At 50.4% G+C, this 141,260-nt stretch overlaps 4 protein-coding genes across 17 annotated transcripts in view; 1 reads left to right on the top strand and 3 right to left on the bottom strand.

Annotated features, from left to right (window-relative positions):
• RBM22 (RNA binding motif protein 22) overlaps positions 1 to 2,261 on the top strand; it is a 10,534-nt gene extending 8,273 nt beyond the window's left edge. For 2 of the 3 annotated variants that reach the window (XM_027081537.1, XM_027081539.1), the window contains 2 exons: positions 235 to 366; positions 1,141 to 2,261. In XM_027081537.1, coding sequence (XP_026937338.1) covers positions 235 to 366; positions 1,141 to 1,474 — 466 coding nt within the window. In that variant the 3' untranslated portion in view covers positions 1,475 to 2,261. Of the gene's footprint in view, positions 31 to 234; positions 367 to 1,140 lie in introns of all 3 variants that reach the window. The other variant, XM_027081538.1, reaches the window with a different exon arrangement.
• Positions 2,262 to 7,750: 5,489 nt separating this feature from the next.
• On the bottom strand, positions 7,751 to 21,105 carry MYOZ3 (myozenin 3). 2 transcript variants are annotated; one of them, XM_027081387.1, is made up of 7 exons: positions 21,038 to 21,105; positions 19,183 to 19,244; positions 13,049 to 13,203; positions 12,026 to 12,079; positions 11,783 to 11,921; positions 11,181 to 11,343; positions 7,751 to 7,953 (listed from the first exon to the last, which is right to left on the bottom strand). In XM_027081387.1, the coding sequence occupies exons 2-7, from the start codon at positions 19,241 to 19,243 to the stop codon at positions 7,785 to 7,787; spliced, it is 741 nt and encodes a 246-aa protein (XP_026937188.1). In that variant the 5' UTR covers position 19,244; positions 21,038 to 21,105; the 3' UTR covers positions 7,751 to 7,784. The 2 variants fall into 2 exon arrangements, with proteins under 2 accessions (XP_026937188.1, XP_026937187.1); XM_027081386.1 differs by lacking the exon at positions 21,038 to 21,105 and having other exon boundaries at positions 7,785 to 7,953; positions 12,020 to 12,079; positions 19,183 to 19,243.
• Positions 21,106 to 23,719: 2,614 nt separating this feature from the next.
• SYNPO (synaptopodin) lies at positions 23,720 to 59,628 on the bottom strand. Of its 3 annotated transcripts, none has more exons than XM_027081540.1 (3): positions 58,991 to 59,628; positions 30,724 to 33,062; positions 23,720 to 25,657 (listed from the first exon to the last, which is right to left on the bottom strand). In XM_027081540.1, the coding sequence occupies exons 1-3, from the start codon at positions 59,385 to 59,387 to the stop codon at positions 24,983 to 24,985; spliced, it is 3,411 nt and encodes a 1,136-aa protein (XP_026937341.1). In that variant the 5' UTR covers positions 59,388 to 59,628; the 3' UTR covers positions 23,720 to 24,982. The 3 variants fall into 3 exon arrangements, with proteins under 3 accessions (XP_026937341.1, XP_026937343.1, XP_026937342.1); XM_027081542.1 differs by lacking the exon at positions 58,991 to 59,628 and adding an exon at positions 53,278 to 53,379; XM_027081541.1 differs by lacking the exon at positions 58,991 to 59,628 and adding an exon at positions 38,648 to 46,150.
• Positions 59,629 to 122,439: 62,811 nt separating this feature from the next.
• The window catches only part of NDST1 (N-deacetylase and N-sulfotransferase 1), a 72,946-nt gene continuing 54,125 nt past the window's right edge, over positions 122,440 to 141,260 (bottom strand). For 6 of the 9 annotated variants that reach the window (XM_027081561.1, XM_027081560.1, XM_027081562.1 and 3 more), the window contains 6 exons: positions 141,212 to 141,260; positions 139,118 to 139,292; positions 136,261 to 136,431; positions 135,485 to 135,594; positions 133,666 to 133,768; positions 128,877 to 130,092 (listed from right to left, as the gene is read on the bottom strand). The exon at positions 141,212 to 141,260 is cut by the window's right edge and continues 75 nt beyond it. In XM_027081561.1, coding sequence (XP_026937362.1) covers positions 129,973 to 130,092; positions 133,666 to 133,768; positions 135,485 to 135,594; positions 136,261 to 136,431; positions 139,118 to 139,292; positions 141,212 to 141,260 — 728 coding nt within the window. In that variant the 3' untranslated portion in view covers positions 128,877 to 129,972. The other 3 variants (XM_027081568.1, XM_027081566.1, XM_027081567.1) reach the window with 2 other exon arrangements.

Consider the following 141,260-nt stretch of genomic DNA (forward strand, 5'->3'; position numbering starts at 1 on the left):
AGCTAGAGCCCGTTCCAGGGCTACCAGGAGGTGAGTGCAGACTTTCTGCCTACCTGGTAGCTTGCTAACTTCAGTTGCTCACACTGCCCTCGTGTCCCACGGACGTTAGAAGAGACCCAGGTCTCTGGCTCCCAGCAGCTGTGTTCTCCCAGCAGGACCTCCCAGGATTTCAAGGCAGTGGAAGCGCTGTTGCACAGTTGTCCTCTGCTCTAACCAGCTGTTTCTCTTCTTTAGCTCTTCCTCCTCCTCCTGCCGCAGAAGAAGAGGCCTCAGCCAACTACTTCAACCTACCCCCCAGCGGTCCTCCAGCCGTGGTGAACATCGCCCTGCCACCCCCGCCTGGTATTGCCCCACCCCCACCCCCAGGTAACCAGCTTCCTTCTGAGGAAATCGGGAAACCCTGGCGAAGTCCTGTAGGCTGTGGGTGTGTTTTAGCTTGCAAAGCCTTTACTACCTGCCTGCAACAAGGTAAGGAGTTTGCACCAAAATGTAAATTCGTCAAGAAAGTCGTGTTACCAAAAAATTGTCAGATGAACTAAACAGTGTGCTTGGTCATGTAATGAAGTTACATTTTGGCTCAAGCTCTTTATCTTGTTCATGACAAGTAATAAACAGTTCAGGGACTTGCACTTTGTATAGCACTGCTCTTTATAGCACTGTCAATGCCAGTATGAGCAGTGTAAGTAAATCACAAGCAGCAGGTTCTCCTGGGCAGAGTTCCCATACTCTGGAGAAAGTTCTGGTTTCTGAACACCCTTCACTCGAGTATAAAGCATTGAGGTTAATGATGACAGGGTGTTGCCATCAGCCTGATTTCTCCCTCACCTCCCCAATTCTGATCAAATCCTGTGTGATAGGCTTGGCATGTTTGATAGATAGCAGAGGCTCAGATGACATACTAGCAATACCTGAGACATGTGGAGTTTTTTTTTTTTTTTAAGCCATCTTGAGGGGGAAGGTTTCTAAAACCAAGGAAGTCATGCAGGTAGACATTCCTAAGCAAGTCTTGTGAACTGACATTTTCTGAAGCCCCATGTCAATTTGATTTATGTGTAGGTGGTATTGACCTTAGAAAATTCAGGGTTTGAAAGGTTGTCAAGAGAACTGCAAGCCTAACAGATTTTTCTCTCCTATCTGTAGGTTTTGGGCCACACATGTTCCACCCAATGGGACCACCCCCTCCTTTCATGAGGGCTCCAGGACCAATCCACTATCCTTCTCAGGACCCTCAGAGGATGGGAGCTCATGCCGGGAAACACAGCAGCCCCTAGCACATTATCACCACTCTGGGGCTCTACAGAAGAGAGGGCGCTTAAAAATCCCAGTAAATGAATCTTGGAATAAATATATTTTTCCTTCCTTTGTAGTTTCCATGATAGCGGAATGTATTCAGATGTGGGCAGTTGGAGAACAACAGCCATGCTTTCCTACATGTGCTCAAAGGATTGATGGACCTGAAATAAGCTGCCATTAACATATCTGGTCACTACTATAACATTACTAATAAAGTTTAATGCCTCTTCCCCTTATCTGTGTGGGGAACAAGCCACTGGGTAAATTGGAATGTCCAGCGGAGTTACCATCCCAATTAAATGTTCATTTTGTATCTTTTCTGGGGGGAAAAAGTTGACCTGCAGTAAAAAAACAAACAACTTTGACCATTTTTATGTCCATTGGATATTTTCCTTTTTATCATCTAAAAAAAGATTACTAGTACTAATCATTGTAGTGGCAAGAGTGTGATTTAACGCTTCTAAAGTCACACTCAGAAAGACAAGTAGAAACCAGCACCCAGCACAGCCCAGGTCTTTTCTCATCTCTCCTTTCCTCATTTATTACTAGAGGAATCTGGCTGATAGTTTTACTTCTTTATGCTACCAAAAAGAGACAAAGATAAAAATTACTTTTTATTCCTGTCAATCAGATGGAAACACAAATGTCATGGGGTTTTGTATCATTGAAGAAACCTGGTGTCTAGGATGAAATTATTTTAAAGAACTTCCAGTAAAACACTTGAACAAACTGTGAAAGGAAAAGAATTAGAGTGTGTTTGAATGGAAGACTTGTGACCTATAGCTGGGACTTTGATCTTCAGCATTCACCTTTGTGTGACTTCAGCGTCTCGTTTTAATTCCCTGCTTCTGGGCAGGGGACTCCGGTCTTAGAATATTTGGATATACCTGAATTGTAGATGGCAAAAAAAAAAAATTGATGTGTTGTGGTTTTGTTTTTAAAAAATTAAAACGGGTCAATTTTCTAAATGTTGTCATAGGTTTATTTCTGTTTTCTTTATCCTTGGTAACTGAACTTGAGGTCAGTGGGAGTTAGAAACAAGTTATATATAAATATGTTTTTGCTTTAAACTGTTTTGATTCTGATCTCTATCCATTCTGAAAGAACCAGGCCTTTTTAGTACTTATGTCAAAGGTTAGTTGTGGGCTTGAAATAGGAATACACAGAAGGCACAGCACAGAGCCTGTCATGTGGTTGTTGATACATGGTAGCTTTAAAAAGTTGTCCTAGTATTATACAAGTCATTTTAAAAGGAAACAGGAAAAATTTATCTACAAGTGCATTTTTCCAGGAGCCAATTCCCATGTCATTTTTATCTAAAATACGTACTTACAGAATGGATATACCCCTTATTACCCTATTTTAGCTTCTCTGGAGAATTTTTGTTGTTTTCTTCGAGAGGACTTTATCTTGCCTTTCTTTTTTTAAGATCTAAAATTAATCTAGAAGCACTTAGAAATTTTTATTTTAATTCTAGTAATATCAGATGTGAAGCAATGTAGGGGTACTTCCAAGTATTTTGACACCCTTTTGGGTAGGGTTTTTTACTTTTGAGCAGGTGAGAGGTTTTTAGCCAATTTGTGAATAATGTGAAACATAGTGTTTTAATAATTGCTAAATTCAGTTATATCTATACATGTTATATACACATGTAAATATGACTATCCAATTTGCATATTCTTGCCTTTTTGCGAAAGATTCTAAATTTTGTGCCCTTACCTGGCTGTGGATGTGTATTTGTTTTTAAAGCATAAACCAACATAAATTGAAGTATAGAATAGATGCTTGATTAGTCTTTCTTATGGAAATCAGAATTATGAGCAATTAGATTTTGGCAAAAACTCGTAGGTGCTTACCAAACTCCATTTCCTTCTCTAGGGCATACAGCCAGGGGTACACTTGGCAAAAAGTAAACTTTGCCATTCCCAGACCTCGGTAAAAAACATCTCACCCACCCAGTCCTATGAGCTCTTTCCCCATCTGCTGGCTGAATGCACAGGAGGATGATCCCTGGAAGATGGCAGAGTCACACAATGGAAGGAGCCTGGGTTACTTTATCACTGCTTCAAGGAGAGCATTGTGATAAGAGGAATTTTTGTTACAGTAAGCCATTGAGACTTGGGGATCTGTCTGTAACAGCAGCTAGTGTTACTCTCATAAAAGATGTAGTCAGATCTGATCACAAAAAAAAAGCAGAAACCCATTTTTGTACTGAGTAATGGTGATTTCTTAAATTTATTTTTATTCAAGTATAGTTGATTTATAATGTGTTAATTTCTGATGTACAGCAAAGTGACTCAGTTATATACACATATACATTCTTTTTTATATTCTTTTCCATTATGGTTTATCCCAGGATATTGAATATAGTTCCCTGTGCTATACAGTAGGACCTTGTTATTTATCCATTCTATATGTAATAGTTTACATCCACTAACCCCAAACTCCCAGTCCATCCCTCCCCGCCCCCACCTTGGTAACTACAAGTGTGTTTTCTATGTCTGTGAGTCTGTTTCTGTTTTGTAGATAAGTTCATTTGTGTCATATTTTAGATTCCACATACAAGTGATACCATACAGTATTTGTCTTTCTGACTTACTTCACTTAGTATGATAATCTCTAGTTGCATCCATATTGCTGCACATGGCATTTCACTTTTTTATGGCTGAGTAGTATTCCATTGTATATATGCACCACATCTTCTTTATCCATTCATCTGTCAATGGGCATTTATGTTGTTCCCACATCTTGGCTATTGTGAATGGAGCTGCTATGAACATTGGGGTGCATGTATCTTTTTTAATTACAGTTCTGGCCAGATATATGCTCAGGAGTGGGATTGCTGGATCATACAGTAACTCTAGTTTTAGTTTTCTGAGGAACCTCCTTACTGTTCTCCACAGTGACTGCACCAACTTATATTCCCACCAACAGTGTAGGAGGGTTCCCTTTTCTCCACACTCTCTCCAGCATTTGTTATTTGTATACTTTTTAAAAAATAAATTTATTTATTATTTATTTTTGGCTGCATTGGATCTGTTTCTGTGGGGGGGGCTAGTTGCGGCAAGCGGGGGCTACTCTTCATTACAGTGCACAGGCTCCTCATTGCGGTGGCTACTCTTGTTGCGGAGCACAGGCTCCAAGCACGTGGGCCTCAGCAGTTGTGACATGTGGGCTCAGCAGTTGTGGCTCACAAGCTCTAGAGTGCAGTCTCAGTAGTTGTGGCACACGGGCTTAGTTGCTCCGTGGCACGTTGGGTCTTCCCGGACCAGGGATTGAACCTGTGTCCCCTGCATTGGCAGGCGGATTCTTAACCACTGTGCCACCAGGGAAGTCCCCCATTAACTTTTTTAAAAGGAGGGATTGTCTTGGTAAAATGTAACTCATGTACAGAAAAAGTGCATAAACACAGAAGCACAGCTAAGTTAAATATTTTAAAGTGAATATCTGTGTAACAATCACACAGATCTAGAAATAGTCCAGCTTTCCCCAGAAGCATTTTATTATGTCCCTTCACAATCACAAACCTTTCTTCCTCCAAAGTACCACCATCCTGACTTTTATATTCAACACCTCCTTGCATCAGTAAACATATGTTTGTATATGTGCCTTCCTTTGCTCACCATTTTGTTTCTGAGATGCATCCATATTGTTGTATGTAACTGTAGTTCATTCATATTCACTGATGTGAACTGCCATGTCTATTGTCAGGTTTCCCAACGTTTGGGCTATTCTCAGCCCTTTTCATTTCCATGTCACGGTCTGACTTCATTCATGTATAGAACAAAAACAGGCCAAAGCATAGAGTTTATATGAAGGGGCTACTAGGCCCCCAAATTACATGAAAGGTTAATGACCTGCTTTTTCAGGATCGAAATTTTACTTGTTGAATGAAGAAGCAAAATACAGAACAACAAATACTGTATGATCCCATTAAAAGGAAGATATATCTTTGTATTTATGCATCTATATACATGTAAATATTTATTCAAATAAGTCTAGAATTCTAGAGTGACCAAACTATTACCACTGGTTACCTCTGGTATATGGGAACGGGGCAGAATGCAGGAGAGTGGGAAAGTCTATGTATGTGCATGGGAGGAGCTATGTGGGCAGATACCTTCACATTTTACTTCTTCATTTATTTATTTTTACAGTAGGCTTCTTTTTTTTAAAAAACAACATCAGCAAAAGTCACATCAGCATAAGGAAGGAATGAGAATTTACTTTGGGGTGCAGCAGGCTCCCTACCAGTCTCTCCTCTTCCGTCCCTGGTGGCTGCCGTTACCCTCAGGGCACAGCAGAGCCAACCCAAGGCAGACCAAATCCTCTCTTCTGTGTTTCAGACACTTTAATGGTTGGCTTTCAGCTCTTGGAAACATGACTTTAAATGGAAGCCCCCGAATTCAAGCCAACACATCAACTGCAAGCAAATCTGAGTCAGCTGTTGGCCCCTTGAAACTGTGTGGGGCAGAGTGAAACTCCAGAGCAAAAGGAAAATGCAACCACTATCCCGTGCACTTGGGAACCAGCTCGATTCCCAGCCTTCTCATCTCCCCAGGAGAGGGCGTCAGGGTGGAGACCGAGGGAAGCAGCGGGGAAGGAGGTGAGCCATGTCCAACAGAGCCCTACGGTGATCAGAGGCTTTCCTTCAGGTTTCAGCTTTACGGACCCCCAGTGACATTTCCACGAGCCTGCTTCTCAGGGTGCACTCACTGCAGGAACATCTTATCAGCCAAGAGTAGCAGCTGCATGGAATCTGATCATGACTGAGTGCTTATCAGGTAGGTGTCCATCACTATGCCCTCAAAACTCTATGCAGGGGCTTCTACTCTCGTCCTCATCTTACAGGTAGAGAATTAGAGGCCCACGGGCGAGAAATGACTCGAGTTCACACAGCCAGTGGTGGCATTAGAACCCACCCCATCCAGTCTGAGCCCCAGCCTGTACTCTTAACCTCTGAACTCTAAAGCAGGGCACCATGACTAGGTGATTCCAGAGTGAATGGGCTTGGCCGCCCAGTGGGGCGAGAAGAAACATCCACTGGAATCGGACAGATCCCCACTTGTCCCTGGACAAGTCACTTCCCCATTGTGAGCCTGAATATCCACATCCGTAAGACGGGACCGTACCTTTGTCTCAAGGTTGTACTGAATATTAGAAATGGGGTATGGAGAGAACCTACTACCAGCCCAAGCCCTGAAGCACCCAATAAGAAGCAGCCACAATCATCATCATCACCACCACCTGCAGGGAGGCGTTCCTTGCCCTTCTCTTCCTAACGAGCCAGCATACAGGCCGAAAAACTCCTGGCGGAGACTAGCACAAATCTACCCTGGCGCCTGCTCTAAACGGTGAGTGGAAGGGGCTGGAAAGGGGTCGTCCTTGTAAGCACCCTACTCTGCACCTGTCCTGTGAGGTGCCGAGCGCTGCCCCTTCTTTCTGACCCCATGGCCGCCTCCCTAGTCCAGGCCTTGTTCCTTCAAGGATCCTGGCGTCCAGCTGTACTCCTCTCCAGTCTGTGCTGCACCAGCGAGACCCCTTGCTCTCCAGCCTAAGAACCTCCCCATCTCCTTAGTGCAGCCCACCCCACTCTGGCCCCCTGAGGAGTCACTGACTCCTCTGACATTGCCATCTCCCTTCTCCACAACACCTGCCCCCATGACAATTCTGTACCTTTGCCCTTGCTGTGCACTTGCCAGGAATGCCCTCCCCATCACACTCTCCCCATCACACCCCCTTCCCTTGAGGGACTGTCACTCCTCTGCGGCCCCACTTGAATCCTCTGGGAAGCTTCCCAGAATCCCACCCCACACGCAGGGTTAGAGAACCCCTCCTCTGCTTCACTGGTACTTTGTTCCTCAGTAGTCAACTAGCGTGCTTTAGGGAAAATTAAGATGGCTTCCTGCTTTACAAATCTGTCTCCTCTACTGTCTTTTCCTCCCTAGGCTAGGGCCTGGGCTTACCACACCCTCTCCCTGGAGCTGGCCCAGCGGCTAGCACACAGTTGGTGCTTAGTAAATGTTAACAGTGTAAATAAGGACCATCTGTGTCTCAGTAAAAGGAAAATCTAATTATCGGAGTGATTCACAGGTAAATAGGCGGCTAGCGAGCTCCCTGTCATTGGGGCAGCGTAGCTAGACTACAGGAGCAGGAAAGAGTGGAGGCTTGGACGTGAAGTCATTGGTGGTTTGGATTCCTAAAGATACAAACCGGGGATGAGTTTTCCTGGAATCAGCTGGGAGTACTGGTTACTATAGAGACCCTCCACTCAGGAGATTCTGATGCTGCAGGTTTGGGACGGGCCAGAAGTCTGTATTAAAACACCTCCAGGTAATTTTGAAGCACACCACATTTGGGAACTGCTGAACTTCGTGACCTTTGAGGCCATTTGTGTGTGATGGCCCTTCGTAAACTGTGAAGTGCTGTCCACGAGTCTTGGCTCCAGGTGTTACCCGAACTCTGAGATGGGGGAATTGAAGCGGCTGGGGCTACAGCTCCTCAGACTCTGGGAGGTTGCGGACCCAGCCCTGGGCCACCCTGTTGAAGCTGGGTCTGAGGCGGAGGAGTTCCAAGCCACTGGTGAGCTCCGGGATGAAGGGGGTGCCTGCCCTCGGAATGGTTTCCCCCACCAGGGCTCCTCCAAAGGGCACTGGTGTCCTGGGGAGAGAAGAGCAGCAGGGGAGGAAGGCTGTGTGGGAAAGGGTGGCGGAACAGACCTGTGGGTCGCCACGGGAAGCCCCTCCCCTCCTCTTTCTGGGCCTCAGTTTCCCTGCTGCTCAGCAAGGTTTTGTACTGTCTTTAACAGGTTTCTCCAGCTCTGCCCATTCTCAAATCTGCCCCTAGTGGGGATGGCTTCTTGCTTTGAAATAGGAGTGAGGTTTTCAGTGAGAACTGGCTTGTCCTGGCAAAACTCTAGGTTCCTGTTAAGGAAGGTCCAGAAGGGTGTAGAATTGGAACAGAGTTTTTCCCTCCTCTTGTCATCTCCCCTTAAAACAATATATCACAGGCTGGAGAGAGAAAGGAGGGTTAGAAAGAACACTGAGAATCAGAGACTACAGATTACCCCAGAGACATGCCACTTCTCACCCATAAGAATGGCAAGAATAAGTGATTTGGTAATGGGGCAAAGTTAGTGAGGCGGTGGGGCAGTCTCACTCATATACTGCTGGTTGGAGAGTAAATTGGTGTTGCACCCTTGGAGGGCAATTTGGCAGGATCTGTTTTTCTTTTTTTTACATCTTTATTGGAGTATAATTGCTTTACAATGGTGTGTTAGTTTCTGCTTTATAACAAAGTGAATCAGTTATATATATACATATGTTCCCATATCTCTTCCCTCTTGCGTCTCCCTCCCTCCCACCCTCCCTATCCCATCCCTCTAGGTGGTCACAAAGTATTGAGCTGATCTCCCTGTGCTATGCGGCTGGCAGGATCTTTTCAACCTGAAAATGTGCAAATTCTGTCAACCAGCGCTCTACCTGTAAGCATATGGCTTAGGGAAGCATATGCACAAGGAAGCAGATATGAGCAGCGATTAGTGACAGACCAGAAACAAGCCATATGCCCACTGGCAGAGGAATGGATAAGATAAATATAGTATATTCACATGGCAGAGTACTATATAGCAACTTAAAAGGAATGGAAAGAGATATAGGTATTAGAAAGAGGAGACTGAAAAGGCATAATGTTGAGTGAAAAAAGCAAACAAGTTACAGGATGAAATACAAAGTAGCAAAACACACACACATGCACACAAAACAATGCTGCAGCCCCATAGGTATGTAGCTGCTGGTAGAGAATATTCTCTTGTAGAGAATGTTCTGAAAACATACATACCAACCTGACAACAGTGTTACCTTTGGGAAGGGAGCTGGGATTGGAGCATGGGGAACAAAGGGGCCCTACCTTTATTTGAAGTCGCCTAGGGTTTTTTTTAAAGATAATATAAATACATGATTTTCAAACTATTTTTTAATTTTAAGAGAATAAAAAGCATTGCTCATTTAGTGTTTTCCCTGCAGCCTGGGACCAATGGAGAGAGGGGAATGCCTGCTCTGGGGTAAAAAGGCAATCCTTGGGCCAGAGCCTGGGTTCCAGCCAGGACAGTGTTTCTGCCTGGACCACCACAGCTGTGATGGCAACAGCCAGGGCCCCGCAGGAACAGGTTGGGCTGTTTCCAAGTCAAGCAGGCCTCACGGTTGGGACCTTGATCAGGAGCCCAGGGCCTGGATCCTGAGCACAGCTTGGCCACCAACGCTACAGTTCCTTCTCTCTCTGCCTCAGTTGCCTCTTCCGTCCCAGGAGGGGTCTGGGCTCAGGGGTCCCTAAGACCCTCCTTATTTTTGTGGGAACATGCCTCAGCCTGTCAGAGCTGAGGCATGAGATGGGTGGGGCTGCGACCTGCAATGGCCAGCCTGGAAGCTGGCTGCTAGCACTGAATGTCAGCTGAGGGTTTTAAAGAGCTGGACAGGCAGGGTGTGAGGGCCCCAGGAGGACAGCAAAGTCCTGCCTGGCAGGAAACCCCCAAATGTCTGCCAATGGCTCGTGGTTCACACGAGGCCTGTCGGGCCCATTCTTCCCATCATGGTCCTCCCTGGCTCTCAGCTGTTTGAGGGCAGTCACATCCCTCCTGAGCAGTCTCCTCTCAAGGCCCATCACCCCCAGTTCCTTCAGCCCTTCCTCAGAGGGCTTGGTCTCCAGGCCTAGCAAGACAGACACAGTCTCCATGTGTGGTCTGAGCAGGTGCCAGAAGCGCTGGACTGTGGCCTCCTCTCTGTGGACCCTCCACTTTCTCGCTTAATCCAGCCCAAGCCAGAGGAGCATTTTTCACGAATAGCAGCACACTAAGGAAGCCAATTGAAATGCGGTTGAAATGCGTCCCCCAGCCCAAAGCCTTCCTTCCTGCCAAGCTCCTGTCCTGACTGCTGTGATTTGTTTTCAGGCCCCCAGGGCGGGATGTTAATCTATCCCTTTTAAGTTCTCCCCTGTTCGCTTTTGCAGCCATCATTTCAACCTGTAAATAATAATAATAATAATGGCAGCCACCACTTATTGAGAGCTTATCGCTTGCCAGAAATTTTGCCTAAGGCCTCTCATGCCATCCTCACGACCATCTTTTGAAGCAGGTACTGTAACAGTCTCATTTTACAGGTGGGGAAAGGGAGGCCCAGCGAGGTTAAGCCACTTGCCCAAGGTCACACAGCCAGGGGTGGAGATTGCATTAAGCCCTCGTCCGTGGAGGGCCCACTGTGCTAAACACTGTGAGTCACTGCTTTGTGGCTCTCACCTCTGGCGTCCAACATTTCACTGCCACTCCCCACAGTGGTACAGCCTCAAGATCACTTTCTAGGCCTCTTCCAGACCACTGATGAAAGTGAGGAAAACGCTGAGCTGGCGTAGGACTAGTGAGATCTGGGGCCCCCACCCAGGGAAGGACCCGCACCTTGATGTCCATCAAGGAGATGGCACACAGCAGTGATGGAGAATAAGCAACTGGACTCTGGAGTCAGACAAAACCAGACTTGGATCCCAGCCCTGCCACTGCTTCCTTGCTTTGTGATTTTGGGCAGATTGTTGATGATCCTCTTCTCCAGCAGAATAGGAAAAACTGTGGCACCTGCCCCACCCTGTTGTGGAGGAGAATCCAGCAAGGTGTGTGCCACATTCACCCATTTATTCCCGGTACATTTATTGGGCACTAGTTAGTTGTGCTAAGGCAAGAGCTCTACTGAGTTTTAGCAGGGGCTCAATAAATGTATATAAGGCGTTGGGGTAGAGCCCGGCCTGTAGAAAGCGCTCAGGAGATGCAGCTACTGCTGTGGTTGTGACTGGCTCCAGCGCATCCTCCCTCCAGGTCTCTCCCTAAGCAGCCCGCCTCGTCTTACTTGTTGAAATTTCGATACTCCGCCAGGCTGGGGGTATGACTTCTGCCTTCGCCCAGGTGGTCCTGGTAGCTGAGGAACTCCTGCCATGGGCAGCTGTAGCCCTTGGGGATGGCCGTGTGGTTGAACTTCTCGGGAGGGACGCCCTTCAGTGGCTCGGCATAGCCTAGGGGGTGGAGCATGGCACGTGGGAGGCGGGCGAGCGGGACGCCTGGGTTCCTTTTAACCTTGCCGCCACGCCCCGCTGCAGACACTGTTGGGGGGGGTGGCTAGGAAAGGGGAGTTGGGGAGGGGGTGGAATGTGATGCTAAAGTTGCTCCAGCAAAGAGGACCCTTCCCCATCCCTGGAAACAAGGAGGACGGAGCAGAGGAATTGCAAGTTGGGGCGCAGACTCTGGTCTTGCCTCGGACCCTGGCTGGCTCTGTGACCCTGGCGCATTGCTGCGCTACTCTGGGCTTGTGTTGGGTCTTTGGAGTGGGGTGAGTGTGTGTGTGTGTGTTGGGAAGGAGGTGGACTAGACGCTCTCTGGATGCTCTTCCTGCCCCACCGTGGAGCTCGCCCACGCTACGGTCCCCTGGTCCTGGGACGCGGGCAGGCCACTTACCTGGCGCCAGGGCACTGGGGCTGTGGGCACTCACTGGCCGGGCGGCTGTGGGCTGGGCATCCTCAGGGCCCCCGTGCCCTGAGGTCGGGAAGATGTGGAGCTCAGAGCGGTAGTTCTGCCCCTCGGAGCTATTGGCAACCTAGGCACAGGGGCGGGAGCTCAGAGGTGGCGGACCGGGGAGTCTGAGCTGCCTGGCCCCTTCCCCCAGGCTTCCGCCACTTCGGGGTCTCTGTGCACGCTCACCATCCCAGGTTCCGCTGTTGCAGTCACCTTCTCCTTGGCGCTTCCTGCCACGAGCTGGGGGGAGGGGAGGGGCAAATAAACCGCAGGAAGGCTCAGCGGAGCAGGAGGCCAGGGTTCTCCCTCCACTAAAAAAATGGCAGGGGGTGGTGGGAGGTCATAATGCTAGAGCCCACCTCCCAGGGATGTTTTGGGGGGAGGATGAATTAATAGTGTAGAGCGCTAAACCCTGGAACAGAGAAGTGCTCTTATATACGTTAGTTGCTATTATAGTATTGACCCTGGGCATATAATACTTAACCTCTCTGAGCCACAGTTTCCTTCTCTGTAAAGTGGAGATGATGATAATATCACTCTCTGATCATTAAATGAGATGATGCATGCAAACTGCTTAGCCAATACCGTCATAAGCACGTAGCAAAGGTAGGTGTTTTGTCATTTTTATTATTCTGCCACATCGATCCCTCTCATCATCTCCTGTTTCATCCAGAAATTGAGTGGAGTAGGATGAAAGTCCCCTGAGTTCATTAGAAGTACCTGAAACTGCCTGCCACCTTTTTGAAGCCGGGGGACAAGCCATTCTTGCCTCCTTTCTCTACCAGCTGACTATCTCGTGGCCTTTGCCTTCTTCCAGTGGGAAAAAGGATGGCATTCTGCATTTTCCATCTTAGATCAAGCTCAAATGTAATCTAAATCCTGCTTCCTGCAAATTCAGCCCAGAGCACCTGACTATTCTTCTGCATTTTTTGTAGGAGTCAGAGTCCCTTCACTCCATGGGGCATCCTGTCCGATACACTTTATGTATTGTATCTGGGGAAAGGTGCCTAAAGGGCTAACCCTTTTCTAGGATCACCTAGCAAGGCAGAGGTCAATCTGATGGCAATATCACAGCCGTCCCCGGCTGGAACTTGAGGGACCCCCCCATAGAGGGCAGAAGTCCTATCTGGCGCATTGTTTGGCTCTAGGCTAACGATTGGCCCTCTCTGGGCCTCAGTTTCCCTGTGAACACAATGGAGGCTTACTCACCGCACGCGGGCTGGCTGCAAACTCAAAGGTGAATTTCTGCACGCGGCGCTGTCTCTTCTGGAAGAGGAGGGATCCTCGGTTGTTACGCAGTGATAGCTCTTCCATCATCAAGTCCTGGGGCACGCTCAGCTTCTTGCCCAGGTCCAGCAAAGGGACTGCCCAGAGAGGCCAGAGGGAGCTCTTACTACCAAACCCTCAGGGCACTCCGGGTTGCTGCCTGTAAGGGGACCTCCGCACAGCACCATCCGCTGTGTATGAGAGTGCCGACTTTGCCCCACACTTGCTGACCCTGGGTGTCATTATTCTTAGGAATCTTTGCCCACCCAATGGGCGGAAATGACTCCTCTGTGTTTAATTAGCATGTGTTTGACACTCAGTAAAATTGAGCATCATTTCAGGTGTTCTTTGGCCAGGTATATTTATTCCATGCATTTCCCATGAAGCTCTTTGCTCATAGTGGTGGAGGTAGTGAGTAATGATCAGATTCTAGGTATCTTTTAAAGGTAGGCCATGGGTGTGGGATGTGAGAGACAGAGAGAGAGGTGTGGGAGGTAAAGGCAAGGTTTCTGGCCTGAGCCGCTGGGAGGATGGAGTAGCCGCTCTCTGAGATGGGAAGGCTGGAGGAGGAGGAGATGTGAGGAAAGACCAGGCATTCCGTTCTAGACATGTCTTCTTTTAATGTTAAAATAGCCTTTTATTATTATAGAAACAGCATATAAGTGCATTGAAGAAAGTTAGAAAATATAGACATAAAAGAAAAGAAGGGCTTCCCTGGTGGCGCAGTGGTTGAGAGTGCGCCTGCCAATGCAGGGGACACGGTTTTGTGCCCCGGTCTGGGAAGATCCCACATGCCGCGGAGCGGCTGGGCCCGTGAGCCATGGCCGCTGAGCCTGCGCGTCCAGAGCCTGTGCTCCACAACGGGAGAGGCCACAACAGTGAGAGGCCCGTGTACCGCAAAAAAAAAAAAAAAAAGAAGAAAAACACCATTTTCTACCATCCAGAGGTTGCCACTACTAACACTTTAGTGTATATCCTTTCCCGTCTTTTTCACTGACTATGTATTCATATGTGACTTTTTAACCAAAATGAAATCATAGTACAGCTGCTTAGTAACTTGCTTTTATCAGTTAAAGATCTCCACCTTTCCAAGTGAATGAATTTTTTTATATATATAATGCCTAGTCTATATTCAAACTCCCCTAATTGTCTCCAAAACTGAGTACAATGTTTGCAGAGCCTTGTAGGCATCCCAGCGGAGATGCCGAGTAGGGAGCTGGATATATGAGTCTAGTGTTCATGGGAGAAAATTGACCTGGACGTAAAATTTGGGGCATCAGGAAATACAAATGGTATTTGCTGTTGTTGTTTTTTAATGAAGACTGTCCCGTTTATTTCTTTTCTCATAGTTAGGACCAGTCATTATAGCCATGTAGACGGATTCCAGGGCGGATGACCATCCTTAGTAGTTTGGTAGCCCATCCATATCCTTGGTGCTTTCCCCACCAGCAAAACACATACTCTTATGTTGGTGCCACAAGGGAAGACTTTTGGAAGAAAGGTGAGGCATGGTGAGGACGTTGGTAGGAGAGGGATACGTATGGGCAGCACGGGAAGACTTGTCATCTCTACAATCAAACACACATAGGTTCATATTCCAGCTCTTTGAATGGTATTTGGAGCCTGGAGGCTAGGTGAGATCTCCAAGGATATGAGAATGGATAAAGAGATCCAAAGACTGAGCCCCGGGGCCTCCAACATTTAGACTGAGGAGATGAGCCCCAGCCCTGGAGCCTGGGAGAAAACACCCAGCAAGTTAGGAGGAAATCTAAAGACTGTGGTGTCCTAGAACCAAATGATGAAAGCGTGTTAGGCAAGATGGACTGATCAATGGAGTCAAATGTTGCTGATATGTCAAGTAAGAGGAGGGCTGAAAACTGACCATTGTATTTAGTAACATGGGGTTATTATTGGCAGTCTCCGCAAAAGCAGTTCCTGTGGAGTATTTGGGTGTGAAAGCCTTATTAGACAGGGTTCGAGAGAAGAGGACAGAGGAACAGTTTGACACAACACAAGGAAGCAATGAGCCAAATCTAGGATGTGGGACGTTCTACAGGGCAGGTGGCCCGGTGTCTTCAAAGGAGTGAATGACATGGGAAAAAAGGAGGCGGGGGCAGTGTTTTAGATTAAAGGAGATTTAAGAAACATAGCTACCAAATAAAAACAAGGGCCCTTGAGGGTACAGTTATTATGCTAAGTGAAATGAGTCAGATAGAGAAAGACAAATGCCATATGATTTCACTTATATGCGGAATATAAAAACAAACAAACATAAACCAAAATAAATGATCAAACCAAACCAAACATCAACAAACATGTAGATACAGAGAACAGAGTAGTGGTTCCCAGAAGGGAATGGGGGTGGTGGGGGAGGGTGAAAGGGGTAAAGGGGATCAACTGTATGATGAGGGATAGAAACTAAATTTTTGGTGGTGAGCGTGCTGTAGTGTATACAGAAGTAGAAACATAATTCTGTACACGTGAAACTATCAATATGTAACGTTAAATATGAACCAATGCTACCTCAGTTAAAAAGTGTCTCTTATTTGGATCCCCGTTAACTAGAAAATTGGAGAAAGTTGACTATAGGACTGGCTATTAGATAGTATTAAATCAACATTTACTTTTGTTCAATGTGTTAATATCTTTGTGGCATGTAAGGAAATGTCCTTTTTATTACTTTCTGTGAAGTATTTGGGGGATGAAATGACATGCTCTTTGGGATTTGCTCTGGAACCCAGGAATAAAAGGAGGGCCACAGGGATTTGCACTCTCAACTTGTGTGTGTGTGTGTGTGTGGGTGTGTTTAAGTTGGTTAATAAAATGTGAAAAAGAGAGAAAGAGAGGAGGGAAGTATAGACAGCTGCTTTGAGGAGGTGTGCTCTGAAGGACCATGGCTGGGGCAGCTGTGGAAGCAAGAGTGGTTTGCTCGCTTGTTGGTTTGCTTACTTGCTTGCTTGTTTTTAAAGAGGGAGGAATAATAGCATGTTTGTTAGCTGTTGAGAAAATCTGACGATGCAATAAAGAGAGGGGAGAATTACTGAAGGAATGTCTTGAGCAGGAGAGAGGGCAGGGAGGGTGTTCAGTGCCCAGCAAGAAGGGTTGGCTTCACACAGTGCAAGGAGAGTTCATCTATCATATCAGGAAGGAAAACAGAGAACAGGGACACAAATACAAACAAGTGGACAGATGTGGAGGCGGGAGCTTGCAGAAGTTCTCTTTTGGCCACTTTACTTTTCTCGGTGAAATAAGAAGCAAGGTCATTAGCTGAGAATGAAGGTGGGGGAGGAGGTATTGGAGGTTTGAGAAGAGAGGTTGCTAAAGTTATCTCAGAGAACAGTAGGGGAGAGTGAATGGGTCAGGGATGGGTGATGTGGCCACCAGGCAACACTGAGGGCCATTCAGGTGCTGTGATTCATCCCATTCAATGGAATCCTAAACAGCCTTTTAAAAAAGGAGGCTGATGTTTCTTTCATTCTTACAGCAAATATAGAGACAGCACCTTCTACATGTTAGGATCAGAAAGAAATCCACTGTAGATTAAAAGGGGGAAAAAAGGAAATTTCAGAAGAATCTGTATTCTAAGATCCCACTCGTATATTTTTAAAAATAAACACATGTTTATGTATGCATTGAAAAATCTGCAAGGAGATATGCCAAATATTGGCAGTGACAATTTGGGGACCTAGGAAGGAGGAGGGCTGGAAATTGTTTGCATTGTTTTTGTATTTGAACAAGAAAATGTACTGCATATTTAAACAGATGAAAGACCACATATACCTAAATACATAATAAAAGTCCCCTGGCATCATATTCTCAAATGCTGTTCAGATGAACTGAGCTCAATATTAAAAAAAAAAAAAAAAAAAAAGCTATAGATAAAACCTATTTGACTAAGCAATTCCACTTCTAGGCGTTCGTCCTCGGGCAGAAAAGTTGAATAAACATGCCTGAAGATATACATACAAGGATGTTTACTGCAGTGACTTTTCGAATTGTGGAAACTGGGAATCAGTCTTGCGGTGCATGCTGCCCAGATGCCCTTTATCAGTGACTAACAGCTCACAACTGCCACCTCTACAGAGAACTGCCCCGGTGAGTAGAGGCTGCAACAGCCCCCTTGCTGAAGATGAGATGAATTCTGTAGGGCAATTAATTTATGCTTTGGAGCCCACATCCTTACTTAGCAATTTCCTCTGCCGGATTGTGCTTTTGTCACTTCCCTTCTCCTAGGAATGCGAGCTCAACAAGTCACTTGTTTGGGAATCCTCAGGCTCTACTCCTAAGGGTCCCAACCTGGGCTGAGCCTTCATGGCCTCCCTTAGGGGATGTGTGTGTATAAATATATTTAATATCTTATATGCTGGGGGAGCAAGGGGAGGGGAGGGGTGAGATAAGTCATACTAGGATGGAAAGAAGTCTGTGGTGTGCTGCTAAGTGAAAAAAATTTAAGATGATGAACACAGTGTATAGTATTTAGCCCATGTGTGTGTTTATATAAATACGTTTATATATGAACAGAAGAATGATTTACACAAAACTGTTAATAGTGGTTCTCTCCAGATGGTTTTGTTATGAGGAACTTTCACGTTCAAAGTCATTCATGTCTGCTTTGTCTGAATATTCTATAAAATGAATGTTTTATTTATATAACCGTGTGGTAAAGGAGCAGTTTTGGAGACAGATCTGGGGTCAAATCTCAGTTCTACCACCTACTATATATGTGACTTCCTAGCTTCTCTGACCCCTGTTTTCTCATCTGCAAGGGTGTGATCGTATCTAACTTACAGAGTTGTTGTGAGGGTTATATATATAACGAAAGGTACAAATGCTCTTAGCACAGTGTCTGAGACATAGTGAGCACACAATAACGGTAAGTGTTTTATTATTATTATTTTACGATGGCTATCTTTCGGCGGTGACACCATGAGATTTTTTCCTTTCTACTTTTCTTTAGCTTCAAAATTGTCCTTAATTAATACCTTAGCAATCGTCAACAATTCACGTATTTCCAGTCTGGCGTAAATGTTGTGTGTCAATATTTGGGGGTCTGTAACTAATTAATTACTTAGACAAGAGAAAAGAAAATGCATTGCCTGATTCTTCTAGTTAGAGCATCGGTACCTCACAAAGCTTGTGTATTTCAGCACAGAAAATCATGGAATAAAAAAAAAAATGATACCAACAAAAGGAGGCAAGAACACACAAAACAGGTTAAAAGTACGACTCACACATAAAGTCATACACATGATTAAATACTTCCTAGAACACTGAAGGAGTTAAAAGTGCAGCAATGCCCTTAGACAGGGGTTTATCAGAGCTTGGTTCACTTCCCACCTGCATCAGAATCACCTGGGTACTTGGCTAAAAGGCTAATGTATGGCCTCCTCCCCAGGTCCCCTGAATCAGAATTCCTGGGGGTTGATGCTGGGAATCTGTATTTTTAACCAACAACGCCATGTCGCTGCGATTCACAGTGAAGTTTGAGAGTCCTGACTTAGCTTAGTTTGTTTTTAAAATATTTGAAATGCTCTAAAGTAGGCCAAATCAACAGACTCCAAAATTATGCCAAGAGGTCTTGTAAAGTTGATAATCATGTATTTTAGATGATTTATGCATTGGATGAATGTGCTTTTAAGTGAAATGGTTTGAGATCAGGCAGCCTATTCCTGCCCCCCTGCCCCGCTCTCCCCTGACCCCTTGTCTCTTGCCATGGGGGCTCGGGGAGACGGCCCAGTTAAAACAAGCAGGGGCAATCTGTGGGACGCTTGGGCCATTGTTAGGATTGAATCTGGGGCCAGAGCCCTCAGAGCTCCATCTGGGGCTGAGGTAAGGACTTAGGTGGGGGCAGGACCCAGTCTAGGGCACTCAACCTCAGCTCTTGGGGGTGCGGGCATCAGAGCAAGGCCCTTCCCAGTGTTTCGGGAAGCTTCCCAGCCCAGGCGACAGATTCCACAGGCCGGCCTCGAACTCACACCTGTTTGCCCAGGCCTGGGGCCAGCAGGCCTGAGTGGCTGCAGCCTGGGAGCAAGAAAGCATGGGATCTGAGGAAGGCTCACGGGCTGGGTCAACCTTACCTGCTTCAGTGAGGTCCCCCGTGGTAGTCATTACCGGCCCCTTCTGCTCCTTGGGAATCATCCTGAGGAGGAGAGACCGCCACAAATGGTCCAGGCTGCCTCTGTTCCTCCCCAGACCTCCCAATCCTTGGTCTACCCAACCCCGGCCCTGCGCAGCCTTGGCCCGCACCAAAGTCTCAAGCAAGGGTGTCTGAGCTGGAAAGAGGAGGCTGAGGTCCATGGAAGAAAAGGGAGATGCTCAGGGTCACACAAATCTGCTTCCTTGATGCTAGGGAAGCACACACGCATTGGGGGTAGTTTCTGGGACATTAGGAGAAGGGGAGGCGAGGGTCTCTGACTGTTGTTGTCCACTGACTCAAGTGAGCGCTAATCAGAGGCTGAAAGAGGTTGGAGGTTGAAGTCAGGGGGTGGTTAGTCAGGGAGCACGGGTGGTTAGGCTGACGCTGCACTGGGGTCTGTGAGGTGCGCCCCTCCTCTCCTCAGGACTCGGCTCTGAGGCTTGAGGGCTCAGGCTGGTCCAAGGACACTGAAAACAGCCATCAGCCCCCTTCCTACCCCTGTCCTTCAGCTCACTTACATGGTGTCCTTTTCTCCCTCGCTCCTCTCCCTCTTCCTCCATCCCCCCATTTGCATCTTATGGCGTGTCCCAGGAATCTTGGAGGTGATTTACAAATAAAATGAGGTCCAAAGCCCCAGAGAAGCCCTGCAGGCCCCAAGTCCAGATCCCCTAACTCGCCCCCAGGAGAGAAGGCAAAGTCCTTGCGCCTCCTGACGGCCTTAACAACCCTTGTGCCCCTCTGCTTGGCTTCCAGGTTTTTCTATATTTCTTCTTTTAGAGAAACAATCTGCCTCCATCTGTGCCCCCCACTCCCATACCCAGCCCCGGGTCCGTGGGCGCTGAGCTGGGCGGCCTGGCTTCTGATCGGTGTCCCTGACTCCCTCGGTAACTGTGAGCAAGTAGCCCTCCTGTAACCTGAGGAGACTGGGCTACATCGTGGGTATCCATGGACGTGCTTCAGGGCGTACACGGACCCCCTCAAACTGTGTGCAAACATGAGTACACATGCATGCCTTGGGGGCGATGCCCACGAGCTGGTGGCCAGTGCTCCAGCTGGGACCACTTAGGGTTCCACAGTCCCCGGATCTGTTTCTTCACAAACACTCTCCTTACAGAAATTCACAGACATTGGGAAGGACCCCGCCCCTCATTTTACAGACAAGGACCCTACCCCTCATTTTACAGACAGGGACCCTGCTTCCCTCTATTGCGGAAAGATCTTGGAGTCCTGAGCAGAGCCATTACCTACCCCAACCTTGAACCCTAGCCACCCCCTCTCCATTTAACCCAGAGTAACCCAGAGTTTAGAATCCCTCCCTTCCCAACTCAGGATCCAGGCTTCCACGAGGCCCCACCCTCCCCGGACCCCCTTGCGCCCTTCCTCTGCTTGGGGGAAGGGGCTCTGGGAATTGGCTCCCCCCCACTGCCCACCCCCGACAGCGCCTCGAGCTCCCCTTGAGTCCTGGTACCTGAGAGATGGAACCACAGTGGGCAGGAGGGAGTGTCAGACCCTCAGATTAACACCTCTGTCGGGAAGCTGAGAGTTGAGTGGTTGGTGTCTGCGCAGGCGGTCGTCAGTGAGCTGGGTATGCCGTGCCTCCGGCTCTGGCCTCAGCTGACGAGAGTTGTCCTTGCCTTGTTGTGGCTCATAGCCTTATTTCGGGCTGCAACAGGATCCAGGGACAGATACTAAAAGCACCAGGACCCAGGGAAGACAGGTGCCCCGGCAGCAGGCCCTTGCAAACAGAAGGCCTTGCACACGTACAGTACACATACATATACACACACCAAAGTCACCTGGAAACGCTGAGTGAGTCACCGGTCCCCTGAGCTTGCGAATTGTATCCTTAGGGCCTAGATCGGGGCCTGGTAGGAACTCAGTAGATATTTGTTGAATGAATGATTGAATGGGTAGATTGATGAATGAATGAATTGTCCCCCAGTAACTTTGCTTGACTTGTTCATTCCTCCTTTCCTTTCTTCCTCTGCTTCCTTCCTTCCTCCCTTCTTCCCTCCCTCCCTCCCTCCCTCCCTCCACCTTCTCACATTCTCTGAGCCTCTCTCTATGGACTGAAAATAAATAAGGCAGGGCTCTGTCCTCAAGGAGCTCAGCCAGGCCTGTGTCAGACCTGTAAACAGCCTTTGCGACGCATCACGGAAAATGATCTGGGAGGGCCAGGGAAGGGTGCCACCAGCTCGGCCTGGGGGTGGGGAAGGCCTCCCAGAGGAGGAGACATTTGCGCTGGGCTTTGAAGTCTGAGTGGGAGCTCACAGGCAGAGAGGGACACGGGCACTGCAGGCTGAGGCCATGTCACACATAGGATGTGAGGGGCCAGCGAGGAGAGCTAGAACTGGGGGCTGGGGTGGTGCTGAGAGATGAGGCCAGACAGGTGGGCAAGGGCCAGATCACAGCAGGCTTTTCAAAAGTACCGTGTATCTTATAAAAGGGCTGTTGGAGTTTAAGGCCGTGGAACGGAGCAGTCACGTGGTCATTTTCCAAAGATATCTCTGGCTGCCCTGTGGAAAGTGGGTTGGCGGGAGTTAGTCTTCAGGCAGGAGGATTTCACTGTGGTCAGGTGAGACCTGGGAGTGGCTGGACCAGGGAGGTGACAGAGGGCATGGAGAGGAGGAAAGGGGCTTGAGGGGTATTTGAGGGATCACCAGGTCCCAGTTAGAGACTGGATGTGGGAGGTGAAGAAAGGGCCGCTCCCGTTTCTGGATTGCGTCATTCAAGGAAAATAATGGTGAGGAGTAGGGGGGATGGGGGCAGCTTGGGGTTGGGGGCAGAGACTGAGTTCAGTTTGGGGTGAAATTGGTTTGGCGTGTCTGGGCACCAGGATCACCAGTAGGCAGGGGGATACTGTGCTCAGGAGAGGTTCCTGCTGAAGATAAAGATTGAGTCAGAGGTGCACTAACCACTACCAGGGAAGGGTGGGATCAGCAGGGATGCGCCGGGTCCAGGGCAGGGAGCTCCTGTACCTGTGTGCTGGATAGACTGTCCAAGGGCATCTCTCTTAAGAAGAAGCCTGGACTCTGCTGTGGACCACCTGAACTCAGCTTTCTGCCCGTCAGAGTCCTTTGCCCAGCCTCTGCAGGGCCTGAGCTTTTAGAGAGGAAGGTGAGGGATCTTGGCCTCACCTGGGAGTGGGGCCCCAATCCCCTTCTCTGGGCAAAGGACGCCCCCATCAGGAGAGGAGCACTCCTGATGGTCTGAATCCTGAGTTCTCTAGGGTTGGCTGGACTCTGATGTTACCTCTTGTAGGGGCTCCTCCTCCTGTCTGAAGCCCCGACCTGCCATCAGGAAGCAGCCCCAGAGCACTGGGCCCTGATGCAGCTTGGCCCTGGCCACTCCAGTGACAGTGTCCTGGGGTCAGGGCCTGGGCAATACCACCTTGAGACATCACCTCACCAACTCACTCATTACACAGATAGGGAAGCTGAGGCCTGGAGAAGGAGTGGGTTTACCCAGGGTCACCCAGCTAGTAGATGATGGGACCAGAACTTCAACCCAGGGACTTCTATGGCCCAGAGTGTTTTCATTGTTCCCCATCTCTGTTCATGATTGTTACTTCCCAAGCTCCCATCCCATGTGTATCATTCTCATCCACCCAGCATCCCATGGACTGTTCCATGGGTGGGGGAAAGGGAAGGGCTTTAGACATAGCTGAAAATGACACAGGAGACAGAAAGATGCAGGAAGCATTTATTGAGGGGCAGAGCTGAATTCTACAGGAGGCAAAAGGCATGACACAGGCAATTTCTAGTGGGTTAGAGGAGAGGACTGGGAGAGAAAGCAGTTACAGGGAGAGAACAGCCAGACAGAACTGCAGCTTCCCAAGGCTGCCTCCTGCTGGCTCTTTGTGGGAAATGCAGGTAGAAGTGGATTTTCTCTGCCACTGCATCAACTAGTGGCCTGATAGTGTCTTTTCTCTGAAAGAGGCCCTTAGCCCCAGCCTCCCATGCTACAGGGGTCCCTGAAGCAGGTGGGGACTTCAGTAATGTGATCACTCATCACTGACAAGTTGGAGCACCCTCTCATCTTCCTACCAACAGGGCCTATGTTCCCAATCTTTAGGCCCTGGGAATCCTTTGGGATCAGTCCTTTATTCCAAAGCACCCCACCCTCACCCTGACTCCCATCCTAACCCCAGCTTGCCCTAGCCTCAATTAGGGGTTCCTGGTCTAAATCACCCTGAGGGATGGGTAAGTCTCCTCCTAACCCCAAAATCACCCTCTGTCCCTCATCTTTAGCAACATCCTGGTATCCTTTCACTTACATACATACCTTTGATCCTCAGCCAATTCCAGCCCCCCCCGCCCCCCCACCCCCACACACTTAGTTTCCTGAAACTGATATTCTGAACCTCTAGAGGGCACCACCAGACAACTCTGGAAACTATAGGACCGAGGTACATTCCTCCCTGTGTCCCTCCTGGGGATTGGAATCAGAGTCACTATAGCCTAAGGGACAGGCTAGGGCCTGCAGCCAGGCTCCCCAAGGTCACTGGGCACCAGACACTGGCTAGGCCAGAGTGTGATGGGAAAGAGATGAGGCAGAACAGGGCCCCATCATCTGGGCACAGTATGGATGCTGGGGCCTGAAACTGAAGAGTGGAGTACTTCCTAAGGAACCAGAAACACAGGCAGACTCTGGTCTAACCCCTCACTCACCCACCCAAGCTCATCTCCCTAGCCAATCCTCCAGCACTACTCTCCCTCCCTTCCTAATACTGTGGAATGCATTTCAGGACTGGAAGAGCCCCCAGAGGTCATCTGAGCCAGTCCATTCCCTACTAGAATCTCCTCTATGCATCCTGGCCACTGCTGGCATACCACCCATAACAAAGAACTCTTTGCCTCCCTCTTTCCAAATGGGCAACCTCAAATTCAGGGCTACCAGGTAAAGCCAGAGGATACCAGATAGCTCCGTATCAACTCTTCTCTGCCCGGCTCAGCTTTGAGCCCAGAGCCTGCCATGAAAGGGCCCGGAAGGGATAGATGGGTTGGAGACACCTATAGCATCATTCCTGGAGACCCTGGGAAGCCTGAATTGGGATGGAGAAAAGACTGAGAGGGATCTGAGAGGAGGAATCTTCCCTCCTCTTCTCTCCAGAGAAGCCAGCAGGGCACCTTGAGCTGGCCTGGGAGACCCTCTCTAAAGGTCACCATGGTAAAAATAGAGCTTGTCTGGGAAGGGATGGAAAACAGCTGCTCCTGCCTGGGACTTGGTGCCAGGGAGGCAGATGGTCAAGCCAGGGCCTGGACAAGGAACCCAGGCGTACGATCCTCTGAACACACCCCTCATTTACCAGACTCCAGAGATCAGAGCCAGGAGGGGGGGGGGGGTGGAGAGTATGGAACCCTGCAATGCAGCAAGTCTAGGGGTCCATACATACAACACCCTGCCTCTTCCAAGGCACTAGTGTGTGTGTACTGATAGAAGGGGTAATTTAGAAGTTTGGAGATTGCCTTGGCCAAAGCTCTATTAAACAGATGGGAAAGCTGAGGAGCAGAAGAAGGGTCTTTCCCACAATGACTGAATGACAGAGCAAGGGCTAGAACCCAAGCTTGGATCACCACCCCACCTCCAAGCCCAGAGCTCTCCTCCCCTGACCCCTTATCTCTGGGGCTATCAAAGAGGCCAGACCCTTGGGGACATGGTGCTGGGAGCTCCCAAGCCCCACGACACTTCTTCTCGCTCGGCTCTCCCGGGGCAGGGATGGGGTGTGGGCGGGGAAGCCTTTAGGTGGTGCAGGAGGCCTCCGTGGGTAGGTTGCCACGCTTGAGCCTCAGGCTGCCGTTCCATCCGCGGGGACAGATGTTGTAGCCGAGGATGCCGGGCGACTTAGCCCCAGAGTCCTCGGAGTCGAGGGACACATCGGAGTCCGTGGGCGAGCGGCGGTAGGGGAAGGGCCTGGGTCGCGCGGGCAGCGGGCTCCGGGGACTAGCGCAGGGCGAGGGCCCGGCGGGCAGTGGGTTCCGGGGGATGGGAGCGAACGTTGTCCCGGGGTCCGCGGCCTGGCCGGGTCGGGACGGCAGGGGCGAGCGCATGCGCGGCGGCGGTGGCGGCGGTGGCAGCGCTCTCGGCGGGGAGAAGGGCCGAAGGCTCTCAGCGCCCGCCGGCCGCGGGGAGGCGCTCTTGCGCCGGGCCGCGTTGATGATGTTTCGCGCCAGGAGCGCCTGCAGCTGGCGGCTGGGGGGCCGCGCCTCGGTCTCATGTCGCAGAGGGGATACGGAGCGCTCGCTCCACGAGGGGGACATGGGCGGCGGCGGCGGCGGCAGCGGCGGGGGGCTGCTCAAGCTGCTCCCGCGGCCCGGCTCCCACGGCCCCGGGCTCACCCAGCCGTCCAGGCTGCTGGGGGGCCGGGACGCGCCCGGCGTCCAGGGCGGGGAGGTGGGCAGGCTCTCTCGGCGGTCCTGGAGAGAGAACAGAGAGGGTGGGGGCAGGCGTTAGTGCTGGGCTCCTCTATACCGGGGTTTCAGAAGGGACCAAGTTGGCTGTGTCCATTGTACAGAGTCGGGAAGCCAGTGACCAAAGTCGGGTAGTGCCTGCAGAAAAACGCAGGTGCCCCAACTTTCATCTTTCAGGTGCTTGAACGAGCCCACGCTGCCTGCCCCTGCGCTTAGCAGGGAGGCAGATGACTGGCTGTTTAAGAACTCTCGCTTTGGAGACAGACCCCTTTGTTTACTGAATGAACTTGGGCAAGTTGCTTCAGCAAAAGAAGCAACTCGAAGCCCCTGGGCTGCAGTTTCCTCCTATGTGAAATGGGAGTATAATATCAGCATGTATCCTATAGGATTGTTGTGAGGAGTAAATGAGATAACTTATAGTTATAGTGATAGTCACTATGTGATAGTCACTTATGTGATAGTCAAAGACTATCACAGTATGAGAAGGTTCCCTAGAAGAGAGTAGGTGCGCAATAGATGTTAGTTACCTTAAAGACATACTAGAATGATACACATGAAACTACCCAGAGTGCCTCTCTGTTAGGAAATGGGGTGAACAGGGCAGGGGACACAGCCACAGGAGTGGGAATAAGGCTTCTAATGTATTATATACTTTTTATATAAGTTTAAGGTTTTGAACCATATGGATATAATATCTATTCAAAAAATTACAAGCAAAATTATTGATCATTATTACTAAAGTTGGACTTAGGGAAAGGCCCTCTCTGTCTCAATCCCCCTGCCATGTTGCCATGGTCACCTCCTAATTGTTCCTTGGACACCTTGAACAGGGAGGAGGTTCCCACTGACAGATGGAAACATAAAAGGAAGTTGGGTCGTTCCTCCCTAGGCAGCACACTCCCCTCACTGGACTTCTTGCCAACATGGGGTGGGGAGTGTGGGTTCCGTGAGGCCAAGTTGGTGAACCTCTGTGAAGTTATACACTGCTCTGCTATACACTATCATACCTGCTTCCTACCTCCTTAGGAACTTTCCAGTCTACAAAGTTCGGTCTCATCCTTACTCTCTCATCATATCCTCACAACAGCCTGGTGAAGTAGCTGGTATTATCACACCCATTTTATAGTGATGAAAATGAAGTTCAGACGTGTAAATAACTACCCGGTGTGTTCTGCCCCACCAGGAAATGTGTGTGACTATCTGTTGCTTAAAGGTGGGAGGCAGGCTTAAGCAGTTTGAACTGGTTTGAAAGTACAGGGCTTGGGGATCCAGGCCCAGCATGTATCTGCTAAACCATCCACCTGTTCAGCCAATCAGATTCCAGCAACAAGCCAGTCCACTCAGTAGTCTTCAATCCAAATTCACCAGCAGTCATCCCTCAGAGTCCAGAACTAGCCAGTCCATTCAGTGCCTCCTACCCAATCAAAATCTAGAACCTCTCATAAGATCCATTCTCTCATCCAATCAGTAACCAGCCACAGCCAAGCCAGTCAGCTTCTCATCCAATCAGAATCTAATTTCTCCCAATCAAAAGGAAGCAATAAAGTACATGTATTCTCCAAACAATGCAGCAGCTACCAGATGATCCCAGACTCAGAAATGGAGCCCTTTAACCTATAGAGGAACGTATAGCAGTCTGAACAGATTTTTCATGGGATTGGGAATGTTAGGAACCTCCCGGGGACATCCAAGGCCCCAATCATCAAGCAGGAAAGTTAAAGCTCAGCATGGGCTCCACCCCTTTTACTCCCAGGGTCAGTTGTGTATATGTGAGCCAGAGACACTGGGAGCTGCTGTCTGTGCGCCATCTCAGGAATCTTTCAGTGAGCCTGGCTGGGGGGAGCAGGGCCAAGGGGTCATGCTCCAAGTCCATCAACAAGCACTGAGGCAGAGCAACAAGGGCTTTCAGCCAGGCGCAAAGCAGGCTGGGGCAAGAGAAGCTATGATAACTGTCTGAAATCTCCAAGGATGGTCGGCCTTTAGTGGCCACAAGGGGAAGGCTAGGGCCAGCAAGTGGAAGGAGTAACAGAATTTACTTCTCAGAATGCCTGGGTTGGAATGTTGGGGGCAGTGGTAAGCAGCTCCTCACCCTTTGGAGGTGGGCCAGGGCCTGACCTCATCGAAACTGCCATGTCTGGGTACTGACTGTGTGTGTGGGGGGGGGGGGGGGGGGAGCAGTGAATAATACAAAAAGGCTGCAGGGAATCAGAATTATTCGCTTTCTGAAAAAGTTCTCAATGTACCATATACACCAGAACTCCTTGGAAATGCACATGGGTGAAAATTCAGAGAGGAGCACCCACTTAACCCAGCACCAGACCCAAAGCAGGACACATGTGTGGGCTGAAGGTGCGAGTAGAGCAGAGTCAGATAGGAACTATCAGAGATCAAAGAGAGCTAGCTCCCAGACAGCTTCTGTAATCCTCTTGTTGCATGGAAGGGGAGACTGAGGCCCACGGGTTGTCTAAGGTCACACAAGGAGTCAGATGCAGATCTGGGCCCAGCACCCATTTTTCTGGCTCTTGATGGCCGTACGCTCCTCTCCACGAGGGCAGAAACTCATTTTATGCAAGAGCCCGGCAGTGATGACTGTGGAAAGTGGCCGGATTTAGATAATGGGGGCGACGGGGAGGTGGGGGGGGGCGGCTGCTGAGGGAACCAGAAAGTATATATGCTCTGGCTAAAGGCACTTAAATACCACTTTTAAAGAATTCGAACAAACCTGGACCATAAGGGGCATGGGTTTTCCCCCGTGCCCTACAGGCTTTTTGGCCAAACTCTTAAGGAAGGAGAAAACAGAACATGATTTCCACAGGATTCTGGTTCCCTCAGTGCTGACCCAGGGAAGAGAGAGGGCAGCCCTCACTTTCAAGCCAGCACACATCTGTACCCATGGCAGATCGAGACACTCAGCAGATGCAGGCAGCACGTGGACACACACCACAGGCTCACACGCCGTAACTAAGCAGTCCCACCCCACTTCTCAGGCCAGAATTGGGGAGGAGGGAGAGGGCCCTGACCACCAGCCAGTGAGTGTAGAAGAAAGAAAGAAGCAAGACAGATTTGAGGCAGAGTGTATTGAGAACAGGAGAGAAAACAAAGTTGAGGGAAGAGCTCAGCCAGCCTGATCACAGGAGCTGCAGGATGGAGGGTGGGCTCTTCCATTGCTGGCCCTCAGGGGTAGAAGGGAGCAGGGGTCCGGAACATGGGCTTCACTCTGCCCTGGGAGGGGTTTGGCGTGAAGGAGCCGAGCTCCCTCGCGACTCTCCCATGCATGCCCCCACGTTCTGGGCAGAATGAACTCACTGGGAAGGCACCCCCTGTTGCCATGGAGACGAGCCGAGAGCTCACGAAAACTGCAGGCTCAGCCCGGCATGGGCACCGCCTCCACCACCCCTCGCCCCTCTGGGGAGCCCAGAAATAGGGCTGGGAAAGAGAAAGTGGGTGGTGCTCGCCCCCGGTCTTGGGAAGCTTCCATCTGAATTCTGCCTCTTGCGTCTATGTTCTCTAACCCCCACAAAGTGTGGTTTTGGGGGGCTGCAGCACATCAAAGGTGTCAGAGGTGGTGAGGATCTCAGACTACCTGACTCAAAACCCTCACAGTATGATGGGGAAACTGAGACCCAAAGCTGCACGTGGAGTCCATCTTTGAGAATCCAGACCTCCTAAGTCCCAGCCTTTTCTTCTAAACCTTAAGGTCTCCTTTGTCCCTTCCTTGAGCTGCTGTGCTCCTGCCCCAGCCCTTGCCGTGTTCCCACTGTCTCCAGGCGATCCTGAGCCTGAGCAGTCCCAGCCTAAATTTCTGATCTCCTGGCCTCCTGCTGCAGCTCATTCCAGCCACACCCTCCCAAGGACACCCTTACATCTACTCACCATCTGTCCTATGGCAACTGTCTCATTTCCTTCCCCTCTCTTCCCAGGGGACTGTCTTATCACTTACAGGGCCTTTCTCCCAAAGCACCAGCCTGTCCTCTCATTCCTCACAGATTGTCCAGCTAGGAGGGCCCTCATCGTATAAATGAGAAAACTGAGGCACAAAAAGGGAAAGTGACTTGGCCAAAGTCGCACAGCAAACGGCAGGCTGAGATGCCTCTCTCCTTGCGGCCCCTTCCACTGCACGTAGACGGCTGCTTTCAGTCGTGCAGATCTTGGCTGAGGTTGAAGGCAAAACAGCTGACGGATACACTGCTAGGGGCCTCTCTCCTAGCTGCACACCAACCTCTGCGCAGCCTCCTACAGGGCTCTCTGTCTCTCAGGGGTCCCCTGGGACCTCCCACATCCCAGAACGGTGAGGGCAAGCTAGGTCGAACCAGGACTGAGGTCTGGGATGAACTGCGTTAGCTGTCTCGAAAGCGGAGCTAGATGTTTGGAGCGGGCATGAAGGCAGCTGAGCAGAGGGCCAGGAAGAAGAGTGTCAGACAGCAGTGGTGGGCTGAGTCCTCATCCAGCAGAACCCGAGAGAAGAGAAAATGTGGAGGCCGAGGCAGAGGTCTCTGAAGCAGCGGAGAGGAAACAGTGTCCGGAAGGCAGAGGTGGGTGGAAGAGACAGACCTGTGGAGGCGAGAATCCAGCAAGAGGCAGAGAGTTGCCAGAGCTGGGGCCACAGTGAGGACGGCCCCACCGGGGTGGCTGAGGAGGCAGACCCTTGGCTGGCTGGTCCCACAGGCCAGGGCAGGCTCTGTATGCTGCAGAAGCCCCTCAGCAAGACGCTGGCATCCCTACAGCTCACCAAGGCCAGGTGAAGCCCCCCAGCCTCGTTAGGGCCTGCCAAGGGAGTTCTCTCTCCGTGACCCTCCTCCCCCTGCAGTGGCAGACTTCAGATCCCTCAGACATGGAGTCGAACCACTCTGTGGTAGGGAAGGGGCGGCTGCAGCTCAGAGAGGGGAGGTGACTTGCCCGATGTCACAAAGCTAGCTGGTGGCAGCATCAGCCCTTGAGACCTGAGTCCCCATACTCCTGACTCAGCCCTGTGCCACTTCCTGCTCTCCATCCAGCCCTCGGAGAGCGGGCTCTGACAGGCAGCGGGAGCCCTGTGGGGTCCATTACTTGAAGCAGAAGGAGGGCTTCCACACCTGAGCCTCGATCCCGGCATTCCGGGTGGAGAAGGAGGGCCTGGGGGCTTGCTTGGCTCGGGGAGACCACGCCCTGGAGGGAGACACGGGCGAGACATCACTGCTGTAAGTAGGGCTCAGGGCAGTGGGCTGGAGGCCATCCTGGCCGGGGGAGGAGCGGGAGGGCCGAGGCAGGGCAGGCGACGATGGGAGGGCCGCCTTGGGCAGGCTGGGCGCCAGGTCCAGGGAGCTCGGCTTGGCAGGCGAGGCGGCTGTGGGCGAGGACTTGGCAGGTTCCTTGATGGGTGAGAGGACAAAGAGTGAGGGCCGCAGCTGGCAGGGTGTCTGCCTGGAGGGCTCTGGGCGCAGGACCCCATTCTCAGGCAGGTAGCCGTGATAGAGGGAGGCAGGTGGGGTTCGAGCGGGGCTTCGGGACGCCACTCGGAAGCCGCCGGGCGCGTGGGTGGGGTACTTCCAGCACGAAGGCAGGGACATGGTGGGTGAAGGGCAGCGGGCCCGTTCCGCGTGGCCCGAAGACTCGATGACGTACTTCTCCATGCGGGACTGGCGGCGGGCGTAGAGCTCGGCCCCCTTCCCAGAGGCCTCGGAGAGGTTCTGGTTGGGTTTGGGCTTGGGCTTGGCCTGGATACGCGGTGACTTGAGGCATGAGGCCCACTCGGGGACAATCTCCTCGGCACCTGCGGGGCTGGCCCTGTCCCGGGGTGCGGGCTCCTGCTGGAAGTTGGAGGCCTCGGCCCCCAGCGCGAAGGGCTCCTCCTCCACGCCCATCTCCCCCTGGTCCCTCTGCCTCCGCTTCTCGTCCGCTGTCTGTACCAGATCCAGCAGGTCCGGATTCGGGGTCACCTTGGGCTTCTCCACGAAGGTGAACATGGATTTCCGGCTGCCCCTGCGGGCCATCGACTCCTCCAAAATGCCCGTCTTGCTGGCAGGAACCGCCTGGCCCTTTAGATGAGAAGGCTTGGGGTCGGAGCTGGGGTACAGGGCAGAGTAAGAGGGGGGAGACCTAACCCGGGAAGTCAGGGGGGCTGTGGACAAGGTCTCGGCATAGGTTGGGGGCGGGGTGAAGTTCCCCAAGGGGCGTCTCTCCAAGGCGGGGCTTCGCTGTGCCACGGGCCTCCTCTCCAGCATGGGGCTATGGGACATGATGTGTCTCTGTGGCCGAGGGCTCCTGTCTGCCACGCTGGGGGGCCGGGGAGCGGGACCCTTCTCTCCAAGATGTCGTCTCTCTACCATGGGGCTTCGTTCCATCTGGCTCGTGCCGCCCGGTGCCTGAATCCCAAAGGGCCTGGCCGTCCTGTTGACCACAGATGGGGGCTTGGCCAGCGTGAGGTGGACCTCGCTGTACAGTTTGGTGGGCGTGGTGGCAGCTGCCCGCCCAGACATCTCTTGTTCTGTGGATGCCACTGGGGCACCAAGCTGGATGTCGATGAGCAGGGAGCTGGACACGAAATCTGGGGCTGGGGACCTGGAGCTGGAGATGGGAGTCACTTCTCTGGAGAAGGTGCTGGTGGTGGTAGGTGGAGCCGATACCTTGTCAATTAGCAGGGTGCTGGATCTCACCTCCGCGGCTGGCTCCTGGGGTTGCCCACCAGCACACGGGGTGCTGGGTTTGAAATCTGGCACCGCACCCTTCGGCGGGAGCTGTGCCTGTGAGGAATTCTGCTGGACGCTGGACAGTGGCAGGCTCTGCGGGGTGACAGTTGCCGGTGGGTTCTGATCGACATCTGTGGCTGGCAGGTTGTGGTTGCTGTTGGAAGCTGGAGTGATGAGCGTGGCGCCGGGTGAGGGAGGGTTTTGGCTGGCATCTGTGGCTGGGCTGTGGACCTCCGCCGGAGGTGGAGTTGGGGGTGTCTGCTGGGCTTCTCGGTTCTGGGACAGGTGGAGCCCATTGGCCGTCAGCAGGGCCGCGTTCTCCTTTAAATAAACCACCAGTGGTACCTCCTCTTCCTCACTGGCCACCTTCTCCAGGTGCCGCAGCAAGTTGGCTTCCTCTGAGGAGCCCTCCATGCTGTGACCAGGGACCCCTGTGTCAGCGCTCTGGCAGGCGGGGTTTCTCGGAGGGCCTGGTTCAGGGAGGGAGGTGGGACTCAGGCTGAGCCCTGGGGCATGGCCTGTGGGGCTGGCGGGGGGCACCCTGAGGGACTCCTGGCCGGGCTTCTGTCCCCTCTGGCCGTGGCTCTCCAAGGTGAACTCGTTCACCCTCTGCCGGCGCCTGTTGAAGAGCTGGACGCCGCGGGAGTTGGAGCTGGGAGGGGTGGTCAGCTGGGCTGCGATCTGCTGGCTCCTCGCCTTGGCCTCTTTTAGATCCTTCTCAGTGAGGCTAGTGCTCCGGCCCAGCGCTGCAGGAGGGACAGAGGCCGAGTCAGCAAATGGGATTGCAGAGCCACAGGGGTACACACACAGACAGACAGATGGTCACCCATGCCCCACTACAGATGGCCTTTTCCTCCGGAATTTGATCTTTACTCACCGTGTCCTAGAATCTCCTCATAAAGATCCCTGACCCAACCATCATGGCCCAACTCAAATAGCCATGTAAAACCTCCCCTGATTACCCTTTTAGTATTAACTGCCCCTCGTTTGGATTCCCGCTGAAGGTTGTTGACATGGCATTTACCAAACTCAGCAAGAACACCTCACCCTAGCAGTCAAGGCCCCACTCCATCTCGGACTCATCTTGTGCCACCTTTCTCTCTCACTGGGCTCTTCCTGGCTGGCTTTCTGTTCCTTGAAAATGCCAAGTGTGTTCCTGCCCCAGGGCCTTTGCACTTGCTGTTCTCTCTGCTTGGAATGATCTTTTCCCAAGTGGCATTCCATGTTGGTTCCTCATCGCTCAGGACTCACGTGAATGTCACCTCTCTGGAGGGGCCTTCCTCTATAATCAGCACCCCCCCAACCCATCTCTTTGTTTTGTTTTCTTCATAGCATTCAACACAATTCAGTATTCTCTTCTTTACACGTTTCCTTGTCTATTATCTGTCTCCCTCACCTAGCACGCAAGCTCTAAGGGGGAACTGAACTTGCTTGACTTGTTCATCCCTCTAACCCTAGCCCCTAGAATAGTGCCTGGCAAAAAGTGGGCACTCAGGAAGCATTACTGAGGGCATGAATGAACCTGCAGGATATTCATATGCCTAAGTGCATATCTTAGGGCCCTTTACACTTTCAAACTCATAGTACAGTCATTTCTTAACACTAACACTTCCTCTTTTTAGAATAGGTAATACATTTACATGGACTGAAATTTTTTTTTTAACTTAAAAACATAAAAAAGTATACAGTAAAAAATGTCTCTCTACCTCTACCACAAATCAGGTAACAACTGTTAATAGTTTCTTCCAAGTCCTTGCAGAATTTCTTACCATTTTCATTTAAACAATCATTGAAAAATTCTCATACTTTAATGTTATAAAAGTAATAAATTGGGCTAATTTCAGCAGTGACTCTACTAGAACATTGCATTACCTCATTTTATCCTCACAAGAACACTAGGACACAAGCATTACTTGCTCCCTATTTTACAGAAGTGGAAAATGAGGTCTAGAGTCTTGTAAGTAACTCACCCAAGATCACACAGCAAAGGGTGGCAAGGCTGGAGTCAGATCAGAACCACTTCTCTCTGGGTCCACAGTGCATGCTCAAGCTGCCTGCTTGTCCCAAAGGTCCCTTTGGGACATATAGGGGACAGAGTCGGTGGGAGTCGGGGTTCAGTCTGGGGCTGCAGGCTAGGACCGGAGTCTGGGGCCTGAGGTCAGGGATCAGGCTGGGGGTCAGGCCCTATTAATCTGTAAGTTGACTACAGGCAACCATTTCTTTCTATATCACCAGTGCCCGGCTGGCACAGAGTCAGTGTTTAATTTGTGCTTATTGAATAAGGAATGAAGGAATGGACGCATGAACAAATGAACTTACGGACAGATGGATGGGACAGCCTGTGGCCGGGCTAGCAGCTCAGTCGGTGGCTGGGAAAATTCCTCCCTTTGTCACCCCACCCCCATCGAGGGAAGCTAATTAGTTCTAGAGGAATCTGACCCTGCCCTTCCTCCTATCTTGCCCTCATTAGCACTGGCCATGACATGCTGAGTGGGTCTCCAGGGACAGTTTTTCTAGGAATCTTGCCAGCGAGGCTCAGAATTCATGGACTCTTAGAGCTGGGAGGGCCCCTATAGAGGAGCTGTTTCACTACCACCCCCATTTTATAGATGAAGAAACCAAGGTTCGGAGAGCGGTGCAGGGTAGAGCTCACACTAGGGTCAGCGGGGAGGCCCACACAGGACAGAGTGGCTGCCGACAGCTGCTTCACTGGGACCAGGCCCAGCAGCCACAGGCTGTCTGGCCCCAAGCTCCTTCTTCCCTCCTCCCATCACGACCTGGCTCCCCACCACACACACCTGTGGCCACAGGTCCAGAACAGTGACAGCACACAGCCTGCCCCATGCGCCCCTGACACCTGCTTCCTCCTGGTAGGGCTCCTCTCCTGCCTGGATCACCCCATGATGAAGGCTTTGGGGGTTGGGCCAGGCTGCTCCCCTGTGGGGAACTTAAGTAGGGGACAAGCCAGCAACACAGGAGGAGTTGCTCAGCTCATGTGATGTCCATCTCCTCTGGTCTGCTTAGAAACCAAGCCTCCCGGCCCAAATCCAGGCTCTGCTATTTGCTAGCTGTGTGACCTTGGCAAGTTACTACGTCTCTCGGAGCCAGTTTCCTTAGCTGAGAAGAAGGTAATAAAAGCACTGACAGGGGCTTCCCTGGTGGCGCAGTGGTTGACAGTCCGCCTGCCGATGCAGGGGACACGGGTTCGTGTCCCAGTCCGGGAAGATCCCACGTGCCGCAGAGCGACTGGGCCCGTGAGCCATGGCCGCTGGGCCTGCGTGTCCGGAGGCTGTGCTCCGCAACGGGAGAGGCCACAACAGTGAGAGGCCCGCGTACCGCAAAATAATAATAATAATAAAAATAAAAGCACTGACATTAGGGTTAGGAGGCTACACTGAGATCGCGGATGCCAGGGGGATTACTGTCATTCAGCCCAAGTAGAGAGGACCGAGGGCTCATGCTACTCTGGGATGGAGTTGACGGTGACCCCACGTGACACCCTGGAAGGGGTCAGCGCTTCTTCTAGCAAAGGAGATTCACCCTACAGATCATGGTCCTGAGAGGGGTGACTGTCTTAAGGTCACAGAGCAGGGGATTCTAGAGTTATTGGGAGGCAGGGATCATTGCCCCAAATCACAGAACCTCAGAATCTCAGAGATGGCTGTCACCAGGTCCAATCCCCCACACAATTCCTGCGTCCCTAAAGCCATGTCCCTGCATGTACAAGCCTCTGTTTATACCCTCAATTGACAGGGAGCTCACTACCCTGAAGATGTACCTTCTGCTAATTAACATTCTTTCTTTAGCTATAAAGTCACTCCTCATATTAACTCCCACCTCTTGACATGACTGCCCCTCACCGCCACACAGATAAAGAGCTTTCTCTTTGCAACCTGACAGCCCTGCAGAGACTCAGGCACAAATCACATCCCCACGGGGCACGGTCAGGATAAACATCCCTGGTCCCACCAGTGGCTCTTATGACACAACTGCAGCCATCGTAGCTCACATAGATCGGGCTCTTACTGTGTACCCGGCTAGCGGGTTCCCACGGTGCCAGGCTCCTAGAAAGGGCTTCAGTGTTTGTGTAATTCAGACCTCCCAAATCCCTGAACTTTTCTCTTTTTTCTCTTCACCTCTCTGCCTCAGTTCTATCCCAAGGTTGGTTCTAAGGGCCATGGGGCTAGAAAATGCTCCAGTGTCAGAGAGTGAAGGGCCCTCAGGGATAAGCTGGCCTGGGAGGCTTTAGAGAGGGAAGGGGTTGCAGAGGAGGCCATGGGCCAAGACCTGGTCTGCTGACCCCCAGCCAGGCTGGGAACGTTCCCCACGCTGTTGTTCTGGGACAAGAGGAACCCAGCAGAAAACGCCAGGGGGTGAGAGAGCCCTGCCTCCGAGGGAGTTCCCGTGCCCCCCATCCCAGCCTGCAATGACTCCACGGAAAAGGAATTTGGCAGGAGGCTTGGACCAGACCCAGCCAGCAATCCAGATGACTTTTGCCACCCTGCACAAACAAAGCTGGGAGAAGGGGGGCTGGGCCAACTACGGGCATCCCAGAGTCCCCCACTGCAGGGTACTGGGGGTGGCAGCTCCATTCAAAGTTCCCCAGACTAGGGAACTGCCACCTCTAGTGATGCCCCAGCCAGGTGGGTCCAAGATTGTGGTCCCTGGTGTCAGAGAGGCAAGAGGTGGCCAAGGGCCACAGGGGAGAGGCCCCTTGCTGAGCCCTCAATCTGCTTGTCTGCAGCCTACACCTGTACAAGTCCTAACACCCACTCTCCCCTCAGCCTCTTCAGGGCTGGTCCTTGAAAGCCCCACCCTGGACAATGGGTGAGGAGCTCTGAAGACCGGCCTTCCAGAGACGGAGGGGTGAGGGCAGACTCAAGGAGGAGCTGCCCAGCGTCAGGAGACCTGGGTCCAACAGGGTTAAATCCCTAAGTGGGGAAGGCGGACAGGAAGCCCTGAGTACAGCCCTTCGAATGAAGATCGCAGTGGGTGCTATAATTAGCGAGCCCTCACTACTGCCCCGTATAAAGTGCTGTGCCACGCACTGTAGCCCCATCGTCTTGTTCGATCCTCCCGATGACCCTAAGAGATAGGTACTAGCGCTCTTCCCAGTTTGCAGATGAAACCAGAGCTCAGAAAAACCTGCCCAGGGTCATATGACTTTTAAGTAGCAGAGCTGGGATTCAAAACTCAAAATCTGGCTTTGCTGAATCTCATTTCTTAACCGCCCTGCCTTCCGGATCCTGACTCCAGTGGGAGGGGCACCCACAGAGACTCTGGTGCTCCTGGATGCTGGTCTGAAGAGCCCTCTGTTTCCACATCTCGTGATCAGTGCCCGCGGCAGTGCCCTCGCCTCTTCATATTCAGCTGTCCAGAGCAACTCTTGCTTTGTCGTCCTTCTTCCTCTCGGGAGAAGAGCTGATAAACGCATTGTGCCTAAGGTAGAGATGACTGCTAGGACATAAAAAACTAGTGGAGTAGAAAGAGCACGGTGTGGGGAGTCAGGAGACCTGAGTTCAAGTGGTGCTCAGGCAGGGTATATAAGCCCTTTCTCCCACCCCATTACTTCTGTAGACAGCTGCCTGTTCTGCCGGCCATCAGGCCTTTTGGACAGAGGATCCAGAGGAGGGAGGCAGGGCAGGGGAACGGAGGCCAGAGCAGAAGGTCAGGACAGGGAGAGAATTCAAGGAAATTCTTCTTCACACGGCTGCCGTCAATGGGAGTGCCCAGGGCCCGGGCAGGGTGGAGTGGGACAGGGAGCCAGAGGTAGGAAGAGAGACTGGCTGGAGACGGCCCATTGTGGCTGCCTGGGAGTCTTGGCAACGGGACAGGTAAACAGGCTGGGATAACTGCCCCCCTGGTGGGGTCAGGAAGGAACCAATGGCTGGCTGCTGCACAACCTCGGCCTCAGCCGGGGGCAGGAAGATGAACTGGACCTGAGTAATGGCCTGACTACCTTGCCAGCCCCTGCCCCGCATCCTCCCTGCTGAAAGGAGGAAATGACACAGCCTCCTTTCCCTGGGGAGTTCTCCATCCACGCCAAAGTCCTGGTGAGTGCAACCTGCCTGAGTCCCAGCAGACTGCCAGGCCTCCTTGCAGAGAATAATTCATACCAAGGTGGGAAGGACTGCCAGTCACGGGAGATGCACAGGAATGGAAGTGAAGAGCCCCAGACCTAGCTCCAGCCTGGCCACCCACCGGCCGGCAGAAGTCACGGCACGCCTCTCCCTTAATGCCCAGCGGGAACTGAGACCACAGGAGGATGCTGTACGCCCTAAGTCACACACCCCAAACCACCAAGGCACCTCTGGGTGCTCGCTTTACTCACTCCGGCTGGGTCCTCCCTGCAGCCCAGCTTCCCTCCGAATGCTGAGCCGGCCTTGCTTCTCAAAGCCTCCGCGAAAGGCAGCCAATCGACTAGCTGACACAGAGGAAAATCCCACGTTGACGGCAACGCGGAGGAGCTGGATGTGACTTCTCTCCTCCACAGATGACTCAGCCTAGCTCTTTATCAGGAAAACCGATTTCGCAACAGCCTTTTAAATGGTCCCTCCGCCCCCAGTCTCTCCCCCGACAATCTACCCACCCCACGCTGCCAGATCCGTCTTCCTCCTGCCTGGCTCCACTCTGTGTCGGGGCCTCTCTCCTCCTCTCCAGGACATGGGGGCTCAAGCAGCCAGTCCTCATCCTGGCATTCATGGTCCCTGATGTCAGGGTCTGCCCGAGAGCTCGCTCACCTGCTCCCTGCGCCCTCAGCAACCGTCAGAGGGAGTCCAGCGGCTCGTGGTGCCACGCCTGCCCTGCGAGTTCCAACCTCCGCTGTGGGTTTGCGCCCATCTCTCCACCCGGAACCCGTCTCTGTCTCCTATCCTTTCTACACGCTCAATCCCCAGATCATCAGTGTTTTATCTGCACCGCTTAATAACCTCATCACTTGGCATATTATTTGTTTTAGTCAGAGTTTTCACCGGGGCGTGCTCACCACATGCCCCATGCCAGGCCCTGGCTTCATTAACAGCAGCCAGGAGGTCAGCAGTCCCCTCATCTCCATGTTAGAGGAGAAACGGGCTCAGAGAGGTGAAGTGACTTAAGTGGTACAGCTAGCCAGAGGCAGAGTTGGGATTCGAACCCAGGGTGGCCCCGCACCCAGCCCAGGACCCATCACATGGGCCCTGCTGCCTCCTCCCAACATCTTGCTTTGCAGCAGTCAGGGTCTGGGTCTTATCTTCCCCCAGAGAGTGCAAGAGCCGGGGGACAGGGCCCTCAACTGCTTCGCCTTGTCCCCTACACCTTCCCCGGGGGCTTGCAGAAAGGATGGAGTCAATGAAGATGACAACAGCCAACACATGAGGAGCTCCAGATGCTGCCAAGCTAAGGGTTTAGCATATATTTTCTCACTGAATCCTCACAGCAACTCATAAAAGAGGCCCCCTTACCTCTGTTTTATTGATGAGGAAAACGAGACCCAGAGAATTAGCCAACTCACCCCAGGTCTTACAGCCAGCAAGGGACAGGCAGAGCAGAGCTGGAGCCGGGAGTCTGACTGATCCCAAGCCTGGGCCCCTCCTTCTGAAGAGCTCAGCCCACAAAGCACACTCACTTTCCCACCTACTGTCCCAGGCCCAGCCCAACTGCCACTTCCTCCAGGAAGCTTTCATCAATCCATCCAGACTCCTCGATCAGTGCCCCTCCCCTACTCGACCGGGCCCAGGGGTCTCGCAGCAGGAGCAGGGCTTGAAGGAAACAACGGGTTGAGGAAGCTCAGGAGCCAAGGCCCAAGGGGAAGGAGGCTGGGACTGGCCCAACTCCTGGTATCTCCCTGACAGGGGTTCGGGATCATGCAGGGCAGGGTGGGTGGGCTAAGTCAGGTCGGCATGGGTGTTGGCTAGCAGGTATCCCTGTAGGCCACAGGCACTGCTCACTGCTGGCTGATGAGGGCCCTGCTATGCGGTCCTCCTCTCCCAAAGGCCGGGAGCCACCACCTTCCTCCTGCCTGCTCTACTGGCCTAAACACTAATCTACAGTTAGATTTTCAGGGACTTGGAAATGGTGACCCAGAGAGAGGCAGGTTCAGTTCCAGGTGCACAACAAACTGGAAAGGGCTGGTTCACCGGGAGCCGAGTTCAGACCCAGGCTCCCACCTCCCCCAGTCCAGCCCTGGTAAGCCAGGCTTCCCCCGCGACCCCCAAGCCCTCTCCTGCTGCATCAGCCTCCATCATCCTAGCCCTGGGAGCCTTGAGAGTACAGAAAGGACTACCACACCCTACCCTTCCAGAGAAAACAGTGAATCCAGGAGACGTAAAGGTGGTGAGCCAGAGCGGGAGAGAGAGCATTTCCCCTAAACTATGCCTCTGCCAGGAGCAGGGCTGAGCCTAGTCTATCTCAGGGTCCCCAGCACCCAGCCCAAGGCCCTCGACAAAGATACAGCCCTTCCTCTTGGCCCTGGGGCAGCCTGGGGCTGGAGTTGGTCCCATTCTCTCTAAATTCCCCAGACTCAGCAGAGGCCGTCACCCAGGAGGGGTTCACTAAGTGTTGACTAAACAAATGACTGAAGGATGAGCACTCCCACAGTCCAAATCTACCTTCACATTTCACTCCACCATTCACCCCAGGAGACAAATTCTCGATGTGTCTAGATCCCAGAGTTATGGAGATTCTAGATCAGAGATCTAGAGGGTGGTTCCTCGAGGAAGGGGAGAGAGGAAGGAGGGAGGTAGCAACAAGACTTTGGGTGAAGAGGGAGATGAAACCTCAAATGGCAGTGTTAGATCCAAGAGGCAGAATATTCCATCGAGTGCCAGGAGAATACAGAGCTTAAGAGATAGATGAACGAGGATGAAGAAATCTGGGAAGTCTTCCTGGAGGAGGCGGCATATGCCCTAGGTCTTGAAAGATGGAGATGTGGAAGTATTTCAAGCAATGGGACAGGCCAGTGGAGGCTGGAAGGCTCAAGGTGGTCCCCACCCCATCCTCTACACCCCTCCACTCACACCTCCAGTCAAGACAGCTGGAGAGGAAGGCACCTCTGACAGAGGAACACTTCCACCACTGGGCTTGCCCAGAGGCTAAGGGTGACTGGGGTGGTCCAGGTAGAGTTCCAAGGGAGCTATGTACATGGGAATGCACATGCCTAGAGCTCAGAAGCACCGTGGTATCTGCCCTGGGCCTCCGGGTGGGTTACATAACCGCCCCACCGGGGCCACAGATTCAGCCAGGACCCTCCTCCGCCTCCACCTCCCCAGCCATCTGTCTCTGCTGCTTCCCTCTCATAGAAGAGGCCGCTGCACTGCCCAAAGCAAGGCCAGCGCCCTGTGGTAAATTCCCCACATTCCTTCCTCACAGAAAAATAAATAACGGGGAGAAAAAAATGCTGGAGGAATGATAATGACGGCCCCAGCACGCTGCAGTCCCAGCTCGCCTCCCCACCCTGTAGAGCAGAGCCCCATCCTGGGCTGGGGCAGGGATGGGGACGCTGCTGCTTCTCCCTGAGGCATCCTCACTGCCAGGCCCCGGGATAGACGAGCTGCCTGCAGCCCCTCACCGCTCCCCCAGGCCTCTCAACCCTCTTTTGTTCTCAGGATCACTCATATCTGCTGAAGAAGGTGCTGGGAAAGGTGCTGAGAATCTTTCGGTTGTGGCAGGTGACCTCCGAGGGCAAACTCGCCAGAGGCTGGGCGCCCTTCACTTTTACTACTCAGGTTGTTGTTTACTGAGCGCCTCTTATGTTCCAGGCATTACTACATTATGTTTTGATTTATCTTTGCAAGCTGTGAACTGGAAGTACTGTCATACCCATTTTACAGATGAGGAAACTGAGGCTCAGAAAGGTTTTATGATTCGCGAAAGTAGTTTGGCCAGTGAGTGGTCTACCCTCTCCACTCCTGCCTCTTACTCCCATATCTATTCAGCCTGTCTGTCCTCCCCCAGACAGCCCTCCTTTACCAAATCCAACCAGAGGTGCAGCCTGTTCCCTTCCCACGTCCTGCTCAACAAAGCATCCTGTGCGGGCTACCTTTAGTAAGTCACCTCACCTCTGAGTCTCAACTTCCTCATCAGTAAACCAGGGATGATTATAGCTGCTTTGCAGAGTCACTGCTGAGCAAATGAGATGCACAAATTATTTCTATAGCATAAAGCATTGTGCACACCTGAGGGGGATTTAACTTCAGCCTTTTGCACAAACCTACCTTTGTATAACTGTACCAGGCTAGGGCGCTGTCTGTCTCCCTACCTTCTCCAGCCCTCCCTGGAGCTGGTCTCCCTCTTCTGCTCATAGTCAGGCACAGCCCAACCTTCCCCTCCCCCTCCAGCATCCTCTCAGCAAGGGAACCCCAGTGTCAACCTCTAGCTAACTGTGCTGTAGCAGGAGAGAACCAGGTTTGATACCAGGTCTGCCTCTTACTGGATGTGAGCACCCAGGCCCCCTTGGATGGCCCCAGACCCAGACTCCTGGGAGGGAAGGTATGGCCAAGGCTCCCACCACTCAGTACGCAGTCCTGCAGCCAGGAGGGTGCTGTGGTCCTGAGCGGGCAGGAAGCTACCGACCCTGCCATCCCCTCATGCCATTCGCCGGTTACCAGGCATGTGTGGCTCCCCTCCAGCTGGAGGAGTCTCCAGCCAGAGGGAGGCTGAACCGTCCCCTTGTCCCTCCAACTGCAAAAGGAAAGCAGGCTGGAGGTCAGGGGATTTGGTTCCAGTCTGTTCTGTCACAATATGGGTGAGGTGCTGGACTAGTTCCTGACCCTCTTCGGGTTTCAGTTTGTCCATGTGTTTGTTTCAGAGAAGGGATTGGCCTGGACCAGTGATTCCTAGAGTGTGGTACCCCCACACCTCTAGTGGGAGCAAAAGGATTTAAGTGGTACCCTGATACTTAATAACATCTTACTAGTTATGTAAATTTCACGTGTATTAGAAAAGGAGGATAATAAATCCATCAAAGGTACAGTACTGCTTAGGGAGAGGTAAAAGTGGATATTTCAGCAACAAAAGTTAGACAGTTTAAAGAAAACAAGTATAGGTGGTGTATGAACTCATTCACTCAACTGATATTTATTGCACACCAACCAAGGGCCAGGCACTGTTCACAGCCATGAAGAGAAACAGATAAAGCCCTGCTTGCATTCTAGCACGGGAGCCAAAAAATAAGACTATTTCTATAATCTTATTATCTTATTATATTATATATCTATAATCTTATTCTATTCTATAATAAATTCTGTAGAGAAAAATAAAGCAGGGGTGGGAGATATACAGACTGCACAGGGTGGGGAGTGGTGTGCAAAGGTGAATAAGGTAATCAAAGGAGGCATCACTGAGAAGTCCCATCGGAGTGAAGAAGGTGAGGGAGTGAGGCTTGTGCATTTCTAGGGGAGGAAAGACCAGGCAGAGGGAACAGCTAGTGCTAAGGTCCCTAGGCAGGCTCGCACCTGGCAGGTTGAGGATGGTGCACGTGATGTGGAGGTGGGACATGAATAAGGAAACCAGCTTCTCTAGTGGTCTTTCTAGTGGCCTGCAGGGTCTCAGGGATCCCCCTGCATTGCAACCATTTGTGCCTGTGCGCACACGCACACACACACCCCCTGCAACACGCACATTCTGGACAGCTCCCTCATGCTGGTGAGAGCCTAGCCAGCAATAGTATATCTTCCTCTGCACACACACCCACACACAAAGGTGCTCTTTGCGTGTGCACCCGTAGAGGGGGAAGAACCTACACACCCGTGTGTGCACGCATAGCGCCCGTCGGTATGCATGTGGAGACACACAGGTACTCAGGTGGCACACTGACGCAGATGCACGTGCAGCGGGTACACACCTTATGAGCGGACATATGTGTCTCCCTCCTGCCAGCCTGCCCTGTCTCTGAGTTACCAGACCACCCTTGCCTAGAGGGCAAGTGCCCCGATGGCGTGGTTTCAAATTCACTTCTCCGTATCTCTGCACCTCAGTCATGGTTTCCCATTTCCAGGGCTACATTAAAATCAGCCACCTGCTGCTCAAATGTCCCAAGGGAGCACGTTGCTGTGGAGCATGTCCCCTTTTCTACCCCTACTGCAGTTAAATAGAAAAGCCATGAAAATGCCTAGCACAGCACTGTAAACAGGATCAGCCGCTTCTGGCATCATCGCTCATCACAGTCATCCGCATCCCTGGCTTCATGCCTTTAGGGACCTCAGGGGGCAGCTGATGAGAAGAAGGAAAAGGCCAGACTGCGAGCTTCAGGCCTGGGTTTTAGCTGCAACCTGGTCTCCAACGCATTGCGAGGCCTCAGGCGAGTCCTGTCCCCTCTCTGGCCCAGATCGGAAACCTGTGGGTGCGGCAGAATTTCTCAGGGAGTGTGTCCAACATGCCGATTCCTGGGCTCCGCCCCAGACCCAGGACCACAGAATATGCACGTTAACAGTCTCCCTGAGGGGTTCTGAAGCACAGCTAGGTTGGGGACCCAGGGGGCTTTAGAGCTCATGATTTTATAAATGTGTTTATAATTAAATGAACATAGAGGGCAATGCTTGGAACATAGGCTGGCAGATAGACCCACGTCAACAAAAAATAAGTTTGAGAAAATATGTTTACATAAGTAATTCTATGTAGTGATACACCATCCTTGAACATGCACACACGTTTATAGTTTTCCTAGCAGCTTCACATCCGTCAGAGAAAGAAGTAGAGCAGGGATTGTGATGCTATTTTAAAGACTAGAAAACTGAGGCAGAGAAAGGTCAGGGGGCCTGGCCAGAATCTCACAGAACACAGGTCTTTGGCTCCCAGCCAGAGTCCTTGGGCCAGCTTCGTTAGATGCGCCACCTCGGGGCCTTGTCACAGCCCAGCCCACAGTGTGCACTGTGTACACAGCAAACACAGTCCTTCCACTCCAGGTGCACTGACTTTTCCAGTCACTTGGGGTTCGCTGACAATGGGACAACCTCAGCCGGTTAACTTCCTTCCAGCTGAAATACCCTTCTCACTGGGTAGGGCAGGGGGTTCCCAAAGCCCTTATGCTCCATGCTACCGTTTGATGTGGAATGGTGTTTCTGTTCCAGCCAACCTGAGTCCAGATCCCACCTGAGCAGATCACTACCTTGTCTATGCTAAGCCTCAGTTTCCTCCTCTGCGAAGGGGTCTCCTAATTCCTATCCTTCGGGGTGATTGTGAGGATAAGGTCTTTTGTGCAAAGTACCCAGCATCTCGCCTGGTACACACGCTTCTGCAATGCTGGAGCGCCACTAACTTGCAGGCTAAAGTGTGAGCTCCTGGAAGGCAGGAACCCACAAAGCGGTCATCAGGGCACCCACACCTACCACGTGTCGTAGGCTCGATTAATATGCACCCGAATGGGTGAGAAATGAGATATCGTCTCGAACTTCTTCCTGATCCCAGCTCATCATTGTCTTTCATGACCCATTTCCCAGCGTGGGGGCTGGACGCACAGAGCAGAGATGCTCGGGGCCAGAGGGATGGGTCACGGGTCCTGGGAAGACACTGATGAAGGCCGCTGGGGAGGGCCGTGTTCTGGGAGACCTGAGTGCAATCCTGTTGACTCAGAGGCATAAATAATGCACTAGCACATTCTCTGCTCGCCATCCTGTCATGCTAAGAATAGCACCAGCTACCCTTTCAGGGATTTCTCAGGGAAGAGAGAGGAGGACACCAAGATGGGGACAAGCAGGAAAAGGCATCGCTAGACTGTGGCCCATCAGGCGCCCTTTCTTCAGGCCCACCTTTCCAAACCCATCAAACTGATGACCCTGGAGGTCTGAGCTGAAAGGGCTCCTGGGGGCACCTGGTCAGGAGAGGCCTGAGGAGACGGGGCACCACCCACCCTCGCCCACTGGGGCTGTTTCTTTTCCTCCTCCCTTCTGATGCCCATCCCAATAAAGCCCGTGCCCCTAGCCCATACCCCGCGATCCCCACCCCCAGTCATGTGATGAACAGAGTGGGCGGTTCCCCTCTTAATGTGTTTTCATCTGTAAGACTTTGGAGAGAGAAGAAGATTCTATAGCTTTTGATTTAAAAAAATTTTTTAAGTTGAAACATGACTGACTTAGCGCTTCTCATACTTTAATGTACATAGTAGTTACTCAGGGTTGTTGTTAAATTGCAGATTCTGATTCAGGAGGTCTGGGGTGCAGCCTCAGAGTCTGCATTTCTAAGGAGCTTCTGGGTGACGCTGACATTGCATACATGATTGCCATACCATGAGTACAGAAAAACTAGAGTATTTCCCTATAAACTAGATGGAGAAACCAAGGCCCAGAAAGGAAAAGGGATGTGCCCGAAAACATACAGCAGAGCTAGGCTCAGAACACAGGCCTCCTGAATCCTCCTGGGGCTTGGTCCTAGAGGGGCTCTGGGGTTGAATGGAGGTGGCTGGAGTGGGACAGGGGACAGACAGCAGTTTCAGGCAGCAGGAGTCGGTCCGGGGGGCGGGCCTTCATTCAGCCAAAAGCTGAACCTCCTGGGGTCCACAGGCTCCCACAAGCCATAAGAGGAAATAAGAATCCACCGGAACAGAGGCGCTCAGCTGAAGTGACTGCAGCCCCTTGCTCAAAATCATGCCCTCATCAGTTTGCATTTGAGGCCCGAGGGGCTGGTACCCTCCTGGAAGGCAGGATGAAACAGGGGGCTATTAAAATGCAAACAAGATCCAGACAGAGGAAGATGAGGTCTGAGCACTCTGCATTTAGTCATACTGAGAAGTGGCTGGGGGAGTGCGCGGGGGGGCCCACTGCACTATCAGGATGGGCATCGGAAGGAAAGCAGAAAAGAAAGGAGGCAAGATCAGCCTCTAAGACCAACACTAGGAACAGCTCCTCCTTCCTAGGCTTGGCCTCAAACCCCTTTGCAGGCTCCAGGCCCTGCATGACTAGCCCCACTGCCCCTCCATGCCAGGCTGCAGCTCCCCTCGTGGTGTTTGCCCTCCCTACACGCCAGCCACGCTGGCCTTCCTTCAAGTGCTCAGACAGGAACCAAGCACTTAGCACCTCAGGGCCTTTGCACTGGCTGCTGCTTTTGCCTAGAACCCTTTCCTCCCATACCCCTCAGTTGCCCCTTTCTGGCCATACTTCTCCTTCAGATACGTTTACAGGTCTCAGGGAGGGTGCGCCTATCCTGGGAGGTCACATTCCTCTGCCACAGCACCCTCTATCTCTCCTCCAAACTCTCATGAGATTTGTAATTCCATCGTCATTTGTTTTAGTGTCAGTCTGCCCTGCCCCATGGTAAGGAGGTCCCGCCGGGCAGGGACCTTGGCTATCATTTCTCTGCTATGTTCCTGCCCCCGTGCCTAGGCCACAGCTGGGCTCAATAAACATTTCCTGACCGAATGAGGGAATAAATGAATAAAACCAGTGCTGACATCTACCTGCATGTTTCCCAGTGACCTCGCTCACCCTGGAGAAGTTGTAAAGGACCAGGACTTGCAAGATTATGTGGGTCTAACCCTCTGCTCTGCGACGCTCCAGCTGAGTGGCCTTCACAGGTCATATCACCTCTCTGAATGGGGAGCGCTGTTTGTCGGGTCTAAATGAGAGGTAGAATCTGGGAAAGGCTCTGAAAGCTAGAAAGAGCTTTAACTGGTAGCTCTACTCATCCATGTTTGAGGCCCAGAGAGGGAAAGGGCCTCATTCAAGGCCACACAGCCAGTGTGTGGTGACGCCAGACCCCCTGTGGCACAGCTTAAAGCCAACAGGCCCACCCAGACTCAGTGAGGGCACCATCTGGCTGGAGGCGGGGCAGGGGTGGAGGAGGAGAGGAGAGGAGGTGGCTGGGAGCATCCAGCCTCAGGCCCAGAGCCAGGGTTGGGGTGGGCAGGGCCCCCAGCAGGAGCCCTGAGTGGGGCCTGGCAGCTGGGCATAGGGGAGCCAACTGGCTCAAGCTGGGTGGTGGCAGGCCTGTTCCGCATGCGCGTGACGGTCTATTTTTTAATCAGCGCCCTCCCCATCCCCCAACTTCATGTGCCCTCCTAAAGGGTACATATTAGGAACCACGTCCTGGCTGAGACCAGGGGCCAGCTTGGAGATTGGTGAGAGGGTCCCCAAGTCCCATATCGTCACGAAACCCACAGCCCAGAAGGCAGCCCAGAAGGCAGTAAAGGAGACTCAGGGAGCCTGTGTGGGCTTGGGCCTGTCCCTGGACTCTCTGACCTCAGTTTACCCCGTCCGTACAGTGAAGAGAGTCACGCCAGACTCCATGACAGTTTATTACAGCTCAGGCTCTTGGGATCCACTCAAGCTTCACGACACTAATGACGCTCACTTGTCAGGCCCTGGCAGAGCCTCCTTTGCCCACAGCATTCCCAGGGCACACATGATCCTCCCTGACCTACTCCCAGGGGATGAGGGGAGAAGATAAGAGGCTGAGCTGGCTCAAGGGTCAACCTCAGAACCCCAGGCCCCAGACCCAGTGAGGCTCCCCCTTCCAGCACCTGAGGGGCAGAGATGATGGGGATCAAAGGGCAAAGAGGTGTGTTATTAAGCACGTGGCTTGGCCCCTCTGAGCCTCTGGCACTCCACCTAAGGCAGGAAAGAGCATGTTGTGCAGGAGTTAAGCACATGGGCTTTGAGGCCAGACTGCCTAGGTTTGAACCTGGCCAGTTACCACTGTGTGACCTTGGGAAGCTCACTTAACCTCTCTGTGCCTCAGTTTCCCATCTGTAAAATGTTGATGATAACAGGACTTACTTCATAGAGTTGGTGACATGTAAAGTACTTAAAACACCCTGGCACATAGTAAGTTACCATAAATGTTAACTATTTTTCAAGAACTTTGGCTTTTACCTATCGAACACTCTTTGTCTCCAAAAGATTTTATTCCAGAGGACGACATGCAAGAGTCTCATGTCAGCCCACTCTCCTGCCCCTTCCTGACCCACCCTGCTGACCACCCTTCCCGCCAGCCCAGTGGCTTTCGCGTCTGTCGAGCTCTTTCACACTCACGATCCCCTTATATCCTTCTTAGTCCATTTCATAGTAGCTCAGACCCAAAGCCTGAGCCCCAGAGGAAGCAAATGATTTGTCCAAGACCACCAGCTTGTTGGCTAAGGCTGGAGGTTCAAGTATCCATTCCTGAAGCTCGATCCAGGCCCTTTTCCACCATACTGTGCCCATCCTCCCACTATCAAACCTGTTCCTGGCTAAACGTCAAAAAGTAACATATACTGAGATATGAGTCTTCAGCGAGTGTCCCTCTTCTCCAGGGCTTGCTATTTTAACAGAGATCAAAACATTATAATACTATTTAATAGGTAATAGTTATTTTTATCATCTCATTTAATTTTCAGAACAACAGTACAAGGTAGGGTCTGTGATTGTTTCTATTTTATAGATGAGGAAACAAAAGCCTAGAGAGGTTATGTAACACACTCAAGATCTCCCAGCAAGCTGGGGAGAGAATCCAGGGGTCCAACCACAGGATCTGTGTATTAGACACGCAGGAAACAGCTAGCACAGGAGTAGACCGAATTTTGCGTCACCTGCAGCAGCCCTGGGAGGCTGGACAGAGAAGGGTAGGGTAGGGTAGGGTCAACACAGCACTATACTATACTGCCTCACTGAGTGGAAAAGATGAAGCTAGGATGATGGAATTTCAGGCAGCGGCCAGTTGGTAAAGATTTCATTTCGGAGAGAGAGGGCTTTTGTGAGCCTCTGGAATTACAGGGCCTGGAGGCTGTCCCCACATTGACTTCTCCTCTGGCCACACTGGGTAGCAATTGAGCCACAGTGTCCAGGGACAGTTCACAAAGGACTCTGAGCACACACACACACACACACACACACACACACACACACACACACAGGCCTGGTAGAGCCCAGCTGCCCCTGTGACCCGATCACAGGCCTGGGTTCCTTTGGGTGGACAGCCTGAAGCCCTGAGGAATGAAGGCATTTTCATAACCTACAGCCAATGCCCACTCCACTCCCTTCCCCCAGCTCTTAGTTTAGACCTTTCACCAGCCTCTGAAACACCCTTTCTCCCAACCAAATCCCTCCCATTCTTCTAGACCCAAGTTCTGGACATGCCAACTCCACAAAGGCAGCCATGACCACACCTTCAAATAACATTCAGGGTGTTGATCCAACGCCACCTCCAGAGAGGCCTTCCCTAACCACCAAGACAAAGAACCCCTCGAAGTGCTCTTCATCTTAGCAATGTGGCTTTTGTTTGTTTTTCAGGCTACTTTTATCTATCTGAAACTATCTTGCTGATTTCTTTGCCTCCCTTTCTCTTGTCTATTTCCCCAATTAAAGAGCAATCTTGAGGGCAGGGACCAGCCTATCTTGTTCACTATTGTAACCCCACTGCCTAAGGATCCACGCACCCCATTGCTAGACAGGGACACTGAGGTCCATAGAGGGCAAGGGATTCACCCAAGGTCATACAGCAAGCAAGTGGCAGAGGTCGGTCTAGCACATGCAACTCTGCACTACGGCCCAGAGCACTTGGCCTGTCCCCATCCCCACCCCACTTGACCCTCTGTTGGCCTATCTTGTCCCTGCCTTCACACTACAGTGGGGCCAGAGCCTGCCAGTCCTTGACAACAGCGTCCCTCCACTGCCCCAGGGGCCTTTGGTGCCCCATTCTGGGCAGCCTAGCCTGCTTCCCCCTCTGTCCCTCCCTTCCTGGCATCAGCATCTCCGATGAGCTCATGTCTGGAGGCCTGGGAGCTGCCCTGAAGGAAAAGGTGCCTCCCAGGCCGGGCCCCTAGGTCTGGAGGTGTGTTCAGCCTTGTGGGATAGCAGCCCTGGCGGGTGGAGAAAGTGTGATGACCCCTGCCCATCCCAGCGCCCAGGGCTGTGCAGTGGGCTCAGGGAGACACGTGTCATCCAGGGAGATAGAGCACGACTAGGGGTAGAGAGGAGATGGAGAAAAGGTTCCTCCTGTGCTTCTCCCATCTCTCCACGTGCTCCTCTGCCACACTGGCCCCTCCTGCTTGTCAAGGAGCTGCTCTGTCCCAAGGAAAGGGGGCTCTGCTGCCTTCTCCTCACAGAACCACCCTGAGCAAATCTCTTCCCCTCCCCGGCCTCAGTCTCCCCAACTCTAAAATGGGGAGATTAGATAAAGTGCTGACTGCAGAGGCTAGGGATCAGTTGGGAACCAGGCCCCGAATGCCACAGGATTTTTTTCTTTTTGCTTTATTATTATTTTTTTTTACCTTAGAGGAAAGGCAACAGATAACAAGGGAGGAAAGGAGTTAAAAGGCCTTATTTTAATAATGTAAATGCTGATTCCAACCACAGTTTAATTTAGGTACTAGTCTGGGGGCGGAGAGTGGGGGGAGCCGTTTCAAGGCCTGCAAAGTGGCGATGGGGAGCCAAGGTAGCATAGCAGCAAACATTTTGCTTTTGGGAAGTTCTCTGAATATCAAACCAGAATGATCCTAGTCCGTTCCCCTCGTTGTACAGATAGGAGAGAGAGGAAGAGGCACCAACCCAAGATCCCACAGGGAGACGGAGGCAGGTGTTCCCCCACCTCCCAAGCAAACAAAGTATTTTCACCTCCCTTGAGGTCCCATTCCACTGCCTGAGATAACACAGCAAAGCACTGGGAGGAGGACATCAGTTTGTTTGTGGTGCTGTCCCCCAACACAGGGTGGGGGCCAGGCCCGGGGGTGGTGACAGTCAGGCTGGCACCAGCAAGGCTCCCAGCCCCCTACCCCAGCATACCCTGGTCCCTCTGAGCAGCATCCTATCTCATCCTAATCGTGCAACATGACAGGGCTAAGACAACCTCCAACTGCTACTACAGCCACTACCAGTGCTGCTGTCTCCAACGCAGTTAGCCCCTCAGGGCCACCCGCCCACCCTCTCACTGGGAGCCAGAGAGGGCAGGAGGCTTGCCCCAAGATCACAGAGCAAGGTGGTTTACTCCAGTGCCACCTGCCACTCAGCGTAGGACGGGGACTGGGGCGCGTGCTGCTTCCCCACTGGCTCTTGTCCCTGTGAACAACCCAGGCATGGAACACGGGAGGTCCTGTCCCCATCCAGAGTTAGCCTATAACTTGGGGTGGAGGTGGGGAGGAGGGAGACCTTTTCTCCCGAGTTCTCAGAAAGGTCCTGTCCGGGCTCTGGATGGAACCCCCTGATTCCACGGTGTAGTGGTTAGATAGGAGCCCCGCCCTTCACCTCTAGGGCCTCCGCGCTCACCTTGGCAGACTGGGCAAACTGAGAATGCGGTGTAGAGTCCTTAGGACAGGTCCCCGTCTCCCCCACAGGCACTCAGGAAAGGCCTCGATTTCCCCAGGTGGGGCTCGCGCCGGTGATCCCCGCGGTCTGCGGGTTCCGCGTCCTGCGTGCCTCGCCCGCACAGCCGGACCCGGGCGCCCCGCCCGCGGTAAGGGGTGAGGGCCCGGGCCCAGCACACGCCGTTCCCGCTGCCCCACAGGCGCCCATGTTGGTCAACCCCCGGCAGAACCCAACCCGCCACTTCCCGGAGTCAAGCCGTTTCCCCCTTCCCCAGAGCGGGCCGGGGGGCGCAGACCTCCGGCTGTCGCCCGCCCGCCAGCCCGCGGCTGACCCGGCCGCGATCTGCTTGCGGGCTGGGGCTCGAGGGCTGGAGCTCCCACGCAGCCCGGCTTCGGGGCGCGCTGCTGAGCTGCCGCGGAGCTTCGAGATTTCCCCAGGTCCCCGCCTCCACCCCACCGTACAGGTGGGGAAACTGAGGCCCAGAGTGTAGCAGCGACTCAGCCAAGGTCACCCTGCGTGTGGGGACTGGAGCCCAGACGTGCCACCTCCACATGGGCGGCGCCTAGACCGGCACAGGTGGGAAGGGGCGAGGCTCGCTCGGCACCGGCACCCCTGCCCGGCCGGCGCCCCTCACTCACCTCCAGCCTCCGCGCGCGGTCCCCGAGCTCACCGGCGCCACCACCTCCGCGCACCTGGCCACGTCCGTCAGCGCGCCCCGCCCCGATCGAGACCCCCGCCGACCCCACCCCCCACCCCGCGCCTGGCGCCCCCTCCTAACCTCCGCCACAGCCCACTCCACCGCCTAGCAGGCTGCTCCGGGACCGAGAGCCGGGAGGGCTGGGCGGGCTGGCGAGCCACGCTCCTGCCGCTCGCTCCCCGGGGCCCTAGCGCCGCCCTTCCCGCCCGCCCCGCCCCGCCCAGCCCTCGGAGGTGCGACTCCCTCCTCCACGGGCTAGGCATCCCATCTCCCCTCGGGTCCCCTCTCTCTGCCTCTTTCCTCTCTCTCCCTGGCCTCACTCTCTGCTGCCTGATTGTCTGTCTCTCTGTTTCCTCCTCAATTTTTGTGTCTCTCGATGGGTCCCTGAATCCTTCTGCTTTCTATTTCACTCAGTTTCTTCATGTCTCTCCCATCTATTTCATGCCCCCCTCTTTTCTCTATCCTTCCCACTAACCCCATTTTAAGTCTGTCTTTGTGAGTCCCCATAACTAACACCACCTCCCATCTCCCCAGCCCATTTCCTTTCAGACCCAGATGCAGTACCCTCTTAGGCCCGTCCTCTCCCTTCTCAGCCCCAGTAACTAGAATAACTGTCTAGGACTTAGGCAGGTAGGACTGCCTAAGTAGGCCTTGGCAAATAGAGGTTGAGGAAGGTTGTCACCTCCCAGGCAGTCTGGGGCCATCCACTGTCTTAACTAGTGGGCCAGCAACAACAAGGGCAGTGACGTTCAGAGCCCCATGGCAAGGGTCATTGTGCATCAGAATCTAGTGGGGATGCTGTGAAAAGTCAAGATTTCCTCAATCACGTGCCCCCTCCCAGTGGTGGACGGGCTAGCAATGGGCTTGGAAACTGGGCTGGTAAGAAGCACCTTTCACGCCCCCAACAAAGCACGTGGAAAAACGCTGTCCTGGGTTTTCACCGAAGTTTCCCTGGGTTCCAAGTACCCCACCCCTTTAACCAGGGTGGTTCCACTTTTGTGTCCTTTATATCAAGGTTCTGTGTTTAGATTTCTGCTAGAGGAAGTTAGAAATGTGCTGATGTAAGCCCACTCACCCAAGGTTCTGTGAAATGCAGAGGTGTAAGTGGCCTGGTTTTGAGACGTCCCCTGTCCCCAGTGGGTGGGCTTAGAGTGCATGGGGTCAGGTGACAGAAGGGACAAACCCTCCCTGGCTGCTGACCTTCTGCTTGGCTTCATGGCTCCAGAGAATCCCTCTGACCCGGTGGCTGCCCCAGGTGACAGTGGGGGGGTGGAGGTGGGCACTGAAGGGGTCCTGGGGATTGGCATCAGGCAGGGTATTGCCTGCTCTGTGAGTGCACGTGCTATAGCCCAGCCTGTGAGAAACCAGGAAACAAACTGTGTGGGAGAGAGAAAGAGAGAGAGAGAGGGAGGGAGGCTAGGATTACTGTGTGGGTGGGTATGAAAGTGAAAGAGATGGGGGAAAGGAAGGACAGAAAGTGGTTCGGTCTGTATGTGGGTATGTGACAGTGGGTGTGCAGAGTGGATATGCCTGTAGGAGAGAGTGTGTGCCTGCAAGAGAGATTGCACAGTGTAGGTGTGTGAGCAAAAGAAAATGGAGAAAGGAACATGCTTTTAACCTGTACCTAAGGGAGGGAATATGTGTGCTTGTATGTTTTCAGGTGGGACTGCTATGTATGCAAATCTGACACATGTGTCCACATGTGAAAGTTAAGCATGCATGGATGAGGGGGGCATCTGTGGGAGGGTGTGTGCCAATGTCTACCCCATGCACGGGTGTGTTGGTATCTGAGAGCATGCATGTGTGTGCAGTTGTGAATATATACACATGAGCATTTGCATAAGAACATGGTGTGTAGATGTCATTGTGCATACACGTGTGTTTGTAGGGAGTGTGAGCGAGTATGCGTGGGTACACGTGTGAGGGCTATGAGAACCTGTGAGCCCTGCTCCTACACCATCACCCCTATTAGAGTCACCGTGGTCGGGGGGTGGGGGGAGGGAGAGTGGGCCGCACCTTGCCTTTCTGTCTGCCCTCTTTTCCACGGGCCTGAGAAGCAGGGGCCTTGTCCTTGGCCCAGGGATCAGCTCTCATCATGGGTGCTGACTCCTCTGCCTCAGCAAGATAGACATGGCCAGGGGCCGGGCTCCTCTGACAACCCAGATCCACACCCCCATCTCCACCCCAAAGGCTTGGAGCAGTGTCCAGTAGAGTTGGAAAGGTCTCCACATTCTCCAGATAACCTGGACCTCCAGAACAATGGCCTGGAGAGGAGGGAAGGTGGGAATCCCAAAGCCAGGGGCAGAGGAGGGGCTGGATTGGCAGTGGGTCCCAGGTCTCCCTGAGTGTCTCCAAGGAGGAAGGGGTATGGCTTGTCCACCATCCCTCAGAGTCTGAACAACCTTTCCCCAGCCCCAGGTGGGTGGAAGAACACAGCCTGCTGCCTTGTCTCCATGGAGACAAGGCAGCACAGAGGGTGGTTGAAAGCATGGGCCAGACCTCCCAGGGTTCACATCTCAGCTCCTCCACCCGCTGGCCTGATACTTTGACAAGTCACCTAAACTTGTTATGCCTTAGTTTCCTCATATGTCAAACAGATAAGAAAATGATGAACTTCAGAGGGTTGTTTAGAGGATGAAAAGAAAGAACCCATGCAAAGCATTTAACACAGGGCCTGGCAGCTGAATTGAGGGGCAGAAACTCTGGGTTCCAGCTATAGCTTTGCCACCAGCTTACTGTGTGACCTTGGACAATTCACTTGCCATCTATGGACTTAGGAATCTCCACAAGATTATCTATAGAATAATCTCAATAAGCCCTGCCAGTTACGACCAGCTGAGACTTTGTGGGAAGTACAGCGTGGGTCTCTCTTGGTGAGCTATGGACTAACCAGCGCTGATGAGGAGCCCTATGGGACACTTTCCTTCCCACGTATCTTCTCTCAAGTTGGCAGCAGCTGATGGCAGGAAACTTGAGCTGCAGGCTGCTGCCCACCTCATCTCTTTGCATCCCCTGACCCTCCAGCCTGCCAAGGACCCCCTTCTGTTCTGCTCAGCTTGTACTCAGGCCTGAGCAAAATGTCACTGAAACCCACCCACCCCAAGTGGTGGATACCCAAGGCAGAAGATGCCGTGACCCATAGTTAAAACTGTCAGGGAGCATTCAAGAGAGGCAGGTATAATTGCGGAAGGATGGGTGTAACTGTCTGAAGATGCTTATAATCCTTTGGCAGTAACGGGAGGAAGTTTTAAAAGGACGCCCTAATCCGCTAATAACCTGGCAGCCACAGGCCCCTTCCCTCCAGATCTCCGCATAGAGAGAAGGGACTCTGGCCACTCCCTTTCTCAAGGGAGCAGAAAGGCCAGTGTAGGCTCTGACCCAAGACCACCCGGGTTTCTACTCTCTCCCAAGACCCAGCTTCCTTCCTGCCTCCACTTCTGAGAAGTCTCCCCTGCCCACTCCATCCTCCTGAGGTTACTCCTACCTCTTCTGTCCCTAGAAATGTTCAGGACAGAACTAGATAACCATCTGGCTAGTTGTTAAAGAGAGGCATGAACCGGACTGTGAGCAAGAAGAACAAGACCATAGTCTCAGCTCCAGCGCTGACTGTGACCTTGGGCAAGGGACGTAAGTCTCTGAGCCTCAGTTGCCTCACCTGTACAATGGGGAGAATAGTAGCTGCCTTGAAAGATCAGCAAGAATGAGATACCATGAAATGGGCCAGCTCTGTGTGAGAGGCCAACAGGAGTCGGTACTGGTAGTTTCTCCATGTATGGTCTCTTCCCCTCAAGGGTGTCAGCAGACAACTCTCGCCCGTGTAGATCCAGAGCACAGTGGTAGCCAAGAGCAAAGCCCCACATTCAAAACACTGTGATTGAATCATGGCTTTGCAGCTTGCTAGCCATGAGTCTTGGGCAAGTCACTTATATTCTCTGACCCTCAGTCTTCTCTTCTGTATAATGGAGATAGTAACAGTATGTCCCTTATGGGGATTGTTATGTGATTAAATGAAGTGATCTGTGCAAAGCTGTTAGCACAGTGGACTTGGCACATGAGGGCTCAACAAATAATAGCTCTTGTATTGCTGCGCTGACGATGATCATTGTAGTTGTTATCAACATCCCTTACATGCTTATCTAGATTACCCTGCAACCTCCCGATAGCTCTATGAGGTAGATAGGGCTCCTATTTCTATTTTATTTTCACAGATGAAGAAACTGGGAAGGGATTTTGGGGCCTTGGCTAGTTGCATCAGGTCCAGAACCAGCACCCATGTCTCCTGACCCCCAGCCATGGTCTGTGAGAGGGAAGGGAGCAGGTCCTGAGGCTTCCAGCTCTAGGGGACCTGGATTTGTGTCGACTCTGGTGTGGAGGCCTGTCTCCAAGTTCAAGGCTGCTGGATCCCCCTGGGATCCTCCTCCTACCTACCCCAAATGCATTGAAGGCCCCTCCTTGTTCCTGCCTGGTTCCCTGTGTGACCCAAGCCTGGGGGCCACGGGCATGGGGAATGGTGCCTGTGGGGTGTGGTCAGAGCCTGGAGAGAATTATTTCGGAAAAGGGAGTGGGTGGGAGGCTGGTGAGACGCCAGGCTGGGTGTCGGCGACGCCTGCACAGATATGAAGTGCTCCTTCAGTTTCCTGACGCACAAGCCCTCCCAGGCCTGTGTCCCCCGCACGCCCTGCGCCCCCGGGATCTGCTGGCAGCGGCTCCCGCCTGAGCGAGCATGGCCCGGCTCATGTCCTCCCCATCTGGACCCACTTCAGCGTTGCCATGGACCCAGCGGTGGAGGTGATTCAGTGTGGGTTTCCCTGTCCCGCCCTGCCGACTCTTGCCGCCTGTGGGAAATTGATCTTCCTCCCTTCCTTCCTTCCTCCTGTGCCATGCACACCGAGCTCTCCGCTACACAATGTCACTGAGTCATCACTGCAGCCCAGGTGACGAGCCTCTGTCGCCTCTAACAGATGGGAAACCAAGGCCTGGATGAGGAATGTGGGCTCGGCTCAGCCACCGACAGGCCGAGTGACCTGGAGCAGTCTCTTCCTCACTCTGGGCCTCAGTTTTCCCACCTGTAAAATTAGGAGGTCGGTTTAGATCAAAGGCTCAGACTCTACCTCCAAAGCACCACGAGGGCAGGGACCACATCTGTTGTGCCCCGTGCTGCATCCCCAGCGCCCGCAAGTAGTTGGCGCTTAGTGTGTTCAGCAAGGTGGTCCTGCCCCATCAGTTGCTCAGACTCTAAGGTCATTTGTTACCACGAATGATCAAAGGGCAGACAAGGGGCTTCCCTGGTGGCGCAGTGGTTGAGAGTCCACCTGCCGATGCAGGGGACACGGGTTCGTGCCCAGGTCCGGGAAGATCCCACATGCCGCGGAGCGGCTGGGCCCGTGAGCCATGGCCGCTGAGCCTGCGCATCCGGAGCCTGTGCTCCGCAACGGGAGAAGCCACAACAGTGAGAGGCCCGCGAACCGCAAAAAAAAAAAAAAAAAAAAAAAAGGGCAGACAAGAGTGTGTGATGGGCTTTTTTTAACCAAGCATGATAACATGGCTTTCTCTCGCTGCCTTCTCACGTGCCCTCTTTGGCAGAGAAGAGAGTGGACTTAGATGTGGTACAGCTGGAACGACACGTATGGTACAGCCTCCCCTGTCTCCCCACAGCTGTTAATCTGGGCAGGCCCATGGGACTCTGATGGTCTCTTGTGTACCATGGGAAAATATGGTCGGGAGTGCCTGTGTTAAGCACCTGTGGGGTCCCCCATGACTCTGGCAGTCCAGGGAAAAAGGGCCATGAGCTTACCTGGTTTCTGGGCAACCCTGGGCCCAGGGCTGGGGCTGAGGCTGGCTGTCATCACCTGCTGGGCCTTCACCGTGTCCCAGTCCTGGCTGGCTCTGTTGTCATGCTGGGAACCCCCTCGTGCCTCCCTGGAGCAGCTGGGTGACTGGATGCCCCGGGGTCTGGGAAGCTGTGGTGCCCCTTGGGTGGCTCTGCAGGCATTGTCCTCACGCCTTCTGGCCACTTCGTTTTCCTCCAAGTCCGTGAGCCCCGCCTCTCCCTGTAGGCCCTCTTCGCCGCCGCTCTCCTCGGCCTGCAAGGCCAGACACCTGTAGCTCCCGTCAGGAAGCCCAAATGTGCAGGGTGAGGACTTGCCTTCGCTGGGCCCCAGGGGCGGGGTCGCGAGGTGAGGGCCCAGCATGGTGCTGCCTCTCCTCAGGGACACAGAGAAGCTGGTGCCTGGGCTGAGGCCAGGACTGGAGGCTCCCTAGTAAGCCCTGGTCTCTGCTCTTCTCGGGGCCTTCTCACAGAGCTGGAGTGGGGTTCAACTGCTAGACTTCCTGGACTGGGTGGGTGGTGGCCCCCCAGGCCCTCCTCCTTAACCCGTCTCTCGCCTGTGAGGCCTCCCCTTCAAGATGATCTATCTGCAGAGGGAGAAAAGAAACAGTGCATGAGATGGTTCTCTACGTGTTCCAGGCTGAGTCTCTGACTCCACTTTAGGGGAACCCTGAGAACTGAACTGACTGGTGTTTGGGGGTACAGGTCTCACGTGTCCATAGGAAAGTCCCAAGCTTCAGTCATTCGACATCCCAAATTTTTGCCCCAATTTTTGCCATATCCTTATGCCACTTACACTTTATTTGCTTAATATCTTTCCGTAAATCAACTTTAAATAACTTACTTCTATTACTTTAGACTTATCTTAAGCAATAATTGCAGAGAAACCACAAATATGTTGTGCTAAGTCATTTTCCCCCTTAATACACATTAAATAAATACCTAGTTATTTAAAAATATTTATCTGGGCACCTCCTAGAAAAAATTCTCTCATGTGTCACCAAAGGTACATATGCCACAAGGAATCACAGCAATGGTGGCGCAGAGGGTGCAAGACTGGGGCCAGGACCCCCTGAGGAGGCTGTGCACCAAGGGATGGGGCGCAGTGATGTGCTTACATGCCCAGGCTTTGAGCTAGAATCCCACCTCTGCCACCTGTGTGGTGGGCAACAAGTCCCATGACCTTTGTGCACTTCAGCTTCCCCATCTGTAAAATGGGAACCGTAATATTTCCATCATGGTTTTGCAATGAAGACTAAGTGAGAAAATGCATGCAGAGGACTTAGGACAGTTTCTGAGACATAACTTAATACATGTTGACTATTCTTTCATTCCACCAAAAACTTTTGAGCTCCTGTTTACATTTTAGACACTATAAAATGTACTGGGGCTACAGTGGGACTAAAGAAGACATGGTACTCTGGCTTGAGAAGCCTTCAAATCTGGTGGGGAGAGCTGTGAATGACAACAGGGACAATAATAATAACAGTATGATTATTTAGAAATGTTAAAAATGATGGCAATCCAGGAGAGAGAGGATGGAGTCTTTCTACAGGGATGTGCGGAGGGGATAGATGGGAGAGAAACTTGGGCGGAAGAATTGGCTGGGCGGGGAGGCAGATGGAGAGTGGGTGTGAAGGAAGAGGGAGGAGGCTAGGATGCAGCCCAGTTCGTCACTCTGGTGACAGTGTGATTTCGTTAATAGAGATCAGGAATAAATGGTTAGGAGCAGGTGTTCAGGGGAGCAGGAAGATGAGTTTGATTTGGGATTTCCGGGGGAGCTGAGCATGGTCAGCTCCACAGGGAGGCCTGAAGAGCAGGGGAGAGGTCCAGGTTGGAGACAAAGATTTAAAAATCATTTGTGGAGGCCCCAGGCAGAGGTGGGCAAGATTCCCCAGGATGGGCAGGTAGAGCTTAAGTCAGGGTCAGTGACCAATTGCACTTGGGAGGAAACCTTGAAGTTTATAGATATTGGTTAACAGATCTTGGATTCCACCACTGCTTAGCTGTGTGAACTCTGGAGGATCTGAACTCTCTGAATGTCACTTATCCTGTTATAAAACAGAAAGAGAAGAATCCCCCCCACCTCCTACTGGCTGCCCCATGGGCAGTGAGAATTCTGAGAATTGTGAAAGACTGTGGATGTTGGCGACCTCAGGGCCTGGGCTGACTTCTGCTGCTGTGGTACCTGGAGGCCATGCCTCCGCCCCCAGGCAGGGTCAGGCATCCCCCACCCCAGTAGGCTCCTATGAGGGAGGTACTGTTATTATCCCATTTCGGAGGTGGGGAAATTGAGGATCAGAGAGGCGAAGTGACTTCTGGCCTGAGTCACACAGGTAGTAAGTGATAAGGCTGATCTCTGAACCCATCTCTGGCACCTTGACCGTGATGGTGGACACAGGGAAGAGAGGTTCCAGGGCCTCATTCGTCTCCAGATTCCTTCTCACTCGCCAGCTGCTGCCAGATTTCTGCCATTAGAGTTTCAAAGAATCTTAGAACCTCACGAAGGGCTGGTAGAATTCTGAAGAGTCCTAGCTGGCTGTTTGACCCTGGGCAGGGGCCTTCTGTACTCGAGTCGGTTTGCCCAAAGGCACCATGGTGGGCTTGAGCCAGATGATGCTGGAGGGTCCAGCCAGCCCTGGCATTGCAGGATGCCATGATCCTAAGCCTTTGGAGCCCTCCATCACCACCGTCACCCGCCCCACCATGGAGCCAGATGGCAGGAGGCAGGAGTGGGTGTGGGGGGCAGGGCTCCCTGGGACGCCCCACAGGGCCTCGCCTCACTCTATGCCTGCTTCTGTTTTGCTGTATTTGACGGTGGCCACGGTTTCCAGGAAAGAAGACAGAGGCGGAAAAGTTAACTTTCCGCCACCCACACAAATATTTTTGGCCGGCGTTGTCTTCGCACTGCCAAGCCGGGAGGGAGGAGTTGGCAGGGGCGCTCCAATTCAAGTCTCCCTCCGAAGGAGGGAAGGCTCCCAGCCCAGCTGGGGGGTCTGGGCAGGCCCCATTGTGGGCCCAAGCCCTGGAACACCCACCCTGCTCCGGAGCCTGGGGAAGGGGCGGGGGTGTCAGGACCCGGAACAGTAATGGCGGCTGCCCCTTACTGATCATCTGCTGGCGCTTGGACAAGGCTTTGACCTAACGCTCCTGTGGGACAGCCACGTGAGTGCTGTCTACAGATGAGGAAACTGAGGCACGGAGAGAGAAATTCTGCATCCAGGGTCACAGGGGGCTGAGTGGTAGAACTGCTGGGCCCCGTGCTCTTACCCGCACTCTCAGTGGCTGCAGACTTGACTCCAGGGACCCCGCCCAGCCCCCGAGCTTGCGCGCTCAGACACAGCACACCTGTCTGTGTGGGCACGGCTCCACCGTGGGCAGGAGAGAGCCTGCTCCGGCCTCCACAGAAACGGGAGGGGGAGTCCTCTGATACCAGCTTCCCCAAATCCACAGCCCTCCTCTGGCCACAGGCCCAAGGTTCCAGGCCATCCACCCTCAGCTGATAGGGCTGACAGAGTCCAGCAAACCCACTGCATTCATCTCAGAGAGGGGAGCTCTGAGCCCAGAACAGGGAAGGTATCGCTTAGGTTGTACAGAAGGTTCAGACACAGGCCTGGCATTAGAGCCCAGGTGTCAAGACACCTGCCTCCAGCCTCTTGCACAAGCCCTGCTCCCTCCTGAGCGGTCAGCCTCCTGTCCTCCCTCCCCTCGCCTCCCAGGAGTCCAAGCAGGGCCCCCAGGACCAGAGGCCTAGCTGAGCATCAGATCTCTACAGCCCCTGTCCGTGCAGCTCTGAGGGTCTGCCGAGATCTCCAGAGGCTCCTTCAGTGGTTGGCTTCTGCCCTGAGTGGGCCCAGGGGACGTGGCCTTGGGAGCCTCACGTCCCTATGTGGGGGAGGAAGGGCACTGGCTTTGGAATCAGATCTGGGTTTGAATTCTGACTCCTCTGTTCAGTGGCTGCCCGACTCTGGGCAAGTCTCTCTGTCTTTGCGAGCTTCAGTTTCCCCTCTGTAAAACAGATTAACACAGAGCCTACTTCACAGGGTTGTTGAGGGATTAACTGAAAGATACAGGCTCGTTCCTTTAGTTGGCAGGGGATGAGGGAGCAGGGCCGGGTGCTGCTCACCTATGGGGCTCTGGGGATGCTTGGCTCACAGACCAGGTGAACATAAAGCACAGTCTGGCCTGCCCTGATTCTTCATCGTCTTCAGTGCCCTCAGCCTGCTTTGCAGCTGCAGAGGAAATAAAGGGAGTGAGGAATGCTGAGGATCAGGGCTTAAGTAGACACATGGCAGCATCAGACATGGGGTCCTAGTTTTGACTTTCCCCCTGACTTCCTAAATCAGTGCTGGGGAAATCACAGGATCTGATTTCGTAAGGGGGAGAGTAGAGTAGGCAGAGAGGGGATAAGCAGCCCAGGAAGCTGAAACCCTTATTCCTCTGAAGGACTCCATGCCTGGCCTGCCTACCTGCAATCTCTCCCTGTCTCCATCCTCTACAGGATCTGGCCCATTCTTTTAAAGTGTACCTCTGAGTGTGTTGCTCAGCTGCTCAGGAACCCTCCGTGGCTCCCCATTGCTCATGGAATAAAGAAAAGTTGCAAACAAAGGGAAATGCAGATTCAGAGGCAGATCTCATGATTCTCGACTGAGGGGAAGGAAGGAGGGCTTCCTGGGGTTGATGGACGATGTTTCAGTTGAATTTGAAGGATTTTGGCAGGAAGCGTTTGGCAGTCTGATGAATGGAGGGTACTCCGTCCATCAAGGCCCCATGGAGGCAAGAAGGAAGGACCATCTGAGGACGAATCTGGAGAACCACAAGGGCCTGGATAGGCTGAGGCTAGGGCACGTGTGGCAGGGCAGAGGGAGGTGAGGCTGGGAGAGAAGGTGGCCAAATTGTGATAGGCTTCAGCTGCCTGGCCTCTCTCCTGCTGGCTTGAGAGGTCATGTAGAGGGTAGCCCTATAGGGCTGCGGGAGCCACGGCAAGGCCCAGCTTTGGGGGTGGAAGTGGAGGCTGAAACAAGGGCTGGCGTGCAGACGCCTCTGTGAGAGGAGCATTTTGAAGCAATTTCCTCAGCACCTGGCACAGTGCCAGGCACATAATCACAATGACAAGGATGATGGCTGAAGTTTATGAAGTGTTTACTACATCAGGTGTTATTCCAGACACTTAGTGTACATTGACTCATGTTATCCTCATCACAACCCTATAAGGAAGATGCTATTATTATCCCCATTTTACAGATAAGGAAATTGAACTTATGTGACTTGCCAAGCTCACACAGCTAGTGAGTGGCTGAGTCAGGGGTCATATCCGGATAGTCCAGCTCCAGATATCCCTCTTCTCCATAGGCTGCACTGCCTTAATAGTTTAAGTAGTTACTAAATGAACGAATGAATGAATGAGGAGGAAGAATGGAAAGATGGGAGGATGGGAGGGTGGAAGGGAGAGAGGGGAAGATTATCTGCAGTGCTTGGTACACTGCCTGGAACATAGGAGTCCCTAAATAAATATTTATCAAGTGGAATAATGGACTTGGAGTAACTGAGGTACTAACTGTATGTATAGCCTAGGGACAAAATTGGAGTCACTCTGGGGAAAGGGGTCACCCAGAAGTGGTCCAGATGGCTCAGGGTGCCCCTACCCACCCCACCCCTGTCTGGCAGCACCCTGGCATTAGGAGTGGGGTGGAGGGTAGTGTCTGGACTGTCCAGAGCTGAGTTCTCTTGGCCACTAGGAAGAGAGCTTTTGTTGTCCTCAAGGGTCTGAGCTGAGAGTATGTTCCTGCCTTAGTGCTTTTCTCTCAAGGGGGGGATGGGAGCCAACGTGGGTGGGGGTCTCTTCCCCATGGCTCCAAAGGGGGAGTCTCAACCCCCTCCAACCTCCAGAACTGGTGAGAATGAGGAAGCCTGGCATTTGGAATTATCTTGCTATGTGTTCTGGAAGAGTCACTTCCTTTCAATGGGCCTCAGTTTCCCCAGCTAAAAAAGGCCTTGGGTAGAGTGGTTGGTGGGGATGGCAGTATCCACGATTGAAGGTGTCCCTGAATCCTCCCTGGACTTGCCCTCCCCTGGCATTTTCCAGTGGGCAGAGTCAGTCCCAGAGGGATGTGCAAATGTGACCCCACATTACTGACCCCCTCCCTCCAGACCTGCAGGACAGACTGACCGATCGTGGCCTCCTTTCTTCTTGCCTTGGCCTCTGGCCATCACCACCCTGGCTGCCCAGCCTGCTCTGACTGCTCTTCCTTCTTCCCCACTTCCCTTCTCCCCACTGTTCCTGTCCTACTCCTGGGACCTAAGGGACCAGTGTTGGATGAGCGTCATGTGAAGCTGGGAGAGCTCTGGAAGCGTCAGGAAACCATCGCTTGACAAGAGGTAGCTGTGAGGGCCTGGGAAGAACTCCTGAGCTGGACACACTGGGTGGTCTCAGGAGAGATGAGTGTCAGCCAGGCCTCATGATAGCTTGGTAACTTTGGACCAGTCACTCATCTCACTGAATTCCAGTTGCCTTCTTGGTAGGATGGAGACGCACACATTCACTTATTCATTCATTCTTTCTTTTGACACATATTCACTGAACACCTGCTCTGTGCCATCCACTATTTTAAGCCCTGGCAGTACACAGTGAACAAAAGAGAAAGAAACCCTGCCCACGTGAAGCTCACACGTTAGTTGGGGTGGACGGACAATAAATAAATAAGAAAGTATGTCAGAGGGTGATAAGTGCAATGGAAAAATAATTAAGCAGGAAAGGGGACTGGGGAGTGCATGTATCATTAGGACAGGAAAAACAGTGGTATTACTATGATGCTATCTTCTGTTTTGTATGGCATATGTATTTCAGGTTCAGTATTACATTAAATTCTCATATACAATTAAAAATATGTAAAATCAACATTAGGTGGCAAACTCAGGAACACAAACCCTGCAAGCCCCTGGGAGATGTCTTACGCTAACACTCTGATTATTCAAGCATTCACCACTTTAGAACCTTCATGTTCCACTACGAACCTGTCTACCATCTAGGATTGAGCATTTTTATGGTCCAGTATATAAAAATGTGATTTCACATATTAGCTTTATTTCTTTGAGGGAGTTCTTTTCCAAGTTCTTTAAATGGATAGAGTGTCTCCTCGATGTAAAACACATGCTATACAATGAGTTTGGGGATAATAATAATGATATCCTATAGGTTACTTTTGTTAAGGGGTGACTGAGGATATAAGGCACCACTGACCGAACACTGACTGTGACTGTGTGCTGGCACTGTCCAGGTATATGATATCAAGCATAACCTTGTTTATTCCCCACAGTAACCTTAGAAGGCAGGTACCTACTACTATTCACATTTAACAGATGGAGAAACAGAGGCCGAGGGAGGATAATCTCTGCCCACGGTCCCAGAGCAGAAAAACAACCAAACCAGGACCTGACAGGTACCTGGCACCTGATATGATCACTCGTGGAGGGGGCGGTCTCCCCAGGGTCCGGGGAGAGGCCATTTTGCACAGTGCAGAAAAATTCTTTATTCTGGGCCTGTCTCTGCCATGCCCTCTGCACACCTGGACATGTCCCTTCACTCCTGGGCCTGAGTGACCCCCAACCACACAAATACAGGGCTGGGCTTGGAGTCTCCAAGCGCCCTTCCGGCTCTGGATTGCCTGAGTCCTGGTACCCAGGATGCTGGGAGCTTGAGCCCATTCCAAATGGACACACCAAATCCAGTCTGCTCACCAAATCAGCCAAGTTCCCTGCACGTCACATCTATTTCTGCCCTGCTGGGTTTATAAATATGTGGTCCAGGGAACTAGCTTCAGTGGCACTGGAGAGACTGAAGTCATGGCTATAAATACAGGGCCAAGGCTGGCTGGGGTCAGGCAGGGGTGCTGCAGGGCCAACACCAGCTTAGAAAACCACACCCTGCGGGTCCCACGTGCCGTCCAGGCTCCTCCTGGACACACAAAAAAATGGAGGCCCAGAGGGGCAGGGACTGGCCCAAGGCCACCCGGGCAGTGAGGTCAGAGGTAGGCCTGGACCACAAGGCTTCTGGTTCTGAGTGGAGGCTGCTGTTCACGTCACCTACTGCCCATTATCATAAGTCTCCACCCCGCCCTGGGGCTCACCCAGTTTAGCAAGAGCAAGATCTTATCATTTAAGTTTATAAAATAAACCTCTACTGATAACATACTGCTTTTTATCTGTTGGAAATATTGGGGGCTTTCAAATTTTTCATTTGAGAAAGTGTTCTATGACTAAAAATTCAGCAAATTACTACAATATCTACCTCCTACTCAAAAGGATCCCCCCCCTTCACCGTGCCGCGTGGCCCAGCCACATGCTGGAGCCCAATGTACTGACCCGACAGCCAATTGTGTGAACCACTTCCCAGCTCTGTGCTCAGTGACATCACTTTGGTAGCTTGAAATCAGCCATGGTGGGAGTCATTCCACCATGGATATGGGCAGATGCTACAAATCAGGGCCTTTGTTTTGGCTCCAGAGAGCCAGTCGTTAAACATTTAACAGCACACCACTGGCTAAGACCATGGCTAGTAAATCCCTACCATGCCTGTTTCCTGGCTGTCTGAACTTGGGCCCGTTATTTTACCTCTGTGAGCCTCCATCTTTCCATCTGTAAAGTGGGAACTATAACCACACCAGCATCCTAGCTGCTGTGAGGACTAGATGAGCTTGTGCCCCAAAGGGTTAGCACAGCAGTTCCCAAAATTGTGTGCCTGATAGATCTCCCGAGATCTTTTACACATTCCAAAGCCCCGCCGCCGCACCCTATGCCAATTCAATCAACCTCTGAGGCATTGGTATATTTCAAAATTTCCCAGGTGATTCCAATGTGCAGACAGGTTTGGGAACCACTTTGCAAGCGCTCAGCAACCGTCCAGGAACCACAGAGGGATAGGGGGCAATGCCAACCCCTTATCTCTGTTCCATTTAACTCATGGGGTTTCATGAAAAAAAGAAGTATTAAAACAATGTGTGGGGATTTGTGTGTTTGTTTGTTCTGTGTAAAGACCTAATCTGCCTAAGGCGTGCAGGAGGTGCTGCTTCCAGAGACCACAGAAGGAGGGGCCTTTGTCCTTTTCCTTCCAGATGTGTACCTGGCCACCCCACACTCCACAGCAGATGGGCCACAGGCTTATAGACCCCAAGGAGGCCTCACTTCATGTGGTACTCAGCTGGCCAGCTGGGGAGATGGAGAGACCTCGGCCTGGTCTCTCCCTCACCTCCTCGAGAGAATTAGGCTGGCTCTTCCCAACCCAGAGGCCAAGGGTGCACAGAGCTTGGCTTAGCCTGGGAGACATCAGGCTGCTGGCTTGGAGGACTCAGATTAAGAACAGAAACATCAGTGCTTATGCCAAGGGCTTGGGGCCTCAGCCCAGCTTCTCCCTGGACCACCACCAACAACAGCCAGTGATAAAAATAATCATAACGGTGCCTGACATTTATTGGATTCTTCCTATGCACTAGGATATAGCATAGCAAGCACCTTGAAAGGCAGTCTAGTACACAACTGTGTGGTCCAGTATGGTGGCCACTAGCCACATGTGCCACTAAGCTTTTGAAAGGTGCTGAGTTCAAACTGAGATGTGCTACAATGCATACCAGATTTCCAAGGCTTAGAACCCAAAGAAGAACGTAAAGTGTCACATTAATGAGTTTTTTTAGATTTATTACATGTTAAAATGATACTATTTTGGATTTAAGTGAACATATTATTAAGATAAATTTCTCAGGTTCCTTTTTTTTTTCACCTGTTTCTTTTTACTGTTTTAGTGTGGCTTTTAGAAAATGTAACATTACATGTGTGTTTGCATTTATTTCAATGGACAGCGCTGGCATAGAGGTTAGGAGGGCAGGCTCTCTAGGGCCCCACTCCTGGGCTTCAAATTGTATTCTGTATTCTCCCACTTACCAGCTGTGAGACCTTGGGCAAGTTATACAACTCTCCATGCCCCGGTTTTCTCATCTGTCCAACTAGGATAATAATAGTACCTACCTCTTGTGGCTCTAATGTGCCTGGCACAGAGAAAGTACTCAGGAAAGACGAGCTGTCAGGGAACCACCTGGCCCTGGGCTAAGTGATATCCTTGGATCATCTCATGCCTCAATAGGTGCTGAGCTCCCCATCACTGGTGGTGAACAAGCAGAGCCTGGGAAACTCCTTGGCGGGCTGCTCTGGAGGGAGTCCCAAAGTTGAATGTGGGTGGGGGAGGCACTGGGTGAAACGGTCTTTGAAGTTGGCTCCCAGCACTGACGCTGCGTTATGCTGCTTTCTGCCCCTTGCTTAGTGTTCTCTACTCATCCTCTCTTCCTCACCGTGTCCTCTTTTCCTTTCCCACATCTTTATTCAACCCAACTGAATGTAATAAACGTTTATAGGTGCCAAGGAAGGTCAGCGCTGTGCAGGACACAGGGGAGAATAGAGGGAAAGCAGAAGTGGTTCCTGCCTTCCAGGAGTCTAGTGTGGTCAGAGGGGCATGAGACAGGGGCTTGGATAGTTATAATATAAGGTGGGAGGTGGCAAGAGCCGTGAGAGGCTATTCAACCTCTCTGAGCCTCAGTTTCCTCATCTGTAAAATGGGGCCAATGATAGCACTACCTTCTAGGCACTGTTGTGAAAATTAAATGAGATGATGTGGGAGAAACACTTGGCACAGTGCCAGGCCTATGGACGGACTCAGGAAGTGTTGGTTGTTACCCTGGCTCCACAAGGGCTGGCATCGTGTCAGTTTTGCTCCCCATTCACTCATTCAGCAAGCAGTTTATAAGCATATCCTATGAACCCGGACTGCTCTGGGAGCTGGGAGTACAGTGGGGTCTTGGATGGGTTGAGAGCAGGGCAGGGTGGCACAGGGAAGGCAGGGAGTAAGCCATTAGATGAATAAATAAACCAAGTAATTTCAAAACTGAGAAGTGCTCTGAAGGTGACAGAGGGAAGAAGCTCACCCCCTACTCTAGTGCAGCCACTATCACATCACTAAGTGCTAGCATAATGCCTGGCACCTAGTAGGTTCTCAATAAATGCATGTCAAGCAGATCTCAAATGAGAGACACTGTGGGGTGTGGAAAAGAGTGGGACTGATTCTGACTGGGAACCTTCCCTGACTGGGGGAACCACATTGTCGGTCCACTAATGACCTGGCAGGCTCGGAGGCAGGAGCCCAGGGGTGGAGATCTGGGTTCAAGGTAGAGTTACGATCACCTCGTACAAGCCACTGACTTCGGGCAAACCCTTTCTCCTCACTTGCCTCCATTCACCCCACCATACAGGGAGGGGGTGGACAAGGTGCTTCCCAAGGGTTCCTCCAACCGTGTGGATTAGCCTGTCCAAGACTTTGTGTCCTGGTCCTGTTGGGCCGTGGGGCGGGCGTGGGAGTTGAGGCTGTGCAGCATGGAGAGACCAGGGGTGGGATGTGCTCAGGCCTCCCTGGGGACCCCTCACCTTCAGCACAACCTGTGGGAAGAGCTGGAGTGAGGAGACACCGACTCAGAGCGGCTCGGTGTTGGGACTGGAAGGGAACAAAAGCCCCCATCTCAATCTCAAATCCCCTTTCACTGAGGCCTCCAGCCTTGTGCATCTCTGGTGTCAGTGGCCTCACTTTCCCCAGAGGCAGCTCATTCATTCCATCTTTCGCATCCCTTTCCTAGAGAGGTGAAATCTCCCCCAACTCTACCCCACTGATTTTAATCCCATCCTCTGAGTATTTTCTATTCCCTTCCTCAAGCTAAACCTCAGTCGCTTCAACTATTCCATATAGGGAAGAATTTTCTGACCCCTTCTTTCCTGTTCACACTCCTCTACTCTCAACCCAGTCTGTCAGATTCTCAGAACTAAACTGACCACAGTAATCCAGGAAAATCAAACCAGCGTAGACCAGGGCAAGGCCATGACTTCCCTCATTCTGGGCACTCTATCTTCATTAATGCAGCCTAACGTCAGAGTAGCGTTTCCCCCCTTTCAACTGCGATATCTCTGCTGAATTATATTGTCTTTATGCTTCACCAAGACATCACTATACCACTGCTGCTTTTGAGCCACATCTCCTACACCCTGTACATGTACAGTTGGCATTTTGAGCCCGGTGGAGGACTCTGATATGCATTTTAGTGAGTTTGGCCCTCGACTGGAAAGGATTCTCAGTGAATGGTGGAGACAGGGTAAAAGAAAATAATAACCACCACCACACACATGCAGAATGAAATAAAATAATGGAAGGGAAATATGTTTTGTCAACAGGCATCCAATGCTATTATTAGGAAGCTCAGGACACGCTCGTTGAGGTAATGGCTGGCTGGATAAACTAGCGTGAGGGTGAGAGATGCTGGATGGTGAGGTCTAGGGGATAGAGGTGAGTCTCAGGTTGGGGCAGGTGACGGAAGGGAGCTACGGCAGAGACGCTGGAAGAGGAGGCTGGAGGGCACTGAGCCTACTTGTGACGCGAGAGTTTGTCTGACCCCGACCCCCTGTCTCTCCTCTCCGCACACGCAAAGACATCCAGCCCTGTGCCCTCCACTCTCTGTGACTCCCCTTCCTGGGGCCTGAGAAGAGGGCAGCATCATGTTGCTGGTCACATGGTGTGGAGAGTGGGGGCAGGGTGAAAGGGCTGATCCCAGGGCCTGGCACAGAGACAGGGAGGGGCACCACGCTCCAGGCCCTGCCACTCCAAGCCCGCTTTCCCATCTGCAGGCTGGGGCTGATTACAGTGCCCACCTCGTGGGGTTGCTGTGAGGCTTAAACAAGTTCATCCAAGTAAAGGGCTTAGAGCTGGACAGTAAGTGCCTGGTAGGTGTTACTATAATTGCAGCAAGGGGCTGGGCTGCTGTGTGCCGTGGCTGTGTGGGAAGAGAGGCGCCCAAGCTGGAAGGGGCTGCGGAAGCCCTCCGTCCCAGCACCTGCCCTCCTGTTCGGAGCTCCTGCGCCCTGCCTCTGTGCATACGTGTGTGTGTGTGTGTGTGTGTGTGTGTGTGAGCGCGTGTGGCGAGGGTTGCTGGAATCTGTCTGCAGAGCAGCTGCGAGTGGCCCAGGAGGTGGTCAGCCAGACCAAACAACCCCAGCGCTTGGAGCTCTAGGCTTTTCTCTGATTCTGTTTGCTTTCTTTCTCTTTTTCCGGTTCGCCTTCAACCGGTTCCTGCTTCCAGGGAACAGCGTTAGAAGGAAGCCCTGGCTGGGTCGGTACAGGGCCCTCCCCGCCTCCCTCTCCCCACAAGGTTTCCCACCCTCTCGCCTGCACCCCTCCAGTCCCCGCCTCACCTCCGCATGGACCCCACACAGGCCCCTTTCCTCTTAGAGCCTCAGTTTTCCCATTTTCCTCCTTTCTCTCAAGATCCTTCAGGTAGGAAGCCAACTCACACGCCTGCTGGCCGTGATAGTGAGGTGTACTGTTACTGCCCACCCTCTGCCTGGGGACAGGGACTGGGACAGAGCACCCCTCTAGGAGATGTTTTTGGTAGTGTTTGTGGCAGGACCTGAAACCAGTCCAGAGGGGAGATGCCCTCCCAGGGCTGCAGAGCCTCTGATTGCCGGACCTTCCTGCTCCAAACGCTGTGGCCCCAACTGGGGACGAGTGGGATGATTTGAAGCAAGCATTTTGAGGGGCCTGGCCCCTGAGGTCAGCCCAGGACCTGGCTTTGGGCCTCCAGGTTCCCGCTCACCTAGAGTAGTGTTCCCTGAGAACCCACTACATGCCAGGAGTTTTAGGTTGGCTCGTTTGATCCCCACAACCGCCCGATGAGGTCCCTAGGTGCTATCCCTGGCCCAGTGTTATAGCTGAGGAAACTGAGACTCAGAGAGTGAGGGAACCTGCCAGCAGGCACAGAGCCAGCGGAACCCAGGCCTGGGAAAGAGTTGGTGCTCTACCCTCATCTCACTGCACGTGGCTCCGAGGCCCCTCCCCTCTGTGAAGTGGCGATGACACACCCTCCCGAAGTCAGCAGAGTTATCCTCAGGCCTGATACCTTTGAGCTGCTATTTATGGAGTGCCGGCTACAGTGTCTGCCAGGTCTTCTGTACCATCATCTCCTGACTCTTCGTGACAACCCATTTTACAGATCAGGAAAGTCAAGCTAAGAGAGATGCAGGGACCTGGCAAGGTCCCACAGCGGCGGCCGGAGCAGAGCGCAGGTCCAACTGATCTCTTTCCTTTTTCTTTGTTCCTAACCCAGGAGCAAACTTCAGCTTTCCTTTGCCTGAAAATATTGTCAGTAGATCTGGGTGTGACCCTATAGGTGGACTGCTTTGCCACCACTCCACACTCTGCGTGTAGCAAACCCAGGAAAAAGAAATCAAGGTGAAATCTAAGGAAGTGGAGCCCCCGGGGCATCACTTTGGATAGATGAGCCAAGTTTAACTGGAATCCTCTGCCTCTGTTGGAACCCATGGCAGAGCCCGCCATGGGGGACATGTTTAAGCAGACAGTGGTCGTATGAAGAGTTTCATTTTCCAAATGAGAATGTTTCCTTAGGAAGAGGTTGCTCTTTAAGTCCATGTCCTCCCCAGTAATCAGTGCCACCTCCCACTCCCTGGCCAGGTTGATCTCTCTGTAACGATGCCCATAGGCTGCCCACGTCTCCACTTGCCCTTGGCCTTGGGTGTAGTTGCTGGTAGCTCCCAGGCCACTGAAAGCCAGTTAGAATGTGGTAAGTTCTGCAAGCAGGGACTTTGCCCCTGACCCCGGCCAGCTGCTTCCCCAGAGTTTGAGACAGCTAGTCCAGCCCACAAGGGAACCTGGGCTCAAGGAGTATGGATGACTCCATGTGGCCCATCCCTGCTCAGGGAGTCCCTCCCCAGACTCACAAGGTTTGTCCCCCGCTCCTTCCCTAGAAGGGCCCTCTTCTAGAGGAACAAGAACCCTCTAGAGGTAGATGGGTGTTGCTTCATCTTAGGACAGAACTAGAAAATTACTTTAGCCTCACTGAGGACGATGTCTCCTGGGGGCGGTAGGGACACTGAGACCCCAAAAGGTCAGGGAGCTTGCCCTGGGCTCCTTCGTGGGCACTTGCTGCCTCCCCAAGAAGGGGCCATGCATTCATCCCCACCGAGGATGCCATCCCCATCCTCGAGCCCTCTGGATGCCCTCTTCCCAGTGCAGGATGAGACAAGTCAGACAGTCTGGGAAGGTGCACTTCCTGCCGCAGGGAAATGCCGTGCTGGCCTAGAGGGCTGGTGACGAGACAAGTTACCAATGAAGATCCATGAAAAAACAAACATTGTCCTGAGTAACGGTAACAGCGAGCCACACGGTGGGCTGGGGGTGAGGGGCATGAGGAGCACATGCTCAATGGCGCCAGACCCAAGCAGCCCAGCCTGCAGGAGTGATGAGGCCTCCGCCAAGGGGCCTCCCACACGCCCTGCATCCTCCCGGGGCACCTTTCCTGGGCCAGTCCTGGGTTGGCACATAAAACGCAGCCAAGTGGCCAGGGAGCCAGGGCTGAATGACAGGAAAGGCTGAAGTTAGGGCGGCCCGTCGCCTACCCACCCATCCCGGCGATTCAGTGCAAGGCTGAGGGCGGACAAAGCGCTTGAAAATGTCAGTCAGGCAGGGAACAATCTCTTTCCCCAGCTCCCTGCCTCTGACCTTGGGCACCTAGTCTCAACCTCGGATGGGCTAATCTTTTCCCCAGCTCTGCCCATTCCATTTCCAGTCCCTTCCCACACAACACACACACACACACACACACACACACACACACACACACCCCACCCCACCCCACCCCACCCCACCCCACCCCACCCCACACCACACCACACTCCAAGGTGACACAGAATAACAGGGCTGCTAATCTGTGGAGGCCAAAAAATGATCTACACAGCAGATCACATCTTTAGGTCCCAGATAGCCGGAACCAGCACTCTCATGAGCATTTAAAATGGTAGAAACGTAAAGCGGGCCTGTTGCTAAAATGGAGAGGACCCCAGGGATCTCCTAGCGGAACTCAGTCTTCATTCATTTGGGTTGTTTATATTTTTATTTAAATCCGCTCCCTGGTTTGAGGCGCTTTTATGTATTTTCCCCTAATGGAGGGGGTGAAAATAACACACAACCCTTGTTAAAATGAAAACTGGCAGTCCCCGTGGCATCCTCTCCTCAGCCGCTGGCGCCGCGCACACCACGCTTTGGGAAATACTATCTTGCTCCACACTTGTCTTTGTGGGGATGGGGAAACTGAGACCCGGAGTCAGGAGGAGACCCATCCAACTTCCAGAGCAAGGCAGTGCCAGGGCCACCCCCAGGACCCAGAGCCCAGCTCCCGGCAAGGCTGGCTCTTTAGGGAGAGAAGACCCAGGACTCAGGTTACAGAGCTCCCCCAGAGCGGGATGCCCCTATTTGCCCTAGAATCTGAGTGCAGCCTTTTTCCAAGGAGCCCTTGTCCCAGTCATCCCCTGACCCCTGCGGGTTCGGACAGCCCCCATACTCTCTCCCTCGTGCCACGGGCAAGCTGTTCCCTGTCTTGGGCTTGGTTTCCTCACCTCCAAGGGCTACAGTGAAGATGCCAAGCTCCTGGAGGCGAGCACTCTGAAAAAAGATGACGGCGGACGTGGGAGAAGAGATTGTTGTCAGCCCCTTGCTCTACGCCTCAGCCTTTCTCTCTGGGAAATGGGTAGAGGTTGTGCAGGCGTGAGGAGACTGAACTGGGCTGGAGGCAAAAGGAAGGAGGGCGGTGGCTACAGGGTAGTCTCAGCATAGAAGGACGGCCACCAGCTCGGCTGGGTGTCTCCTCACCCCAGAGGACCCTCCCAGGAGGCAGCCAGCGGGCTCCCAGGCTCCGGGTGTTAGGTAGGAGTCCGCCCAGGACTCAGGCCACAGGAGGCCAAGGGGGAGACTCATTCGGTCCTGCGAGCAGGGACACCCCACCAATCTGCAGACACGCTTACACACACACACACCCCCACCGACACACAGACCACCCACCCATGCAACATGCACACACACAGAACTCAGAGTCACGCACGCTCTGGTACACATGCAAATGACCCCCACCCTCCCTACCCCCCCAGCCGCCCCGGGGCACACAGTGGGGGCCAGCCTGCATCTCTCCTCCCCCCAGTCCCAAGCGCCAGGCCTGGCGGCGTCTCTGTCCCGCTGCCTGGGAGACACATGTGGTTTCCGTTAGCAGCAGAGCGGGCATTTCCGTCCCAGACAGCCGGGCCCTGCCAGGGGCCCTGCCCCACAGGCGCCCGCAAGAAGGGCCACCTTGGTCCCCACTCCTCCACTGGCCATCCAAGCGACCCTGGAGGCCCCTCTCCCCTGGAAGACCCTGCTCCCGTCCTCCATGGACTCCCCCTCACCTGGAGCCGGAATCCGCGCCCACTCTCGCAGGGACCGGCTATGCCCGGGCTCCAGCCCTGCCCGCCTGCCTCCTGGCTCCTGCTCTGTCTTGATCAGGCTGAGCGGGATGGGAGGAGGGCAGGGTGTCAGGGGCGGGCGGGAGGGAGGGGAGGGGGCGTGTGGAAATGAAACTTTAATAACAGAGCCCCTTTTGTTTCCGAGCATATGGGATATTTCATACATACTGAAGACATTAGCCGTCTATATTTTTAAGGGCTCGGGCTAAAGGATGAATAAATACAGCCCATATTCTGCTCCGCAAACACGCACATGCAGAGTGCCGACTTCTGGAGCGTTTCAAAACCCAAAGAAAAAGCCCCCGGTGACACCGGACACTTAAAAATAAATGTTTCCAAAACCTCAGGCTTGCCTTGCCCCCTCTTACAGCCACCTGGAGGCCTTGGGGCTCCTTTTCTCCCACTGCCCTCCTTCCACCCCCTCCACCTTCCACTCAAGAGCAAGGTCCTGGAATCCAGCTCCTATCCCAATTCTCTTTCTCAGGCCCCTCAACCCCCAGCAGGATCCCAGAGTGTCAGAGTTCCCAGAGAGCTTGGAAATCTTTGCCCTCCTCATTTCAGAGACAGGGGTCCAAGGCCCAGAAAGGGGCAGGGACTTGCCTGAAGTCACACAGCAAATCAGGAGCTGGAACGAAGGGGCAGTGCCTCTTCTTCCAGCAGGAGGGATCCCACACTTCCCCATCTCGTGTAGGGGGTGGGGGAGACCCCAGGGCCCCAGAGGGAGGGCCGAGGTGTGGGCTGGGAGAGTGCCCGCCTGCCTTTTCCACTAGAGTGCTGCTCTGGGCACCCATCCAGGGGAGACGTCAGCAGGGCTGGAAGCTGGGCTGGCCCCAGGAAATCCCCTTCAGGTTCGCAGATCCCAACAGGCCTGGAGGCCTCAGGTGAGGGAGCCTCCCTCCCTGACAGCTCGGCTCCCAGTTCCCTTGTGCCTTCCCTCTGTCCTCTGTGAGGAAAAATAGAGGCCCAGGGAGGGCCAGACCTTGGCCAAAGTCACAGAGCAAGATGATGGGAGAGTGGGAAAGTGAACTGGCATCTTCAGACTCTGGGCTTGCCGGCATGCTTTGCTGGTGAGCTATTCCCCGAGCTCCCTCCAGGAGGAGGGCCCCTTCCTCCTGGTCTGCACTTTCCCCCACTGATGTTTATTCAACCCTCACTCTTGTTCGAGTCCAGGCTGTCCTCGCCAACTATCTAACCATCCATTTAGTTGAGCAATTAGCATGGTGCTTGCCACAGAGTAAGTGCCCATCATAAATGTGAACAGTTTATTAGGATGGTATTGACTGAGTTTCTACCCTGCACCAAGCCCCATGCTAGGCACAGGAGACGAGCCCACACCCTCCCAGCCTCCCTCTTTGGGAGCAAGTGAGGCTCAGAGAGGTTCTGATGCTTCCCCAGGCCACGCTGGTGGTAGGTACTGGGGGTGGGCCTCCAACCAGGATTTCCTGAGTCCAGAGTCAGTGCTTGTAACCCTCTGGGAGCTGAATCGTCCCTTGCCCCACCCTCTCCCCTGGTCCCAAGACTGCCCAGCACTGTGTTATTATTGAAAGTCTCTATATGCAATAAGAGCAGGCAGGCAGAGCACCCCCAAACCCTTCTTAAAAAGGAGCACTGATGCGGGAGCCGGAGCCCTGGGTTCTTGGCCTTGTTCTGCCATTAACAGCTGTATGAGGTCCCATTGCTAAGGACACGGTTCTTCTCCTCTGTAAAGCAGAGAGAGATGTTGTGCTGAATTAGGAAAATCATGTGATATAAAGGATGCGAGAGGGGGGCGCTTTGCCAGGTACATGGTGATTTCCCTGTCTGGAATTTTATGTTGTGGATGGATCCTGGCACTGAATCCTGTCTAGGTTCCAACACGACTGGCCTCCTTGGCAGTCAGTGGCCCTCGCTGGGACTCGCATCAGCCTCTAGACTCAGCTTCCTGAAGAAGCCCCTTCCTCTCGTCCCTCCCCCATAGTGACCCCACAGCAGCCCCGTTTGCCCTACAGCAGCCAACGAGTTGGAGGGACAATCAAGACCCTCAGGAACCTGGTCCCCACCTGAACCTCCCCCTCCTTCCCAGCCCAGACCCTCTGCCCACGTCGGCCTGGCGTCCTTGGGCCTCCAGGGAGCCTTCCTGCCTCCTAGTAACCTGAACTAGCATCACCACCACCCACCCATCTCTCCCGCTTCCGTCATCAGTTCACTGATGAAGAAGGTCCACGAGCTTCAGGGCACAAACTTGCCACACTTTATTGGTGACAGCTCAGAGGGCTTTTTAGAAAGGGGTCTTCCGATGAGTTCTTGGCTGGGTTCTGTTAGGTAGGAAGGTTTCCAGGCAAGCGAGAGGTTGTTGCCTTGATGCTAATTATTTCATAAGATAATAATCAAACAGCCATTCGCGGAGCACTTACTCTGTGCCAGGCACTTGGCTAGCGTTTCAAACGCATTGTCTGCTTGCTCCTGACAACCTGACAATGGCAAGAGGCAGGCAGGGTGGCTAACCTGTTGGCCTGAAGCCCTCCACCTGCACGGGGCAGAGCCGCACTCACCCACGGCCCGCCCAGCGCCAGCCTGGGCTCCTCACCGGCTTTTAGGTCAGTGTTTTCCATCTCACTGACAGTGGGAGCCTCTGGGGGAGTGAGATTCGGCCTCAGAGCTTTCGTCCTCCCCACAGCAGTGCTTTGCTCTTAACCAGCGTGAGTGAACTGGCTGGATTGAACACTGGACCGATCCTCTGATGGAAGGAGGTGGTGTGTCTGTACACGTATGCGTGCTGCTTCTCCAGCCTGGCGAGGCCAGCCCAGCCCACGCGGAGCTGTGACGCTGCTGTGTCACCTGGAAGGCAGTGGGCACTCACGTGTGATCCTGCTACTGCTGAGCGTGAGGGTTTTCATCCACTGTGCTTTCAGTCCTGGCCGGTTCATCCCTCCCGTGGCAACCTGGTGGTCCCTGCTCCCAGGAGGTCACTATATGGAGGGGCACGGCGCACTAGCGCCTGGAGCGCGGGTAGGGCTCGGTGACCCTCCTCTGTATGTGGATGGTGAGGGGTAGGGAGGCTCCATGTCCAGGAAACCCGTTCTTGAGCAATGGGCTCAGAATAAGGGGTGTTAAATGCAGACTTGAAGAAACAGGAAACCTCAAAGCCCACTGCCCCCCACTCACCAATTTAGCAGAAGCCACAGGAAGATGGCAGGGATTATCTGGACCCCCCAAGGAGGGTACACCAAGACACCACACTCGGTTCCCAAATCCTCACTCTTGCAGCCCTGCCAGTGAGCGGCAGCCCTTACCTTCCAGGCTGCCCTGCTAAGCGGTCAGATTGTAAAGAGGGTTCACGAGGGTTGCCACCCTCACAGGCACCCCTGAGTGGACACTTGGCTGTAACAACTGGTGTACAATTGCTACACCGCCTTCCTTCACCCTTCAGCCTTTGTGCGTCGATCTGGGTCTTGAAGGAATCGGGCCTGGGGCGGAGCAGGAGGTGGCAGCCGATTCTGAGTCTCCTGCTCACCAGGCCCCGTGTCTTCAGGGGCCAAAGGAAGGCCCCCCGGGGCTGTGAGAGGGCTGGATCACAGGGATGGGGAGCCCTCATCTCTGGCAGAGCAACATCACCAGGGCCCCCTCTGACACATGAGCCATCCTGATCAAATCACCAGTAATTGAGTTGCTTTGGGGGGTAAATTCCATCCAGATGTGGAGGGCGGGGTGGACTTCCTGAGCAGAGCAGGGGCGGGGTCCTGATACACGGGGGCCGTGCAACCGAGTTGCCAAGCGCCCAGGCGGCCTGGGATAGAATATCGTCTTCTGAAAAAGCCAGAAGCAGAATTTCAGGGCCGGGCATCTGAGTCCAACCCCCTGCAGGGGCAGATGGGGAAACTGAGGTCTGGACTGCTTAGAAAGCAGAAGGGACTGGTCCAGCCATGACTGGGGGTCCCAGATTTCCTGCCTGGCCAGATCTCTTAAATCTGGGGGGTTTAGATGGAAGTAGGCAGGGTAGCCCCTTTCCCAGTAATTCCCATCAGCCCTTGAATTAGGAGGTCAGAAGTGGGGGTCAGGGAGTAGGGAATCTTTGGGTGGAGGAAGCTCTAATCACCTCCAGCTCAAACCCCCAAACCAGAGAGAGTTCTGCGTTCCATCTGCAAGGATTGGGACGGTGGGGGAAGGCTGCAGGGGAAGCCCTCCCCTCACCACCCACCCCTGCACGTTGCTGGAGAGCCTGTGGCCTGGGCCTCTTTTCCCAGGGGAGGCCCCTCCGTGCTTCTCTCCTTTGACCTCCTCAGGCCACATACCTTCCTGACTCCTTTGGGCTGACTTACTGGAAGGCAGGAAGAGGCCAGCCAGCCGTGGGGCGTGGAGGGTAGGGAGTCGGGGCGGGGGGGGGGGGGGGCATGAGAACTTGGAGAGAATGAGAGGAAATGAGGGGGGAGTGGGCTAGGGTTGGGGGGAGATTAAGAAGGGAATTTTTTTCCTCCTGCCTCATGTTTTGGCTGCCTCAGTGCGAACATGTCTGGGCGCCTTATCGCGAAGGCCAGCCTGGTCTGCACGAGAAAGAAAATAGTGTCTGCGGTGAGAAAAATTACATCTTGATAAAGTATCCTTTTGGAATGGCATTGTGGGTCTCTTATCAGCAGGCGGCTGGGCCCTACATACCTCTTGTCTGACTGTCCCCGGGGCCTGCAGCCCCTTCTGTTTCTTCCCCCTCCCCTGCCCCTCTACTCTGTTGCCGCCCCAGAAAGTGGCCTGTGCTGAAAATATCTGGGAAGTCAGGATACCCAAGTTCTGGTCCTGTCTCTGTCTCTGATGCTGTGTGACCTGGGCCAAACCCCTTTCCTTCTCTGGGCCTCAGTAAAGGTCAGGGAGGGATGCATGAGCCAGATGTTTTGTAAAAATCCTTCCAGCATTAACACTTTGTGATGCTGACATTTTCATACCTTGCGGTTCTCTGTGTTGTGAAAATTTCCAACTTCCACCCAAATGCCATCACATGCTAAAAACTGTGCAAATCGCCTTCATTTCCATTAGACACGTGAAGTTCTTACCTAAACCCAACCCAGAGCTTATGCAGCTGAGAAGCGGGTCCTTTCCAGCTCCCATCTGAGAACGCCCGGAAGAGCATGGGCTTTCAATTCTTTTTTAGACACAAATATTTTTTCCTCAAAATATTTCCTACATAGAAATCCACATGGAAAACAGACAAGTGAAGCAATTGTGCCCATTCTGACCCAGGCCCCGTGTCTCCCACACTGTGGGAGCGTGCAAACCAGTGTTTCACATGGACGGAGGTCTGGACACGGCCATGGGAGCCCTGGCTCAGCCACCACCTTGCTGTGTGAACTTGAACGACCCTTTTGCCCTCTCTGAGCGTCAGTCTGTCATCTGAAAAAAAATTAGGGGAATAGCACTCACCATGCCCACCTTACTAACCACCCGGTTGTTGCGAGATAAAGTAAGTGGGAAATAGGGAAGGGCTCTGTAAAGCGTAAGAGCTCATCATCGTCACTGTTGAGAACTTGTAGTCTGTAAACGTGAGACCTGGCAGGGCTTTTAGAGGCTGTCTATCCAAGTCCTTCCTCATACAGTTGGGGAAACTCAAGCCCAGAAAAATGGGAAGGAACTTGACAAAGGTCACACGGTGAGATGGCCGCAGAACAGAGGTCAAAAGGAGAGAGACAGGGAGATGGCAGGACCCCCTTCTTTGCCCATCTGCAAAGTCAGAGATGCCATCTGTCAGGAAAGCCTCTCTGCAGGCTGGAGGGAGGACTTGTCGATTTGCAGAGACTTTACCCAGCTTGGAAATTCAATCTGAGACCTCTGAGATACTCAGAGTCTGGGCTCTCCCCTTTTCCAGCCTCCTGGCCCTGCAGGGCAGAGAAGGGGAGAAAGCGCCTTTGTGTGGAAACCAAGCCCCAGCTCTGACCTGTGTTTTTGTTTCCTAAAGACCTGCCCCCTGGCAGAGGAGCCCCATCTGCACTCCCTGCGCCCCACCCCGCCAGCCTCCCATGCCGCCTTCCACACCACCCTCAAGCCGTGAGACTTGGCCAGCTCACAGGATTCCACAGAGCACCTCTGTCCTCCGGCCCTCTGGGTGGCGGGGCGTGGGCTGACACATGTGTGATAGTCTGCAGGCTGGAGAAAGACAGGGCCAAGGCGAGCGTAATCACGCAAGGTACCTCCCTCCTTCCAGCAGGGACGGCCACTGCCCCATATCTGAGTTCACCGAGCACCTCGTTTTGTCCTGCTTTGTCATTCCAGAGCCAGGCACTGCCAGAGCTGGCAGCCCCCTCCAGGCCGCAATTGGTCCTATGCAGCTCCTGGACTACTATGCCACTGCCTACACGTGGCCCGATTTCCCTCTGGATCCAGACGTTGCCTCAGAATCCTTCTTATCACAGAAACCCAAGCCAGCACAGCACCAGTCGATCAGAACAGGCACAGATGTTTCTACTTGTAAGCATAGGCCGAGCCGTTCACAGTGCATAAAGCAGAGAGCTGAGGCCCAGAAAGGAGAGGGCACTTGTCTGAAGCCACACAGCAAGTTAGGGACTGAACAGGGAACGGAGCCCAGGGCTCCAGCACTCTGCTGCAGCTCCCGGAGGCTGAACATCTGCAAGAAAGGAACTTCCCTCCCTGTCCTGGTCTGTCCTCGCCTCAGCTCCCAGCATTCCCCGCAGACAGCCTCTTCCCTGCTCCCTGCTTGTACACAAGTCAGGGCTACCCAGACATTTCCCTACAAATGGGGAAGCCAGAAACCAAGCCATAAAGGGTGCAGTTCAAAGAAATGGGTCTATTCAGACTCCAGTGGGCCATCATTATGGATGACAAAGCTCTGAAGGACCGTCATGGGGCAGAGGGGAACATTTTGTTCAGAGGGTCAGAGTGAGTCTACAGGAAGGCAGATTTCTGTTCATACTAAGGAAGAACTTTCTCACAATCAACCCGCCTAACGATGAAAGAGGTTCCTTAGGAGGTAGTGAATGCCCCACCGCTGGAGAAATGCAAGCAAGTTTCAGATTTCCACATAGGGCGGGAGGGACTGGGGGTGGTGTTAGAGGAAAGGCCCTCAAAAGCCCTTTGGTGTCCTGAGAGGGTGTGATTTGCGCAAACACACAGTCATTCATACTCACAAGCCCCAGTCACGCCAACACAAGCCACAGTCATTCATACCCACAAGCCCCAGTCACGCCAACACAAGCCCCTCTGTCCTCTGAGAGCAGAGTCAAGACTTTATCCCTGCGGAGTGTCCTCTGTCGCTCAAGCCCTGGCCGATGGGGGGAGGGGTGCTCAGAACTCCAGCAAGACTGCTGCCCTGCACTCGCTGGCCCCCGTAGAGTCCAGCCCCAGTGCCTCCCTCTCCTCTGGGGAGCCTTGCAAAATTTCCCCCAACTGCAATGCTCTTCCCCACCTCCAAATTCCCACACTAGTGTGTTTTGTTGCTCTAACTCCACCTTGAATCAGAACAGTTTTTCTCAAGATTATTTTTGGTAGCATAGGGACACCACATGCAAACATCTAATCTCTCAGCAGAGAGAAATTTATTCTTTTAAAAGGATAAAAGAATAACTCATCAAGGATAGGGTTGCCAGATTTAGCAAATAAAAATACATAATGCCCAGTTCAATATGAATTTCAGTTAAACAACAAATAATGTTTTTTTAGTCTAAGTATGACCTATGCCATATTTAGGACATACTTATACTAAAATATTAGTCATTGTTTATCTGAAATTTAAATTTAACTGGGCATCTTGTATTTTATCTGGCAGCACTAATCAAGGAGAAAGTCTTAGCTGGGTGTTAGCCTGTCCTTAACACAGCTCTCATACTTGCTTATCTCCCTCTACTTTTATTTTTAATCAAAGGAAGCAAGTCTCAGGCTCTAGCTAGAATTTAACATTGTTTATTGTACTTTATTTATATGGTTACTCTGTATAACAAGTGATACAAGTCTTCCATTTACAGTAGCAAATACGAAGTCCCTTTTTAAAGAAATGTATTCAAGTTTTTAAAAGTGAGTCAATTTAAAGAAAAAAAGTTATATAATAAAATCACAGGCTAAACTCAGACATGACCAAAAACCAGTAAGGTGGCAACAAGGGATAAGTCTTGGGGCTACCTGAGAAGGTGCTTCTCTCCTTCCCCATCAGTGGGCTCCCAGGGGCAGGGTCCCTCCCTCCCTGGCTCAGTCCTTGGTCCCCTGCTGGCATCGGCTGGAGGATGGAATTCTCCCACCCCCAGGGCAGGCCCTTGGGAAGTGCAGCGGTTCCGTCCGCCCGTCCGCGTGTGTTGCAATTCTGGGGGAGAGGTTTCAGCCCATCCTCCATCTCTGAGGTCCCCGGAGCCCCTTTATACAAAACAGCCTCCCCAGTCCGGTCTCAACTTCAGAGAGGCTGTTTCTGTGGAGGCAGCCGCCAGGGACTTCTCAATGTGTTTCCAAGTCAAATCCAGACCTTTTCAGCTGTGCCAGGAAACCGCCCCTCCTTTCCCACTCTGGCTGCCTCCTGGAGTCAGGGCTGCATGGGGGGGTGGGGGAGCGGGGCTGCAGGGCCACATCCTCCCACAAACCCCTCCCCCAGGCCTCCCGGCCCAGACCCCATCGGTGCCCCCACTCCAGGCCTGGCACCCTCTCCCCATCCACACCCCCCAGCTGAAGCTCAGAAGAGAGCCGTGGAATTGGAGGTGGGGAGTTGGGAGAGGAACAGAGAAGAACCTAATTCCCTGGAGGGCAGTGATGGCCCCCAGCGCCTCCTTAGAGCACCACTGGGCAGGAGTGGAGACCTGTATTAGCAAGTCTACTTCACACTAGCCCCCTCTCCTTAGAAAGCCCTTCCCCAGTCTTTTTATCATCAACAAGTAATAAGAGCTCATTTCTTTTGAGACTCTGTATCAGCCACTGTGCTAAGTACTTTCTTTTTTTAATTAATTAATTTGGCTGCGTTGGGTCTTCGTTGCTACGCGTGGGCTTTCTCTAGTTGCGGTGAGTGCGGACTACCCTTCGTTGCGGTGTGTGGGCTTCTCATGGCGGTGGCTTCTCTTGTTGCGGAGCACGGGCTCTAGAGTGCAGGCTCGGTGGTGGGATCTTCCCAGACCAGGGCTCGAACCTGTGTCCCCTGCAATGGCAGGCGGATTCTTAACCACTGCGCCACCAGCGAAGCCGGCTAAGTACTTTCTTGAGTCTTCTCATTTCACCCTTACAAGGACCCTCTGAGGTAGGAATTGTCTTTATCCTATTCTACAGAGGAGAAAGTTGAGGCTCAAAGGAGTTAAGTAACTTGGCCAAGGTCACACAGCTAAAAGGGATGAACCCAGGATTTGAACCCTGGCAGGGTGACTGCAGACACCTTCACTGAACCACCCGCCTCAGCTGCAGGGTGTTAGTACCAGAAAGTATCTAGGAAGCAAAGTGGGAAACTGAGAGACCAACAACCAAGGGGCCGCTGGTCTCCACCGACCCAGTCGGAATCCCTTCCACCGGTGTCTGCTCCACCTGCAAGGGAGCGCTTCACCAAATCGCTGTGTGGCCTGGGGTAGCCCCTTGCCTTCTCTGGGCCTCTGTGTCCCCTCTGGGCTCGATCACAGGGGTCTTGGTCAGGCCGTGATGGTCCCTGCACTCTCCTCCAGGAGCCTTCGGTCTCAGTGAGAGTGGAGCCAGGGGAACACGTTGGGCAGGGAAGGCCTGGGGACCATCTCAGTTTGACTCCCCTCTTGATCCTCAGCAAAGATGCTTCTCCCAGAGGCAGAGGCAGGCTCGGCTCAGACATCAAAGGGCCTGCACGGCTGGAGCTTTGATGCCGAGCCTTGTAAAGTAATAGGAAACATGAGGATGACACTGTGCCCAGCCCAAAGTGCAGGACTTGGAAAAATGAAAAGAAGAAACTCTTGGCAGCCCTCTGCACGGGCTTTGGCTGAACTCGTGTCCCTCACAGCTGCCGGCAGCCTGTCCTCTCCCCGCTAGGCTGTTTGCAGCCCCCCTCGGGGGCGGGGAGGGGAGCGGGTCCTATGCACGGCCTCCAGTCTGGAGGCCTCTCCCCAGAGCAAAGGAACGTGTCGTCCCTTTCTCCCAGGCTCCAGAAGGCACTGCGGAGAGTACAGAGCTGGGAGCTCACAAGTGGACCTTCATCTGAAGATCCTTTAGCCCATTTCAGACCTCAAAAGTGTGTGGCTCATAATCCAGTACCTTGCTATTTCCATCCCTGCCTCAGGAGCTACTGACCAGACTGTGGGGGCCTGTCATTCCCCTGCTTGAAACCTTCTGAGGGGACAAATGGGGGGTGTGTACTGAACGCTGAATGCGTGTATCCTTTGACCCAGCAATACCACGGCTAGGAATTCATCCAACATATACTCGCCCATGTATTCAAAGGTGGAGGTCCAAGGATGTATTCATTGCAGGACTGTTTGTGAAAGCAAAAGTCTAGAAACAAATGTCACCGTCCATCAGTAGGGACTAGGTAATGAAGTGCAGAGTGTCTGCACAGCCGGACGGCGGCACATGGTGGTAAGATCTGTGCTAAGAAACCTGCAAAACATACCACCCTACAGAATGGTGTGTGGGGTAGGCTTCCATGGTGTAAAAAGGAGGGTCGGATACATTGAACAAACATAGCCTAGAATACCTCTTCAAGGATATATAAGACCCGACGATAAGGCTGCCTTCTAGGGAGGGAACTGGTGGCGGAGAAGAGAAATTTATTTTTTACTAAACATTCGGTTGTACTATTTTCTTTTTTTTTTTTCACAATAAGTGTGCAACATAAATTTTTTTAGTGTCAAAAGAAAAATGTGAAAGCCTTTTTAAGAGAATGATTCCTTACTCTAGAGGATAAAGTCTAAAGGCCTCAACATGACTTTATGGACCCAGGAACCCCTATGACTGCCACCCCAGCCTCCTCTCCTCGGCCCCTTCCTACACCCCACTCCACCCCACACCTCTGCCACGGGGCGTGGGGCTGTATCTCTCTCTCTCTCTCTCTCTCTCTCTCTCTCTCTCTCTCTCTCTCACACACACACACACACACACACACACACACGCACAGAACGAGATCTCCTCCTCTTCTGACTCCTGCAGTCCTGTGTCTGGGGCCTCTGAGTCCACTTAAGACCTACCTTCTTCTGGTACAGCCACAAAGTCCCTTCCTTGCTGACACGTGGATCCCCTTTCCCTGGGGCTGGGCCAGGCACCCCAAGGCCAGCTCTAGGGGAGTTCTCCTCCATGAAACACACTCCCCCCAGCTTCAGGGGCCGGGGTGCAGGTGTCCAAGTAGGTGAGAAAGTTCCAGGCAGGATATGTGGATCCGGAAAAACTCACTGGGGGGCCCTTCCACAACCTGCAGCTCTCAGGGCACACCTGAGAGTAGAAAATCATACGCTGAGATACGGCTGATGGCCAGGCGGGCTCAAGAGGGAGAGGGAGGCTGGTCCTCCCCCTGCAGACCTGGGGCCTCATGCACCACACTCCCAGGGGCTTGGAGTCCACCCCGACAGCTCCACCGGGCCTTGACGAAGGTGGAGGGTGTCGGTACCAGGCCTGACAAAATCCAGAGAGGCTGGCCTTCCCAAGAATGCGAAGGACACCCTAGATTTTGCAACCTCTTCTTTTAAAGGGAAAATAGAGGTCCAGTGACTCATCCCAGATCACACAGAAACCACAGAAGAGACAGGACTGACACAAGGGATTTTGACCCCATTTTCAGAGGCTGTTTTTGTATGATAGTTAGAAAACAGGGATTTAGAGTCACCAAATTGCTGTGTGATCTTAGATAAGTCTACTTTACCTTTCTGAGCCTGTCCATCTCTTATGAGAGGGAATTGAACTCTGTAATTGTCCCTTCTAATTATAATGCTGAGCTGTTTTATTCTAATGATATAATAAATAAAAAGCATCTGACTTTAGCAATCTAGAGTTTGATGATTATAAACATTCTAACAATCTAATTTCTGAAGTTCCGCCTAACCATCCTTCTGCTCATGCTTCTGTCCATCCACCCATTCATCTACCTTCCCACCCAGGACCCATCCATCCACCTATCCATCCATCCGTCCATATATACATACAACCCACCCATTTGTTCAACAAATATCTATCAGGTTTTTCCTATTTGCCGGGGCCTGTAGGTACACCCAGTGAACATGACAGACACATCTCCTGCCCTCTCAGAGCTCGAAGCTAGAAGGTACCCGATATCAACCAAAGAATCCCACAGATGATAGTATAATTACAAACCATGCTAGGAGAAGCCCCGGTTCTGTAAATGCTATTCCAGAGGAATTTGGCCGCACCTCCAGTGTGTGGTGGGGCTTGCGGGCAGGTATCAGGGTGGGCTTCCCCAAGGAGGGGTCGCTTGAGCTGAGACCTGAAAGAGGAGGGGGCGTTAACCAGAAGACGGGAAATCGGGGTGGACAGTGACCCCACAGGTTGTGGTTTAGGAGGTTCCTGCCTGAATTGCCCTCTGCTTCTCCTATAGTGCGATGGATTCTAACCCCTGTGCCTTGGGGATCAGGCTGAGCACATCACAGTGCTGGTCTCAGCTGCCCCGGCCTAGACGGAGACAGCTGGGGAGGTGGGGTTCCCCTTCTCCCTCCTCCATTCCCAGCCTTTGCCTGGCACACTGGCCTGCAGTCAGCCCTGTGCCAGGGAGCTTGATGTCAATGTGTCCCAAGGACCTTCAGAGCCTGGTACCTGTACCACCCGGCAGTGTCCCTCTCTGGGGGTGGCACAGCCACTAGGGGCCTCTTGGCTACTCATGGTCCGCTAACCATGGGTCCTGGTTAGTGACACCAGGGAGACCTTTGCCTGGCTAAGGGCCTCCTGTGGTTCCTCCAGGGCCAACCCTGGCAGAGTCCCCAGGAGCAACCCAGACCAGGGTACCAGGGTCAGGCTTGCCTGTCGGCCCCTCCTTCAAGAAAGAAGGAGGATTGACAAAGGTCTGTGTGACTCCCCAGCCACGAGCCTCCCCTCAGGTTGGTCTGTCCCCTGGCTGGTGCGGGGCTCACAGGGACATTCCATCCCTATCCCTTGACTCAAGCCGTGCCCACTTCCTAGAATGCTCCTCTCTTTCCTCCCATCCTTTCCCCCAACCCTTTAAAAGACCGCTCAAATCCCAGTTTCTCAAAGCCATCAACTGTTTGGTGCCCCAGTCTCTTCCTCATTCAAGCCAGTGAGTGCAGCCTAGTGAGAGAGCTTGGGTTTTGGAGAAACAATCCTGGGTTTGAGTCCTGAATGGCTGTAAGCTTTGGTTTCCTTATCTGTAAAATGGGGGAAAGATAGTAATAATAATATCTACCTTAGTGGGTTCCTAGGAGGAGTAAATAAGAGAAGCCATGAAAAGTACCTGCCACCCAGCTGTACCCAGCTACAATCAGTGTTCGTGCTGCTCTGATCTCCTGTAGTGTTCCATGTCCGAGCCCCAAATTCGGAAAGCAACATAACAGTTAGTTCTGGCGGGGAGAGGCTGTGCTATGTCTCCTCAAATAAAAGCCCCAGCCTGGGCGTGGGGAGACTTCGCTATTAGGCCTGGCTCTGCCGCTCACTCCTTGTGTGACCTTGAGCAAGCCCGTCCTCCGGGCCTCCTATGACTGACGGAGCTGTCAGTCCCTCGAGGATGGGAACCTGGGCTACCCTCCCCACTATAGCCCAGCATTGACCTCAGTGCCAGGCACACAGGAATAGGTCCTCAAGGTTGGCTTGAGAGGGCAAAGGAGGAGAAAGAGGGGAGAGGAGGGAGGGAGAGGAAGGGAGACGGGAAGGAGGAGGGGGAGACCTGGGAAGGTAAAGGACTCAGGGATGGGGTTGGGGGTGTGGGGCTGCCCCTTTCCAGCTCAGAAGCACAGGGCTGGGGAAAACTCTGGGTCTACACAAGAAGCTGAGGAGATGGTTGACAGCCTGGATTTACTGCATCTCTGGCTGCCTGAATCTGGACAAGCCAGGTCTGTTCATTGTGTACCAAGGATTGGGAGAGGTGTGGACGGATTTGTGTGGCCAGCACCCAGCCTGGGCAGGAAGGCAGCAGTCAGGGAATGGGAGTGGGCCGGGTGTGTGCGCGCCGAGGGCGGGGCTCCTCTCTCATCTGTGCAATGGAGCCAGTGATGGTGCCTGCTGTTGGGAGGATCAAACAGTGCCTGGGAAGTGCCTGGCACGTAGTAAACACTCAATCAATGTATTAGTAAAAATATTGTTTTTTTATCATTATTATTAATTATTATTATTACTCTTATTGTGGGTCTAAGTACGAGCGAGCTTGCAAGGCAAGGCAAGTATAGGCTTCAGCGTGCGTGTATGCGCATGCCCGCACATGCGCACATGTGAAGGAAAGAGATGGCTGGAATGCTTCGGGAGTAGTTGATGCTGAGTGGGAGTGTGCAGGGAACTGATGCTGAGTGGGAGTGTGTCACCCAAGGTGCGGGTTCCCCGCAGTTCACGGGATTCTTGGGTTCCAGGAACTCTTGAGAGGTCACCTCCAAGACCATTCGCCTTGTCCAGTGTTTTTCCGAGACATCACGGCTCCTGCCGAGCTGTCACACACCCCTCTCCCCAAGGACCCCAGGAGTCTTCCTCAGCGACTCGCTCGAGGCTGCACTGCTCACCCAGCCTGGTCTTCCGTGTCTGTCGGGGGTAAGCAGGCCTGTCAGTACCCAGGCCCAGGCCTGGGGTAGGTGCTCAGGAGACGATGTCCTGCCCTCGTGGCTGCCACCGTCCCCACCTGAGTCACAGAAGTCCCTGCCAGCTGGGCGGGATCATAGTGGAGATGCTGTGGTTCACAGACCCTATGAGCTAGAAGAGAACTGTGATACCGGCTCCCCCAGTTTGCAGATGGGCAAAGTGAGGACCAGACAGGACTTCTCCAAGGTCCCCTCAGCTCCCATCCAGGACCCCCCGACCCCTAGCTGCCTTCTTAAGAACAGCAGGGAAGGATGTGTTTCTGGGCCCACAGGCAGACCCCTGCAGGCACGGCCAGCCACCTGCCTCCAAAGGTGGAGCCAGGCTCGGTGGACATGGAGGGCAGGTCTGGGATGAAGCAGGTGAGCCGAGTTGGGGGAACAAGGGCCTGCGTGTGTGCGTGAAATCGGCTCAGGCTTTCAGGAAGTCAGTTTCATCACGCGTCTCCCAAACCCCATACAACATACTCTTCAACCGACCAATTTTACTTCTTGGAATTTATCCTAAGGAAAGAATCCACATGTGTACAAAGGTATAGGTATTATACAGAGGGATTCAGTGTCTCACTGTCCACATTAGGGAGATTTAGGAAATCACCCAAAGCCGACAACATGGGGCAGCTGCACGATGGAAAGGCACCAAGGCTGCCGTGGATTTCCTGGATGCGGCCAGGTGGTCATCGTGTGCTGCTGAGTGGAGGAAGGCAGGTTACAGGTCCAGGAAGCTGGACGTATGTGATGAGCCCACTTTTGGGGAAACTGCAAACGTAACTGTTTATATACATAAGCCCAGAATATAAGTAAGAGTTTACACAAATATGTTAGCAGTTAATTATTCTCCATGGTGAATCTTGGGGTGATGTTCTCTTTTTTTTTGTTGTTCCTTATATGTATATTGTTCCTGTTCTCTAATTATTACGTGTTTAATACAACAAATCATTAGCAGGCCTGGAGATGATGCCCTGTAAGTCTTTGCTACAGTCATGGGACTTGAGAGGAGCACCAGGCAATAAGCCTTGGGTCTTATCTTAGCGCTGGTGGAACCACCTTCTTGCCCAGAATCTGCCTTCAGCCCCACTCCCCAAATCACAAATCCGGGGGCCTCACTGGGGTCTCCTGACCGCATGGAGGGCTCAGGCCCCGGTCATACCTCTCCATGTGGCTCTGGGAGGAATAACACAGGAGCCTTGGGCAGGATTTGGGGAACATTTTTCTCTTTGGACCTTAAAGCCCTTTCCTGGGCAGCTACGTGCCTCTCCCAGCAGGACAGGGTAGGGGAAGACCATCATCCCCAGTTCTGAACAGAGTCAAGTCCCAGGGAGATGTGGCCACTGGCCAAAGTTCAAAGCAGAACCAAAGCCACCTGAGTCCAGCTGCCAAAGAGAAGGAGGCAGAAGCTTGACTTCAGGGCGGCTGCCCCCTGGCCCACTGCCAGCCTTCCCTGCCCCCATCCCCGGTCCCCAAAGACCAGGAACATCTGGCTGCTGGCCTTGCTCCAGGAGGGGTGAGCGGCGGAGGGGCCTCCTTCCGCCAGGCCCTAACGCTGCTGTGATGCAAGGCACATCAATCAAGCCTGCAGGGCTGGCTGGTGCTGGGAAGGGAGCCGGCTCCTTCCCACCTCCTCCCCAGACATTCCTGCGTAATGGAATCTCCTTTCCTGTCCATTTATTACCAACCCGCAGAGCTCTGCCAAGCACAGTCTGCACATTCAAACCTCAGCAGCCCTGCCTTTTCCTGGGGAAAGGGGTTCCCCAGGGGGGACCTAGGAGGAACGCCAGACCCTAACCCTCACTAGCATGTCCCACCCTGTCCATGGGTTTGCTCAAGGGGCCAGATCCAAGCTAAGCACTTCACATAAGGTTATCTCGCATGTCCATACCTGTGAGATGGGCACTCTCTCATATCCTTGTGTTAACAGATGAGAAAACTCAGGCTCAGAGAGATTAACTCACTTGCTCAGAGTCACACAGCAAGACAATGGCAGAGACTGCCTGATACCCAAACCCAAACTCCTTGCTCTTCTCTTCTTGAAAATACTACTCTTTCCTCATTGAATGGTCTTGGTGCCCTTGTCAAAAATCGGTAGAGCGCAGATGTATGGATTTATTTCAGGACTCTGACTTCTATTCCATTGATCTAAATGTCTAGCCTTGGGCTGATACCACACCTGTGTGTGAAACCACACACAGCCAGGAGTTTGATAGGCATTGCATTGAATCTGTAGATCAGTTTAAGGAGTATTGCCATCTTAATAATGTTAATGGGGTCTTCCAACCCAGGAATACATGATGTTTTTCCACTTATTGAGATCTTTAGTTTACTTCAGCAATGTTTTATAGCTTTCAGAGGTAAATTTTGCATTTCTTTTGTTGAATGTATTTTTTTCTTTTGGATGCTATTGTGAGTGGAATTGTTTTCTTAATTTCATTTTCAGATTGTTCATTGCAAATGTACAGAGATACAATCGATTTTGGTATATTGAACTTGTATCCTGCAAACTTGTGGAACTCGTTTATTTGTTCTAATAATTATTCTTTTTTAATATTTATTTATTTATTTGGTTGTGTCAGGTCTTAGTTGTGGCAGGCAGGTTCCTTAGTTGTGGCTTGCCACCTTATTTGTGGTACGTGGGCTCCTCAGTTGCAGCAGGTGGGCTCCTTAGTTGCAGCTCACTGGCTCCTTAGTTGTGGCATGTGAACTCTTAGTTATGGCATGCATGTGGGAACTAGTTCCCAGACCAGGGATCAAACCCTGGCCCCCTGCATTGGGAGCACAGAGTCTTAACCACTGCGCCACCAGGGAAGTCCCTCTGATAGTTTTTTAGTGAATTCCTTGGGCTGTCTATATACAAGATCACGTCATTTGCAAAAGAAGATTAGTTTTACTTCCTCCTTTCCAATCTGGATGTCTTTTATTTCTTTTTCTTGTCTAGTTGTCCCAATTAGGATATCCAGTACAACACTGAGAGAAGAGGCAAGAGCAGGCATCCTTGCCTTGGCCCTTCTCTTCTGTCTGTACCGTGTCTCCCCTTCCTTTCTCAAGCTGCCTTTTCCTCTCCTCCCACCCCAAACAGGGGTGAGTTTAGGGGTATCAGGAGAGAATGTATGTACAGGTAGGTGACAAGTGTAAAATGAGAAAAAAGGAAATCAACTGGACACCTGAAACTTCAAGGAATGTATCAGGATCCCCACTGTATAACTGAGAAAACTGAGGCCTAGAGAAAAGATGTAATATTTATTGAACACCTGCTATGTACCGAATAGTCAGGATATAAAGATGAATCAGGCACTGAAGGGTCAAAGCTGGAATTCAAACTGAGATCAAAGCTCAAGGAAACCCACTTTACCATCCTGTAAAGAGGGAAAACATAAAAGGAACCTAACATCGTCACTGCAAAACCTCTTTTAGTTTCTAGAAGTGGCAGGCCCAGAGCCGTCATGAAGGCAGCAGGAGGAAGAATCTGATTCAGGTTGGGGCCCTGCTCCTTTACTTCCTGGCTGTGGGATCTTGGGCACACAATGAGCTTCCCTGTGACTTAGTTTCCCCTTCTGTAAAATGGGGAGAATTATAGTCCCTACTTCAGAGGGCGTTATGAAGATTAAATTAGTTAAGATGTTAAGTGTTTAGTAGAGGTCCTGGTGTGCAGTGGAGCTATGTGTGTGTGTTTGGCACCCATAGATGCCAACCTAGTTATGATATGGGGTCGTGAAGCTGCTTGTTTCTGGGGACTTGGGAAGGGTCTTGTCCTTGTGGCTTGGGCCCCTTTGGAGTCATGAAAGAAACTGACATGACTTCTGCTCCCTTATAAGACAGGGGCTCCATGTTACTTTCCAAGAGCCTACTACGTGCAGGCCCACTGCTGTGGACTTCTCAGAGAAGATGATAGTAACTGTTTTATTCTTATTTTAGTTTACTATGTGCAAGAGTCAGGGTCCAGCCAGAGAAACAGAACCAGTAGGAGGGACATATTAAGAGATTTATTACAAGGAATTGGTCTATACAACTGTAGCAGCTGGCTAGGCAAGTATGAAATCCATAGGTGATGGTTAATTTCATGTCAACTTGATCTGGTGCCCAGATATTTTGTCAGACATTATTCTGGGTATTTCTGTGAGGATGCTTTTAGATGATATTGACATTTTATCAGTAGCCTGAGTAAAGCAGATTGTCCTCCCTAACGTGGGTGGGCTTCATCTAATCAGTTGAAAGTCTGCGTAGAACAAAAGTCTGAGGTCAGCCTTGTGAGTAAGGGAGAATTCTTTCTGCCTGACTGTCTTTGAACTAAGACATTGGCTTTTTCCTGCCTTTGGACTCAAACTGAAACATTGGCTCTCCCGGTTCTCAGGCTTTTAGACTCAAACTAGAACTACACCATCAGCTCTCCTGAGCTTGCCACCTCACTAGACGTGTGTGTTTGTGTGTACATATGTATGTATACATTCTATTGGTTCTGTTTCTCTGGAGGACTCTGCGTAATACAGTAGGGCAGGATGTCAGGAAGGGCAGGCTGGAACTCTCAGGCACAGGTGGAGTATCTTCTTCAGGGAAACCTCAGCTATGTTACCAAGGCCTTCCAACTGATTCAATCAGGGCCACCCAGATTATCTAGGATAATCTCCCTTACTTAAACTCAACTGATTATGGACTTTAATTACATGTATAAGATACTGTCCCAGCAACACCTAGATTAGTGTTTGACTGAATAACTGGGGACGGCAGCCCAGCCTGGTTGGCACATAAAACTGACCACCACAGCATTGGTCAGATGTAATGCCAAGCCCAAGCCGGCCGGTTTGCTTTTCCAACAATCCCATAAGGAAGATTTTTTTTAACTCTTTTTTTCTAGAAGAAAGTAACTTGCTCGAGCTCACACAGCTGAGAGGGGGGAGCTGGGGCTTGAACCCAGGTTCCCTCCAGCGCATTGCTCCCACCTCTCTCCGGTTCTGCATCACAGCCCTCGTTATAGCCCTGTGTGGTGGCTTCTCTTCTCTGCTTTAGAAGCAGCTGGAGGCCCAGAGGAGGGTACGTGGCCGCCCCAGGCACTCAGCTGGGAAGTGGAGGGCTGTTCCACATCAGCTCAGGTTCCTCTCTTCAAGACAGCCATCTGCTCGCTCCCCCTACCTCAGCCACCCACCCTAAAGGAAAATGCTTCTGCCCCTGAATGCTCTGTGAGACACGGGCCCCGCTCCATCCTGGCCTCAGCATTGCCCTGTGTCAGGAGGGGCAGGGCTCTTCCAGGTTTGTCCTAGGAAGGCCTGGCCTTGGAGTACAGAGTGGAGTCTGGGGACCCCTGTCTCCAGGGAGCTCGATTTGGGGCCTAGTCTCATCCTTGGGGATGTCTCAAGGGCATCCCGTGGGAGATGCCCAGCCAGGACCAAATGCCCTCAGAGTGTCTGTCTCCCGAGCCTCAGGCCAGACAAGGCCTGAGCTGCCCAGCAGAATGTGCATTCCTTGGGAAACCAGGGCGCCTTCTGGGACACCAAGCCCCTGAAGGGTCCCAGCTCAGCCAAGCCTGCGGTCAGTGCTGGCCGTGGCCTGGCCTGCCCACCCCTTCCTTTGGGGGCCTCGGTGCCAGGGAGGAGGCCCTGTGAACAATGCCCCACTCTGTTCTCCGCCCGGGAGGGGGTGTGGCTAATTCAGCCGCACTTCACACTGTCTGGGGATCCAGTGCTCCCCGGCTCACCCTCACTAACTGGCACCTTGGGCCTCAGAGGAAAGCCAGACACCCTGTGCTTAGCACGCTCCCAACTCCCAGACAGGCCACAACTCAGAGGTCAGGAGTCAGGGCTAAAATGACTTCAGAGGCCCTGGGGCTGGGGGCTAGGGCCCAAAACCCCACCCCAGAGTGTCCTTGCTCGGGCGTTTTGACCAGGCCCCAGGCCTCACTTGGTGAATGAGGAGAGGAGCTCAGAGAGGCTGGGCAGCGTGCTTCGGGTCACACAGCCAGGAAGCAGCAGAGGTGGAACTCCAGCCCAGGCCTGTGAGCCTCCAGATTCCATGAGAGAGCCCTATGGAAGCCCTGAAGTGACCATGAGTCGAAGAGCTCAGGGCACCCTCCATGGAGGTCAGCACACGGGTGCACACACACACGGGCACACGCACAGGCACACGTGAGCACACAGTCCTCAGTTGCCAAACCCTGCCAAGGACAGCCCTGGGAAGGACCTTGAGGCGCTCCAGGCCCAGTTCCCCACCCTCACCTGGAGGGGCCTCTCTACTTCCCACATTCCCAGCCTGGGCACAGGAGTCAGGGCCGCAGCCCAGGGACCCCTTGCTGTGTGCATAGCAGCGGGGAGGTCAGTCTTGCACTGGAGCTCCCGCCAGCCCGCCAGGCCTGTGGGTCAGCTGGACCTCCTTCCCCAGGGCCCCCAGGCCCCCGGCCAGGCCCGGCTTCCGGAGCTGCCGCCACCTTGGCCGGCCTCACCACACATGGTTTCAATTAGCAGCCTGCCGGGATGAATGGTGCCTTGTGAGAGCGAGGCAGGCTTCACCTGCGCACAGGCTGGGCCAGGTGGGCAGCCTTGGAGAGGGAGGAGTGCAGGGGCGGGGGGACCTCAGTGGGGGCTGTGCTGGGGGCGACAGGGCAGCACCACAGGTAAGAGCCAGGGCCTGTGGTCAGACAGAGGAGGGCGGGGTCCTGGGCCTGCCACCCACAGGCTCCGTCTGGGCGACACACAGAAGTTTTCTGGGCCGTGGCACCAACCTCCGTGTGAAGGGGGGTAACAGAGCCCCTTCCCGGGGCTGTGAGGATTCAGGGAGACGGGGAAAGGGCCTGGCACGTAGTGTGCACTTCGTACCCAGAGTCCAGCCTGTCAGGGGCTCGCAAACTCAATTTAATGAGGAAGGGTAAGGACCCCAGCTTGGAGCAAGGGGGCTGGTCTCCGTTGTGACTTCCTTTGTGACGCGGGGAAGGCTACGGTCCCCTCTGTAGTTCCATCAGCTCCCTCCACACTTCAAAAGGCCTCACCCAGGGAGCTTGAGAAGCAGACCTCAGCTCCATGAGGAGACGGGCCAGGAGGGGCTGGCTGGCCTCCCACCTCCATTGCAGTGGGAGAGGCTCAGGGCAGACAGGACGGGAGTAACGAATGTCCATTGAGCCCTTGCTGGGCGCTGCGCTCTGTGCATTGCATGCAGCATCTTACTTAATTCTCCTCCTCCTTCGATTAATGTTTGCATTACACAGAGCCAAACGGATTCAGAAAGGGTAAGCAACCAGGCTGCATCCACACAGCTGGGGAGAGGCCGAGCGCACAACGAGCTCCAGAGCCCGGGCTGGAGCTTCCACACCACCTGCGGCACGGGTGGCCGGCACAGTGCAGCCTGCCTGAGGGAGCTGAGAGCTCCTTCCCTGAGGGTCTCCAGTGCCTGGGGCTTTTGGAGGGCAGTGCTCCCGGCTCAGGTTCCTTTCCCACCCACAGAGCTTCCCAAGGCCCCGTCTAGAGGCCCGGAGGACCCGTGTCCTCCTTCCAGCACCCAGCACAGCCTGGCACAGAGGAGAGGCTCCTGGGCATCTGAGAACAGAGGGGAGGGAGGAGGAAGTGTCGAGGGGAGGCGCAAACCTTGTCACGTCTCTCTGAACCAAACCACGGTGGCAGTCCTGCCACCGTCTGGATAAAGCGCAGACTCCTTGCCCCTTGGACGAGGTCCCAAGGACCTGGCAAAAGTCTCCGGCTTCATCGCCCTTCCTCCCTCACCCCTGCCCCAACCTCCACTCCCCAGGCTAAGGCCTTCAGCTTCTCGGTAGCCCTTGGCCCTCTGTCCCTCACCTTCAGGCTTTGCTCCTGCTTCCACCTGCCTGCTTCCACCTGCCACCTTTCCTTTTCCACCCAGGCTAACCAGGCCTTCAAGACACAGCCAGGCACCCGGAGCACCAGGATACCCCATCTGCCCCACTGGGCTCCAGAGCATGCCTTCCCCCCTTTTCCGAGGGCCAGGAGCAGAGCCCTGGGGCCTCGTGGGCCATTCTATGGGCCTGGCCCCAAATTCCGAATCTATCTCTGTGGAGGAATGAGAGGCTTCCTCTCCCCTCTGTTGAAGATGGGGCACTGCCTCTTTTGATCGGTCTTCTCTGGGCCTCTTCTAACTCAACCATCTAGGGAGTCCAGGGCGTCATTTGCTGAACGGGTCCCTTCTAGCTCTAAGCCTTTCAGTGGTTCTGTCAGCGGTTCTCTCAGCTCTGCTGAGAAACCACTTCTGGAGGATGGTTTTATGAGGAGCCGTCCCTTTTGTCTGTTCCATATACTACGCTGTCTCCCTCAAAGTGAGCTGAAGCAGGCAACAGCTGGTGCTCACATCTCACTCGTTGTCCTCCTTCACCCTGACCCCCATGCCCTTTGGTGTGAAGGGTCAGTGAGGGCCACTGGAGAAAGCAGCCCTGTGGAAATAACTATGGATGTGCTTAAGAGTTAGGCCGCAAAAATATTGAAGTGGCTTTGTTTATGATACTAAAAATCCATCATGTTCAACAATTAAATAAGAATGGGACAGTCACAAAACTGAATCCCAAGAATGTTTAATGATACCGGGAGACAGAGAAGAAAAGCAAAAGAGGAAAACCCCCATGCAGACATGTGGAAGTAAAAGAAGCAGGAGGAAAAAAAAAAAAAAAAACGAAGCAGGAGGTGCAGTGTAAAAGCATAGACTCAGAAGCTACAAGGCCTGGTCCAAAGGCAGAGTCTGCCACCCTGTAGCCAGGAGACGATGGACAAGGCGCCAAACCTCAGAGCCGAGTTGCATCACCTGTAAGATGGGGATGACACTGCTTTTATGATTATAGACAGCGAAGTGTGTTATGAGTGATTTTAATTTTCTTAGGTTTGCTTATTGTATTTAACTTTTTTTCTGTAACGAATGTGTATTACTTGTATTAATTTGAAAAATAAAAACAAACATGACTTCCTAAGGAAGCAGACTAGTAGGACTCATGCCTGTGTTTCCTGCCAGCATGTTGTTGAGGACGTTGCTCATTATGATGCGCTGATGAGATTTTCTGGGAGAAACTGATCTGTTTTTGGTACCAGGTGGTTTCCCTGATCACACTGGCTGCCCGTGGGCTTCAAGCCACAGCCAGGCACCTAACCCCAGTGTCCAGGGTGAGGGGATCATTTAAATAAACTACAACACAGCTCTACAGTGTGCATAGGAGAGCGTGTGAAGGAGTCCCACCAAAGAGTTAGAAGTGTTAGCCCAGGGACCGGGGCAAGAGAGACACTTAGGCTTTGGATTTTGTGCACTTCACTGATGACTGCAATTCTTTCACAATAATCTTGTATCACAATAATAATAGAAATAAGTTGATGTAGTAGAAAAATATTTAGTAACATGTAAAGATGTTGACAATTTATCACGATTAAAAAGAGTTTTGCAAAATAGAATGTTGGTATATTCTCATTTCTACAAAAACGATTTTATACATCAGACAGAAAGGAGAAGTCCTAAAGTATGAACAGTGGTTATCCTGGAGTCATGGGGTACAGACATTTTCATTCTAATTTGTCTGTATGTTCTCAGTTTTCCACAATGGACATCTATAACTTTTGGGATTAAAAAAAATGTATTTTCTTAAAAGGAAGGATATGGCCCGAGGCTTTGCCTGCATTAAGTGTCTAAGTCGCGGCAGCCTGCATGTTTAGCCTTTTTCTTGCCTCTACTTTCCCCTCCTTCTCTGTGCGCCTGTTTTCTCACCCACTTTTAATTGGTGCCATCTTGCTGTCCTTCCTGCGTCCTTGAAAGAGGTCTGAAATCCTTGTTAAACCGAGGCTAGGGGGCTTCCCTGGTGGCACAGTGGTTGGGAGTCTGCCTGCCAATGCAGGGCACACGGGTTCGAGCCCCGGGCCAGGAAGATTCCATATGCCGCGGAGCAACTGGGCCAGTGCGCCACAACTGCTGAGCCTGCGCTCTAGAACCACGAGCCACAATTACTGAAGCCCGCGTGCCTGGAGCTCGTGCTCTGCAACGGGGGAGGCCACCGCAGTGAGAAGCCCGCGCACCACCACGAAGAGCGGTCTCCACTCGCTGCAACTGGAGAAAGCCTGCGAGCAGCAACAAGGACCCCGCGCAGCCAAAAATAAATAAATAAATAAATTTATTAAAAACAAAACCAAACCAAACCGAGGCTAGGCAGAAGCCAGGGCTCAGGTCCAGCCGATGGTTTCCCATCCAGTGGTCCCCCAGCACCCCATGCCGCCTCCAGGAGTATTGTTCTAATTAGAGTGGGGATGCAAAGCAGACCCGAAGGCGGAACTATAAACACCAGAACTATAAACATCTGGGTAAGTGACTGCAGCTGTGTAGATGGCCCTGGCCCTTGTGCACACTGGGAGCTGGATGGGGGCTGGGCTGACCATTGAGGACTTGCCTTGGCCTCACCTCCTTAGACCACAAGCTGCTATGAGCTGGGCAGTTAGAGAACTAGGTGCGTCAATCGTGGGCGAGTGGGTGAGCTTACATCCAAGTGAGCTGGGGGTGTAGGGGCCAAGCATCCTCAAAGTCATTTGAATTCTATTATCTATTCCCCTTGGCCTCAATATCCCCTTCTGTAAAATGGGAGAGAGAGGAACCAAGATACTAGACGGGCCTTCTCAGCCCTACCACATCATGCTTGACTCATAAATCTAGGCACTGGGACTAAATGCCTGTAATTATCTGTAATAAAAATATATACCATGTGATACTATAAACATGGTATAATAAATTATCTCCAGTATAACTCATACATTATATTATATATTATATTACCATATCATACTCTTTAATATTATATTTCTATATTTTTAAAGTGACTGTGAATATCTGTGATCAGAGAGTATGTAGAGGCAAGCCAGGAAGACTTCCTGTAGGAAGAGAGATTTAAGGGTTATAAATTTGACAGGCAGAGGAAAGGAGAGCAGAAAGGGAAGAAAGAGACTTGAAAGAGAGATTTATGGGTCTTTTTGGAGGGGTCATCTGGGACAGGGATCCATGTCTATATTCCACCCCAGAAACACACAGCCTGGTATAGTGGAGGGCAGGAAGAAAGCACACTGGATTAAAATGATCAAAACTTGCCAGCCCCAGCAGCTCCCAAACCTGGCTGCACAACGGAAACCTTGGGGAACTTGGTAAAACACAGATTCCTGGGCCCTTTGCAGAGTTCCTGAATTAGAATCTGGAGCAGCAGCGCCAGGTATTTGAATTTTGGAAATTGCCCAGTTGATTCTGAGGCCAGAAGTGTCTGTGTCTGGCACAGGTGGGTGTTTGGGAACCTTGGCCCAGAGTTCCCAGTGTCTGTGGATAGAACGTGGGGTGGGGAGTCACTCACAGTTCTCACATCCTCCTCTGTTCCTGGCTATCCACATGCAAAAGAATGAAACTGGACCCCAACCCTACACGCTATACAAAAATCAACTCAAAATGGATCAAAGACCTAAATGACCTATCTGTTAAGGGTCCAGTATCCAGAATATATAAAGAACTCTTACAATTCAAGAAAAAAAAAAAGACAACCCAATTCAAAAATGGGCAAAGGGGGACTTCCCTTGTGCCGCAGTGGTTAAGAATCTGCCTGCCAATGCAGGAGACACGGGCTCAAGCCCTGGTCTGGGAAGATCCCACATGCTGCGGAGCAGCTAAGCCCGTGCGCCACAACTACTGAAGCCCGCATGCCTAGAGCCCGTGCTCCACAACAAGAGAAGCCACCGCAATGAGAAGCCCGTGCACCAAAACAAAGAGTAGCCCCCGCTCACCACAGTTAGAGAAAGTCTGCGCGCAGCAACAAAGACCCCATGCAGCCAAAAATAAATATTAAAAAAATAAATAAATTTACATTAAAAAAAGAATGAATTAGAAAAACGGGAAAAGTTCTTGAACAGACCTTTCTCCAAAGGCATACAAATGGCCAACGAACACGTGAAAAGATGCTCAACACCATTAGTTACCAGGGAAATGCAAATCAAAAACCACTTTGCACCCACTAGGATAGATACAGTTTTTAAAAATGGAAAATAAGTTTGGGCAAGGATATGGAAAAACTGGAACACTTGTACATCGCTGGCAGGAATGCAAACTGGCTTGGCCACTGTGGAAAACAGTTTGAAGTACTGATTCATTCTACGACGTGGATGAACTTTGAAAACATTATGTTTTAGTGAAAGAAACCAGACACAAAAGGCCATAAATTGTAGGATTCCATTTATGTGAAATGTTCAGAATAAGCGACCCATAGAAACAAAGTAACTGAGTGTTTGCCAGAGGCTGGGAAGAAGGAAGAATGGGGAATGGCTGCTAATGGATATGAGCTTTCTTTTTGAGGTGATTAAATGTTCTGGAATTCGATAGTGGTGATGGCTGCACATCTTTGTGAATACTAAAACCCACTGGTTGTACACTTTAAAGGATTATTTTATGGCATGTGAATTTTATCTCAATTTTTAAAAACCAGAGCTGCCTTTAATGCTGTATGTGTATCTTTATTGTGCTAAAAATATATATATCATAAGATTTCCCATTTTAACCACTTTTAAGCATTAATTACATTCCCAGTGTTGTATAACCATCACTCTCTATTTCTAACATTTTCCATCACCCCAAGCAGGAACCCTGGATCCATTAAGCGACAACTCCCCATTCCCTCTCCCCTCAACCTCTGGTAACCTCTAATTTACTTTCTGTCCCTATGAATTTTCCCATTCTAGATATTTCATATAGGAGGAATCATACAATATTTGTCCTTTTGCCTGTCTGCCTGTATGGTCAGGCCACTCAAGATGGCTGTTCTCTTGCTCTCTGTACATCCCCTGCTTGACCAGTCTCTGCTTCTCCTGCACCTACTCACTCGAACGTGCTTGCCCCCTGCTCTAGCCAGTGATTGTTCTAATCCTCAAGCCAGAGTGGCTCCACCTGTTAGTTTATTAAAGGAAAACGTCTGCCCTCGTGATGGTCATTAACCTGAGGGCTGTGAGGGAGGTGCCCCAGCCGCTGGTTTCCTTGGTAACTGATGAGCCAACGTGACGTCACTTCCCCTATAAATGGCAGCCTCCATCTCCCCATAGCAGTGCAGATAGCTTGTAACGTCCTGCCTGCCGGTGTCGTTCGCAGTGGGGGTGTTGCTCCAGGCCCCTTTGTTTTGGATGTGTAAGATTCCCCCGTCCGATAAACCATTGATGTCTCTGTCACTGTTTCCAGGCCCTTTCTTCCGTCTCGAGGCTGAACAACTACAACACTTGCTGGGGTGCAGCTCAACAATTGGCGAGCCAGCCAAGGAAACTCCTGGGAGCCTTGAGATGTCCGGAAATAAGGACGGGGAACGGAAGATTGTGAGAGTGATCCCCGGGGTGGCCGTCCACTTGCACGTGGAGCCCTGTGGCAGCTGACTACCATGAGAAACGTCTTTCTCTTCCGTTCTGTTGATGCTATCCTGTTAAACCTTCCCAGTTTAAAAGTAGCAGCCCCGTGCTCGTGGCTCATCTGACTACGTGAGGTTGGCTGGTGAATACAGACAAAATGTAAGAACCTGGATTATCTTGGATGTTAACTGGTTGAGTAAAACAAGCATACCCCCGACCTACCATCCCTAAACAATTACACAGGCTTTAGGGATATTAACTCAGGGACAAGCTTGTGAATTGGACATGGCCAGTTACCTGGAAGGATTTGGTTGCCGCCTGCAGCAGTGGCAAAATAATATGAGTACCCTTGGTCCCAGCTATGGAAGGGGGCAGAGCAGTGGTATAGTGTGATGGAACACTATCTATACACGGTCTACAATGTGTTACAACAGGTGAAAGACCTGACGAAAGTCAAACAATGCAAAAAGCCACTCTTTTGGATCTAGAACAGCTGTGCGTGACATACAGGACCTCCAGGGACATTGACAGCGACCAAGGAACCCACTCTACCAGCCGTGAAGTTCAGGAATGAGCCGATAAAAATGACACACTGGCACTTCCACCTGCCTTACAAGCCCACTGCTGCCGGGCTATGAATGGACTGAAACGACTCTAGAGATGGGAAACCCCCTCTGTCAACACATGGACACATCACAGGAGCAATCCTCCCAGTGCTCATGCCATGTTAACCCAGAGGCAACCAATCAACACAATCAGAGTTCAGCTGTTGACCACCAAAGGACCGTTGCCAACTATTCATCAGGACAACAACTAGCTTCTGCCCTTTGCCACAGCATCTGCCCCCAGAGGAACACGTTACAAAATGGCCCTGGAACTGGCAGGTAAGTGTCTGGTGGTTTGGGTTTGCCGCCTCGTGGGGAATAGGATTAGAAAGGGATTTACAGATTTCACCTGTGTTCTACCTGGCCCCGCCTAAGACTACTAAGGTAATTAATCTGGGCCCCTCACCGGAGAAAGGCACCATTATATTAACCCTGTGGTCTGTTGTTAAACTACCTCCCCGGTATTCCACACTGGCTGTGGGTACTGAGGGTGGACGGAGGGTATGGTAAGGCAGGCCAGGACAAAAACCACAGGCAGGGCTGCTGTTATCTCAGAATCCTCTTACTTCTTGTATTTTGCTTAATGGTCATGATCGTCCGTCCCCGTGTTGTGCCTGTTAAACAGCTTACATTTCGTCCTGTTACCGAACCAAACTTGGGTCCCCTTGCCCACATTGCAGCAAAGCCAATCTACCAACACCAGGTTGCGATGAAGGAAAGTGCAGTGTTGATTGCAGGGCACCGAGCAAGGAGTCCAGCAGCTATGCTTAAAAGGCCCGAATTCCCCCAGGGCTTTATTAAAGACAGGGTGAGGGAGGGGGTTACTGGGTATGCACCTTCTTCTGATTGGTTGGTGGAGAGGTGATTGGGAGTCAACACCATCCACCTTCTGGTTCCACTGGGTCTGGGGTCTACATGCTTGTGGTCAGCATACAGTTAACTTTTCCACCTGGGTGGGATTTCAGTATCTGCAAAACAGCTCAAAGGACTTGGCTCAGAGTATTATCTATAGCCCTTGAGGAGGGGCTAAAGGTCCTTGACTTTGTTTAATGGCTAAATTATTATTTTGCTTGCTTGACTGTTTTCCTTTTGTTTCTGCATTTTCTTACTTCTCTGAGTAAATTTATGCTGTGGAACTTGGGGAAGGCCTAGGAGGCTCAAGTTTTTCTACAAAGAGATAGGCAGAGGAGACTCTGTCCCAGGAAGGCCCCACTGGGTCCTGCTCACTTACAGTCCATAGTCTGAGGGGAGGGAATCTGTTGGCCAACTGGGCGGCAACGGTGGCCTCACTGCGAAAATACTCTGTTTGCTGGGTCTACAGTGAGATGCTGTTGTCAGCCTCCTCGAATTCCATGAAAAATTGATCCGATATGCGCCTGGCTCCAAAGTTTGCCCACCTCTTAGACTCTAGACACTCTCTAGCTGCTGGTGTCTGTATTGCATTTGTGGTATTTGGTTGCAGTGCACCTCTGCACACCTGACCTCATGGATAGAGTGGAAGACGGGCGGACTGAGACAGTAAGGGTCGTGCAGGACATACACGGGTGGAGTGTAGGGTCAGGCCACTCAAGATGGCTGTTCTCTTGCTCTCTGTACATCCCCTGCTCGACCAGTGCCCGCTTCTCCTGCACCTACTCACGCGAACGTGCTTGCCCGCTGCCCCAGCTGGTGATTGTTCTAATCCCCAGGCCAGAGACGCTCCACCTGCTAGTTTGTTAAAGGGAAACACCTGCTCTCGTGACAGTCATTAACCTGAGGGGCTGTGAGGGAGGTGCCCAGGCTGCTGGTTTCCCTGGTAACTAGTGAGCCAACCTAATGTCAATTCTCCCTGTAAATGGTGGCCTCCGCCCCCGAGTAGCAAATTGCTACCGTGGCCTGCCTGCCGTCTGCCGTACTTGGTGGGCTATCCATCTAGGACCCTTAGTTTTGGAGGTGGAAGATCCCCTGTCCACAAAATCTTTATCTCTGTCACTGTCTCAAGGCTCTTTCTCCTGTCTCGAGGCTGGGCAAATACAAGCCTTGCTGGCTGGTAGGGTACAGCCCAACACTGCCATATTTCACTTAGTATAATGCTCTCAAGGTTAATTCACACTGTTCACATGTACCAGAATGTCATTCCTTTTTTTTGACAGAAACGTTTCACCGTATGTATATACCACATTTTGACAGAAACGTTTCACCGTATGTATGTACCACATTTTGTTTATCTGTTCATCTATTGATGCTTAGCTTGTTCCCATCTTAGGCTATTGTGAATAATGTTTAACTCTTTGAGGAACTGTTTGCCATAGCAGCTGTACCATTTTAGAGACACACCAGCAACGTCTGAGGGTTCACATTTGTCAACATCCTCAGCAAAACTTTTCATTTAAAAAAAATTATAGTGATTCTAGCAGGTGTGAAGTGGTGTTGATTTAAATTCCCTTATGACTAATAATAAATTTCCTTGATGTCTACACTAATGCAGTACCACATTTTTGCAGGATTATTTTGGCCCTTTGGCCTCCCTTGGAACTCCATATGAATATTAGCATCGTTTATCCCATTAAAAAAAAACACTCTGAGATTTAATAGGGATTGAATTGAATCTGTATATTGTTCTGGGTAGTTATTATTATTTGAACAATATTAAGCATTCTAATCTTTAAACATGGGTTATTTTCCATTTATTTAGGTCCTCTGTAAATTAAGCAATGTGTTGTAGCTTTCAGCGTACAGATCTTTCACCTCCTTGATTAAATTATGTAATATATTTTTAAAAATTTTTATTGGAGTATAGTTGAGTTACAATGTTGTGTTAGTTTTAGGTGTACAGCAGAGTGATTCAGTTATACATATACACATATTCACTCATTTTTAGATTCTTTCCCCATATAGGTTATTCAAAAATATTGAGTAGAGTTCTCTGTGCCACACAGTAGGTCCTTATTCAGTCTCCTAACTGATACCCCCCCGCCCCCTTCGGTAACAATAAGTTTGTTTTCTACAACTGTGACTCTATTTGTGTGTTGTAAATAAGTTTATTTGTACCATTTTTTTAAGATTCTGCATATAAGCGATAACATGTGACATTTGTCTCAGTATGAGAATCTCTAGGTCCATCCATTTTGCTGCAAATGGCATTATTTTGTTCATTTTTATGGCTGAGTAATATTCCATTGTATATATATACCACTTCTTTACCCATTTGTCTTTCGATGGACATTTAGGTTGCTTCCATGTCTTGGCTATTGTCAGTAGTGCTACAGTGAACACTGGGGCGCATGTATCTTTTTGAATTATAGTTTTCTCCAGATGTACACCCAGGAGTAGGATTGCTGGATCATATTGTAGTTCTATGTTTAGTTTTTTAAGGAACCTCCATACTGTTCTCCATAATGGGTATACCAATTTACATTCCCACCAACAGTGTAGGACGGTTCCCTTTTTTCCACACCCCCTCCAGCATTTATTGTTTGTAGATTTTTTGATGATGGCCATTCTGACTGGTGTGAGGTGATATCTCAGTGTGGGTTTGATTGGCATTTCTCTAATAACAGCAATGTTGAGCATCATTTCAAGTGCTGTTGGCCATGTGTTTGTCTTCTTTGGAGAAATGTCTGTTCAGGTTTTTGGCCAATTTTTGAATTGAGTTGTTGGCATTCTTTACATATACTGGATATTAAACCCTTAGCAGACCTATCATTTGCACACATTTTCTGTCGTTCTGTAGGATGTCTTTTTGCTCTGTTGATAATGTCCTGTGATGCACAGAAGTTTTTAATTTTTATGAAGACCAATGTATCTATTTTTCATTGTTTTCTGGGCCTCTGGTGTCATATTTAAGAAACCATGGCCAAATCTAAGGTCATGGAGATGTGCACCTATGTTTTCTTCAATAGTTCTCTAGCTTAGCTTTAAAATTTAGGCCTTTGGTTGATCTTGAGTTAAGTTTTGTATATGGTATGAGGTAGGGTCCAACCTCAAGGTTCTGCATGTGAGATCCAGGTTTTTCAGTACCATTTGTTGAGTCTCTTCTTTGCCCAGTGAGCAGTCTTTGCACTCCTATCAAAAATCAAGTGAAAATCGATGTGAGGGTTTGTTTCTGGGGTTTCAAGTGTATTCCATGGTCTGTACATCTATGCTAATGCAGTACCACAATTCTGCAAGATTATTTTGGCTCTTCGGCCTCCCTTGGAACTCTATATGAATATTAGCATTGTTTTTCCCATTTCTAAAAAAAAAAAAAAAGAAAACAACTCTGCGATTTAATAGAGATTGAATTGAATTTGTATATTGATCTGGGTCGTAGTATTATTTGAACAATATTAAGCGTTCTAATCTTTAAACATGGGTTGTTTCCATTTATTTAGGTCCTCTTTAAATTAAGCAATGTGTTGTTGTTTTCATGATACAAGTCTTTCACCTCCTTGATTAAATTCTGTAATATTTTAATTTTATTTTTAAATTTTTATTGGAGTATAGTTGATTTACAATGTTGTGTTTCAGGTGTATAGCAGAGTGATTCAGTTATACATATATTCACTCATTTTTAGATTCTTTCCCCATATAGGTTATTAAAAAATATTGAGTAGAGTTCCCTGTGCTACACAGAAGGTCCTTATTAGTTATGTATTATGTATATAATAGTGTTTATATGTTGATCCCAATCTCCTAATTGACCCCTCCCCCCTTCCCTTTTGGTAACCATAAGTTTGTTTTCTACATCTGTGACTGTATTTCTTTTTTGTAAATAAGTTCATTTGTGCCATTTTTTTAGATTCTGCATATAAGTGATATCATATGACATTTGTCTTTCTCTGACTTCACTTAGTATGAGAATCTCTAGGTCCATCCATGTTGCTGCAAATGGCATTATTTCCTTCACTTTTATGGATGAATAATATTCCATTGTATATAAGTACCACTTCTTCTTCACCTGTTCATTTGTTGATGGACATTTAGGTTGTTTCCGTGTCTTGGCTATTGTAAATAGTGCTACAGTGAACATTGGGGTACATGTATCTTTTCAAATTATGATTTTCTCCAGATGTATGCCCCGGAGTGAGATTGCTGGATCATATGGTAGTTCTATATTTAGTTTTTTAAGGAACATCCATACTGTTCTCCATGATGGGTATACCAATTTACATTCCCACCAACAGTGTAGGATGGTTCCCTTTTCTCCACACTCTCTCCAGCATTTATCCTTTATAGATTTTTTTGATTATGGCCATTCTGAATGGTGTGAGGTTATATCTCATTGTAGTTTGGACTTGCATTTCTCTAATAATTAGCAATGTTGAGCATATTTTCTTGTACTTTTTGGCCATCTGTATGTTCTTTGGAGAAATGTTTAGATCTTCTGCTCATTATGACTGGGTTGTTTGTTTTTTTTTTTTTTGATGTTGAGCTGCATGAGCTGTTTGTATATTTTGGAGATTAATCCCTTGTTGGTCACTTCATTTGCAAATATTTTCTCCCATTCTGTGGGTTGTCTTTTCATTTTGTTTATGGTTTCCTTTGCTGTGCAAAAGCTTTTAATTAGGTCCCATTTGTTTATTTCTGTTTTGATTTTCATTACCCTAGCAGGTGCATCAAAGCAGATATTTCTGCAGTTTATGTCAGAGAGTGTTCTGCCTTTGTTTTCCTCTAAGAGTTTTATAGTATCTGGCCTTACATTTAGGTCTTCAATCTGTTTTGAGTTTATTTTTGTGTATGGTGTTAGATAGTGTTCTAATTTCATTCTTTACATGTAGCTGTCCAGTTTCCCAGCACCACTTATTGAAGAGACTGTCATTTCTCCATTGTATATTCTTGCCTCCCTTTTCATAGGTTAGTTGACCACTGATGTGTACGTTTATCTCTGGACATTCTATCCTGTTCCATTGATCTCTATATCTGTTTTTGTACCAGTAGCATACTGTTTTGATGACTGTAGCTTTGTACTATAGTCTGAAGTCAGGGAGCCTGATTCCTCCAGCTTTGTTTTTCTTTCTCAAGTTTGCTTTAGCTATTCGGGGTCTTTTTTGTTTCCATACAAATTGTAAAAATTTTTGTTCTAATTCTGTGAAAAATGCCGTTGATAATTTGATAGGGATTGCATTGTACCTGTATTTTGCTTTGGGTAATAGAGTCATTTTGACAATATAGATTCTTACAGTCCAAAATCATGGTATATCCTTCCATCTGTTTGTGTCATCTTTGATTACTTTCATCAGGAACTTATAGTTTTCTCAGTACAGGTCTTTTGCCTTCTTAGGTGGGTTTATTCCTAGGTATTCTTTTTGATGTGATGGTAAATGGGATGGTTTCCTTAATTTCTCCTTCTGATCCTTCATTGTTAGTGTATAGGAATGTAAGAGATTTCTGTGTACTAATTTTGTATCATGCAACTTTACCGAATTCATTGAGCTCTAGTAGTTTTCTGGTAGCATCTTTATGATTTTTTTATGTATAGTATCATGTCATCTGCAAACCTTGACAGTTTTACTTCTTTTCCAGTTTGGAGTCTTTTTTTTTTTTTTGCGCAGTACACGGGCCTCTCACTGTTGTGGCCTCTCCCGTTGCGGGGCACAGGCTCCGGATGCACAGGCTCAGCGGCCATGGCTCACGGGCCCAGCCACTCCGCGGCATGTGGGATCTTCCCGGACCGGGGCACGAACCCACGTCCGCTGCATCAGCAGGTGGACTCTCAACCACTGCGCCACGAGGGAAGCCCTGGATTCCTTTTATTTCTTTCTTTTCTCTGACTGCTGAGGCTAGGACTTCCAAAACTATGCTGAATAAAAGTGGCAAGAGTGGATGTCCTTTTCTTGTTCCTGATCTTAGAGAAAATACTTTCAGCTTTTCACCATTGAGAATGATGTTAGCTGTGGATTTGTCATACATGGCCTTTATCATGTTGAGGTAGGTTCCCTCTATGCCCACTTTCTGGAGAGTTTTTATCATAAATCGTGTTGCATTTTGTCAAGAGCTTTTTCTGCATCTGTTGATATGATCGTTTGGTTTTTATTCAATTTGTTGATGTGGTGTATCACACTGATTGATTTGCGTATATTGAAGAATCCTTGCATCCCTGGGATAATTCCCACTTGACCATGGTGTATGATCATTTTAATGTACTGTTGGATTTGGTTTGCTAGTATTTTGTTGAGGATTTTTGTGGCTGTGTTCATCAGTGATATTGGCCTGTAATTTTCTGTTTTGTGGTATCTTTGTCTGGTTTTGGTATCAGGTTAATGGTGGCCTTGTAGAATGAGCTTCGGAGTGGTTTTTCCTCTAATTTTTTGGAAGAGTTTCAGAAGTATAGGTAGTAACTCTTCTATAAATGTTTGATAGAATTTACCTGTGAAACCATCTGGTCCTGGACTTCTGTTTGTTGGAAGTTTTTAAACCGCAGTTTCAATTTCAGTACTTGTGATTGGTCTGTTCATATTTTCTATTTCTTCCTGGTTCAGTCTTGGAAGGTTGTATTTCGCTAAGAATTTCTCCATTTCTTCTAGGTGGTCCATTTTATTGGTGTATAGTTGTTTGTAGTAATGTCTTTTTTTAAAAAAATTATTTTTTTAAACAACAATTTCTTATTAGTTATCCATTTTATACATATTAGTGTATATGTGTCAATCCCAATGTCCCCATTTATCACACCACCAGCACACACCCCCCGCCACTTTCCCCCCTTGGTGTTCATACATTTGTTCTCTACATCTGTGTCTCTATTTCTGCCCTGCAAACCAGTTCATCTGTACCATTTTTCTAGGTTCCACATATATGCGTTAATATACGATATTTGTTTTTCTCTTTCTGACTTACTTCACTCTGTATGACAGTCTCTAGATCCATCCACATCCTTACAAATGACCCAATTTCCTTCCTTTTTATGGCTGAGTAATATCCCATTGTATATATGTACCATACCTTCTTTATCCATTCATCTGTCAATGGGCATTTAGGTTGCTTCCATGACCTAGCTATTGTAAATAGTGCTGCAATGAACATTGGGATGCATGTGTCTTTTTGAATTATGGTTTTCTCTGGGTATGTGCCCAGTAGTGGGATTGTTGGGTCATATGGTAATTCTATTTTTAACTCTTTAAGGAACCTCCATACTGTTCTCCTTAGTGGCTGTATCAATTTACATTCCCACCAATAGTGCAAGAGGGTTGCCTTTTCTCCACAGCCTCTCCAGCATTTGTTGTTTGTAGATATTCTGATGATGCCCATCCTAACTGTTGTGAGGTGATACCTCATTGTGCTTTTGATTTGCATTTCTCTAATAATTAGTGATGTTGAGCAGCTTTTCATGTGCTTCTTAGCCATCTGTATCTCTTCTTTGGAGAAATGTCTCTTTAGGTCTTCTGCCCATTTTTTTGATTGGGTTGTTTGTTTTTTTAATATTGAGCTGCATGACCTGTTTATATATTTTGGAGATGAATCCTTTGTTGATTCGTTTGCAAATATTTTCTCCCATTCTGAGGGTTGTCTTTTCGTCTTGTTTGTAGTTTCCTTTGCTTTGCAAAAGCTTTTAAGTTTCATTAGGTCCCATTTGTTTATTTTTGTTTTTATTCCCATTACTCTAGGAGGTGGATCAAAAAAGAACTTGCTGTGATTTATGTCAAAGAGTGTTCTTCTTATGTTTTCCTCTGAGTTTTATGGTGTCCAGTCTTACATTTAGGTCTCTAATCCATTTTGAGTTTATTTTTGTGTGTGGTGTTAGGGAGTGTTCTAATTTCATTCTTTTACATGTAGCTGTCCAGTCTTCCCAGCACCACTTATTGAAGAGACTGTCTTTTCTCCATTGTATATCCTTGCCTCCTTTGTCATAGATTAGTTGACCACAGGTGCATGGGTTTATCTCTGGGCTTTCAATCCTGTTCCGTTGATCTATATTTCTGTTTTTGTGCCAGTACCATATTGTCTTGATTACTGTAGCTTTGTAGTACAGTCTGAAGTCAGGGAGTCTGATTCCTCCAGCTCCGTTTTTTCCCCTCAATTCTGCTTTGGCTATTCAGGGTCTTTTGTGTCTCCATACAAATTTTAAGATTTTTTGTTCTAGTTCTGTAAAAAATGCCATTGGTAATTTGATAGGGATTGCATTGAATCTGTAGATTGCTTTGAGTTGTATATTCACTTTCACAATGTTGATCCTTCCAGTCCAAGAACATGGTATATCACTCCATCTGTGTGTATCATCTTTAATTTCTTTCATCAGTGTCTTATAGTTTTCTGCATACAGATCTTTTGTCTCCCTAAGTAGGTTTATTCCTGGGTATTTTATTCTTTTTGTTGCAGTGGTAAATGGGAGTGTTTCCTTAATTTCTCTTTCAGATTTTTCATCATTAGTGTATAGGAATGCAAGAGATTTCTGTGCATTAATTTTGTGTCCTGCAACTTTACCAAATTGATTGATTGGCTCTAGTAGTTTTCTGGTGGCATCTTTAGGATTCTCTATGTATAGTGTCATGTCATCTGCAAACAGTGACAGTTTTATTTCTTCTTTTTCAATTTGTATTCCTTTTATTTATTTTTCTTCTCTGATTGCCGTGGCTAGGACTTCCAAAACTATGTTGAATAATAGTGACTAGAGTGGACATCCTGGTCTTGTTCCTGATCTTAGAGGAAATGCTTTCAGTTTTTTACCATTGAGAATGATGTTTGCTGTGGGTTTGTCGTATATGGCCTTTATTACGTTGAGGTAGGTTCCCTCTTCGCTCACTTTCTGGAGAGTTTTTGTCATAAATGGGTGTTGAATTTTGTCAAAAGATTTTTCTGCATCGATTGAGATGATCATATGATTTTTCTTCTTCAGTTTGTTAATATGGTGTATCACATTGATTGATTTGCTTATATTGAAGAATCCTTGCATCCCTGGGATAAATCCCACTTGATCATAGTGTATGATCCTTTAAATGTGTTGTCAGATTCTGTTTGCTAGTATTTTGTTGAGGATTTTTGTATCTATATTCATCAGTGATATTGGTCTGTAATTTTCTTTTTTTGTAGTATCTTTGTCTGGTTTTGGTATCAGGGTGATGGTGGCCTCATAGAATGAGTTTGAGAGTGTTCCTTCCTCTGCAATTTTTTGGAAGAGTTTGAGAAGGATGGGTATTAGCTCTTCTCTAAATATTTCATAGAATTCATCTGTGAAGCCATCTGGCCCTGGACTTTTGTTTGTTGGAAGATTTTTAATCACAGTTTCAATTTCATTACTTGTGATTGGTCTGTTCATATTTTCTATTTCTTCCTGCTTCAGTCTTGGAAGGTTATAGCTTGCTAAGAATTTGTCCATTTCTTTCAGGTTGTCCATTTTATTGGCATAGAGTTGCTTGTAGTAGTCTCTTAGGATGTTTTTTTTTCCTGTGGTGTCTGTTGTAACTTCTCCTTTTTCATTTCTAGTTTTATTGATTTGAGTCCTCTCCCTCTTTTTCTTGATGAGTGTGGCTAATGGTTATCAATGTTGTTTATCTTGTCAAAGAACCAGCTTTTAGTTTTATTGGTCTTTGCTGTTGTTTTCTTTGTTTCTATTTCATTTATTTCCGCTCTGGTCTTTATGATTTCTTTCCTTCTACTTACTTTGGGTTTTGTTTGCTCTTCTTTTCTCTAGTTGCTTTAGGTGTAAGTTTAAATTGTTTATTTGAGATTTTTCTTGTTTCTTGAGGTAGGCTTATATTGCTATAAACTTCCCTCTTAGAACTGCTTTTGCTGCATCCCATAGGTTTTGGATCGTCATGTTTTCATTGTAATTTGTCTCTAGGTATTTTTTGATTTACTCTTTGATTTCTTCACTGATCTCTTTGTTATTTAGTAATGTATTGTTTACCCTCCATGTGTTTGTGTTTTTTACGTTTTTTTCCCTGTAATTGATTTCTAATCTTATAGTGTTGTGGTCAGAAAATAGGCTTGATATGATTTCAATTTTCTTAAATTTACTGAGGCTTGATTTGTGACCCAAGATGTGATCTATCCTGGAGAATGTTGCATGCGCACTTGAGAAGAAAGTGTAATCTTCAATTTTTGGATGGAATGTCCTATAAATAGCAATTAAATCTATCTGGTCTGTTGTGTCATTTAAAGCTTGTGTTTCGTTATTAATTTTCTGTTTGGATGATCTGTCCATTGGTGTAAGTGAGGAGTTAAAGTCCTGCACTTTTATTGTGTTACTGTTGATTTCCTCTTTTATAGCTGTTAGCAGTTGCCTTATGTATTGAGGTGCTCCTATGTTGGGTGCATATATATTTACAATTGTTATATCTTCTTCTTGGATTGATCCCTTGATCATTATGTTGTTTCTTTCTCTTGTAACATTCTTTATTTTAAAGTCTATTTTATCTGATATGAGTATTGCTACTCCAGCTTTCTTTTGATTTCCATTTGCATGGAATATCTTTTTCCATCCCCTCAATTTCAGTCTGTATGTGTCCCTAGGTCTGAAGTGGGTCTCTTGTAGACAGCATACAGATGGGTTTTGTTTTTGTATCCATTCAGCAAGCCTGTGTCTTTTGGTTGGAGCATTTAATCCATTCACGTTTAAGGTAATTATCGATAAATATGTTCCTATTACCATTTTCTTAATTGTTATGGGTTTGTTTTTGTAGGTCCTTTTCTTGTCTTGTGTTTCCCACTTAGAGAAGTTCCTTTAGCATTTGTTGTAGAGCTGGTTTGGTGGTGCTGAATTCTCTTAGCTTTTGCTTGTCTGTAAAGCTTTTGAGTTCTCCTTCAAATCTGAATGAGATCCTTGCTGGGTAGAGTAATCTTGGTTGTAGGGTCTTCCCTTTCATCACTTTAAATACATCATGCCACTCCCTTCTGGCTTGTAGAGTCTGTGCTGAGAAATCAGCTGTTAACCTTATGGGAGTTCCCTTGTATATTATTTCTCGTTTTTCCCTTGTTGCTTTCAATAATTTTTCTTTGTCTTTAATTTTTGTCCATTTGATTACTATGTGTCTCAGCATGTTTCTCCTTAGGTTTATCCTGTCTGGGACTCTCTGCACTTCCTGGACTTGGGTGGCTATTTCTTTTACCATGTTAGGGAAGTTTTCAACTATAATCTCTTCAAATATTTTCTTGGGTCCTTTCTCTCTCTCTTCTCCTTCTGGGACCCCTGTAATGCGAATGTTGTTGCGTTTAATGTTGTCCCAGAGGTCTCTTAGGCTGTCTTCATTTCTTTTCATTCTTTATTCTGTTCTGTGGCAGTGAATTCCACTTTTCTGTCTTCCAGGTCACTTATCTGTTCTTCTGCCTCAGTTATTCTGCTATTCATTCCTTCTAGTGTATTTTTCCTTTCAGTTATTGTAGTTTTCATCTCTGTTTGTTCTTTAATTCTTCTAGGTCTTTGTTAAACATTTCTTGCATCTTCTCGATCTTTGCCTCCACTCTTTTTCCGAGGTCCTGGATCATCTTCACTATCATTATTCTGAATTCTTTTTCTGGAAGGTTGCCTATCTCCACTTCATTTAGTTGTTTTTCTGGGGTTTTATCTTGTTCCTTCATCTGGTACATAGCCCTCTGCCTTTTCATCTTGTCTGTCTTTCTGTGAATGTGGTTTTTGTTCCACAGGCTGCAGGATTGTAGTTCTTGCTTCTGCTGTCTGCCCTCTGGTGGATGAGGCTATCTAAGAGGCTTATGCAAGTTTCTTGATGGGAGGGGCTGGTGGTGGGTAGAGCTGGTTGTTGCTGTCATGGGCAGAGCTCTGTAAAACTTTAATCCGCTTGTCTACTGATGGGTGGGGCTGGGTTCCCTCCCTGTTGGTTGTTTGGCCTGAGGCGACCCAGCACTGGAACCTACGCAGCTCTTTGGTGAGGCTAATGGTGGACTCTGGGAGGGCTCACGCCAAGGAGTACTTCCCAGAATTTCTGCTGCCAGCGTCCTTGTCCTCATGGTGACCCACCCCCACCTCTGCAGGAGACCCTCCAACACTAGCAGGTAGGTCTGGTTCAGACTCCTATGGGGTCACTGCTCCTTCCCCTGGGTCCTGATGTGTGCACTACTTTGTGTGTGCCCTCCAAGAGTGGAGTCTCTGTTTCCCCCAGTCCTGCCAAAGTCCTGCAATCAAATCCTGCTAGCCTTCAAAGTCTGATTCTCTAGGAATTCCTCCTCCCATTGCCAGACCCCCAGGTCGGGAAGCCTGACGTGGGCCTCAGAACCTTCACTTCAGTGGGTGGACTTGTGTGGTATAAGTGTTCTCCAGTTTGTGAGTCACCCACCCAGCATTTATGGGATTTGATTTTATTGTGATTGCGCCCCTCCTACCATCTCACTGGGGCTTCTCCTTTGTCTTTGGATGAGGGGTATCTTTTTTGGTGAGTTCCAGCATCTTCCTGTCAATGACTGTTCAGCAGTTAGTTGTGATTCCGGTGCTCTCGCAAGGGGGAGTGAGCACACATCCTTCTACTCCGCCACCTTGAACCATCCTGTAGTAATGTCTTATGATCTGTGTATTTCTGCGGTGTCCATTGTAACTTCTCCTTTTTCATTTCTAATTTTATTGATTTGAGCCCTCTCCCTTTTTTTCCTGATAGTCTGGCTAAAGGGTTATCAATTTTTATTATCTTTTCAAAGAACCAGCTTTTAGTTTCCTTGATCTTTTCTATTGTTTTCTTCATCTCTCTTTCATTTATTTCTGCTCTGATCTTTACAATTTCTTTCTTTCTACTAACTTTGGGTTTTATTTGTTCTTTCTCTGGTTGCTTTAGGTGTAAGGTTAGGTTGTTTATTTGAGATTTTTCTTGTTTCCTAAGGTAAAATTGTATTGCTATAAACTTCCCTCTTAGAACTGCTTTTGCTGCATCCCATAGGTTTTGGATCGTCATGTTTTCATTGTCATTTGTCTCTAGGTATTTTTTGACTTCCTCTTTGATTTCTTCAGTGATCCATTGGTTGTTTAGAAGCATATTGTTTAGCCTCCACGTGTTTGTGTTTTTTACATTTTTTTCCCCCTGTAGTTGATTTCTAATCTCATAGCTTTGTGGTCAGAAAAGATGCCTGATATGATTTCAATTTTTATTAAATTTACTGAGGCTTGATTTGTGGCCCATGACGTGATCTACCCTGGAGAATCTTCCATGTGCACTTGAGAAGAAAGTGTATTCTGCTGCTTTTGGATGGAATGCCCTATAAATTATCAATTAAGTCCATCTGGTCTGTTATTTAAAGCTTGTGTTTCCTTATTGATTTTCTGTCTGGATGATCTGTCCATTGGTGTTAGTGGGGTGTTAAAGTCCCCCAATATTCTTGTGTTACTGTTGATTTCCCCTTTTATGGCTGTTAGCATTTGCCTTATATACTGAGATTCTCCTATGGTGGTTGCATATATATTTACAATTGTTATATCTTCTTCTTGGACTGAACCCTTGATCATTATGTTGTGTCCTTCCTTGTGTCTTCTAAGAATTTTTATTTTAAAGTCTATTTTGTCTACGCATTGCTACTTCAGCTTTCTTTTGATTTCCATTTGCATGTAATATCTTTTTCCATTCCCTCACTTTTAGTATGTATGTGTCCCTAGGCCTGAAGTGGGTCTCTTGTAGACAGCATATATACAGGTCTTGTTTTTGTACCCATTCAGCCAGTCTATGTCTTTTGGTTGGAACATTTAATCCATTTACATTTAAGGTAATTATCTATATGTATGTTCCTATTGCCATTTGTTTTGGATTTATTTTTTTAGGTCTTTTTTCTTCCCTTCCTCTTTTGTTCGCCTCTCTTTTGGCTTGATGAGTATCTTTAGTGTTGTGTTTGGGTTGCTTTTTCTTTTTTGTGTGTGTATCTATTGTAGTTTTTTAGTTTGCAGTTCCCATGAGGTTTTGATATAGCAGTCTATGTGTGTGTGTGTATATATATATATATATATATATATATATATATATATATATATATATACACACAAGGTTTTTTTAAGTTGCTGGTCTCTTAATTTCAAATGCAATTCCCATTTCTCACATTTGTACTCTCCTCTTCTCATGGTTGCTGGTTTTGATATCATATTTGTGTGTGGATGATTTCCTACTTGACGTATTTTATTTTTTGATAGTATTATAAACTGAATTCTTTTTAATTTCCTTTGAGTTATTGATAGTGTACAGAAGTAAAATTGATTTCTGTGTGTTGATTTTGTCACCTGCAACTTTACTGAATTGATTAGTTCTAAGGGTGTTTGTGTGTAGATTCTTTAGGGTGTTATAGATATAAGATCACGTCATTTCCAAGTAAAGGTAGTTTTACTTCCTTTCCAGTTTAGGTGTCTTTTATTTCTTTTTCTTGCCTACTTGCTCTGGCTAGAAATTCCAGTACACTGAATAGAAATTCCTGATCTTAAATAGAAGGGGGAAAAAAGCAGTCAGTCTTGTCTTTGCCCAATCCAAGGGGAAAAGTTTTCTGTTTTATAACCATCGAGAATGATGCAAGCTGTGTTTCTCATATATGGCCTTTGTTGAGAAAGTTCCATTCCATTCCTAGTTTGAGTGTTTCTATCATGAAAGGGTGTTGGATTTTTCCAAATGTTTGTTTTTTTTTCCTGCATCAATTGAGATGATCATGTGGTTTTTCCACCTTCATTCCATTAATGTGGTATATTACCTTGATTTTTATATTGAACCACCTTTGCATTCCTGAGATAAATCCCACTTGATACTGGCATATAATCCTTCTAGTTAGCTGCTGAGTTTTGTTTTATTATTTTGTTAAGAATTTTTTGCATATGTTTTGATAAGGGATGTTGTAGTTTTATTTTCTTGTAGAGTCTGTGTCTAGTTCAGTATCAGGGTAATGCTAGACTTACAGAATGAGTTAGGAAGTGTTCCCACCACTTCAGTTTTTTTGGAAAGAGTTTGAGAAGGATTGTTGTTAATTCCCCTTTAAATACATGGTTAAATTAATCAGCAAGGCCATTTGATCCTAGGCTTTTCTTTGCTGGGAGTTTTTTGATTAGTGATTCAATCTCCTGACTTGTTGTAGGTCTATTCAGATTTTCTATTTCTTCTTGAGTCACTTTTGTTAGTCACTTTTGTTTGTATTTCTAGGAATTTGCCCATTTCATCTAAGTTATCCTATTTGTTGACATGCAGTTCATAGTGGTCTTTGATGATCCTTTGTATTTCTGTGAAGTTGGTAGTTGTATATTTTGAGGGGTCATTCTCAGTGTCCTAGATCACCTAACCAATTTGATTTCAAGGGTCCCAGAAAGAACAGTCATATGCGATGTTTCCACTTTGGGTGTGCCTCTTGGCCCTTCAGCCCCATCTTCATCAGCCTCAGGACAAAGGTGGCAGTGCCACCCCCAGGCTGAGTCATGGGAGCTGCATGAGTCTGATGACAAGAACTGGATCAGGCTTTACTGAGCGCTCAGCATGAAGCAGGTTCAGGTGAGGGCTTTCCAAGCACTGGAAAAGTAAGGCACCCCTTACTCTTCACAATAGCCCTGGCACCTGCCACCCATTACTATTCCCATTTCACCAATGAGAAGACAGCCTCAGAGACATGAGGTACTTGCTCAAGATCAGATAACCAATATGAACCTGTTTGACATCAGGTCTGCCTATCTGTGCATATTTCGACAACTATGCTATGCAGCCTCCTCCCTTCCCGAGGGACAACACCCTAGAATGGGGCAAAGGCTAGAGAATTTAAGCTCCAGCCTGTCCCTCCCTCCCTCCCTAAAGGTTTGACAGAGTGGAGCCTCCCCAGGTACCTCTAGCGGAGGAGAACCTCCATCTGTTACTACACAAAGCAGCAAATACCCCTCTACCCAGTCCCCAGTACCAGTGAAGAAGTGAAGTGCAGAATAGCATGAGGAGTACGAGCCAGCAGAGGATGTATGTGTACTTAGCTACTCATATTTGTAAAAAAAAAAACTTCTGGAAAGATCCACAGAAACTGGTGGTAGTGGTTTCCCCTGAAGAGGTGAGAGGGGGGTGGGTTAGAGGTGAGGGTTGGGGGTGGGGTGAGCTGTTTAGAGGGAGACTTAGATCTCACTGTAGGCAGTGTTTGCTTTATCTTTGTGGATATATATATACACACATACACACACACACATACATACATACATACTTTTAAATGTCCAGCCTGGAGAGGGACAGGGTCAGGCTCAGTGAGTTCTCCCCACTTTGCCTCATGACAGGAGGCAGGACCACCCAGGGGGCTTAAGGCGGTGGAGTCTCACAGACCAAGGACTCGCAGCTCTGTGACCCTGGCAGAATCACTTAACCTCTCTGAATCTCAGACTCCTCATCTACATAATGGGAATGATGACAATCCCTACCTCAGAGTTGTGGCAAGGATGAAGAGAGACAGCACTTGACAAGCAGAAGGCCTTCCCGACAGTGAGAAATAGTTTTTATTATTCATGTCATTGAATTCTTTATGATATCATCACCTCAACACCATTAACTACCAGCCCAGTCTTTCCCGGGGAGGCTCAGGCCGACTCTAGCCCGTCAGAGACTGGGATGACAGTGTCCCCTGGTGGACATGTTGTGAACTGCACCAGATAAGTCTGACCCATTGGAAAAAGAACATCAGTTAAAATTCAGCTTTATTTTTCCCTTTTACCCATCAATATTTCAGCATGTACGACTTAAGAGCAATGACATACTCTAACAGAACAGTAATCAAAATCACGTAACTTAACATTGATAAAGTACTATTACCCAGTGTACACAGTCCATATTCACATTTTGCCGGTTGTCAATATGGTGCTCTTTATAGTAACTCTTTCCTGGTCTAGGACCCCTCCAGGATCATAAGTGACATTTGATTGCCAGGTCTCTTCAGTATCCTTTAATCTTGAACCATTTCTCCGCCTTTCTTTATCCTCCATGACCCTGACAATTTTAGAATTCAGGCCAGTTATTTTGCATAATGTCCCTCAACGTGGATGTGCCAGTGTTTCTCCTTGGGTAGATTCATGTTGATGTGTTTGTCAGGAATTTCACAGGCGTTAGGCTGTGTCCTTCTCAGGCAAGCAATGTCGGTTTGTCCCAACACTGGTGTTCACTCTAACTCCCCCATTTGTGAGCATGTGGGAGCTGAGTCACCTATAGTCACACAGCGAGTCGGAATCCTCAGCTCAGGGGCTTGACAAGTGCTCAGGGTACCTGCAGCAAGGCAAGAACTTCCCCCCAACAGCCAGGGCCTCCTCAGGCCCCACACTTTGGGTGCCTGTGGGCTGGGGGAACAGCAGGGCTGCTTTCACGGTAGCATCCCACAACAGTCCAGCTGCCTGGACCCCCTTTCTGCTTCACCCATTTCTAATTACTTTTAAGACTTTTTCATTCCACAACTGATACATGCATTTTCATTGTGTTTAGTAAAGTATTTCAGCCAAAGCTAAAGTCCCCTTTGAAATCTTCTCCCCTTTCCCTGCGCCCTCTTCCAGAACTAACCAGTTAACAGTTTGGCGTGAGAGAGAGAGAGATAGCTACATTGCCAGGAAAAAAAATGCAGAATAGCATAAGCAGTACGAGCCAGCAGAGTATGTATGTGTACTTAGTTAGGGAGCATTCTCTTTCCACAAATGGTCACACTTAGGTCAGTCTCAAAGACATTTCCTGGTGGGACCTGGAGACTGAGCTGATTATTCTCTCCTCCATCGTCATGTTTCAGCATGTGGCCACACGAGTGGCTACTTAGCTGATCCCCTCTAGATGGACATCTAAGTTGTTTCTTGGGCTTTGCTATGACGGAACACACTGCCCTGTGCACCTGATCCAGGGCTTCTCTGAGGGAAATGCCCACTTCCAGGATCCAGCACTGCTCCTGGGGCACCATGTCCCCTGAGTGGTCTCCTCACTTAGGGGGTGAGGAGGGTTCGATGTGTCTTTGTTCACTCAACGTATTAGAATTGCAGGACTCTTGGGACCTCTGAGAGCACCTGGGCTGGGCTTTCATAGTGTGTTTCAAGGATTTCTAGGGTTCCAAGATAGTATGGTGACAGAGAGCAGTTGAACTGATGACAGTCCAGATACTCACCCCAAATCCAACCAGAAACACCCTTCCTGCCTCTACCTGGTTTTAATTAAGTTTCTCTTTAAAAAACAAAAGGCTGTTTTAAAATTCAAAAATCTCTGATGTAGCCTGACCACCTACCCAGCACCGAAGCGCACCTGTATCATGCAGATCCACTGCTCCCATTAATGCAGCCTCCACCCATGTTCTTGTTGCCCCACGACCCATACCAAGCTCCCAGCTGACAAACCCCAAACAGGTGTCTGCAAGTGCTGCCCTTGTACCATTGGGGTTGGTGTTTTGATGTGCTCCCAGTTGTGTCCCAGCATGCCCCAGGGCAGCCGTCCACAATTCCGTGGAGTTTCTCTGGCTCATCCTTTGTGGCCTGATTCAGTGTTCCCACACTTTCCTGTGCGGCAGGGAGTTTGTTTAAAAGCCACATTTCTGGGTCTCCCTGCCAGAGGTTCTGACTGAGTGGACGGGACTGGGGGAGCCTGGGAATGTGCATTTCGTAAAGTTCCACAGAGGCTCCTGCCTCTCTGCTCCCTGCCTCTGCCCCTCCCCCGCAAATCTCAAACTCAACCAGGCTGGGAGGGCTAGGAAGTCATTGGTTTTTACCCAAAGTTTTCATTCCTCGGGCAGTGGGACTCTGAATTAATTAGAACCCGTAGAAGCCCTCTATCTGAGCCAGGGTTTCCCAGAGTGCTGAAGAGGTTGTTAAAATGCAGGTGCTCGGGCCGCACCCCACATCTGCCAGAGAGGAATCTCTAGGGGCACAGCCGGAGAATCTGCATTTTAAGCAAGTTCGCCAGAGTAGCCACTGAGTCCAACTCCTTCCACACCCCTAAGAGATGAGGGAAACCGAGGATCAAAGCATAAGAGTGACTTGGCCCGGTCACTTCACACACTGATAGCAGAACTAATTCTAGACTGAGGCTCTTCTCAGTGCAGTGCTCCAGCCCCAGCACTTCTCAACCATCTAGCGTGGCTGAGGGCTCTTTGTCACCTGAGACACCCCACTGGCTGTCCTGGGACAGGCCTCTGCTATCTAGAAAAGCTTCAGTTTACAATCCATTGAACTGATCTTTCACAGTCACCTTGTGTGTACGGGGGTGGCCAGACTGGCCGTGCATGTGAACATCCTTCTTTCCACCCTCCCCTGCGGGCCTTGCAAAAACGTCAGACAGACGGACAGACAGGACCAATGTGTACAAACAGAACCCCACTTTATTAGCAGTTAGTTCAAGATTGTACATTAATGGAGGGAAGGTTCCCACTTTTAACACAACCCAAAACGGCTGGTTTGAGAGCCCTGACCAGGTGAGCGGGGTAGCGCCCCCCTCTCTACTCCTCTCCGCACTCCCACGAGGGAAGGAAACCTCTGCCTGCTCCCCTAATGTGCCCCGCACCCTCTCCAGTCAGCCCTCTCCTCTCCCCAGGAAATGACATGAATTTCATGCACAAATTACAAAAGGAGCCCTCTTGCTGATAATAAAAGCTAGCACAGTCATAGAAAACCCTCTCGGCCCTCATTCTCCTCAAGGGCCACAGAGAGGAAGGAGAGAGGGAGGGGTGAACTTATTAGGATAAAACACAGCCAGAGTCCCCCCACAGGCCCTTGACATTGACCCCACACAAAGCCCATGCCTCTCCCTTGTGGGAACTAAAAAATGTCTCTGGCTGTCTGAGCTGGCGAGGGAAAGCGTCTGGGGGCAGGCAGCCCTGGGGACCCAGCAGTGCCTCGTGGGCAGTGGTGCGGGGGGCCTGGGACCTCCATCCTCACTTCAACTACAGCAGACCTGCTTCCTTCTTTGATGTCTGAAAATCCATGCTGTAGGCCCATCTGCTCATTCTAGATGGGGAAATTGAGTCCCTGGGAGGAAAACTGTCACTCAGCTACTCAGTGTACTCAACTGGGACAAAATTTCACATCTCCTGCCTCCAGCCCAGTGCTCTTCTCTGCAACCGCAGTTTGGGTGGGGCAGCGCCCCCCCGCGGAGCCCTTCGTTGGTGCATCCCAGGGGCTGGCTCTGCTCCAGTGCACACAGACCATGGGCCTCCAGGAAATGAAAACCCAGAGACCACAAAACAGAGAGAAAGAGAGATGCTCTTTGGTGCCCTGTGCTCCATCACCAGGAGCAAAGGGGGCAGCACAGGATCTTCTGAGTCTGGGATGTCTCATTCCCGACAGGCCCACACTGCGTGGTCCAGCCTCTTCTTTCTACACCCTCCCAGGCGCGGCTGTGATGCCTCCTCCCTCGCCCTCTCCAGCTCTGGCAGGCCCCTCTGCTGACTTGGCACTTGGTACAGGTGACAGCAGAGGGGCATCTTAGGATGGACTGAAGTTTTCAAGTCAGCACAAAAGGTACCAATCCCCATAGCCTAAATCACCCTTGCCAATACAGGGGTTAGAGGAACTTGTTCTGTGACACCGTGAAGAAACAGACAAATCCAGCATGTGGGACTTCTATAGGACAGCAGCCTGCTAGCCTCCGAAATAATGTCACTCAAACAACCAGAGTGAGCAGAAGGGAAAGTTTACTGACTTGAAAGAGATTTTAGGAAACACAGTTCGATGCAACATGTGTACCTTAACTAGTTCCCGATTCCAAAACCAGGTGTAAGTTATTTGGGAGAACTGTGAATATGGGTTGATTAGCAGATGTTGCTGGGAAATTACTGTTGTGATACTGGGTGTGATACTGGGCCAATTGTAGGAGAATGTCCTAGCTCTTAGGAGATGCAGGCTGAAGCATTTGGGGTGGAGTCTCCTTCTGTTTGCAACTTTTAAACTAGTTCAGAGAAAATATGCTTGTACGGAAGGAAAGATTAAAATGTGGCAAAACACTAATTTTAAGTCTGAATGGTGGGCAGTGGGAGCTCATGATAAAATATTTGGTACAACACTTACTTATTTACTTGCTCTTTCTCCTAACAAACCTGTGGGGACGGCTCGATGTTGGGACCAGCAATCTCTGCGAGTCAACCTAGTGGTATTCTTCTACTGGGAACAGACCACTGCTCCCTCAGCTGGGCCCCAGAGGCACCGGCTGCTCCTACGTAGGGGCTCGAAAGAGACCAGTCTTTAAACCTCAGACTCCTTCTCCAGGTGCAAGATGCCCGCACTGTGGGCAGCTCTAGAGCCCCGAGTGACGGAGGCAGCTGCACATCCCACCTGCACCGAGCTTGAGGCACAGGTGTGTGGAGGAGATGGCAGAAGGGATGGTAGAGGTTTTTTTCTTGTTTTTGGCCAGTGACTTAGTAAACGTGGAAGATGCTGAGGATACTGCACCCACTGACCTCTGGTTTTCTCCTCTCGTGGTGGTGGTGGTGGTGGTGGTGGTGGTGGTGGTGGGGAATCTGTGTGCTCAGCAGCTGAGAGAACCTAGAGGGACTTCTCTCCTCTCCCCAGTACCTACCGGTCCTGGAAGTGGGTTCTCGAGAGAGATTCGTTAGTGGGAAGGGAAAAAGTAGCAGTGACAAGACAGACTGAGAACATGTGACAGGTCAAGTCCCCAGCCTCCCAGAAGGGCCTGGACAAAAGTCTCCAGCATTTCCTCTGCTACCACAGGGCCTCAAACCTGCCTGTTTCTTCCTCAGGCCAGAGGACGAGGGGAGCGGACCTGCCCGCCCCACGAGGACAGGCTCTGGGCAGCCTGCCCAGGTGTCCAGGCCCAGAGGGAAGATCTCAGATGGTGGGAGCTGTGACATCCTCACGGGTCATGCAGCAGAGCCCCGCGCTGACAGACGGGAAGTGAGGCCCAGGTTTTGCACTATGGAAGCTGCTGCCCGCTCTGGGAGTCTGGTTCCTGGTGCAGGTAAGTCTTCACAAGCGTACACGCAGACATGCCACCCTGTCCTCAGACACTCTGCTTCTCATCCCCTGCAGGGTTAGCAGCAACCAGGGTTCCCGGGTTCTAAGGCCCCAATGAGAAGCATGATGGAAACGCTTCACTCGGGAGGCAGTAGAGCCAGATGCAGCTGGCCCTGTAGGACATTCCACTTCTCCATCCCAGTGGAGACCCTGGGAACTAAGATCCAGGCTCCCAGGCTGGGAAAGAACCTTTTGAGGTGGGGAGAGCACGACAGGGATGCAAATGCAGATCTGGAACTGAGAAGGCTCAAAGGCACCCTGGCTGGGAAGGAGTGGTTTGTCCCCATATCCTGGAATGACCAAGGGCGTGACTAAAGGAGGGACAGCAACCTGGCACAGAGTAGGGTCCCAAGGACGGGCTCAGAGGCAGTGTGGCACTGGAAGAAGAGCACTGGGCGCGGCATTGGGAGCCTCGAGTTCAATTCTTGGCCCTGCTCCCAATCGGTTCTGTGACATCAGCCCCGGAGGCCACCTCCCATTTCTGGACCTGTGTCCACACCCATTGAAGGACCCTTCAGCCCCAACATGGTAGAGTCTTCTGAACAAGACAAGGCTCTCCAGAAAGGATTTCCCAGGCGTCAGTTCAAAGCTGAACTGGCAGTGGGAGGGGCTGGGGAAAGGCACCCCAGCCTTAGTCACTTCACATTGTTAAAAGATGGGGGCGGGAGGGGTGGGTAGGAGCAGGCCCCAACCAGAAAATAGCCCAGAGACACCCCCCCCCCTTGTCGGCAGGGGGCCTGGAGACAGTTCTGTGGCTCCCAGGGCAGCTCCCAACCTAGCACCATGTGAGGGGAAGGGGAACAGGCCAGCCTTTAAGCCCCGGGGTCTCCTACCCCAGCCTGGCTGTTTCCTTTGGCCAAAAGTGCCCCAGGGTCACCGCGCTTCATGAAGCCAGATCTCCTGGAAAGAGTAGGTCTTCCTTATGCATCCCGCCACCTGTTCACCTGGGGCAGCCCCGGGGCGGCCATGGCACTTGCCCTCTCCCAGGGCACTTCCATGCTGTGTCCTTGAGGCCTCCGCACATGAACACGGCCCCCCCCCCCTTCCATCCCATTCTCTAGCACTGAGATACGACGCCCTTTGGGACTGGGGCCTGCCACCATTTTGTACGACTGAATTAAAAACAAACCCAACCAAAAAAAATATAATATATATATATATATATATATACATGTTATATATATATATGTAACACAGTGCGACCCCAGCACCCAGGGTATAAACTCTGGCACCAAGAAAAAAAAATATTAAAATACTTTAGCTTCTTAGTATTTGGGAGGTTAAGGGGCTCTCTAGAAACCCTTGGCCACAGGCAGCTGGCGCAGAGCAGGGATGGCAGTCTCATCAAGTCTGCCCAGCATCTGCCAGGGGCCAAGGCCAGGGGGACTTAGGGACAACATATGTACACTGGGACACGTATACGGCCGACTCCACGACCGCCTCAGTCCTTTACCACAGGAAACACCACACATGTCATATCCCAGGGGGAAGAACGGGGTAGGGTTGAGGCCTGGGTCTCTGGGTCCAAATGCGTGGCAGTGCCCCAGGGCCCTGAAGGAGGCCTTTAGGACTGGGTGGGTACTGTAGGAACCAGCGATTCTTTCTCTAAAGAGGGAAGGTGAGATGGGAAGGTATGAAGCAGAATGGGTGTGGAGGTCCAGCGTTCTCTCGAGCTGGACACGCTCACACCCAGCCTAGGGACCACCTCTGGGTTCCCAGCTGACCCCTCTGAAGAGCCTGGCTTGAACCATCACGGAAACGTCCAATCTCTCTCCCTGGTTTGGCAAAAGCCCCAGCTGGGCTCTTCTCCTCGTTGTCTGGAGGACAGGGAAAATACTACTGAGTGGACACCCTACTGGAGCAGGGAGTGATGGGATGGAGAGGGTAGGGTGGGTGGAACACAGGGACGGAAAACAGAGTCCTGTGGACTGCTTCCTACCAGCTTGTGGTCTTCCACCAACAGGAAGTGGCCTCCCCGTGAAAAACTATGAGCAGAATGGACCCTGGTTGGCGAAGGAGGTCCTAGAGGCCACCAACCCAGCACTGGACGCTCTGAGGTGCGTGTGGACCTGCCTGGGCTCTTCTCCTGGCCCTACCTGGGCTGCAGCAGAGTATTGCTTGTAAGTACTTGGCCAGCCCGGGCCCAGCTCCCCACTCTGCAGGTCAGTCTGGCTCAGCGTGTGGCGGGACGTCCCTGCCGTCACATTCAGTCTGGCTGTGGTGGCCGTGGCTACCTGGTGTTCTGGAGCTCCTCCCGTAGCCAGGTGGGCAGTGTCTGGCCCATCTTGTACAGCAGCTTGGAAAGCTCGATGTTGTGGTCCCGGTAATAGTCCTTCAGGAAGGCGCGGGACTGTAACAGGAAGGAAAGCTCAGATCTTGGTCATGTGCTGACTCAAGAGTGACCCCCCCCTTCTTTAAAAACCACCATTCTGTTGGCATCATCCCACACTCCCATTATTTATTCACAATCTTCTTCAAAATCACAACCTTCAAAAGAAAACTCATATAGTAGGAGCACCAAAATACAGCACACAAGGTCAAAATTCTTGTGATTGACAGGGAGAAGAGAGAGAATTAAAACCAGGGGCAAACAAGAAAAGGGAAACATAGTATTTTGTTGAGGATTTTTGCATCTATGTTCACTAGTGATACTGGCCTGTAATTTCCTTTTTTTGTGGTATCTTTGTCTGGTTTTGGTATCAGAGTGATGGTGGCCTCGTAGAATGAGTTTGGGAGTGTTCCTTCCTGTGTAATTTTTGGGAAGAGTTTCAGAAGGATAGGTGTTAACTCTTCTCTAAATGTTTGATAGAATTCACCTGTGAAGACATCTGGTCATGGACTTTGGTTGGGAGTTTTTTAATCACTGTTTCAATTTCAGTACTTGTGATTGGTATGTTCATATTTTCTATTCCTTTCTGGTTCAGTCTTGGAAGATTGTACCTTGCTAAGAATTTGTCCATTTTTTCTAGGTTGTCCATTTTATTGGCATATAGGTGCTTGTCATAGTCTCTTAGGATCCTTTGTATTTCTGTGGTGTCAGTTGTTACGTCTCCTTTTTCATTTCTAATTTCATTGATTTGAGTCCTCTCTTTTTTAAAAAAACTTTTATTTTTTATTTTTGGCTGTGTTGGGTCTTCGTTGCTGTGCGTGGGGCTGTCTCTAGTTGCAGCGAGCCGGGGCTACTCTTCATGGTGTTGCGCAGGCTTCTCACTGCGGTGGCTTCTCTTGCTGCGGAGCACTAGCTCTAGGTGCCTGGGCTTCAGTAGTTGCAGAGCACAGGCTTCGTTGGTCCGCAGCATGTGGGATCTTCCCGGACCAGGGCTTGAACCCATGTCCCCTGCATTGGCAGGTGGATTCTTAACCACTGCGCCACCAGGGAAGCCCTCCTTTTTTTCTTGGTGAGTCTAGCTAAAGGTTTATCAATTTTGTGTATCTTCTCAAAGAACCAGCTTTTAGCTTTATTGATCTTTGCTATTGTTTTCATCTCTATTTCTGCTCTGATCTTTATCCTCAACAAAATACTAGCAAACTGAATCCAACAATACATTTAAAGGAGCATGATCAAGTGGGATTTATCCCAGGGATGCAAGGATTTTTCAATATCTGCAAATCAATCAATGTGATACACCATATTAACAACTTGAAGAAGAAAAACCATATGATCATCTCAATAGATGCAGAAAAACCTTTTGACAAAATGCAACACCCATTTATGATTAAAAACTCTCCAGAAAGTAGGCATAGAAGGAACCTACCTTAACATAATAAAGTCCATATATGAAAAACCTACAGCTAACATCATTCTCAATGGTGAAAAGCTGAAAGCATTTCCTCTAAGATCAGGAACAAGACAGTGATGTCCACTCTCACCATTTTTATTCAACATAGTTTTTAGAAGTCCTAGCCACGGCAATTAGAGAAAAAGAAGAAATAAAAGGAATCCAAATTGGAAAAGAAGAAGTAAAACTGTCACTGTTTGCAGATGACATGATACTATACACAGAAAATGCTAAAGATGCTACCAGAAAACTACTAGACCTCATCAATGAATTCGATAAAGTTGCAGGATACAAAATTAATACACAGAAATCTCTTGCATTCCTATACACTAACAAACAATGAAAGATCAGAAAGAGAAATTAAGGAAACAATCCCATTTACCATCGCATCAAAAAGAATGAAATACCTAGATGTAAGGCCGGATACTATAAAACTCTTAGAGGAAAACATAGGCAGAACACTCTCTGACATAAATCGCGGCAAGATCTTTTTTGACCCACCTCCTAGAGTAATGAAAATAAAACCAAAAATAAACAAATGGGAACTAATTAAAAGCTTTTGCACAGCAAATGAAACCATGAACAAAACAAAAAGACAACCCTCAGAATGGGAGAAAATATTTGCAAATGAAGCAACCAACAAAGGATTAATCTCCAAAATATATAAACAGCCCATGCGGCTCAATATCAAAACAACCCAATCAAAAGCTGGGCAGAAGCCATAAATAGACGTTTCTCCAAAGAAGACATACAGATGGCCAGAGGCACATGAAAAGATGCTCAACATTGCTAATTATTAGAGAAATGCAAATCAAAACTACAATGAGACAGCCCCTCACACCAGTCAAAATGGCCATCATTAAAATATCTACAAATGACAAATGCTGGAGAGGGTGTGGAGAAAAGGGAACCTTCCTACACTGTTGGTGGGAATATAAATTGGTGCAGCCACTACGGAGAACAGTATGGAAGTTCCTTAAAAAACTAAAACTAGATCTATACAATATGATCCAACAATCCCCTCCTGGGCATATATCCAGAAAAGACAAAAACTCTAATTTGAAAAGATACATGCACCCCAATTTAATAGCAGCACTATTTACAATAGTCAAGATGTGGAAGCAACCTAAGTGTCCATCAACAGATGAACGGATAAAGAAGATGTGGTGTATATATATATATATATATACACACACACACACTATAAAATACTCAGCCATTAAAAAGAATGAAGTATTGCCATTTGCAGCAATGTGGATGGACCTAGAGAATATCATACTAAGTGAAGTAAGTCAGACAGAAAGACAAATACCGTATGATATCACTTATATGTGGAATCTAAAGAATAAATCTATTTACAAAACAGACTCAGAAAACAAACTTATGGTTACCAAAGGGGAAAGGGAAGGGGGAGGGACAAATTAGGAGTATGGGATTAACAGGTATACTGCTATATATAAAACAGATAAGCAACAAGAATTTACTGTATACCACAGGGAACAAGAAACTACCACAATATTATAAATCAACTATACTTCAGTTTTTAAAAAATTATCAAGGGGTAATGGAAAAAAAAGGGAAATGTAACCAGAGTCACAGTGTGTGCCCTTTCCCCTATATCCTTATACATGCCATCCCCTCCTACAAGAATGCCTTATCCTTCCATGCCATAGGTCCAAATACCACCCCATCCTTCCAGACCCAACTCGAGAGACACCCGCCCACCCCCCCACCTCATCTGAGAAGCCTTCTTACCCATCCAACTTCAAGTGGCATGTCCTTGTTCTGAAGTCTCACAGCACTTGTTCATACCTAACTACACAAAACACTTCCTCCCTTGTATTCTACTTATTGGCACATGTGACTCATTTCCCTCCTAGACTAGGAGCTCCTTGAAGGCAAAGAGCAGGTCTGATTCATTCTCAAAGCCCCATTGCATTCAGCCCTTGTAGAAGAAATACTCATTTGACTAAATCAATTCTGATCCACTATATCCCCTAGCCCACATTTCCTCCTGTTAAGAACACCACCCAAGAAATGCCAAGACCATTGAGTGCTGGGTGTCAGGTAAAGAGAAGACTCCCTCCAGTACAGGGACCCCCAACATTTATTCCCCTGCCGCAGGCAGCAGGTCTGCTACTTACATCCAAGTCCATCTCTGGGTATTTCCGGCCCTTGCTTTTGCCTAGACACTTGGTTTTTCCTCCTTCGAGCAGCTGGCACCAAAATCCTTTCTTTGGATCAAACCTGTGAAGGTGGGGAAAGCCTGTGGGTGGGAGCTGGCCCGGCCGAGCCCAGCCCCTTCCCACTTCAGGCAATGTTCACAGACCTCAGGAATGGCAGAGCCTCCTAGAAAATCACAGGATCCACTCCCATAGGCAAACTCTGGTCTGTGGGACTGATACTTGCATCTGTTTGCCCAAGCTCTGGCTCTGGGCTCCACTAAACACACCTGCCCCCTCTTCCCAGCAGAAGGCGGGCCGCACGCTCTGAGATCTCTCTTCTCCTGACTGGGCAGGCTCAGTTGCTGCAGCAAGTCCCTAACATGAACACTTCCCATCCTTCCTTATTCTGGAGGTCCTCTTAGCACTCTCCAGCTCAGGGGTGAGAACCCAGTAGGGGGAAAAAAGTTTAGTGGAGGTTCTTTTGCTTTTTAATAAATTCAATCTTTATCAAGAAATGCTGTATCTACAGTTGCCTTTAAGCATGTGCATCACTGGAAAGTTGTGGTTTTTTTCTAGTGAATTTCAGAAATGATAGAGCAAGACTGCCTTCAGAATTGAAGTCATGCTGGACCTTCAAAGGTATTTTGGGGAGAGGAGATCTGATGCTGTCATGGGGAGGAGAGGCATAATGGCATCAGAATTCAGTCCCAGATCAGGAACCATTAGGAGGTTCTTGGGCATGAGGACAGAAGGAAAACACAGTTCACATTTGGCAGGAGAGGGAGATAGGGATTTTTGAATGGGTCCCAGGGTAGGCACATGTGATGGTAATGGTGGTGGTGATGATGATGAGAGTAGCTATCATTTACTGAGATTAGTACATCCCGGGCACTGAGCCAAGAGCCCCACCCACATGCTTTCATTCAAGACAGTGACCCTCCGGAGGTGGGAATTATTACCTTTATCCCCAACTTACGGAGAAGGAAAGTGAGGCTTGAAGGAACTACGACACATGTCCGAGGCCCACAGTTAAAGAAGAGGTCTGGGATCCTAACCCAGGCATCTCTACTGCCACAGCCATACCCGCAGCTGCTGCTCCTTTCTACCCTCAAAGGGAAGGACTTGACTACCGTTTTCCACCTTCCGTTTTCAACTTCCAAAGTAAGGAGAAGGGAATATTCTTGCTGAAGGGCTTTCCTAAGAAGGTAGCTGGGGAAGGTGACTGTTTCTCCTTCTCTTGAGACTCCCTCATTCAGATGAGTGTGTCACCTGTCTGTGATATACCCTAGGAGACAGCCTCTCCCCAGCCCTGAGCCCCCTCAACACAGGCTGGCACTTATCCATCTTGGGACAGCGTTCTCAATGCACTTGCACTGGGTTTTGAGTGATGGGAATGATTAGTCAATGACAATATTTATAGTATCTTTTTCCTTAAATTATATTGAAGTCATAATCTAATGATAAGAAACCCTTGTGGGAACTGGAATTGCTCATTGCTGGTCTAACTTACTTAGGTAAAACACTGAAAATGTTCAGCCCAGAGTGAAAAGAACACTCCAGGTGTAGGACTGACCAGAGTAGAACAGAGTCATCACCTCCCTTTTTCCTGAGTCAATATCTTTATTAATATGACTCAAGTCACGTTAACTTTCCTGCTAGACTGCCATCAGGGACATGCGTACTTCCTCACATTTGCTGACTAATCTGTGTTTTTCTCCTAATCATTCAAGCCTTTGGCTTTTGGGCCCAGGTGCCTGCTCAGGACATCCCCCCGTTGAAAGGCCAGGGTAACACTCACGCCAAGGTTTTGTGGTAGTCAATGGTGTTCGTCACCCCAAGGAACTTTTGCACTGTGTCCATCACTTTGGCAGGTTCCGTTCGCAGCAGTTTGCCATCCAAGACCAGAATCTGGAAAAAAAGCAAAAGGAGAGTGTGATCTGAACCTGTTTTCACTCCAGTGGCAAACAGGCCCCCAGTCTTCTGGGTCAGCAGCCATGGTTATAAATTGGGGACCCCACACTCTGTAGACTGCTTCTTCCTCCACCTGTGGATGGGAGGTGCCCCCATGCCTCAGTCCTGGGCAGTCTAACTAACTCCCTGCTTTCTGCCAGCTTCCTCTGACCAATGCCATCCTCTCCTAGGGTTTAGGCTATCGGCAAAACCCTGCCTGCCCCTCATATCCCTATGACACCCCCTCTCTGCCTCTCTCCAAGTTTTTGGACCACATGTCACTCTCCTGCCTAAATCCTCCAAGGGTTTCCCTAAAATGCCTCAGCAGTCTGGCCCCATCTACCTCTGCAACCAGGCTCTCCCCCCGTCACACACGCCTGTCTCCCTCACTCCCAGGGGCCTATCCCAGAGCTTTTTGGGTCCCCTTAGGGATAAAGAGCCTGTTGTGATGGGACAAGGGCTTGGGATAAACAAGACTGAAACCTTTGAAGGCCCCAAAGATCTAACTCTCCAATGACACCATGTCTGGCCCTGTAACTGGTAAAAGAGATTTTGAGGCGCTCTGCTAACCGCCCAGAGCCAGGGCCGTGATTGCCCTCCCGAGGGTCAGGGACAGGCAGCTACCTGGTTGGCGTGAAAGGCGCTGAGCCAGCGCTCAATGTGGGTGGCATACCAGCCGGGGACCAGGCAGCGGTTCTGGAGGGCGCGCAGTTTCAAGGATGCATCGGGCGCAGCTGTGATCACCTCGTGGAAGGTGTACTTCAGGGCTACTGGGTCATCATGGGCTCGCTGGTGCTGCAGACGAGGGGAGAGAGAGGGTCAGCATGTCACGTGGAGGGACCAAGGGCAGAGGGACAGAAACCAGGAGGCAGCCAGAAGACCCTGAGCTGGAACCAGGAGCCCTGGGTTCAAGTTCTGGTTCTACCTGTCATTACCCTGTGACTTCAGGGAAGTCATAGCCCCTGGGAGCCCTAGTTTCCCCATCTCTGAGAGATGGGAGTTGGACTAGATCAGAGCTTCCAAATGCTGGTTGCTTCACACCACCTCTGTGATTTCTGCCATATCCATAAACCACCTGTACGTGACAAGTCAACGTAAGTTTCTTTGCATTGAATCATCTTTCTTATTCACGTAAATGTATTTCAAAATAAAACTCAATACTGTCTCCATAAATAGAAAATTAGAATCAGTTGTCATATATAAAGGTAATCATTCATAAATACAATAAAAATAAAGCAATGTTCTCAAACACCAGGCAGATAACAAATGTCTGCTACAGGTCCTGATACAGTCATGAGGGTGGGGCCCCTGTGATGGGATTGGTGCCCTTGTAAGAAGAGGCACCAAAGTTTGCTTGCTTGCTCTGCCATGTGAGGACACAGAAGGTGGCTGTCTAAAAGCCAGAAAGAGAGCTCTCACCAGGAACCAAATCGACTGTCACCTTGATCTTGGATTTAGACTTCTAGGCTCCAGGACCGTGAGAAAAAAATTCTGTTGTTTAATCCACCCAACCTATAATATTTTGCTATGGCAACCCAAGCAGTCTAAGACAGAAGGATTGGGAAAGAATTGGAAAGGGGAAAACACCAGGTTTGAACCACCTAAAATAATGCCACGGGCAGTCGGCATCTGCATAATTCCCAAGTCCAGAGATCAGGAACCTGTCCACCAGGGGTAACCCTCAAGAGCCCCTCCACCTCCACTGAGGATCACAGAGCTCGGGTGGGGGAGGTGCAATAATGGTGCATAACAGCTCCCCCTCCTGACCTCCCCTCTGAGGCAGGCCACTGTCCTACCTCTCCCTCCAGCACCTTCCTGGATCCTCCTGGTAGGAATTAGTCCCCCTTCTCCTTATCCCACCTCGACCATGGATAGAAGAAAGAACAGGGTCTTAGACCTCGAGGAGCTGGGTTCAAAATGGCAGCACATGAACTTGAGCTAGTCACCTGGCTTGCTGAACCTTGGTCTTCTCATCTATGCGAGGGGACATGCACAAAGCCCTCTGCCCTCTAGAAAACTGCCGTGACGTTCCAATGAGGTGAAGAGGTAGAGCAGGAGCATTAGAACAGAATGGGGACGGACTTCAGCCAGGGCCACTTTCCCTCTACAGCCTTCTCCTTCCTCTTTCCTTCCCCCGATAAGAGCAGACAGCCAATCTCTGCTCATTGCCAGGAGGTGGGGAACACTCGGCAGAGCAGAAAAGAGAAGTGGCCTTTATTCCCCCAAAGACAAAGCCCAGAGGGAAGGAGAATACCGAGGTATAGACAGAAAGTCCTAGAGAAGCAAGTGGAGGAGAGAGATTGCCCACCAGACGAGGAGGGTCCCCAGGCTTGGGGAGTGAGAAGAGAGAGAGAGGTCTGTGGGAACAGGGAGCAAAGAGGGTCTGCACCTGCCTCCTACCAGCCTGTGGCCACAATGAGGCCCCAGAGAGGAGGCTCAGAGGGTGGCCAGACCTAGAGGGGCCTTCCTTGATCGGCTCTAGACGAGGAAGCCCCACACCCTGGCACTGTGGCATAATCCTAGGAAGACTGGCAGGCAGGGGAGGAAAACCCCCAAACGGCCAGAGCCTAAGCTTTCCTGTAAGCCCAGTGGAATGCTGTTCAGAAAAAATTAAGTCAGGTCATTGAAATTAAAGAAAATTCTAGTTCTTACATAGTCAAGTAGGAACTAGGAGTCACACTCTCTAGCACAAACCGCATTCCACGTAACTTCCTTACCTGATCGAGCATTTGCATTCTCCACTAAGAATGGCAGGTCCTGTGTCTTGTCCTTCTCTGATGTCCCACCCCCCTTCCACCCCGTGCCCAGCAAGGAGGCCACAGTTAGTATGAGCCCAGATCACTGTTCACCGAATCTAGGCTTCATCAAGATGGAATCAGCCTCCACCTCTTGTTGGTGTCAGAGTCAGAGGCAGGTCCCCAGACGAAGCTGGGAGGGTGAGCAGGTAACTCGGCTGGTATTCAACATGGATTTCTGCCTGGCTTCTCCTCCGGGCTAGAAGTGCAGTGGAGGCGGGACCATTCTTACCCACCACGGCATTCCAGGAGCCTACTGAGGGCTGGCACAAAGGAGGCGCAAAATAAATATTTGCTGAGGGACTTCCCTGGTGGCCCAGGGGTTAAGAATCCGCCTGCCAATGCAGGGGACACGGGTTCGAGCCCTGGTCCAGGAAGATCCCACATGCCGCGGAGCAACTAAGCCCGTGCGACACAACTACTGAGCCTGTGCTCTAGAGCCCGTGAGCCACAACTACTGAAGCCCAAGCGCCTAGAGCCCGTGCTCCGCAACGAGAGAAGCCACTGCAATGAGAAGCCCATGCACCACAATGAAGACCCAACACAGCCAAAAATAAATAAATAAAATTTAAATAAATAAAATTTAAATAAATAAATAAATTTTAAATAAATATTTGCTGGTATTTATTGGTGGCTGAGCGGTAGACAGAGCCCGTACCCCCACCCAGGGCCCCACCCCGGCTCACCTGGTACCAGGAATAGGCTCGGTCTGCTGGGTTGATGAGGATGGTCAAGACCTTGGCCTTGGGTAACAGGGCAGTCGCCCGCCGGGGAGCCACTTCCGAATCAAAGTAGTTGGCGCTTTTCTCAAAGTAGAAGTCAGAGGTGGTGTTGGAGGGGATAGGGAAGAACTCCATGTACCTAGAGGAAGCCCAGAGAGCAGGGCTCGCAGGCAAGACCCAGGATGAAGGGGCCTGAGGGATGCAGCTGGGAGGGCCGCGGTGGCTGGGGGTGGAACTTGAGAAAGCAAGCAGGCACATGGCTCTCAGTCAAACAAGGACTCACTTCTGGCAGGGGTCCTAGACGGAGTGGTCACTTGGCAGTCTCCCTTTTATGAATTCATTCCTTTTTCGGGGAGACTCTGGGGTCAGGAGGATGTGAAGACTTGTGGGTGTGGTATGGGTGGCAGGGTATGGGAAGAGGGCTGCATCTTTCCATCCTAAATGGGATGGTCCCAGAGTGAAACTGGCAGGGCCCTAACTCTCACTGCCGCTAGGGGGCAAGCGGGGATGCCTCTGAGCTGGGGACGCCAGCACTGAGGGGAGGGACGCCCTCTGCTGCCTCCAGACTGACCTCTGATGGTGCTTTCTAAGCTGCTACTGTGGACCAGGAGACAAGGCGGGGACGGGGTTCACCTCCTGCCACCCATACCCCCTCACCGGCCTCATACGGGTGAACCTGATAGCTTCCCAGATGAACCTCCCACATTACACCCAGAGTGACTGTCCACACCAGTCCTTTGAGATCACCTGTAGGTTGAGGGGCCCTCAGAAAACTAAGTGAACACTCCAGACCCTCCCAGGAGCACCTACTGAGGCAAAATAGAGGTACAACTTCAGGGGTTTGAGGGAACCAAACCCCACAAAGCCTACCCCAGTTAAGGACGTAGGATCCCTACTCTATCCTGTGAGATAGGGTTTCTCTTAGGTGGTCCCAGGGACCCCTTTATCAGAAATCAGAATCACCTGGGGGCTTGTGAGATTTCTGCACCCCTACAAACAAAATCTTGAGAATGGAGCCGAGAAACTGCTAGCTCTCTCACATTTCTGAATTTTCTCTACAAAATAGCATTTTTACGTCCACGATCCATCGTTTGTTATATCTAAATGGAGAAAGCTCTGAGAAAGAAGCTTTTTTCCTAAGTTTGTAGCAAAGACATTTGGCAGCAAAACCGGACTTATGAATCTTACTTGGCATAAATATTGACATACTTTGCTACAGATATATTAATGTATTTGCTAATGGGCACAGCCCCAGACCTTGGTGAAGGTGCTGTTAAATATACTGTGTCTCTCTAAATCCGGAAAGAGATGACTTTCAATAATGCATCTGGCTACAGTGGGTTTTAGATAAGAGATTGTGGCAATATTGGAGCGAGAAATAGACAGGTAGATTGACAGACAGATGATTGGTTAATTGAAAGACAGCTAGAAAAGAGACGGATGGAAATACACACAGAAAAATACCACAACACAAACAGAAGAATGCCCATGATCTCTCTACTCAGGTAAACCACTGACATAAAAATAATAAACAAGAGTAATACATGTGTTACAACCGCTGGTGACAGGTTCTGGTGAGAATCTGCAATTTCAACCACCTCCCCAGGAGACTCCCTGAAGGCTAGAAAGCCACCTCGGAAGGGCTCACAAGAACACCTCCTGCTCCACAGTCAGCCATCCACAGTGGGAAGGGCCAGCCTTCGGGTCAGAACCCTTGGATTTCAGCCCCAGCTCTCGGGACCTCGGGCATGTTCCTCTTCTCCTCTGGGACTCAGGGTGTTTCTGTGCAGGCGAGGGAGGGGCTGGACTTTGATTTCTAGTATTCTCAGAGCCCAGGCAATAATGTAAAGGGGCAAAGGGCTTCCTCATCAACTATCCCATCTGTGACCAGGCTCCAGCATCATGACTCAAGGGTCACCGTGTTTTGTCCCTGTTTACAGGAACTAGCTGTGTGTAAGCGAGCGCCAGCTGCTTCCTGCTGTGGCCACAGCAGACCTCCTCCTGGGCAAACTCCATGGTGACCATCCCATCCCACTGTTGACAGAAAGGCCCACTCACCAGTCGATGCCTTTGTGATAGTTGTGGCCATTAAAAAACTGGATCTCCT

The sequence above is a fragment of the Aethalodelphis obliquidens genome, unplaced genomic scaffold, assembly GCF_003676395.1.
Source record: "Aethalodelphis obliquidens isolate GAN/ISIS:26980383/991018 unplaced genomic scaffold, ASM367639v1 scaffold45, whole genome shotgun sequence".
Taxonomy (NCBI): Eukaryota; Metazoa; Chordata; class Mammalia; order Artiodactyla; family Delphinidae; genus Aethalodelphis; species Aethalodelphis obliquidens.

Bases quoted from the DNA above. Each gene is read 5' to 3' on its own strand.
- MYOZ3 (XM_027081386.1), bottom strand. From the start codon at position 19,243: ATGATTCCCAAGGAGCAGAAGGGGCCGGTAATGACTACCACGGGGGAC. The intron at 11,344-11,782 runs GTAAGTGGCCTG...TCCACCCCCTAG, and splicing joins CCCCAGTGCCCTGGCGCCAG to GCTATGCCGAGCCACTGAAG. The intron at 7,954-11,180 runs GTAAGACGAGGC...TTCTCTCCCCAG, and splicing joins GAGTATCGAAATTTCAACAA to GACACCAGTGCCCTTTGGAG.
- SYNPO (XM_027081540.1), bottom strand. From the start codon at position 59,387: ATGCTGGGCCCTCACCTCGCGACCCCGCCCCTGGGGCCCAGCGAAGGC. The intron at 33,063-58,990 runs GTAAGCTCATGG...TCCCTCCTGCAG, and splicing joins CAGGGTTGCCCAGAAACCAG to CGCTGGGCCGGAGCACTAGC. The intron at 25,658-30,723 runs GTGTGGAAGCCC...TTCTCTCTCCAG, and splicing joins ATGCCGGGATCGAGGCTCAG to GACCGCCGAGAGAGCCTGCC.